At 41.1% G+C, this 125135-nt stretch overlaps 2 protein-coding genes across 2 annotated transcripts; both read right to left on the bottom strand.

Annotated features, from left to right (window-relative positions):
* Positions 1–3486: 3486 nt before the first annotated feature.
* On the bottom strand, positions 3487–13278 carry VPS4A (vacuolar protein sorting 4 homolog A; the record flags this gene model as incomplete). Its single annotated transcript, XM_084257647.1, has 11 exons — positions 3487–3588; positions 4260–4400; positions 5956–6175; positions 6395–6476; positions 6753–6901; positions 7438–7594; positions 8065–8184; positions 8289–8350; positions 9293–9440; positions 9535–9646; positions 13258–13278. The coding sequence occupies 11 exons, from the start codon at positions 13276–13278 to the stop codon at positions 3487–3489; spliced, it is 1314 nt and encodes a 437-aa protein (XP_084113773.1).
* Positions 13279–24425: 11147 nt separating this feature from the next.
* SNTB2 (syntrophin beta 2) lies at positions 24426–118831 on the bottom strand (the record flags this gene model as incomplete). Its single annotated transcript, XM_084257629.1, has 7 exons — positions 24426–24518; positions 26998–27182; positions 30311–30507; positions 44807–44949; positions 56000–56210; positions 67033–67246; positions 118186–118831. 7 exons carry the CDS (start codon positions 118829–118831, stop codon positions 24426–24428), a joined length of 1689 nt encoding a protein of 562 aa, XP_084113755.1.
* Between the last annotated feature and the right edge of the window lie 6304 nt (positions 118832–125135).

The raw sequence follows: 125135 nt of genomic DNA, 5'->3' as shown, positions 1-125135 counted from the left end.
ATTCTTGTATGCATAAATAAATAAATAAATCTTTAAAAAAAAACAAACAGAATTGCCCCAGTTCACGGCAGTGTTTAATGGCATTAATGTAAGTGAATACCCACACATTTTAACATTTTGCCATCCACCTTTAAGAGACATGGGGAGATTTTCCTGCTGAGAACTTTTGGACAAGTGGTGCTTGGCTCCTTCTTTGGATGGAGGCCATGGAGGAGGGGTGATAGTTGAGAGGGAGCAGTGAGCCTCTGCCTGTCACAATTAGAAAGCAGCCACATGTGCTTCCTGGTCACCATACTAATTTTGGGAAAATTAATTAGCATTTTGCTGACCAATATTTATCCTTAAGACACTGTCAGAGCTGTATCAAGAGGTGAAGGAACTTGTTTCTTTGGTACTTGTCCTCAGCTTGTCTTTAAGTTTTTAACACATGTACTCTTTCCCGGGTCCTCAAAATTAAACTCATTCCCCAAATTTTAAAACTCATTTCCATGAAATAAGAAACCCATTAAGAGAAAAAGTGTTTTAAACAGACCCAGGGGAGACCCACTATACTGTATGGCTTTCTTTAGACAAGTCCAGTTGGCCTGGAAGGCCAAGCAAAAGTGAGCTGGTTCTCCATGCATTAAACTTGGCCACTGGGGAAGCATGTAGAAACTTTTATCCTGAAAACAGGGATCCTTATGGAAGTTAGAATTCAGTGTTCCTTCTTCCCCATGGACAATGTGCAGAAGTGCCTGCAGGGTGGCACCAGAACTCCCTGATGTGACCTTACAGTACACAGGTTGAGTCCTTAGTAACACCTCTGTAATGCAGATCAGCAGTGTCTGCTTGCTGCTTCCTGGCCCTGTGGCCCAAGAATAAATGACTGCTCAGCGTGGACCTCAGAAAGCCTGAAGACTACAAACATCCACTGGATGTTGACCATCTTCCCAGTGTTCTTATTTTTATAAACGGCTCGTGCGTGACTTACCTGTGGAGTCCTTTTTTGCCTGGTATCCCAGGCAAAACATTGCTGACGGGATATGAGATTTGGCTATAACCAAATCCACATCAAGAAGGACACCATCAACTAGCTCAAGACAATACAGCCCAAAGGCCACCGATCCTTGCATTTCCAATACAGAAAACCTCTTCCATCTCAGGCAGGGACCAGTCACAAAAATTACACGTACAAATAGCATCTTCAGCATGTGAAAGAAACCAATTTCCAATGAAAGCCAATGTGGGCAGGCTTTCCAGGTGGGGAAGAAATGAATTTAAGAATCTGCACACAGAGGAGGCCATGCCCCTGCCTGTATGAGCTCTGCTTCAGGTAGTAAGGCCAGAGCGTCAGCCTGAGGTTGGTTCAGCCTCCTTATGAACAGCACATTCACTGGTGGGGAAGTGAGAGGGAGGAAAAGCAGGGCGCCTGTGGGAACTGCAATGAGAGCTGAGGATAAACCCCAGTAGCAATAAAGTTTCTGTTAACCACTGTGACTTGTCAAGGTCTTTAAATGGTAGAAATGAGGTTAAATAAAGGCTCTTTGATTCAAGTTAAGCTAACAATATAGAATGAAAAAAACAACACCCAACTAGCTAAAATGAAGCAGTACCAGCAGGGGGATAGAACTACAGGGGAACTCCAGAGTTAAGTGCCAACTGATGCTCCAGGTAAGGAGAGGGGGGCTAAGCCCCCCAGCAATGGAGGGCAGCACAGGGCCCAAGCCTTCAAAGCGCCAATTGAAAACTGACCCAATTCAGCAGCTACTCTTAACTGGATCAAAGAAACACAGTGCAAGGCTATCATGAGCTAAGAGCTGGCCACGTGATTCCTTCTGTACCTGTTAGGTTTTTTTCTTTTTTAAATTTTATTTATTTATTTATACAAGCACTGGGTACAGTCAGAAGCGCGGGAGGGCGAGAGAACTCACCAGAGCCAGAGCGGGGAGCAGAACAGGCAGAAGGACCCAAGTACACTGCTGGGGGGAGCAGCGGGCGGCAGGAGAGGTCTGCGCGCCATGTGGGACCCTCCTCCGGTGGCCGGGGAGCAGCCGGGGATGGATCTGGCGCCGCAGAGGCTGCGGGCAGCTTTGCAACCCAGCGCTCAACCGCTGCGCCATTGGGGAGGCCCTGTACCTGTTAGGTTTTAAAGACAGAAGCACAAGTCTGGTTTTTGAAGGGGTAGGGAAAGCTTAATGACTCTATGCCAGGCCTCTTCCCAGCATCTCAAGGCTGCCAGCTCAGGAGTCACAGTTCAAATGGCCATTGGGGCTGGGCAGTGGAGCAGTCCCTGTGGGCACTGGAGCAGGAGAGCGTGTTACCCTCTGAACAGGGCAGCCGCGGCTCAGCTGCTGCTGGCAGGCTGCTTCCTGGGGAGCAGATCCAGTGTTACCTAATCTTCCAAGAAGACAGATCTGAATGTTTACATCAACTCTTGAATTTTAAGTGTTGGCAGCATATCAAACGAAACAGCTGCAGGCCATGTCAGGCATGGAGGCCTCCCAGGTTGCAGCTCTTATCTGAGGCTGGAGAACAGGAAGAACTGACCAGGTCCTTTACACACCCTTAGCCACACTTTTCTCAGGGAAGAAAGGTCTCGTGTACCTGACTGGGCAACAGGCAGTTAGTGACATTCCTACTTGCTTCCTACAATGAAGAGATGAGAGAAAACCAAAGGGTCCCTATCAGAAGCCAGAGTGGCCTGCAAAGAGGCACAGACAGAAGTCAAAGACGAGATCACTCAGATGGCTCAAGGAGGGAAAGGATTTATTGGCCCATTTCCAGGGCAGGGACCCAGGGCAGTGCTGGGTTTAGTATGCTCACATTCCAAGGGAAGAAAAGGCAGCAGTGAGAGCCACCTGGCTGCCTTCACTCATTCTGACTACACAGCTCTGTGCCTACAAGGACCCGCCTCTCCTGCGGGGAGAACACGGGGCCCTGGAAGCCAACCCAGGAGGGCAAGAATGGCTTGGCTTCACTCTCAGCCTCTGCAGACAGAGTGTAGGCTGAACACCCAGGGCATCAGCCATTTTGTCCACAAGGAGCAATGCTTGGGTCTAGAAGGAATGGGCGGTGGGGTTCGGCAGGCCATTCTGAAGGTTTGTGCACCAACCCCGCTGCACGGGCTGCTCCCACTCCTTGACGCTTCTGGGCGATTTTAACTTTATTTATAAACAAGACAAAACATCCATCCAAGCAGCATTAATTTAGGGGAACAAAAAAAGGTCTAAAAAAAAAAAAATACCATGGAGGGGCAGGACAAGGAGTTGGTGACCATCCAGAAAAGGAGGAAGAGCCAGAATTCCACCAGATGCCAAATGTGCTTACACGTCTCTCGGCCAGAGAGGCCCTTCCTTCCAGCTCCCCAGCTGGTGGCCCGACACGGAGGGGACTTTGCTCTGACTTCAGAACGAATCCTGGAGCCCTGTTTGGCCACCGATGTGAGGAGTGCTGTGGATTGACCCCCACCGACAGCCCACCTTCACTGTCACCCGAGTGAAGACACTTTTAACTCTCCTGCCCAAAGTCCTCTGAGAATTTCTTCACTTTCAGAAGGTCATCTGCATTCACGGTGGGCCGGGTGGTGGCCAAGGACCGGAGCATGTCCGACTGCAAAGACCAAAGACAAGCACACCCAGCTGAGGAGGATCTGGATGCCAGTCCTCAGCCTCTCACGTAGCAGGCCCACCAGGTCTAGGGTGGGAGGAGGCTTGCCCCCTGGCTCCTTAACCCCAGTGCATGCCTGGCTCCCTAGCCCCTCAGCTGCCTGGCGTCTGCCTGAACGCCCCATGACAGGCACTCTCTTTCCAGACTCGGCTTCCATCATCTCTTAGTCCCCGAGCAGCTCATCCTAACCCTGCCCACTACAGCAGCCTCAGCGGCAGACACCAGCCACTCAGGATGGACAAGACCATAAGGAGAGGTCAAGAATAGTTGGGAGAGGGACTGCTATGCAACTGCATCAAATCAAATCCCCATGTTCATGCTGCAGACAGTGAATGGTTCCTTCTGTGTGTAGACAAGCCAACCCCAGAGAACGGTGGAGCCACAGTATCCAGCTTTTGCTGAAGTGGATAGAATTAATGCTGCAGCCTCCATCCTGGACCCCCACTGCACTTAATGACAGGAGCCCTAGCTGCCCAGAGCCCCAAGGCCCTTCTCTGTCTTTATGAGGAGCCACAATAGTCCGGAACAGAGAAGGGGAGGAGCCTATTTGTGCTCTTGCCAAGTCCCACATTTTCTCAGCTCTCTTCAGACCCCTTTCCCAACTGGCCACTTACCATGCAAACCACAGGCTCTAAGAGTTTGTCACCGGGGACATCCATCCAAGTCATCTCTATGGCACCTGGGTCCCCTGGTGAGCATGGGGTCAGGAGGTCATCGATCGTAACGCTAGGGTTGGTGCGGGAAGGGCCACAGACCTGAAACCAAACAGGAGTTGACTGGAAGGTGGGCTGCTCCTGGATGTTTGGGGGAGGGGCAGGACACTCCAGCTTTCTCAGTCCTGAAGAGGTGATGTAGGCTGTGAGCCAATGCCTCTCCTTATTACCTCCACCAGATCTCACCCCGAGGAAGTCAGGGATTTCAAGACGTACTTCCCACTGAAGTCTGTTCCACGGGAAACATTTCCCTTTCATCCCCAAAAGACTCCTTCCATCACCTCTTCTAACTTGTGACTCAAATGTCATTCCATATGAGCTGTCATTTAAGTGTGCCAGGCCATCTGCTTGAACTTTCCTCACCACCCCTAAGAAATGCATCTTGATTTTTTTAAAAAAAGATTTATTTTTATTTATTTATGCTTACAAGAGGTGCAGGATGGTTGAGAGGATTCACCAGACAGAGTGGGGAGCAGAACAGGTGGATCTACTGAAATATACTACTGAGGGGAGCAGCGGGTGAAACAGGAGAGGTCTGTTGCGCCATGTGGGTCAGCTCCCTGGCTGGGGATTGAACTCGTGCTGCAGTGGCTGCTGATATTCATAGTGCTGAGACTTAACCCCTTGAGCCACCAGGGAGGCCCTGCATCTTGATTTTGTTTGCTGTTTATCTCCCTCACTAAATAGGAGGCCCCGGGAGAGCAGGAATTTTTGTGCATGGTCACAAACGTCTCCCCAGCATGGAGAATAGTGTCAGGCACATAGTAGGACCCACAGCAGGTACTTGACAAAAGTCTGCTGCATGAACATGAGTTTCCCTTCACAGTCTGTGGTTTTACCCCCAACATTTCCAAGCACTTCACGAGGTCCATATGCACAATGGTGCAGCGCCCACTGGAGGCAGCAAGAGGGACAGCATGTGCCCTCTCCTCCCACACCACCTGACATGGCCACACTTAATTAAGCAAGAAGGCAGGGAAGAGGAGAGCAGGTGCCCAAAGCCAGAGGGCTCACTTTGCATTATTTGTCTCTGCTCCTCTGGGAGACTTGAAATGTGTCACTGCTAGGGCGGGTGTCCAGCTCCCAGCCCCACTTGTCCCCTTCACAGGCTCGTCAAGAACATGTTAGAGGGCCTCCCCGGTGGCGCAGCGGTTGAGCACTGGGTTGCGAAGCTGCCCGTGGCCTCTGCGGCGCTGGTTCAATCCCCGGCTGCTCCCCGGCCACCGGAGGAGGGTCCCACATGGCGCACAGACCTCTCCTGCCGCCCACTGCTCCCCTTAGCAGTGTACTTCGGTCCTTCTGCCTGCTCTGCTCCCCGCTCTGGCTCTGGTGAATTCTCTCACCCTCCCGCGCTTCTGACTGTACCCAGTGCATGTATAAACAAAACAAACAAACAAAACAGCAAACAAATAAATAAAGCATGCCTCTATTAAAAAAAAAAAAAAAAAAAAAAGAACCTGTTAGAGCTGGCCAGGTAGCACAAGCCCTCCATCATCTTCATCGACGAGGTGCACTCCCTCTCTGCCAGGAAGCTGGCAAAGAAAGCTGCTACCCTTTCTGTGACACTTCCTAAGCAATTCCCTGCTGGCCCATTCACCTTTTTGAAGTGTGTTGCTGACTGCACTTTTCTGACAGGCTGCATTAGGGAGTCCCGCACGATGATGCTGATGTCTGCACCTGAGTAGCCTTCTGTCTTCCGGGCCAGCTCATGGATGTTGGCATCTGTCAGGTTGTGGGGGGTGCTCCCCAGATGCAACCGGAACATCTGGGCACGGGCAGCTTCCTCTGGCAGTGGGATGTAAATCCGCTTTTCGAACCTAGAGAGCCAAGCACAGGGCAGGGCCTGAGAGCAGATGACAAAATGGTCTTAATGCAGAAGGAAAGCAGGGACCCCCAGAAACTGGCTTCACTAAGGTTCTGCTCAACACGCAGACACAGAGAAGCCTCCAGAGAAAGGGGGTGAGGCTGACTGCCAGCAGCAGGTTGATGATGGCTGGAGAAAGAACCTTAGCCCCCGCTCCTGTGGAAAGACTCACCTCCTTCTAATGGCTGAATCCAACACCCATGGGATGTTTGTGGCACCAAGAACCAGAGTCCCATCGTTGTTGTTCCCCACCCCTGTGGAGAAAGGAAGGTACAGGCCCTGACTCTGAGAACACCTGCCAGGGCCAGGCAGAGCTTGCGAGGAAAGGCCTCAGGGCTCCGCAGGGGTGAAGAGCTGCACAACAGCAGAGAGGCAGGTGGAGGCCTCAGGAACCTCTCTGCAATGAAGGCCTGAGGAGAGGAAGCTGCTCTGAGGGTTTCCCTCTACCCTAAGGACAATCAACACCAGTTGGCCCCAGGCTGGCTTTGGGCAGAGCATGAAGCAGGGAGGGGGCCGGGACCAACACACACCTTGCATCTGGACTAAAAACTCCGTTTTGATCCTGCGGGCCGCCTCGCTCTCGTTTTCATTGCGGGACCCACAGAGGGAATCCACCTCGTCGATGAAGATGATGGAGGGCTTGTGCTGTCTGGCCAGTTCAAACAGGTTCTTGACGAGCCTGTGAAAAGGACAAGCGGGGCTGGGAGCTGGACACCCACACAAAAGCCCGGCCAGGGACCCAGTTCCCTCCCAAGAGGAGGCCAAGCCCACAGGTATGCTTAGATTTCAGAGAAAAAAGAGAGTAACCAGTCCTTTGGCAGCACTGTACCAAGAGGAAGAGCAAGCCTTGGTATCAGCTTCCACACCCGCGGCCGCCTGCATTAGCTCTGTGCTTAGGACAGGTGCCTTCCCTTCCTCTCAGCCCCAGCACCATCATCTGTGGAGTGGGAGTCTCTGAGGGGAGTAAGTTACTACATAAGTCCCAGAGGGGTGCACCTCATACCCAGCAACTGTGAGTGCCTTGCCCTTCCAGTCTGGAGGACTCCTCTCTCCCAAGTTCCAGCTGTTGGGACAGTGTCTACCCAGTGAGTTAGTGAGACATTCCTCCCCGGGCTGCTTATCCCTGCCTCCACCGGCAGCTTCTGGGAAGAGACTCCCGGGGTAGGGCAGCTGGCCTCCGAGCCGTGCAGAGGCAGGGCCTAGCGGCTCACTTACTTCTCGCTCTCCCCCAGCCACTTGGACATCAAGTCTGAGGAGGACACAGAGAAGAAGGTGGAGTTGTTGGCCTCAGTGGCTACTGCTTTGGCCAGGTAGGACTTCCCTGTGCCAGGGGGTCCAAAAAGCAGTATTCCTCGCCAAGGGGTACGCTTGCCTGCAAGAAAAAAATAAAATAAAGTGAGCTTCTTCCTGGCTCAGGAAAGGGAACAGAAAATAAGCAGAGGGGCCTTGGTCAGTGGAAGCAGAGTTTCACAAGACAAATTCTAGGTGCAGAGGAAACTCAATGCCCTGCAATAGCTTGGTCCTAGCCCTTGCTCATGGCCCCTGAGACCTTGCAAAATGACACTGGCTGGCACGGGTTCCTCTCCCTGCCCACCCATTGGGACAGACTGGTCAAAGTTCTAATCACAAAGACCTTTAACAACAGAGAGAAGCCAAAGAGTAGGATGTATAGGCCCTGGGCCTCTACTGACAGAACGTGTGAGAAGGCGGGGTCCTCACCCTTTAAGGGCAAAGAAATCGAGTCACCACCTGCTCCCAGACACCTTCAGAGTAGGGTCGTGAGCTGGCTCACTCAGAAGCCTGATATTTTTACATTTGGGCCTAATGTGGCTCCACTCTTACCTGTGAACAGGTGTGGGAATTTAATTGGCAAAATGACAGCTTCTTTGAGGGCCTCCTTGGCCCCTTCCAGCCCGGCCACATCATTCCACCGAATGTTGGGCTTCTCCATCACCACGGCCCCTGCGAGAGGAGGGCAGAGCCTGGGACCCACCACCAAGCCACAGAGCCTGAGCCCACCCACCAGGCCACGTGCCCCTCCCACCGCCACAGCGTGAGCCTCTTACCCATCAGTTGTTCTTGCAATTTCTTTTTCTCTGGATTATCCCCTTCACTGTCACTATCGCTGCTAGGAAAAGAGACAAAGAGGACAAGTTGGAGCAAGAGGCAGTAGGCAAGGAGGCTCTGACTGCCCATGGTGGTAAAAGGAGGTGCTCCCAGAGCCATCTCTTCCCAAACATCTGCCATCCTCAAGTCTTCTAGGGCCTCTTCCCCCTTTCTTGGGAGAGTATCTTCTCTACCCAGGAGCAGAGCCTCTCTCCACTGGTGAGGCAGCTGGCACCACCTCTATCAAACTCCCTCACTCCTGCCTGGCACCACCCCCTCACTTCCAGGACACCAGTGGTCTTTGTGGTCAACTAACTGGCGTCTCCATGGTGGGGAAACCACAGATGTGAGCTGAGAGGCTCCAGAGGGAACACTGGCTTTGGAGTCTGGAGGAGAGGCCCCAAATGAGGGTGCAGACTCCTATCAAATGCCAGCTCTGAGCGCTGAGTCTGTCTCCTCACCCAGCTGGATGAAGATGGGATTATGAAACTGCTGTAAACTGCCTACTGTGTGCTCAGTTCTATGATAGGCTGTACCAGCATCATCTCATGTGCTCCGCAGGGTACCACTAGGAGTAAAGTCCTATGAAGGGCTCCCTTCTACAGATGAGAAGTCTGGAGCTATAGGAGTTCCTGGTACTTGTCCAAGATCATATGGCCAGGAAGTGCAGAGCCTGGCTGTACCAAGAGGCTGCCTGCAGAGTCTAAAGCTTGTAACTACTATGCTGGCCGCCCATCCTGCCCACGACTCTTCTGCACAGATCTGTGTTGTTACACATGCGAGAATTCAATAACATGCTTAACGAAAGTAGCTGCGGCACTGTGAGTAAGATGAGCAGAATCCCCCAAAAGAAAGGTGCCAGAAGTCCAAAGGAGGCATTAGCAACAAGAATGACAGCACCACTGGCAAGGGTGTGACCACGGGGGGCTCTGGTCCTGGCGGCCCTCTTCTCCTTCATACTCACCCCTTGCTCTCACTCTGATTTTCTTTGACTGGCTTCTTGCCGTGCTTCTCTTTGTTTCGTAAATAATCCTTCAGCTTCTCCGCCCTATCTAGGTACTGCATGCACTTGGCTCGAATGCTCTCCTTGGCCTTATCGCTGTGTGCCTCATCTGTGCAAAGGGAACCAGAGAGGGGGGTCCCTGAGCCCCCGTTTGTCCTCGTCAGAGGGGCTCTGAGACCAGGGAGGACCTGCCTGTGACTCACATTTGATAGCGTGGAGGAAATACTCCACGGCATGCTGGTAGAGTCGGAGCGCCTCCTCGTAGTTCTTGGCTTTATCCTCTTCTGTGGCTTTCGTCACCAGATCAATGGCTTTCTGGAAAGGCGAAAGCAAATAACTCAGTGCTTCAAAGAGATCCAGCAAGTCTTTAGGATCAGAGGCAGCAGGAATACACTGATGAGAGGTACTGCCAGACCCATGATCAGTTGGTTGCAGACCAGTCGATTGGCCTACTTATCTAACCTCAACCAGCACAGCCTTAAACGGAAGCTTTAAAAGCTGGCATCCCTCTTCACAATATGCTCATCCAGTTGAAAGCAACCTCCTTCTCAGTCCTTGCTCTGGATGGATTTCAGCAAGTGGAAACCTGATAAAATATCTCAGGTTAGAGCTCAAAGGGAGAGTTCACTTTCTAGTCCCTGGCCTCAAGGGAAAGAGAAATGGAGCTGAACTGAGAGGCTGGGACAGGGGAAATACCAAAACTGACTGACTGCTGGAGCTCAGCCTGAAGGCCAGAAACTACACTGCCAGCCTCTCTCGGTTTTCTTCAAGTTCTATCTAGGGAATGCACCTCGAACACATGGTTCAATACGCCAGAAGCTCCAGTAAGAAAAGTGCCTGCGTACTCCCAAGGCATACATGTGCTGCCAACTGTCAGGATTCATCCTAACAGTTTAACCTTCTAAGAAGTCCATGGGAGTATCTCTGGGAATCTATCAAAGCCAGTGGTCCTGTGCTCTAGACTGAACTTAAGAGTGTGCTGGAGGGCCTCCCTGGTGGCGCAAGGGGTTAAGCACTACACTATGAAGCAGATTGCAGCCTCTGCAGCACGAGTTCAATCCCCGGCGGGCCAGGAAGCAGCCCACATGGCGCTGCAGACCTCTCCTGACTCGCTCAGCAGTATATTTTGGTCAGTCTGCCTGTTCTTTTCCCCACTCTGTGTCTGGTGAATCCTCTCACCCCCCGCATCTTTGGCCTGTCCCCGGTTCTTGTATGTATAAATAAATAAATCTTAAAAAAAAAAAAAAAAAAAAAGAGTGTGCTAGAGCTTTCAGGCAGCTGGCCCACAACTACACGTCCAGCTTTAAAAATTACAGCTTCACAAACCTAGGAAGCATTACCAGAGTGATCCTCCTCAATCTGACCCTGCACTAGACACAGGCAGGCAGAGCCCACTGTATGTACACAGTTCCGTCCACAGCAAACAATAAGCCTCCTGACCAATTCTTGGCAGGGCCCCGGCATTTGTCAGCCCTTCCTCATCTGAAAGCAAGAAGTCACAGAAAAACAGGCACAGCTAGCTTTACAAACTAAAAAAGTTAGGCCAGGTTGATGTTATTAAACTCACCAGGTCGAAGAGATGAGGAAGGTATGAGTGTTGGCTATTTTCAAGCTTCAGCACCCTCCACTACCTACAAATAAAGAATGGCTAGGGGCCCTGAATCTTCTGGATTAGCTTCAACATGAGCTTCACTTGTCCACTCTGTCCCCCAAGGCAGCCCATCAGGTAAGGCATGAAAGGGCGCTCCTCGCCCTCATGTCTTCTCTTCTCCAGAACAAATCCTAGGACTATTTTGTTTATTTGCCTTGTTTGGGTCCAGCCTTTTGGAAGGTGGGGCTCAGAACAGCACATCTCCAGGTGTGCCCGGCCCCCTGTGGTGGAGTAGGCCCATTCCTTTCCTGATGCTCTATTAATTAATGCATGTAAAAAGCACATTCAGTATTTCTAGCAATCACATATAGTTCTTCACACATAAGAGGTCTTAGTTTCAATGTGGAGAGAACAGTTTTGCTTAACAGGAATTAAGGTGACAAATAAAACTGCCAGACCTGCCACATCTGTAGTAACGCATACAAAAGGATGTATGAAAAGGGTGAGCGGGCAAACTCTTCGTACAGGACAGTAAATATTTTAGACTTTGCCAGCTGCACAATCTGTACACTGGCTGTAGCAGCTATTCAATTCTGCCTATGGTAACCCCAAAGCAGCCACAGAGAATGCATATAAATGAATGAGCAGGGATGCGTTCCAACAAAACGCTATAGAAATGAAATGTGAAATTTCTGATTTTCATGTGTTACAAAATATCGCAGCCCCAGCCATTTAAAAATGGAAAACCTCACAATTATTATGTTAACTGAAAGCAGCAAAGTCACAAAGGACCATGTATTGTAGGATTCCATTTCTATAAAATGTTCAGAATAGGCAAATCCAGAAAGTAGATTAGTGGTTGTTGAGGACTGGGAGGGATGGAGGGATAGGGGGTGGGGTGGGGAAGAAGAGACTAAGAGAGGACAAAGGGTACAGGGTTTCTTTGGGGGTGATGAAAACGCTCTAAAATTGACTGTGGTGGTGGTTGCACCACTTTGTGAATACACTAAAAGCACTGAATTGCGCCCTTTAAATGGATGAACTAGGGCCTCCCCAGTGGCGCAGCGGGTTGAGCGCAGTGCTGTGAAGCTGTCTGCAGCCTCTGCAGCGCAGGTTCCGCGATCCCCAGCCAGCCAGGGAGATACCCACAAGGTGCGGCCGACAAAGGAGATACCCACATGGCACAGCAGACCTCTCCTGTCTCGCCCGCTGCTCCCCTCTGCAGTGTTTTCGGTCTATCTGCCTGTTCTGCTCCCCTCTCTGGTGAATCCTCTCACCCTCCCGCACCTCTGGTCTGTACCCCAGTTCTTGTATAAATAAATAAAATAAATCTTTAAAACCAAATAAATAAATGAACTATAAGCTATGTGAGTCTCAGCTTCGTAAATGTGTGCTGTATTTTCACTTTCTTTTTAATATAAGAAACATTCTTAGCTCACAGGTCTTACAGCAACCGTCCGGGCAGGTGGATCTGCGGTCATGTTTGCCCCCCGCGTGGTAAGACAACAGACCTTCTGCTAGTGGATGGTGAGGTCTGCCTTTGCGCTGCAGTTAATTCCCAGCCAAGTACCCCAATTTACTCCCGGCCTCTGTTCTCAGGTTTCCCTCCACCGGGATGGAGTAACCAGGCGCCTTCAGGTATCTGAAAGCGACCGGTCCTTTGAGGATCCGGCCACCTGTCCCTCAGACGCGTCTCCCCACACCCCCTGCTGAGCACTCTGGAAAGACTGTGCGAAGGACGCTTTACCGGCACCGCCCGGCCTGCAGCCACGGTCACAACAATGCTCCCGAGTGCCGCCCCCCATGTGGAACCCGAGGTTCCGAGACCAAGCACTGGCCAAGGTCACAGGTCGCGATGCCAGAGTCCAGACGGCAGCCAGGCCTGAGGCCCGAGCATGTTCTCCGGACCGCAGGACCCGCAGCCCCTGCAGGCGGGGCCGTCGGGCAAGCGGGCGGCGCCACCCCAGCGCCCCCCTGCCCGGCCGCGGGAATGAATGGGGGGCAGGGGCCGCGCCGAGGCGGCGGGAGACGGCGGGAGGCCGGGGCGGGCGGGAGCGGCCCGGCCGCGGGCAGGCGCTTCCCCGGGCGGCGCCGGTGCGGCCCGGCTGAGGCGGGTCCTGCCGGCGGTACCGGGGGCCCCAGGGCACCCCTCGGGCTCGGCGTCCGGGGAAGCGGGGCGGCCCCGGCTGCGAGGGCGTGAGACGGAGCCGCGCGGGGGCGGCGGGCGGCGGGGCCCGAGGCCGGGCTCGGAGGAGGCCGCCCGCCCGGTGCCGGCCGCAGGCCCCGCCGCCCCCGCTCCGGCCGCCGCCCGCCGAGGCCCGGCCGCGCCGCGTACCTGGAGGGTTGACGTTGTCATTTCATCTCCTGGGTCCGCCCCTCGCCCGCGGCGCTGCTGGCGGCCTCGCTGCAGCCCCGGAGCCGCGGCGCGGGGTCGGCGCGGGAGCGGCGGGTCGGCGCTCGGGGCGGGCAGGGCGGCCGCTCGCAACCGGAGCCGCGTCCCGGGCGAGCGAGGAGCGCGGGCCAGAGCGGCCGGGCCCGGCGCGCGCGGCTGCCCCCAGGCGGCCACGGCCGGCACTGCAGGGGCGGGGCCCGGGGGGCGCGGGCGGGCTGAGTGCGCAGGGGCGGGGCCGGCCGGCCGGGGAGTCCCGGGTGCGCGGCGGGACGCGGGTGCCACGGCGACGAGGCGGCTTCCGCTAGTCCAGGGCCCCCCTCGGGAAAAGAGAGGCTACAGGCCAGTTTTACTCGCACGGTAAACCTAACCTCCCAGATTTTTAATCTGCTATGCTTACTAGGGCACAGCAATAATTAGTATCTACCGAAGCTGGCTTTTGGGGGCAATGAATGAGTTGGCTAATATGAACACTCTGGCGGGGGGGGGGGGGGGTGTGTCAGTCTCTGGTTATTACGATGCTGTAGACTGGCTAAAGCCAGTTTTGCTTTTAAAAATTAACCCTTCTTTTTTTTTTCTTTAGAAAAATGGTTTTATTCAACCTCCAAATTTGGGGCCTTTACCCAGGTGAACTTCAGCATTGCAGATTGGTTTACATTCATTTATTTAACAACATTTACGAAGTATGCACTGTGTGCCAGGCTCATAGTGACTGGTGGAATAGTGAAGGTGGAATATAATGAAGATGGAGATAGGGCCTTCGGGATGGACTAGGGGTGAAGTTTCAGTGCTATCACCACCATGGAGCTAACCCACATGTGGCACAGCTGACCTCTCCCGTCTGGGCTGCTAATTCCCTTAGCAGTGTAACTCGGTACATCAGCCTGTTCTGCTCCCTACTCTATCTCTGGTGAATCCTCTCACCGCCGGCACCTCTGGCCTACACCGCAGCTCTTGTATGCATAAATAAATAAAAATAAATCTTAAAAATAAAGATCAAGGGCCTCCCTGGTGGCGCAGCGGTTGAGCGCTGGGTTGCGAAGCTGCCCATGGCCTCTGCAACGCCAGTTCGATACCCGGCTGCCCCCCGGCCACCAGAGGAGGGTCCCACATGGCGCGCAGACCTCTCCTGCCGCCCGCTGCTCCCCTCAGCAGTGTGCTTCGGTCCTTCTGCCTGCTCTGCTCCCCGCTCTGGCTCTGGTGAATTCTCTCACCCTCCCGCGCTTCTGACTGTACCCAGTGCTTGTATAAACAAACAAACAAACAAACAAACAAATAAATAAATAAATAAAAAACATGCCTCTAAAAAAAAAAAAAATAAAGATCAAGACAGCTCTGGAGAGCCTAAAGTCTGAGGAGAAACATGAATCAGGAAGCAATAAGCATGTATGAAGGCCCATATGCTGTGTGAGCGCCTAATGGTCAACATGCCAAAGGCAGGGGATGGCTCCCATTCAAGTGGAGGCTTAGGGATAAGAGGAAAAGAGTCCTTGGCTGGGCAGTGGTGTTGCCATTGCTGGGGGTGAGGGCATAAGTTAGAAGGGAAAGGGGCCCGGGCAGGCACCTGGGCAGGCACCTGGGGCTTGATGATTTTGCAGCAGATCAACAACTTCATGTTCTAATCTTGTCACTTGAGCAGAAATCAGGTTCTCAGCTCCCACACTTTAGGCAGAAAATCCGTGATGTTCAATGGCACAATTCTCTTTGTTCTTTCTCATATAGCACTTGTCTAGATTGGAATCAACAATAAAAAATGGAGTCCTGGGCCTCCCCGGTGGCGCAGCGGTTGAGCACTGGGTGGCGAAGCTGCCCGCGGCCTCTGTGGCACCGGTTCAATTCCCCGGCTACTCCCCGGCCACCGGAGGAGGGTCCCGCATGGCGCGCAGACCTCTCCTGCCGCCCGCTGCTCCCCTCAGCAGTGTACTTCGGTCCTTCTGCCTGCTCTGCTCCCCGCTCTGGCTCTGGTGGATTCTCTCACCCTCCCGCGCTTCTGACTGTACCCAGTGCTTATATAAATAAATAAATAAAATCTTAAAAAAAAAAATTACTATCGTTTAAAAAAAAAAAAAATGGAGTCCTGATGTTTCCTTATGATCCTGAGAAACAATATCCCTTTCCCCTCCTCTGTGTGACTCAGAGTGATCAAACTCAAATTGGGCCTCCCCGGTGGTGCCGCGGGTTGAGTGCCAAGCTGTGAAGCTGTCCGAAGGCTCTGCGGTGTGGGTTTGATTCCCGGCCAGCCAGGGTGATGCCCACATGGCGCGGCAGATCTCTTCTGCCTTGCCCGCTGCTCCCCTCAGCAGTGCTTTTGGTCCGTCTGCCTGTTCTGCTCCCCCTCTGTCTCTGGTGAATCCTCTCACCCTCCCATGCCTCTGATCTGTAACCCAGTTCTTATATAAATAAATAAATCTTAAAAAAAACCCACAACACCTCAAATTGGTCCAGTGATTAAGCTCTCCATCACACAGAAAGTCGGTGGTGGAACTATTGATAGAAGGTGTGTCTCTCAATCTGTTTAAAAATGGCACCAAAGGCTGGTGTCCATTCATCTACAAGTCTTTCCGGGGAGGAAAAATTGAGGGCAAAAAACACAGCAGAGGCTTGTTTGCATTTTCTCTTCCTTTCCAGTCACACCTTAACCCCTGCCGAGATGTCAGTTGCCACCCCCCACCCCTACCAGAGGTGGGAGGGAAGGGATGTCCAGGGGTGAGGAGGGGGGCAGTGGTCTGAACGGTAGGATGTTATGTTAGTTACATTGAGTAAATGAGCAGATTAGTAAATGTACTGAGTAATGGAACGCAGATTGCTGTCTGAGAAGGGATTACAAACAAGGGAAATGGAGATTTAGAATCTTCAAATTAGAAGCATCAGCATAACCCACAGTTTTTACATACACAGGCTAGAAATAGGTACTTATATATGTGTGTACACACCCACACACATTTTCCTAGCTCCAAGGCAATAAGCAAATCAGATATCCAGATCTTGGTCTCTAAATATCATCCTACACTACAAAAACCTCTTGCAGACATGGCTAATTGCAGGACCAGAGCAAGAAAAGTACAAAAGGAGCCTTTGTTGTGCCAGAATTCAGTGTCTGAAGAATGATGGTGACATAGTGAAGGACACAGTAACCACTGGCCAGATCTGGGCAGTTTTAGCATCAAAATAAGTAAGCGTGGATTAAAACCCATTTAAGAAATTAGAATCCACAAGTCTTTAATAACAATCAATCAGTCCATGGGAGAGAAGGGAAGTTCACCTATGATAGAATACCAACTAATAAAGGCAAAAAAAAGTGATAATAATCATAATTTGGCAATCATCCACAGCGGTAGATAATACATACAGGAGTTATCCATGGATGTTGGGGCTGGTTGGAGGAGATTTGATGATGAACACTGAGAATATTGGCAAAATAACAGAACATCTCCTCACAAAAACACCAATAAAATGCAAAGGGAGAACAGGGTGTAGACACTAACTTGATAGGTGATTGAAGTCACTGCTGCTGGTGGTGGGACAGATCAGCATCTGTGTCTTCCGACAATGAGTTCTGAGGACAAGGCATCGCTCCTGCCTGTACATCCCTGCCAAGAGCGCATGGCCTGACCTGGTCATGAGGCACATGGAACAGATCCAAGAGGAGGGATATGAGAATTAAGGCGAGGCTGAGGAACTATCCCAGACTGATGAGACATGAAAAGCAAACACAAGTCTGCACAGGATCCTGCGCCAGAAAAAAAGGAGATAAACTGTGACAACTGGTACCATCTGAACGGGGTCTGTGGACTGGGTTCGGGAGCCTGGCACCAGTGTTGTCTTCCTGACTGGGAAGGCTGCATGGTGGCAGCGCGGGAAGGTCTTTGTGTTTAGGAGGTACACACCAGAGAATTTAAGGGTGACAGAGCATGGTAGAAAAACAAGAGGGCAATGGAATAGTAAAATGTTAACAATCAGGAAATTTGGGTGAAGGGGATGTAGTTCTTTGTACTGTTCTTTAAACTTTCCTGTAAGCTTGAAACTATTTTAACATTAAAAAAAGAAAAAAATACAAGTCTAAAAGCCATTTTTTTAATTTACAGTATAAAGGTTACAAAGGTATATATGTATTCATATATATATATATATAATACCCTCAAGTTACAAATTTTCATTGTAATGTACAATGTTATATGTTGACATGCAACTCAAGGGGAAGTGTTGTCTATGCATATTTATAGAGTACACATAAAAAAAGCTTTTATATTAAGAACACAAACAAATACTGCCCTGTTTTATGCCGTAGGTTTTGATTTGGTGGTCTGGTGACGCCAGATTTGAGACTTACATTTAAAACAATACTTGAAGTCTTGTGTAAATATAAGGTTCTAAAAAGAAGAGAAAAGCAGAATCTCACAAACTTTTAGTTCTTTGTAAAAGTATTATTCTAGCTTTCTAAGTCTTAATACTTAACAAAAATTGAAACCTGTTCGGGAAAGAACATATACAAGTGGCTATCATCAGGGTTTGTAGAGATTAGCCAAAAAATAAAGCCTTCCCAGGTAGTAGTTTGCCACAACATCTTCTAAAAGACCTTTGGTATGGAACCAAAAAGGAAACAGATTCTTTGGGTGTCCGGTCTTATGCTGACCAACATAATGATCCAACAGATTATAAACATACTGGAGTAAGCAAGTCAGAAACTGGTTGTTATGACTTGCTCTAAGGTATAAAGGATATCACTGATGTGGATGACTGTGCCAAGCCCCAAACTTACTTTAAATCATTTCCTCTCCCCAATTCTATTAACTCACAAACCATGAGAAAATGTAACTGACACTCACTTGAACAGGACTGAGATAGAAGGAAAGCGCTTTTTCCAATCTAGAAGAACAGACACTAGACAGTACTTATGTGCTGGTTCCAATAATATATCACCATTAGCACCAGATTGTCAAAGGGAAGGTTTACAGTAAAGACCAAGACACTGAGTGTATGACCTTATTGGTGTGCCAAGTTCCAGGACACCTGAAAACAAAGGGGAGGAGCCCTGTGATTATGCGCCACATGTTATTCCACTCATATGTAGCTAGGGGACTTTTGAGGCACAATACAGTAAGTTGCCTGAAAAGTTTACCCTCATGATTAATGGAAGGCAAACTGGACATAAAAGGACTGTTACTCTATGAAAACTGGGGGAAAATTCAGTCATCCCCTCTTACCTTCTTTAGGTGCTCTATTTACTGGGTTCGAATGCCAGAGTGTTTTAGAAGCAGCGGAATTCTGCTGAGTTTAAAATATTTTCATTTTGAGCAAACAAAATAGAGAAACACTCTGTGTACCATTGTAAGGACTTTCAACAAATGAGATGCTCAAAGGGTGTCAGTGTGGAAATAATTGAGTCAACACAATTTAAAAATAGGGGGTAGATGAAATACACATTTAGCTTTGCTGTTTATAGTTATGAGGTATTTCTTTAAAAAGACTTTCCCATTGATCCACTTTGAGCAACACAGCTTAATTTTTGTCATTGTTGCTATGATTTATCTTACCTAGGACATGTTCACCTCCCCAAAGAAAAGTCTAATTTTGCATCAGAAGAAGTAGGCATGATGAAAAGACCAGCCTACTTAAACATAGTTGGAGTTCTTTCATACTGGCACAGTCCAAAGAATGAGCATCCTTTTAAATATTTTCCAGTTTGTTGGATGAACAGAACTGCAGATGTACTTTGGTAAAAATGTGAAGTGGTTAATTACTTCACCACCAGTAGATAAATAGATGGATGGCATGGTATGATTGGTAAAGAATGGGCTGTGTGCTACTTGAGGGCAGGAACTTTCTTCTGAACCTTTCAGATTGCCTGTACATTAATAAATGGTGATTAAATGAAAGAATACATGAATTAACATATCATTAATTAGCTTTGCAGTTTCATATATCCCCAGGTCCCCAAAGAACCTTTGCCTATTCTTCAGAGAGTTCTACTGCTTTGGAAGCATTGGTGTCATTACATGGAGGTAAGATGACTACAAAACCAAATAAGGTTCTTAGAGAACTCAGAAGTTAGAGACCTACCAGGGTTCTCACAATATAATGAAGTATCATTCTCTCACTTTCAGTTTCAACCCCTCTGCTCTGGGGCAATTCAAAGATGATAGTTAATACAGTAGATTTTTGCTGAACATAATCAAATCTTCATTGTAGAACAAGCAATCATTTGCAAATGGCCTATTTAGGCACTGTGTCATGGAGATCCACTTTTAAAACTAGAATATGCTTTGGTCCAAGTCATCTGAAGTGGGAAGGAAGAATGAGGTGGCAAAAGATTAAGCTTAATTTTATCACTTCTGAAATGAAATCTTGTTAAAATAGTTTTGCGAGTTAATCCAGGACAACCATTCTTCTAGTTGGCACTTTAACAACGACTGTCTAAGAGACTAGAAAACAGATGGGCTCCATGTGCCTATTTATTGTACCTTATTTTAATTTGAAATTCTATCTTTTCAAAAGATGAACCTGTATTGTTGATCTGCCAGATGTTTCTTCGAGAAACGGTTTTAAATCAGTCACTTAAAGAAGCCTATTATCAGTGTAAAATAAATGTCACTTACTATCATTACACCACAGGTATAGTTATGTTGCTCAGAAATGCATGATCCTAGTATATGGCATACGTATTTCAGAAGTGCCTATCATTACACATTTACTGAGTTATCTGTGTACCCAACATACTTTCACAAGTGAAAGATATGCTTTAAAAAAAGGAGGAAGAAGGAAGACTGGAGCTGTTTCAAAGACAGTATGTAGAGAGTCAAAATAATTCTAGTTTACCAAGCAATTAAAATAGGGACACACAGAGTATACAAAATGGCAGATTGCTCTGCTTTCATCTTGAGGAAGGGAAAAAAGCTACTGTAATAATTCAAATTAACTGAGATTTTCCAACTCAAGGCAGAATATAATACCACCTGGCACGTAATATATCTGGTAGAGATAAGTAAAAAAGAATGATGATGACTACAGTCAAATTCAACCTAAAGTTTAAGCAGAATTCAAACATAAATAAGTCTCTTTTCCTTACATAGATATTCAGATTTTTTTTCAGATATTCAGATTTGACCAAATCAATATGCTTTAAGACCAAAGAGATCTTGTATTTTATTTCTTCATTATGGATTGAAAATAGAGAACCTTTGGCTTCCAACCAGCCATTTCATTCATATTCATGGCATTAATAATGGGTGGTAGCAACATGGAAATGTATGCTGGATATTTGGATAGTTTAAATATTATGTACAATCAATAGCTTATAACCAGTGAAAATAATAAGAACATAATTCAGCTTAAGTGTCCAAGATAAGATACAAAATAGCAGAGAAAGTGCTTAAGTCTACAGGTCTTCCCTGAAAGCTTCAAAAATGTGTAACTCTTTATGTAGGTAGGGCTTTTCATAGAATTTGCATAGCAGCTTACAAGATAATTTGCATTAAAAAAATATGGATAGAGTCTTTCATGTTTTTGAAGATATACAAATATATCCACATGCATATAAATTAAACAAGAAGACCTGGAAGTTCTCATAAAATTAATAAAAATTCCATCATAATCTTTTCTCAAAAGTGGTCATACTTTTGTTCATCAAAACCATTTACAGTGAAACCTGTTTTTCCGGGAGAAACCTAATCTTGTCCAGATTCCACACAGCTCAATTTTTTTTTAAAGAATAAGTTTTGGTTTATTAGCTAATAAGTGCATTTAATCGACTGAAAAAAAGCTTTATTACCATTCTGCTTAGAAGGATAAGTTAAGAAAACTAATAATCAATAACCAGTATAATCATGTTGGTTAGAGAGATTTTTTCATTTATAAAAATATAAGAAATAAATAATTTAATCTCTCCTGCCATGCAATAATTTTCAGTAACAAAGTTTGTAGGAGTACAGATGTAAAAACAGGCACTATCAGACTTTATCAAGCCTAAAAAGTGCTAAAAACATGGCTTTAAAATGGGTGAATGACGCTTAAAGCAATATTTTTGATTGCTTGTACATGCCCAGTACTTAAACTTGAAAGTCTTGTCTACTAAGTAGGTGAGTTTATGGTTACAACTATCTAATAAATACTGTATAGACATACATTAATGCATTTCTTCATATAAAATATTAGGTAACTAGTTTCCAGGTAAGATTCATTTGATGACTTAAGGAAAGGACTTACCTTTTTCACAAAAAGAATAACATAAATGAGCCTGTTTCTTTTGCTCCATTCCTTTCCTCTTTTTGGGAGGCAGGGGACAGAAAGGGAAGACATTTTAGAGAAAGAGGAGGAAGAATTTTCACACAACATTTGGCTGCTTATAGGCTTCTGTGTGGAATATGGAGAAGATTTCTAAGCCCCAGGTCTTAGGGGGCACAGGAAGTAGTCCATCGGAATAAGGGGGGTACTACTCTGTAGTTTCATTTTCATTCTACACGTGGAAGCCTACAACATCCTTGACAATTTTCCTGATTCAAAATGAAAAAGAAATGAAAAGTCAGCTGTTCTAGAAAACACGTGAAATATAGAAAATGCCCACTTCTAGTTAATTGAAAATAATTTGCCATATTTTGGCATCTAAGTACAAAATACATATCCAAGGTTGTCCCATTCGTAAATCACTGCAATTGTGGTTTGAAAATCCCACCCCACCCCCTAAACACATTTACAAAGAACAACCTGGTTGCCCATGATTGGAATACTGTTGAAGTTGTTAAATAAGCAGCTTAAGGGCTCTTGCTCTTGGGGGTGCTAGTGGTCAAATAAACCTGCATACACTTTCATTTCACATCAAGATACAGAAGATATTAGAAACTCTATGGACCTTGGTGCTAGACATGGCCATTAAAACTTGACTGAAATGAGCCCAAATACACACACACCTTTCCTCTACTGCTCATATTTTAATCACACCTTTTCTACAGATCTTTTTCATATAACTAATGAGTAGGAGGCTTATAAGTTCCCCCTGAAAATTATCTCAGGTGGGAACTTTTCAGATAAAGACAAAAAAGTGTGATCACATGGCTTTGTCTCTATATGAGACAGGAATGCATCATTCATCATCTCAGATTAGTAACACTCACTGTGTCTAAACTCCCCTATCTGAGGGTATTATGTGCTGAAATTCTGCTTCCAGAAATCACAGCTGGACCGTCAAAAAAGATTTTTTTTTTTCTTGCCTGACTTGCAGACTTATCCCAGATGGACCTAAACTTAGGTTTATGAACTTTTTAAATATAAAAAGGTCTTGAAAGACACATCTAGTTTAGACTTCAACTTCCAGTTTTAAGTGAATCATATCATTCATTCTGGGAACTTGATCTGGGGAGAGAATAGCCATGTCTCCCCACCCTCTGCACATGGTTAATCCTACAGTACGTGGGGAAGGAACACTGACTTATGGGCAGAGGTTAGACAGTGGGATTTCAATATCTAACCAGAATTCTCTTTCTCATGGGTTTATGATTTTTCAGTCTCTGCACCCCAACCAAATAGCTCATGTTTTGCACCTACAGTTGCGTTTCCCTCCTATTTGGAGTGCCACTGTTCTCTGCCTTCCAGTGTTACATCCTCTTGTAACACTCTTGATAACCCTAGTGAGAAACTAGTCTTAGATTTTTCAGAGAATATAGAAAAGATCTAAGGCAACATCACCTTTTTTTCAGATTTAAGGACTGTCCTAAACTTGACATTTTATAAAGCTATTACACTACTTCCAACATTTTCAGATATATACCTCCTTCATAATTAGGAAAAACAAGCTGAATATGATTCTGTAACACCACAAAATCAACCATTACTGCTACTTGTTCCTAATGATGACATTAGCAATGCTTAGCAAAACCCAGGTAACTTTTTATGGTCCCATCACTCTGCCCATCGAAGGATGTATTATTAAGCAAACACCGATGCTTGAATTAGCAGCTGCTTGTCCGTGCCACTGTGCTGCCCCAAAAGGAGAGGGTCAGTGCCAGGATCATGGATGGTGTCTGTGCTGAAGAGTTGGCTTCATTCACGAAGTCTGCTTTTTAAACAACCTGTCTCTCCAGGTTTTATTGCCCTCAAAGAGATCTGCCCACTAGAAAAGAAACCTTTAAGGAAACCCACCTCAAAGACTATCCCTTAAAACTAGGATAGATTATCTCCCTGGTACGGCAGTTATATCCAGTTATTCAAATAGTGACTAAGAAAGCTCCACTGATCCTAACCAAAGGCACATTTGGTACACAATAAAAAATGGCTTAGGCTACAATGTGGATTTTCTTTTAAAAATAATCCTGTAACATTTCCTGGATCTTACCAAAGATAAAAATCAGAAAAACCTAAAACAAGCAAAGCTTTTCTTTCAAAGCAGTGGTTTCCAACTTGCTTTTCAACTTGGTCACCACTAGAAAGGGAATGGAAGGCAAGGCAAATCAAATGTTGCAAGTTCTAAGTCCTGAAGTTAGCACTTATGAGTGGCAAAGCTTGTGATGTCATGGGAAGCAGTGGCCAGGGAGGGATGTAGCTGGAGCCAAGGCAGATGGAAGAATGCTTTGGTGACAAAATTCAAGGACTTCCCAGGGTGGAAGTAGCAAGTGTGAAAAATAAACTCCAACAAAATGTAGGACCTATATGGAAAGACCAAGAAGCAAGGACTGCTGTGAATTAGCACCTGGGAACATAGTCATCCTAAGCAAGAAACTGAGGCTAAGCCTGAAACAAATTTCTACAGGGAGGAAAAGAAAACAACTCTTGGATATTTGATTATGTCCAAAAAGAAAAACAATGAGCCACCCTTCTTAAAAGGGGAAATACACCTAATTACTTCTAAACCACATTAGGAAACTAGACAATAAGTCAATAACTTCATTTGGGAGCTTATTAGAGTCCTAGAATTTCTGGTCAAGGTAGCTTGTGAAAGGTCAGCTCTTCTTTAAACATGGTTATGGTTCAGCAGTGATTTGCAGGTCCTGGTCAAGGCACTGTGCTGGAGAAGAGCAAAGGGCTTTCTTTTTGTGCTTTTTGTTTTGTTTTTGTTTTTTTGTGGGGTTTTTTGAGGTGGAAATACTTCTTGGGACATTGAAGGCTATTTTAAGACTTTCTGCTGCTCATACTAGCAGTCCCATGCGAGTGACTTTGGCTGACAAGAACGTGTGCAACACAAATACAATTGGCTTCGGACAAGAGTGCAGGTCCATGGTCTGTGGAGAAAAAATGTTAATTATCACTATCAAATACTGATGCTTGAACAAACCAATGTGCACAATAAACTTGAATGTGATATTCTTTTAAAAAAGAACCTGGATAAAGAAAATGCTAGGGCTATACAAACTCTTGAGAACTTAAACTCACAAATGAGAGTATAGTCATAAATAAAGTTATTCCACATTGTAACTAAACACCAGTGAGAGGTTTCACATCCACACTTAGGATGTGGACAGGGTTCTACCATGCCTGGTAGGAAGAACTAAAAAGAGGGCCTCCCTGGTGGTGCAAGGGGTGAAGTCTCAGCACTATGAAGATAGAGACATGGGCACTGCAGCATGAGTTTGATCCCCAGCCAGGGAGTACCCAAATGGTGCAGCAGACCTCTCCTGAGTTGCCCGCTGCTCCCCTCAGCAGTGTATTTCAGTCAATCTGCCCATTCTGCTCCCCACTCTGTCTCTGGTGAGTCCTCCCACCCCCCACACAAACTTCTGGCCTGTACCCCAGTTCTCGTATACATAAATAAATCTTTAAAAAACAAAGAACTAAAAAGAGAGAATGTAAGAATGAAAAATCCCTGTGGAGATCATTAATTGCATATTTTCCAGGGTGGAGGAACTACAGTGAACTCAGCAGCAGCATGACCACCTGTGGGTATGATTTTTGACACTCCTGGTAGGTTTGTGGTGGGAATCACAACTCTTGAGGCAGTTAGGAAATCACAACTGTAGTTATATCTTCCCAAGAACAGGCCTCTAACATGGACAACTGGTGCCAGATGAACAAGGAGACTTGGGGTCGGGCTGCCTGAGTCAAGTGGTTAGTCATTTATTGGCACTGATAAGAGAGATCAGGAAGAGGACACAGCTTAATGAACCATAACTTTTAAAGAAAATTACAACTGTATCAAAAAGCACTAATTTCATCACTAAATTTTATATGCATTAAATATAAAGTAGGTATTAAAAACAAATATCTAGGAATACCCTAACACCTGGCTTGCTAAATGGAAACTGCTATTAATAACTGGTTAATTTCAGAGAAAGAAGCATTTAACTCTCACTCATGCTTCACGGTTGTTCTGTAGCCTATCTATAGTCTCCTAAAGGTTCATCATTGAAAATTAGATTTCTAGTCATGGTTTCTTTTTTTTTTTTTCAATAGAGGCATGTTTTATTTATTTATTTGTTTGTTTGTTTGTTTTGTTTATACAAGCACTGGGTACAGTCAGAAGCGCGGGAGGGTGAGAGAATTCACCAGAGCCAGAGTGGGGAGCAGAGCAGGCAGAAGGACCGAAGCACACTGTGGAGGGGAGCAGCGGGCGGCAGGAGAGGTCTGCGCGCCATGTGGGACCCTCCTCTGGTGGCCGGGGAGCAGCCGGGGATTGATCTGGTGCCGCAGAGGCCGCGGGCAGCTTCGCAACCCAGCGCTCAACCGCTGCGCCACAGGGGAGGCCCACTAGTCATGGTTTCTTATTTGGAATTTGAACTACATTATCTTTAAGATCTCTTTCAATTCTGAAATTTCAAGATCCTATTTTTCAAATTTATACCCATTGTTGACTATGTTAACAGACATAAGATTATTATCATATAAGATAAGACTAGAGCTACTGGCTCAATGAAAGGGCACTGCTTTACTCCTTCATCACACCTGCAATTTCTGAAGTATACTAGTTCTCTAAGGAGAAATTATGAATTCCTTCTCATATTTCCTTTAAAGGACAAGAAGGTCAAAAAGTCACAGGTTTTTGTGCCCATGTCTCTATCTTTATTTCTGCTAGAAATATCAGAATTTCTATAGCAAACAAATCATGCTATTACTTTCTTTTTAATTTTACTTTAATATTACTTTCTTTTTATTTATTTATGCATACAAAAGCTGGGGTACAGGCCAGAGATGAGGTGGGGTAAGAAGATGCACCAGAGACAGAAAGGGGAACAGAACTGGCAGACTGACTGAAACACACTGCTGAGGGGAGCAGTGGGCAAGACAGGAGAGGTCTGCTGTGCCATCTGGGTTTCTCTCTGGCAGGCTGGGGATCAAAATCGTGCTGTAGAGGCGGCGGATTGCTTCATTGTGCGGTGCTTAACCCCTTGCGCCACCAGGGAGGCCCTACTTTTGATTCTTATCTCAACAAAATGCTGCTAACAGCCATGAATAGAATTTATTTAATAAAGTTTGTCAGCTTTAGTACTTTATAGGTTTTTATGATAGTCTATTTCTTAAAAAGGAGTTTTTTTTTTAACATTCAAATAAAACTTTAAAAAACGGGAATTATTTCCTAATGTGAGGGGAAAAAAAAAACAACAAACACCAAAAACCCAAACTCTAAAAAACTGCATCCTAAAAACTGAAGAGCGATTTCCTGGCTCCAAATGAAGTTTCAGTTCCTGAGTTTCTATAGAAGAGGTAGGAAACGAAGACAAAGAAAGAAAATACCTACTAGAATAAACACATTTTCCAGAAACTTACCAGTTCTCCCTCAGGCCCACCAAAATCCAGATACAGATTTCTGATGCCGTCATCAGCAGACATTTTCAGCCTTTCAAAGGGATAGCGATACAACATGCTGCCAGAACCTCCATTTTCCCTGGAGATACTGAACCCATTTTCATAGTGGACAGTGAGTCTTACTTCCTGCCCATTTAATGTGCAGCCTGTTGAAGACAAGCAAAAATAATCATTAATAAAGTTCCCTCGTCAGGGCCTTCCTGCTGGCGTAACGGGTTACTATGCATCACTGTGAAGCTATCTGCAGTCACTGCAGCACGAGTTTGATCCCTGGCCAGGGAGCCGACCCACATAGCTCAGCAGACCTCTCCTGCCTCGCCCACTGCTCTCTTCAGCAGTGTATTTCAGTAGATCTGCTTGTTCTGCTCACCACTCAGTCTCTGGTGAACCCTCTCACCCCCCCAAACCTCTGGCCTGTATCCCAGTTCTTATATGCATGAATAAATACATCTTTAAAAAAAAATAAAGTTCCTACTTCATTTATCAAGTGGAACAGGATTCTTGATTTCCAAGAAGGAAACAATCTTTTCTTAAGAATGTATGACCCCAAACCTATTTGAAAATTTTCCAAAATGTCTTTTATAGTGATCACTCAAATCATAATCTTGATTGAGATGAGGAAGAAATTACCATGACTCTCCTTGACCTCTGGTTCAAGGAGTGTATCAACTGAACTTGTGCTGCTAGGCGGCTGGCTGCACATGGCACTGAATAGGCATGCACACTGCTCGCAAGGATCTCATAACTGAATAGCATAAACATGAAATCCTAACTGTATAAGGCCAAAGTTAAGGAAAGGGACTTCAGATAGACCCTAAAGAATAAATCAAATGGGGTAGGAAGGAGCAATCAAAGGAGAAAAGGAGATGTCTTTCAGGGGCAGTAACAGGGTTTGTAGACATATGGGAAGAGGATGAAAATGATGCTTATCAAAGATGAACACTCCAAACACCTCTGGTCTAATACCCCAGTTCTTGTATGCATAAATAAAAATAAATCTTTTTTTTTTAAATATATATCTGGTACAGCTCTAAATATGGAGTAAGTGGTATTAAGTACATCAGTTGATGTGAATTGTGAAAGTGAAAGCATCACAAGGTCACATTAAGATTCAACTGTGAGGGCCTCCCTGGTGGCACAGGGGGTTAAGATGCAATCTATGAAGCGTCTGTAGCCACTGCAGCACCAGTTCAAAGACCGGCCTGGGAGCTATCCACATGGTGCAGCAGACCTCCCCTGACTTGCCCTTGCTCCCCTCAGCAGCGTATTTCAGTCAGTCCTCCTGTTCTCTTCCCTACTCTGTCTCTGGTGAATCTTCTCACCCCCATACCTCTGGCCTGTACCCCAGTTCTTGTATGCATAAGTAAATAAATCTTTAAAAAAAAAGATTCAGGGCCTCCCCAATGGTGCAGTGGGTTGAGCACAGTGCTATGAAGCTGTCCGCAGCCTCTGCAGCACCGGTTCAATTCCCAGCTGGCCAGGAAGATTCCCACATGGCGCGGTAGACCTCTCCTGTCTTGCCCGCTGCTCCCCTCAGCAGTGTCTTTGGTCCGTCTGCCTGTTCTGTTCCCCGCTCAGTCTCCGGTGAATTCTCTCCCCTCCTGCGCCTCTGGCCTGTACCCCAGCTCTTGTGTAAATAAAATAAATCTTTTTAAAAAAAGTTATTAAAAAAAAAAGATTCAACTGTGAACAAAAACAAAAAAGTTGAAAATTACCAAAAAGTACCTATTGTTTATCTATTTAAAAGTATAAGGAACCAGCTGTTTTCTCTCCTTCTTAAACAACTCTGTGCCAGGACCTGCACAGTTTTGGTTCCCTGAAAGAGGAAGCTTTAGCTGCTAGACACCAAGGCAGCAACATGAAACTAAAAAATGTTAAAAATCCAAGCTGCAGTCCTGTTTTGGGAAGAATATCTCTCTGAATCCTTCAAGAACATAGGGTGACCCCAGATGCTAGTTAAAGGGCAGATGAGGACTTGCCCATCTCAAAAAGCACAGGATGGCGCTGGAACTAGGGCCAGGTGACCAACCACTCCACAGAAAAATGAGGGAAGGGACAGACAAATGAAGAAGACTGTGGAAGTGGCAGCATTAGCTGAAATCCAAGGTAGGGTCTTACTAATTATTGGTGTCATTGCTTGAATTATCACTGTAGCTATGAGGAAAATATTAGACAGATTCCAAAGAGTTGAGGAATTGTGTCATTTTGACAAAAAATTATATTGAATCATTTCCTGTTTTCACATAAATTCTGTAAAACAAGGTTTATAAATACATAAACAAATGCAAAATGAAGTAAACCAACTGGAAACCAAAATATTTAAACCATGTTAGAAACTGTAATTGTGTCTTCATTTTTAATATTTCTCTATTCTTGTTACAATAAATAATCTGGGGCCTCCCAGGTGGCGCAGTGGTTGAGCGCTGGGTTGCGAAGCTGTCTGTAGCCTCTGCAGCGCCGGTTCAATCCCTGGCCACCGGGCAAGGGTCCCACATGGCACGCAGACCTCTCCTGCCGCCCGCTGCCCCCCTCAGCAGTGTACTTTATCAGTCTGCCTGTTCTGTTCCCCAGCTCTGTTCTGTTCCCCTGTTCTGTTCTCTGGCTCTGGTGAATTCTCTCACCCTCCCGCGCTTCTGACTGTACCCAGTGCTTGTATAAACAAACAAACAAACAAACAAATAAATCTTTAAAAATAAGTAAATAATCTGGATCTGTACGTTTGCATGTATGTACGTGTATGCTTGTACACAAACACAGATACACGTGTCGCCATACCACCACAAGAGGGCGCTTCAAGGATGGAAAGAAAACAGGTTTATTTCCTTTAGATGCTTATTTCACTAATGGGGCACATTTTCAAACTTTTGAAGAGAAACACCTGCTACAAATCCTTTGTTTTTCTATCTTCATAAGCTCTGTTGGATGCTCATATTTTAAGGGTGTCTCTCCATACCTTAGAATTCAAATCTTCTTAACTAGATGGTCAATGTATCTAGTAGTTACTGTATGAGTCCTTACACTATCAAATACAGGATAAAATGGTGAACAGTAAAACTGCCATGTTGTACATGAAGTGTTATAAATATGTTTAAAACCATGGACAAGGACAAGAAAAACTTTCCTAGTGAAACAGAGAAACCAGATTTCTTTTCATCATGATCACTTTAAGCTGCATATTTCAGAATATTTCTTAAGTCTGGCATACAAGATAATGGTTTTTGCTTTAAAATAAAGTTCCATTTAACTATTAGAAATGAAATGCCAGGATCTCTACCTAGAGAGACTTCCTTGATCAGCTCAGCAGCAGCATGGCAACCCTGCACAAGTATCCTGGTCCAGGTCGACAGATCTCGATGAGTCTCTACCCTGAAAAGATGCATCTCAATGCCCTGCCGAGAGCCTGTCCGGGTAGCAAACGTGAGGTCAGATCCAAGGGAGGGTGAGCGACATCCAGAACCAGAATGAACCAACCTAGGACCACAAACAAAGCAAGGATCAAAAGTAATTAATGTCACCCGAGACAATATCAGAAATTTATGGTGATTGATAAGCAGAAAATTATAAAAAGCAATTAGTGGTTTTCAGATAAGTCCACTGAAAGCAAGTCTATCGTTTTTAAATAGATATCATTTTTACCCCCATAAAAGGACCCATGGTGTCACAGGCAGAATACTGGACTGGATGGTCAAGGTCCTAATTTTTCATGGGCTCCTTAAATGCTTCAAGGGGCTATGAATATAAAAAAAAAATTTTGATGACAAATCCCACACAATAAAACCTTCCCCATTATCAACATCACTCACCATAACAGTATCTTCTTTTAAATCAAAGAGGAATCTACACTGACACATCATAACCACCCAAAGTATCAATACAGTTTACTTTATGGTTCACACTTGGTGTCATACAGTCTATAACTTTAAACAAATATAAAATAATGATATATACAGATCATTATAATAGCATACAGAGTTTTCCCTGCCCTAAAAATCCTCTGTTGCATGGCCTATCCATCTCCCCCTTCCCTGGATGATCTTTTCATTGTCGTAGAATTTTGCCTTTTCCAGTATGTCACATAGTTGGAATCATAGTAGAAAGCCTTTTCAGGGGTGGCTTCATTCAGATCAGTCACATGTCACTTAAGGATGTTTCTGTCAAAAACATACATGATGGTGGTTCCATAGGCTACGATGCAGCCACTACGAGCAGTGGGTTCTATCACTTAGGCTTGTGTAATTACCCTCTAATATTTGCACAGTGATGAAACTGCCAAATGATGCATTTCTTTTGGATCCCTGTCATTAAATGACAAATGACTATATGCATTTGTTCCTCCTTGTCTTTTCACAGCTTGATAGCTTTTTTATCAGCACAGAATTAATAATATTCCATTGTCCGGAGGTACCACTGATTATTTACACATTCATCTAATAAGGAACATCTTGGTTGCTTTCACATTTTGACAATTAAGAATAAAGAGGCTTCTATAAACATCCTTGTGCAGGTTTTACATGGACTTAAGTTTCAACTCTTTTGGGTAAACCAAGTATAGTGGTAACTTGTTGTTTTATCAATAATTTGCACTTCCCTGATGACATATGATATGGAGCTTATTTTCATATGCTTCTTTACTATCTGTATATCTTTCTTTGGTAAGGCATCTGCTAAGGTCCTTGGTCCATCTTTTAATGAGTTGCTTCTTTACTTATCACTGAGTTTTAAGGGTTTTTCATATATTTTGATTAAAATTCCTTATCAGATGTCTTTTGCAAATATTTTCTCCCACTCCGTGGCTTGTCTTCTAGTTCTCTTGATTTTTTTAAGAGCAGAAGTTTTTAATTTTAATGAAGTTCAGCTTAACTTTCAATTCATTCATGGATCCTGTTTTTGGTGTTGTATCTAATAAGGCATCACCATACCCAAGGCCATCTATATTTTCTTATATTCATCTTCTAGGAGTTTTATTAGCTTTACAATTTACATTTAGGCCTATGATCCATTTTGAGTTAATTTTTGTGAGGGGTGTAATGTCCACTAAAAACCTATTAGACTAATAACAAGTTGAGCTAAGTTGTAGAGTACAAAATCAAGATGCAAAAATCAATCTATTAACTGTGTATAGTAGCAATGAACAACCCAAAAAGGAGTTCAAACAATTCACTTATAATAGCATCAAAGTGAAAAAATACTTGGAATAAGGTCAAAGGAAATATAAACTGTGTACTCTAAGAACTATCGCTAAGGAAGGCGTAAATAAATGACATTGTATCATGGACAGAAAGACATAAAAATTTAAAGATCGTAATACAATCTCAATTAATCAACAGATTCAATGCAATCCCTATCAAAATTTTAGCTATCCTTTTTTGTAGTAATCCATGTAGAAATTAAATATAAAATCCATATAGAAATGCAAAGAATTTGTCATGGTAGCACTTTCCACAATTGCCAACTCATGGAACCAATTTAAGTGCCTAGTGATTGGTGACAGGATAAAGAAATTGTGGAATATACTATCATAGAACACTACTCCTTTACTTAAAAAGACGGAATAGCACCTTTTGGGACAAAATGGATGGACCTCCAGTTCATTATACAAGTGAAATGTCAGAAAGTAAAAATAGATATTGGATGGTTTCACTGACCTGTAGAATATAAACCAAAAACATAACTTGCAAAGCACAGAAGAAACAATCCTTAGACCTAGTAAAATACGTACTGGTCAACAGAGGGAAGAGCAGGGAGGAAGGGGGGCATGGGGAAGGAAGAGGATAGAGCATTGGCACAGCAGGTTAGGTGGAGAGTAAGTAAAACACATGCATGTATGGGGGAGTAAAAATGTAACTTCAAAGATATATGGACATGTAAACAATGATAAATTAATTTTTCAAAAGACAAGAAGCAGAAATATATGGAACTCGGACCAATCTTGAAAATGAACAAAGTTTTAAGATTCACATTTTATTTCAAAATTTACCACAAACTTTTAAAATGAGAATTCAGAACAAACCCTCACACTTAACAATTTTTGACAAGGCTATCAAGAGAATTCAGTGGGGGAAAGAAGAGTCTTTTCAATGAATGGTACTGTGATAATCAGATATACACATGCAAAGGAGTAAAGTTTGACCACTATTGCATATCAGATAAAAAATGTAAGAGCTAAAACTATAAACCTTTAGAAGAAGACAAGAAGTAGATCTTTGGAACCTTTAGGACTAGGCAGAGCCATCTCATAAATAACACAAAAAATGCAGATCTTACAGAGAAGACTTATAAACTTGATTTTATCAAAATTAGAAACTGAGCTTCAAGTGACACTGTCAAGAAAGTGGACAGATAAACATCAGATGGAAAAAACATTCACAAATCATATATTTGACAAAGTGTTTGTCTATAGAACAAATTTTACGACTCAATTATAAGGAATCAACCCAATTACAGGACAAAGGATTTTAACAGACATCTCTCCAAGTTAGATAGACAAGTGGCCAATAAGCACCTGAAAGATGTTTTAAGGAAATACAACTCAGAACCACGAGGATGTGGAGGAAATGGAACCCAGATACCTCCTAATAAGAATTTAATGATATAGCTACTGTAAAAAAATCCTGGTGTTTCCTCAAAAAGGTTTATATAGAGAGTTTCACATGATCCAGCAATTCCATTCTTAGGTATATGTCACCCTAAATGTATTTATACAAAAGCTTGAACATGACTGTTACAACATTTGTTCATAATAATCAAAAAGTGGAAATAACCCTAATGGTCATCAATTGTGGTATATCCATACGATGGAATAATAATATTCACCATAAAAAGACATAACATTATGATACAAGCTATAACACGGTGAACCTTGAATACACTACACTAAGTGAAAGAAGCCAGACAGAAAAGGTTACATATTCTACACTTCCATTTACATGAAATGTCCAGAATAGGCAGGTATATAAAGACAAAAAGGAATCCCTGATTGCTTAGAACTGGGTGAGGAGAAAGTAAGGATTGACTGATAATAGTTCAGGAGTTTCCTAATGGCTAGGAGTGATGAGTGTCCTAACATTTATTGTGGTAATTGTTATACGATTCTGTGAACATACAACAAATGATTAAATTTTAAATTTTATACTTTAAATGGGTGAACTTTATGAGTTATATTGCAATTAACCTGCTAAAAAGCAAGAGTGAAAAACACAAGAAAAGCAGTTTTTGTTAAAATCATTAAACTAACATTTTGTTTCATGACAGCCATCAATGTGGTTTAATTCATGTCTTCCAAAAATATTTTCCCTATATTTAAGAAGTTCTAGGTAGATTATAACAGAACATATCCCTCACTTGAATCACTTAGGGGGCCTCCCTAGTAGCACAAAGGGTTAAGCACAGCACTGTGAAGCTATCCGTAGCTTCTACAGCACGAGTTCTATCCCTGGATGGTCAGGGAGCTATCCACATGGCGCAACAGACCTCTCTTGTCTCGCCTCCTGCTCCCCTCAGCAGTGTATTTCAGTCAGTCTGCCTGTTCTGTTCCCCACTCTGTCTCTGATGGATCCTCTCACCCCCTAAACCTCTGGCTTGTACCCCAGTTCTTGTATGCATCAATAAATAAATCTTTAAAAAAAAAAGAATCACTTAGATGTTTCCATATAGGAAATTTTAAAACGTGGGTGAGGAATGTACACCAAAGAGAAATAAAATGACTTGTTCCTTTTTTATATATATATTTTTTACATCATTCTTCATTTTTTTTTAAACATTTATTTATTAATTTATACAAGCACTGGGTACAGTCAGAAGTGCGGGAGGGTGAGAGAATTCACCAGAGCCAGAGCAGGGAGCAGAGCAGACAGAAGGACCGAAGTACACTGCTGAGGGGAGCAGCGGGCGGCAGGAGAGGTCTGCGCGCCATGTGGGACTCTCCTCCGGTGGCCGGGGAGCAGCCGGGGATCGAACCGGCGCTGCAGAGGCTGTGGGCAACTTCGCAACCCAGCGCTCAACCGCTGCGCCACCGGGGAGGCCCTCATTCTTCATTTTTGTACAATGTGTGGAAAAAATAAACAAATAAATAAAAAATAAAAAGGGCAAAGTGCAGTGTCTGATCCAGGTTGCCTGGGCTCATACACTTACACATTGAGTGACCTTTCCACAAATTATGTCTCTCAGTCTCCATTTCTTCATACGTATAAGAAGTTAATAACAATGTCTAACACATAAATTAGTTCTGATTAGAAAATGAGTTTACCCAGGCAATGTGCGTATGACATACCAAGAACTCAATAAACACTGGTAATTCTTAAATTATTTACTGTTGCCTTTATAATTTTATAATTGCTGACTGAGATGATCACAACTGGACCAACATAAACTAAATACCATTGTCACAAGTGAAATAAATGGCACTTCAAAAAAAAAGAAAAAAGAAAAAAGAGAAAGCACACTGTAAAAAAAATGAACAATGATGCAAAATATATATGAATAAAATAAAATAAATTACAAAAGAAATTTTGACTTGTTCCTAGCTTCACTGTAGGCTGTAAACCTACAGCATTTTCTGCAATCTCGCTATTTCTTCCCTCACTCCTGTAATAGGAACCTGAGCAAGAATATATTGAACAGCTAATGGACACATTTCCTTTAGTTATCACCGAGTCACTACTGCTTAGATAAAAGGCAGGAGAATGTCTCTCAAGGCAATTTCTTCATATCTACCCACTGATTTAGCCAAGTCAAGTGAAGTTAAGTTCTCAACCTTGACTGTACACGAGCGTCACCAGGTACACAGCTTGAAAAATTATTGCTGTCTGGCTCACATTTTACTGATGTTAAAAATTCAGATTTAATTGGTCTAGAGTGGGGCCCAAGCAATATTATTAAAAATTCTCGGGCCTCCGTGGTGGCGCAGCAGGTTGAGGGCAGCGCTGTGGGGCTGTCCGCCGCAGCCTCTGCAGCGTGGGTTCGATTGCCGGCTGGCCAGGGAGATACCCATATGGCACAGCAGAACTCTCCTGTCTTGCCCGCTGCTCCCTTCAGCAATGCTTTCGGTTCGTCTGCCTGTTCTGTTCCCTGCTCTGTCTCTGGTGAATCCTCTCACCCTCGAGTGCCTCTGGCCTGTACCCCAGCTCTTGTATAAATAAAATAAATCTTTAAAAGAAAAATTCTCCAGATAATTCAAGTATATGATCAGAGCTGAGAAACAGTCCATATAGTTGGTGTTAAGCACTTGATTCATGCTCAGGCACCTGCAACTTCCACCCTCAGAGCAAATGTAAACACAGTAGAGAAAAAGCAAATAATATCTTAGTATAAACTGTGAAGATAGTTATTCACTACCCCCCTGAAGAGGGTATCACCAGAAGTTCATGAAAGTGTATTTTGAGAACCACCCCACTGATAGATTCTCTGAGAACCAACATGTCAACTGAACATTAGTGATCTCAGAAAGAGTTAAAAAAGTTACTATACATATAATCCAAGTAAAATAGAGCATTGGGGAAAAAGAAAGGGTGTATTCTATCATATTCATTTGATTGCTAATCCCAAATCAGACATTAAGAAATACAAAGTCTAGGAGAATTTTTTTTTCTACAGATTTGATTATGAAACATTTGAGGAAATCTAATTCAAACCAGCTGCCAGACTTGCTGCACCACAGTCAGTCAGAATACCCTGCCAAAAAAAGGCCCCCTTTAGTGGGGAGTCCAAGATGAGCTCATGTATAGGCGTTTGGGCAGCTTTTGCCACGTAAGTCCCATAAGCACACCACCACTCAATTTCCTGCATTGTAAAGTAGTCACAACTTCTTTGGATCTTTTTTTCCTCCAAAGAAAGTTTAGAGGAAAATCCTACAAAATCTGTATCTTTTAAAAAATGTGTTTTTCCAGGGGAGGGAAGAACACAAGGGACTATGGTGATGGTTCACGGGTGATGTGGTTGTGGAAGATTTATGGGCGTTACACCTGAGGGGAGAAATCAAATACCGTACAAAAAGGAACAATAATGTAAGAAAATAAATAAATATTGAAAATAAAATAAAATGTGCTTTTCTACCTGTATCATCTATCTGGCATTAGTCTCAACAAATGTATAAAATAAATAAAAATACTTGATGAAAAAATATTGCCACTTCCATGCTTTAATTCCTCATAATGATGAAATATCTGCTATTAATACACACACACACACACACACCCCTCCCTCCCTTTGGTTTCCCAGAATTTATAAATGTTCAAGTCAATACAAATCGTTACTCATGGGCCTCCCTGGTGGCACAGGTGGTTGAGCACCACACTGTGAAGCTGTCCGCAGCCTCTGCAGTGCGGGTTAGATCCCAGCCGGCCAGGGAGAAACCCACATGGAGCAGCAGACCTCTCCTGTCTCGCCCGCTGCTCCCCTCAGTAGTGTATTTCGTCAGTCTGCCTGTTCTGTTCCCTGCTCTGTCTCTGGTGAATTCTCTCACCCTCCCGCATGTCTGGCCTGTACCCCGGTTCTTCTATAAATAAATGAATCTTTAAAAAAAAAAAGGCTACTCATATTAATTTATATTACACTAACAATGTTCTTTGATTTTTTTAAAGATTTATTTTATTTATTTATGCATACAAGAGCTGAAGTGTAGGCCAGAGGTGCAAAGGGGATGAGAGGATTCACCAGAGACCATGGGGAGCCGATCAGGCAGATCTGCTGAAATACACTGCTGAGGGGAGCAGCAGGGAGACAGGAGAGGTCTGCTGTGCCATGTGGGTTAGCTTCCTGGCCAGGGATGGAACACATGCTCCAGTGGCTGCAGATAGCTGCATAGTGGTGAGACTTAACCCCTATTCTTTGATTTTTAAACTAAAATTCTTTTTTTTTTTTAAGATTGATTTACGCATACAAGCACTGGGGTACAGGCCAGAGGTGCAGGAGAGTGAGAAGACCCACCAGAGACAGAGCGGGGAACAGAACAGGCAGATCGACCAAAACACACTGCTGAGGGGAGCAGCAGGGGAGAAAGGAGAGGTCTGCCTAACTATGTGGGTATCTCCTTGGTCGACCTGGGATTGAACCCGCGCTGAGAGGCTGTGGACAGCTCCACAGTGCTACGCCCAACCTCCTGTGCTACCAGGGAGGTCCTGAACTATAATTCTAAATTTTTGAGGGGTTATTTACTTTTGGAAATAATCAAGGTTCTTAATTTATTCTTACCCTATGTGTTTATGCTTTTTTTAAAAAATTTCATACACTAGCAAGAACATGTTCCAAAATATTAGAAAAAGAATTAGAGTGAACATTCAGCTCTTTCTCATTATTCATAAATTTCAAATTCTCCTTCCCCACACTAAAATTACATGGAATTCCCCTTTGACATATTTTCAACTTAATAAGTAATTATTAAAATTCAAGTCGCTGGGCCTCCCCGGTGGCACTGCGGTTGAGCGCTGGGTTGCGAAGCTGCCCGCAGCCTCTGCAGCGCTGGTTCGATCCCCAGCTGCTCCCTGGCCACCAGAGGAAGGTCCCACATGGCGCGCAGACCTCTCCTGCCGCCCGCTGCTCCCCTCAGCAGTGTACTTCGGTCCTTCTGCCTGCTCTGCTCCCCGCTCTGGCTCTGGTGAATTCTCTCACCCTCCTGTGCTTCTGACTGTACCCAGTGCTTGTATAAATAAATAAATAAATCTTAAAAAAAAAAATTAAAGTCACTAACACGCGATCATTTATAATGTGGCAGACATAAGCACACTACTTTCTGGTCTTGCCTCTCTCTGCAGGATACATTCTGGTCTGATTCCACCTTCTGGTCTCTTTCAGTTGTCATACTCTAACCTGTCTAGGAGTCAGAGATGATTAAGTCTCACCTAATTCTGTCATGCAGTGACTTCAACCAATTCCACCTGGCTGACAAGGCCACATGGAAAAACGAAACCTCTCATCTGCCTGTAATCTTTGCTCCTAATCCACAGGCACTTCCTGAACAAGGAGTAAAGAATCTCTGCTGCTACATTAATTAAACTTGTTAAGAAGCAACAAGCTCAGAGTGTTACAGGCCCCACCCATTTAATTAGTGGCTAAATTCAATCGCATGTCTAGGTTGATCCAAATAATACATTTGAAGTCTCCCTATTTAATATATCTTTCATTACTAATACAAACTGTTGGGTAGAGGTAACTTCATATTCAATGGTAAAATTAAACTGTATTCTTTACATGGAATTCTCCTTTGACATAGGTTCAACTTAATAAGTAATTATTAAAATTAAAGTCGCTCACTAACACTCGATAATTTACAATGTGGTAGGTACTACTTTTGGCATTTTAAAGTATTAACTTATTTGATAGTCACACCTACCATATCTCATTAGGGGTCACTAAACAAAAAAAAAATCTGGGGCACAGAAAGGTTAATTAACATGCTCCCAATGGCAGAATAGGGATTCAAACTCAGTTTATTAAAGATTGGTCTAGGTCCCTTCTATTAAATTTTATTATTATTTTATTGTTGTTAATTTGTTTTTTCTTTTCTTTTTATTATTATTTTATGTATATTTTTACATCATTCTTTATTTTTATACAATGCATGCTTTATCATCTTGGGTAGTCCCCGTGGAATTCCCACCACCAGTTCACCCATGCACCATCACCATAGTCCCTAACAGCTTGAGATATAATTCACATACCTTACCCACTTAAAGCATGCAGTTTAATGGATTTTAGTATATTTAGCTGTGAAACCATCACATTTAATATTAACACATTTTCATCGCGCCAAAAAGAAACTCTACAGACATGAGCAATAACTTCCTATTTCTCCCAACCATCACCCTCACCTCTAAGGCAGTAACTACTCTACTTTTTATCTCTATAGATTTGCCTATTCTAGACATTTCTTACCTACAGAATCATACAGTATGTCATCTTTTGAGTTTGACTGCTTTGACAGCATAAAGTCTTCAAGGTTCATTCATGTTGCAGGAGAATATCAGAAACTCCTTATTTCTTTTCTTTAAAGATTGATTGATTGAAGACTTATTTATTTATACAAGCACTGGGTACAGTCAGAAGTGCGGGAGGGTGAGATAATTCACCAGAGCCAGAGCAGGGAGCAGAACAGGCAGAAGGACCGAAGTACACTGCTGAGGGGAGCAGCGGACGGCAGGAGAGGTCTGCGCACCATGTGGGACACTCAACCTATGGCCGGGGATCTAACCAGCGCTGCAGAGGCTGCGGACAGCTTCGCAGCCCAGCGCTCAACAGCTGCGCCACCGGGGAGGCCCAGATTTATTTATTTATACAAGAGCTGGGGTACAGGCCAGAGGAACAGGACGGTGAGAGAGTTCACCAGAGTCGGAGCAGAACAGGCAGACCGAGCAGCGGGCGCGACAGGAGAGGTCTGCCACGCCAAGTGGGAATCTCCCTGGCCGGCTGGGAATCAAACCTGTGCTGCAGAAGCTGCAGGCAGCTTCACAGCGCTGCGCTCAACCTGCTGCGCCACCAGGGAGGCCCAGAAACTCCTTTTTTATGGCGAATGATATTCCATTGTATGGATTTACCACCTTTTTTTAATCTATTCATCATTTGATGGACAGTTAATTGTTTCTACTGTATAGGTGTTATGAATAATACTGCCATGAAAATTTACGTGTTTTTGTGTGGTCATGGTTTCATTTCTCTGGAGTATACAAGTTTGGAGTGGAATCGCCGGGTTAATTGATGTTTAGCCTTTTTAGTAACTGCCAGACTGTTTTCTACATCCACTGTACCTTTTTAAATAACCACCAGCAGCATATGAGAGTTCCATTTTCTCCACATCCTCCTCGACACTTGTTATTATCCGTCTTTTTAATTATAACCACCCTAGTGGGTGGGAAACAGTATCTCATTGTGGTTTTGATTTGCATTTTCCTGATGTGTACTTACGTTGATCATAATTTCATGGGATCACTGGTTATTTGTACATCTTCTTTGGATGTATCCATTCAGATCCTCTTCCTATTTTTAAATTGGGTAATTTACCTTTTTATCATTGAGTTGTAAAAGTTCTTTATATTTTTGTATCTTGTATATCTTTATAGATACAAATCCCAGATTATAAATGATTTGCAAATATTCTCTCCCATTGTGTGGGTTGACTTCTCACTTTCTTGGTAACATGTGAAGCACAAACTTTTAATTTTGATGATGCTCCATTCATTTTTTTTTTCTTTTTGCCTATTCTTTGGTTGTCATATCTAAAAAGAGGCTGTCCGAAGTCAAGGTCACAAAGAACTACTCCTGTACTTTCTAAAAGTTTGCAGTTTTAGCATTTAAGCCTAATTGGTATCTTTTCCCCAGTTGCAAATTAATACCAATTAATACCACAATGATAGCACACACACAACCACCCTGTTTCCTTCTTTCATGCCCAAGTGCTTTGGTGGTTTAGATCCAATCTACAGTCAGAAATTACTTGTTTATGGAAATATCTTTTCTGGTATTGAACCTAGGCTCACCTATAAGTTGTCATAGGTTTCTCGTGACACAGTTAAGGATATGTCTAAGCATAAAGCTCCTCTCCATGCATTCTATGACCATAACTAGAGTATATGCATAATTTAAAGTTAAGAAATCTTTACAATCAGATACATAAGGCCTAAATCTTTGAAAATATAAATTGTTTTAATTATAACTACTGAGACATAGCCACAAATTTTTTTGTAAGATTCCTGTCTTGCTCCTAAAGTTACCATGACAAAGAAACTATAGTTTATTTTTATTTTTTTTTTTATGCTTTTTTTTTTTAATTTTTTTTTTGCAATTATTATTTTTTTTTATTTTTTTTATTTTTTTTTTATAAATTTTATTGTTATATTCCCCATACAATTGCAGCCCCCCATTCTGACCCCAATCCCTCCCCTCCCGCCCCCGCCCCCCTAAAAGTGTCTCTGGTTCATAGTTTTTTGTTGATTTTGATTTTCACTTTCTTATAGTTATTCATTTTCCTGGTCCCTTATTTAAGTTTTCTAGATTCCTGCTATGAGTGAGACCATCCGGTATTTTTCTTTTTCTTTTTGGCTTATTTCGCTGAGCATGATCCCTTCCAGCGCCATCCATGTTGCAGCAAATTGCATGTGTTTATCTTTTTTGAATGCTGAGTAATATTCCATGGTATATATGTACCACATCTTCTTGATCCAGTCATCTATTTTTGGGCATTTGGGTTGTTTCCAAAGCTTAGCTATTGTAAACAGTGCTGCTATAAACATAGGGGTGCAGGTGTTCTTTGGAATTGATGTTTCTGTGTCCTTTGGGTAAATACCTAGGAGTGGAATTGCTGGGTCATATGGAAGCTCTATGTTTAGTAGGTCCAGAAATCTCCACACAGCTTTCCACAGTGGTTGGACCAGTTTGCACTCCCACCAACAGTGCAGAAGAGTTCCTTTTTCTCCACACCCTCGCCAACATTTGTTGTTGCTAGTTTTTTTAATATGTGCCATTCTCACTGGTGTAAGATGGTATCTCATGGTAGTTTTGATTTGCATTTCCCTGATGACAAGTGATGTTGAACATTTTTTCATATGCCTGTTGGCCATTTGCATTTCCTCTTCAGAGAAGTTTCTTTTAAGCTCTTCTGCCCATTTTTTGACTGGATTATTTTCTTTGTTGTTGTTGAGTCTCATCAGCTCTTTGCAGATTTTTGTGATCAGTCCTTTATCATTAGTGTTGGGTGCAAAAATGTTCTCCCAGTTGGTGGGGTTTCTCTTTGTTTTTGTTATTGTCTCTTTTGCTGTGCAAAAGCTCTTTAATTTGATATAGTCCCAGCTGTTTATCTTTGCCTTCACTATCACTGCTTTGGGTGATGTGTCTGTAAAGATGTCTTTGATGTGCAAATCACGTAATGTTTCGCCTATATTTCCTTCTATATATTTTATGGTTTCAGGTCTTATGTCTAGTTCTTTAATCCATTTTGAGTTGATTTTTGTGTATGGTGTGAGGTGGTGGTCAAAGGAAACTATAGTTTAAGTAGTAGAACTTAATTCAACTAAGATTTACTGATCTATTTATTGATCTATCATATGCAAAACATTGTTAAAGTGCTAAGATGGTTTCTGACCTTAGGGAGATTATAATTGAGTGGGGACAAAAATAAAAAAAACAGAAAAACTAATAGTCTTCTGCAGGCCCCTTCTCTTCTGAAGGAATTAGTAAGGGTACAGCTCCCTAATTCTGAGGTACAATAAAATCTTTATTCTGCCATCTAGGTGCTCTAGCTATAAACTATAGAGATAGACCTGAAAGGCTACATGAAAATTATACTTTCATTAAAAAAATGATATATGTAGGGCCTCCCCTGGTGGCGCAGCAGTTGAGCGCTGGGCTGTGAAGCTGCCCGCAGCCTCTGCAGCGCCAGTTTGATCCCCGGGCCACTGGTGAGGATCCTACATGGCGCGACAGACCTCTCCTGCAGCTCCCGCTGCTCCCCTCAGCAGTGTATTTCATCAGTCTGCCTGTTCCATTCCCTGCTCTGGCTCTGGTGAATTCTCTCACACTCCCGTGCTTCTGACTGTACCCAGTGCTTGCATAAACAAATAAATAAATCTTAAAAAAAAAAAAATGATATATGTAAGGAAACTTGGCAAGCTGATGGAAATCCCATGTAATGTGAAAGTCTTTGTGTAAGGCAAATGATACTCTTCCTCACTTGAATCTTTGCCTTCTCAAAACAGGAACCCCCACTCTCTTCCCTGTGCTTTGTACCCGATGGTTCCATCATTTGGTTTTTTTGATTACCAAATAGTTTTCTGTGGGGCTCCTTTTTAATATATAGTTTTTGAGTTATATCAATACCTGATAGCTTTGAAAGTCCAAATAAAGCTAAATGTGAATCTGCTTTCTAGTTTCACCTGATAATTAGTTTCTAGTTACTTCTTGAGGCATCTTGACCCCGAATCTATCTTTCTCTGTTCTCGTCCCTTCTCATTCCCCACATCTGGCTAGAAAATTCTGATGCTTCAGGTCAAATCCATGTTTATTTGATGGAATTAAAATTATGTGCTCTTGGGGCCTCCCTGGTGGCACAAGGGTTTAAGCACTGCAATATGAACCAATCTGCAGCCTCTGCAGCACGAGTTAGATCCCCGGCCAGCCAGGGAGCAACCCACATGGTGTGGCAGACCTCTTCTGACTCGCCCCGCTGCTCCCCTCAGCAGTGTATTTCGTTCCGCCTGCCTGTTCTGTTCCCTACTCTGTCTCTGGTGAGTCCTCTCATTCACCCCCCTGCATCTCTGGCCTGTACCCCAGCTCTTGTGTGCATAAATAAATAAATCTTTAAAAAAAATTATGTGCTTTTATACTAGAAAGAGAAGTTGAAGAATATTTTGGCTGAGTTGTGTGGTTTATCCATAATACCACATTTGGGTTTAAATTATTTCATCAGTCAGTCAAGGGCTGCCAAAATTGTCAGTGGTTTCTAGTCACGGTCAATAAAGTTAAGAAAAAGCACATTATTTACTTATCTTCATGACTAAGCAAGTTTTGACAGGAGGTGCTGGGAAGTTGCTTCAACAACTTAAAAAATGCACAAAAAAGTACCAGCAACAAAGGCAATTGGTTCTGTCTAGGTGCTGCAAAATAATCACTAAGGTGGTAAAAGGAACATTTTGGTTGCAAGCAACTGTATCAGCTACTAACTACTGTTAAATATAGCTTCTATGTAATTAAATACTATTGTAGTTACCGCAAATAATAAAATTCCCTTTCAAATTCTTAAGCAGATTTGAAGTTGCATGGATATTTTATTTTTTACCTTTATTCTTACCTTGTGGCAACAAGAGGGTAACTATGACATGGTGATGCCCAGGCATCTCTTGTCCATGGCATACAGTCATAAAGGAGCAAATCCTTCTCAGTCACAGCCATGAGCACTGGTCTCCACTGTTGTCTTCCACCATCTAGTTTTGCCTGTTTCAATGGTGAAATCCAAAATGCAGAAAAAATTATAAATATAAAAAAATATAAAGATGTCTAATTGTAAAAGTCTATTCACTGATGATCTAACATAATGGGTCTCCACTTTATTTCCCCATTTGAGGTCCTGGAAACACCCCATTTGGTTCCTTCCCACTAGTGGGGATTCTCCGCTGGGAGGTGTGAGATGAAATGCATAGCTTGAAAAAATTCCCCACATGAGTTATAGATAGTATCTGGTGACATGACACAGTTTTGTCCCTGTTCCATAATAACCAATCATCACCAACACTAATTAAATATATAGTAATCTGTTCAAAATGATAACAGCTTTATTATGTCTGATGTGGGAGTAATATGTTCTAAGTATAGGATAGAAACACAAACTTTTACTACCAACCAAGTCTGTTTTATTTAAACATCAGTGTTTTCCAAACTTTTTTTTATAAAGACCTATGTTATTGTAGCCCAATACACACATACACAAATAACTGAATAAAAATGTTCCAAAACACAATCCTCTACATTTTGTGCAATGTCCTCTGATAATTTATATTCTATTTTTTAAAATGCTGATCATGAGCAACTATGTTCTATTTAGGAAACAAGTGATGAAAACTATCAGAGTTCCCCATTATATTTTAGGAAATTCATGTTTCAGTTTCAAATGTACCAATGCACTTACTTGTATAAGGCTCAGTAATCTCTTTGGGGTTTAAAGATGCTGGAAAACAACCACTATTTATTCATATTGTCACAGCTCCAAAGCCAAAAAGTAAAGACTATGTTTAAGAAAGTCCTGGTATCATCAGAACTTTTGCCCTCAGCAGATGAAACCTTTGGGCAGGAATGTTTAACAACAGTGTATTTTAACACTGATTCTTCAGTTCACCATCACTGTCAAGCTTCAAGGAGAATTCAAATCCATAAATCATTTGTCTTTTAAAGAGTTGTCTTCAAAGCCACCTTCTATTTTCTCTTCCTTAATGACTTCTGAAGGTAACGTGAATGTGTTAGAACACCTAAATAACACGCCTATAATCTGCAAAGTGCCCTGAGTGATTCAGTTCTGTGTCATAACATATAACATGGGGACTCTTTCCTTCAAGCTAGAGCCACAAGCTAATTCCAGGAGTTGGGAAACGAATTCTAGCAATGAAATGACCCCTGTCATACTAAAAGCACAAAATATAAGACCTGACTGAGAATTCGGGCAAAGTAGAAATAGTTAGAAATAGTTAGATTTTTCTTATTGGATAACCCAAGTCTTCTAAGACTCTGTATGATGCTATAGGTAACTTTGCAATATCTGGAAGGAGAATATCAGCTTTAAAGAGGTTTTCTTGGGGCCTCCCCAGTGGCGCAGCGGTTGAATGCTGGGCTGCGAAGCTGACCGCAGCTTCTGCAGCGCCGGTTCGATCCCCGGCAGCTGGTGAGGGTCCCACGTGGTGCGCAAACCTCTCCCGTCTCGCCTGCTGCTCCCCTCAGCAGTGTATACTGTCAGTCTGCCTGTTCAGCTCTCTGCTCTGGCTCTGGTGAATTCTCTCACCCTCCCATGCTTCTGACTGTACCCTATGCTTGTACAAATAAATCTTTAAAAAATAAATAAAGAGGTTTTCTTGGCTTCCTACATTTTGGGGTCATTGACACCTGAAGGAATTTCAAGTTTATGTATAATACTAAATCTTTGTCTCTGAGGGTACTAAGGATAATTTTTCAATAATATAATGTAAAATCTATCTTCCCAAAGGGTTAAAATGGTGATTTTTAAATTAATAATTCACCAAGTTCTAAGAGATTTTGAAGACTAGGTCATAGTAAATGCATTTTTAAAACCTAAATTAAATGTATTTCTTCCCAAAGATGAAATTTAAGACTCTAAAGGGAAATTGCTATTGCCTATAGAAGCAATATCCAATTTTGCACCAGAATTTGTTGTTTAATTAAAATTTTTTAAAAAATTTCCTTAATGACTCTTATTTTATTTATTCTTTAGCTTTATTTTATTTATTCTTTAGTTTATTCTTTAGCTCTTTGAATCCTTAGTTTTTTTTTTGTATTTCTTTTTTTTAATTTTATTTTTATATTCCCCATACAATTGCAACCCCCTTATTTTGACCCCAATCCCTCCCCTCCATCCCCAACCCCCCATAAAGTGTCTCTGGTTCATAGTTTTTGGTTGATTTTGATGTTCACTTTCTTATAGTTATTCATTTTCCTGGTCCCTTATTTAAGTTTTCTAGTTGAATCCTTAGTTTTTGAAGATTATCTTTCCCCTCTTCATCTTACCACTGGAGCAAAATAAAACCTTAATTTAAATCATTCTGTTTGCATATTTGCCTAAACTCATAAGGATACTGTTTGTTTTCACTGGAGTCAAAGTGCTGCCTACTATATATAGTATGTGTTTTCGGATGTGGTATCAGTACAGGCAGCCTTGGGGCTCCACTATTGAGTTTTTGGCCAGAGAAAAAAGGGATACTAATGTTAGGGTTTTAGTTTGGTTGTGTTTCAACACCCACACAAACATACACCTGGCCAAACAACAGCCTTCTCCAAATTTTATTTTCTAATACAGCTGGATAGTATTGACAGTGAAAAAGAAAAAAGTACTAATAGTTATTATTCACTCTCCAAATCTCTTAGTTCTATAAATTTTTGACAGATGATATATTTGTTCTTTATTTTGTTATTATGATAAAAAAACAACAACAGAGGCCTCCCCGGTGGCGCAGCGGTTGAGCGCTGGGTTGCGAAGCCGCCCGCAGCCTCTGCGGCGCGGGTTTGATCCCCGGCTGCTCCCCGGCCATCGGAGGAGGGTCCCACATGGCGCGCAGACCTCTCCTGCCGCCCGCTGCTCCCCTCAGCAGTGTACTTCGGTCCTTTTGCCTGCTCTGCTCCCCGCTCTGGCTCTGGTGAATTCTCTCACCCTCCCGGGCTTCTGACTGTACCCAGTGCATGTATAAACAAAACAAACAAACAAACAAACAAAATAAATAAAACATGCCTCTATTAAAAAAAAAAAAAGATTTAAAAAAAAAAAAACAGAGCAAAAACTAAAAAGACCATTTCACCAATTCTGATTTAGTGTATAAGTTCCTAATTTGAGTCTTTAAACTTTAGGGAATTATCATGGACAAAAAAGGAACTGTGGAAACACATCTTTCTTTAGTTTTTCTAATTAATACTCAAATACATGTTCTCCCTACTTGATGGAATTGAAGAAAATTCCCCTTTAAGAATATAACCAAGTGAAAAAGGTAAACTATCAGTCACATGAAAATTAGTATTAACAAAGAGACAGGCGTTCCGCTGCAAAGAACAGATCATCTATTTTTTTTTGTTTTGTTGTGTTTTTTGTGGACCCTCGCTGGCGGCTGGGGAATGAACTGGCGCTGCAGAGGCTGCGGGAAGCTTTGCAGCCCAGCGCTCAACCGCTGCACCACCAGCGGAGGCCCCCAAATAATCTATTGTTTATGAAACATCTGTGATAATTGTTTTCCCTAAACAACCTCAATTTATGACAGTGTGAATTAAAAAGATAAATAAAGGACCACTGAAAGTTAAATGATTCTCTCTTAATTTACCTTCCTCAGATGACTCTTTTCTAAGCAGAAATGAAACTGTTTCATTTATACACAAGTTTTTTAGGAAATACACATTTTGCCAAAAGAAAAGTTTCCTCTATATTAAGCAGTTCACATGATCAAAAATTATCTTGACCTTTTGCATACTCATAGATTTAAACAATCTTTTTTTTTAAGTATTTATTTATTTTATAGAGGCATGTTTTATTCATTTGTTTGTTTGTTTGTTTGTTTTGTTTATACATGCACTGGGTACAGTCAGAAGAGCGGGAGAGTGAGAGAATTCACCAGAGCCAGAGCGGGGAGCAGAGCAGGCAGAAGGATCGAAGTACACTGCTGAGGGGAGCAGCGGGCGGCAGGAGAGGTCTGCGCACCATGTGGGACCCTCCTCCGGTGGCCGGGGAGCAGCCGAGGATCCAACTGGTGCCGCAGAGGCTGCGGGCAGCTTCGCAACCCAGCCCTCAACTGCTGCACCACTGTGGAGGCCCCAATTTAAACAATCTTACAGTTAGTAAAGGCTTTAACATTGACCGAGGTCAACCTTTGTCAGATACATAATTTACCTCTGAGAAATGGTATCCAGTCTGGTTTGAAAATCTATTCTGAGAATGATAGTTGATTTGGTTAACATACATTAACTTCTTTTGAAAAGTAAAAATCAGTAATATTTTAGAGATAGCACTTTGAATTAATTCAGTGGTACTATTTTTAAATTAATTGAAACTTTTCTTAGTGTTATTTTCCAACCCCAACCTTAGGTTAGTGGACCATATTTTATTTATTTATTTATTTTAATGTGATATCACTTTTAAAAAAAAAGATTTATTTATTTATGCATACAAGAACTGGGGTACAGGCCAGAGGTGCGGGGGGAGTGAGGATTCACCAGAGACAGTGGGGAACAGAACAGGCACACTGACTGAAATACACTGCTGAGGGGAGCAGTTGGGGAGACAGGAGAGGTCTGCTGCGCCATGTGGGTTGCTCCCTGGCCCGCTGGGGCTCGAACTGGTGCTGCACTGGCTGCAGATAGTTTCACAGTGCTGTGCTTATTAACCCCTTGTGCCGCCAGGGAAGCCCTGGCTTCTCATTTTTTAAAAAAAAATATTTAATTATATATTTTTACATAGTTGTTCATTTTTGTACGCTTGATTTCTCCCCTCTGGTGTTGTCCCCCAGGAATTACTACCACCAAGGGCCTCCCTGGTGGGGCAAGAGGTTAAGCATAGCACTGTGAAGCTATCCAAAGCCTTTGTAGCATGAGTCCGATCCCCACCCACATGGTGCAGCAGACCTTTCCTGTCTTTCCGCTACTCCTCTCAGCAGTGTCTTTCAGTCTGGCTTTTCTGCTCCCCACTCCGTCTCTGGTGAATCCTCACCTCCCGCACCTCTGGCTTGTATCCCAGTTCTTGTATGCATAAATAAATAAATCTTAAAAAAAAAAAATAACCACCACCAAGACACCCATGAACCATCACCATAGGTTTTTTTTTTTTTTAAGATTTATTTATTTATGCATACAAGAACCAGGGTACAGGCCAGAGTTGTAGGGGGTAAGAGAATTCACCAGAGACAGAGTGGGGAACAGAACAGGCTGACTGACTGAAATACGCTGCTGAGGGGAGCAGCGGGTGAGTCAGGAGAGGTCTGCTGCGCCATGTGGGTATCTCCCTGGCGGGGATTGAACTCATGCTGCAGTGGCTGCGGCTAGCTTCATAGGTTATGTCTTAACTCCTTGAGCCACGAGGGAGACCCATCACCACAGATTTTTATGCTCTTCCCTTGTTTTGATCCCTTTTCCTCTGCCTCCCTGATAAATGTCTCCAACTTACAGTTTGACTGCTAGTTTTGTCTGTTCTCCCACTGCTGATCCTTTGTATGGTTTCCCTACGTTCTTCCTATAAGTGAAACCATCTGATATTTTTCTTTTTCCTTCTGACTTATTTCACTGAGCATAATCCCTTCCGGCTCCATCCATATTGCTGTGAATGGCATGAGTTTATCTTTTTGATTGCTGGGTAGTATTCCACTGTGTATATATACTACATCTTCTTGATCCAGTCATCTGTTTTTGGGCATTTAGGTTGTTTCCATATTTTTGTTATTGTAAACAGTGCCACGATGAACATAGGAGTGCGTGTGTCTTTTGTAATTAATGTTTTCATGTCCTTTGGGTAGATTCCTAGGAGTGGAATTGCTGAGTCATATGGTAGATCCATTTTTAGTAATTTGAGGGTCCTCCACACGGCTTTCCATAGTGGTTGGACCAGTTTGCATTCCCATCAGCAATGTAAGAAGGTTTCTTTTTCTCCACATCCTCACTAGCATTTGTTGCTGTTAGGGTTTTTTTTTTGTTTTTTTTTTTGCTATTAGTTTTTTTAATGTGGGCCATTCTTCCAGGTGTGAGGTGATATCTCATTGTGGTTTTGACTTACATTTCCCCGATTATAAGTGATGTTGAACATTTTTCCATGTGCCTGCTGGCCATCTGTATTTCCTCTTTGAAGAAGTATCTTTTTAGCTCTTTTGCCCATATTTTGACTAGATTCTTTATTTTGTTTTTGTTGAGTTGTATAAACTCTTTGTAGATCTTTGATATCAGGTGTACCATATTTTATAATTAGTGACTTGTTTGCTTGTTTTTTGTATGTAAATTCATGGCCAGCAGAAAAATGAGCAAAAAACAGGGGCATTTTGCAGGGAGAACATGGGAAAATATTTTCAATCTCACTATTAAAGGAATTCAAAGTGATCATTTACACTTATAAAACTCACAAAATTAAAAAAAAAATCATGATAGCCAAATGTGTGAACAATGTACAGAAAAATAAACACCCTTGTATCCACTGTAGGTGCGGGTGCAGACTGGCACTAGTTCCATGGACAGCAATCTGGCAATAGCTCCCAACACATGGAATCCTGTGACCCAAAAATACAACTAGGAAATGAGAAATGGTATAGACAATCTAAATGTTCATAATAGGAGACTGAATAATTACAAATGGAATATTATGCAGCTTTTAAAAAGAAGAAAGTAGCTCTGTACCTGAAGATATGGAAGGTTCTCCAAGATACACTGTCAAGTTAAAAATGAAAAAACCAGGGACTCCCTGCTGGCACAAGAGGTGAGGCACTGCACTATGAAGCAGTCCGCAGCCTCTGCGGCATGAGTTCGGTCCCCGGCTGGCCAGAGAGCAACCTACGTGGCACAGCAGACCTCTCCTGTCTTGCCCGCTGCTCCCCTTGGCAGTGTATTTTAGTCAGTATGCCTGTTCTGTTCCCCATTCTGTCTCTGGTGAATCCTCTCACCCCCTGCATCTCTGGCCTATATCCCAGCTCTAGTATGCATAAATAAATCAATCTTAAAAAAAAAAAAAAAAAAGAAAAAACCAGAAAAGTAGTTCACTATGCCATCACTTGCATATGCAAACATATGTAAGTATATTTTATATATATATCTCATATATATGTGTTTATATATATATTTATATATATATATATATTTGCTTGTCTGGTAACTCTTAGACATTTCTAGAGTGAATCTAAATTAGTTAAACCCTGACAGAGTTAATTTGACAATATCAAAATTACAAATATTTATGCCCTTTGTGATTGTTTAAAAAAATATGTCCACGGGGCCTCCCTGGTGGCACAAAGGGTTAAGTCTCAGCACTATGAAGCTATCTGCAGCCACTGCAACATGAGTTCAACCTCTGGCCAGGGGGCTAACCCACATGGCACAGCAGACCTCTCCTGACTCACCCACTGCTCCCCTCAGCAGTGTACTTTAGTCAATCTGCCTATTCTGTTCCCCAGTCTGTCTCTGGTAAATCCTCTCACCCCCAACACCTCTGGCCTGTACCCCAGTTCTTGGATGCATAAATAAATAAATCTTTAAAAAACAAAAACAAAATATGTCTACAAATTCTTAACTACTTTTCCCTTTAAAAGGTAAGAGTCCCTGGTGTAGTCTGGACTTAAGAGTAACTGATTTTTTTTTTTAAAGGAATCTTATTTTTTTTTTTTTAAGATTTACTTATTTATTTATACAAGCACTGGGTACAGTAAGAAGCGCAGGAGGGTGAGAGGATTCACCAGAGCCAGAACAGGGAACAGAACAGGAAGAAGGACCGAAGTACACTGCTGAGGGGAGCAGCGGGCAGCAGGAGAAGTCTGCGCACCATGTGGGACCCTTGCCTGCGGCCGGCCGGCGATCGCAGCTTTGCAGCCCAGCGCTCAACCGCTGCGCCACCAGGGGAGGCCCAAGAGTAACTGACTTCTAATGAAAACATGAAGTAGAAGAATTTAGGTCATAAAAGGCACTGTGGCTTCTGTCTTGTCCTGTGATCACAACGCACCGGAGAAACCAGTAATCATGTCGTGAAGACAAGCAGCCCTGTTCAAAAGGCCTGTACGACAAGGAATGGAGGACTTGAGCCAACAGCCAGGTTTATGAACCTTATTGGAAGTGGAACCACCAACCAACCAGGCCTCAGATGACTGTAACCTTGGCTGACAGCTGGACTGGAAGTTCATGGGGAATGCTGGACCAGAATAACCAGCAAATCACAATCAGACTCCTGATCCTTAGAAAATGTGTCAGGTAAAAGTTATTTTAAGTCATTAAGTCTTAAGGTAATTTGTTATACAGTGATAAATAACTAATACATCCTTTAATCTAAGAATCTGTGGACTTTTAGAAACATCTTCTAGTCTCTAATTCTCACTATCCCAACTTAAACACTGGTGTAAATTTTTGGATAAACACCTTTCTAATCTAAGTTTTACTACTGACTAAGAAACAAATATATTCAGATAATGTGGGTTCCCCTGTTATCAGATCTATCTGAACTTGAGAACCAAAGAGTATGACCAACATATGTGTGAAAGAACAGACTACAAAGTTTAAAGTTTCATTTGTAGGGCCTCCCCTGGTGGCGCAGGCAGTTGAGCGCCGCGCTGTGAAGCTATGCGCAGCCTCTGCAGTGCCGATTTGATCCCGACAGGCGAGGGTCCCACTTGGTATGGCAGACCTCTCCTGTCGCACCCACTGTTCCCCTCAGCAGTGTATTTCGTCAGTCTGCCTGTTCTGCTCCCCACTCTGTCTCTAGTGAGTTCTCTCACCTTCCCACGCATCTGGCCTGTACCCCTGTTCTTGTATAAATAAATAAATAAATCTTAAAAAAAACAAAAACAAAAAGAGTACTTTCAAAAGAAAAAAAATAGTTTCATTTGTAAAGGCAAAGTATGGGGGGAGGGGCTGGTAATTTACCTGATCCCACAATAGAAAATGATACTGTTGTTTAAAAAAAGAATACTCTGGGGCCTCCCCTGGTGGCACAGTGGTTGAGCGCTGGGCTGCAGAGCTGCCCGCAGCCTCTGCAGCGCTGTTTCAATCCCTGGCCGCCGGCGAGGGTCCCACATGGTGCGACAGACCTCTCCTGCCACACCCGCTGCTCCCCTCAGCAGTGTATTTCATCAGTCTGCCTGTTCTGTTCCCCTCTCTGGCTCTGGTGAATTCCTTCACCCTCCATGCCTCTGACTATACCCAGTGCTTGTATAAATAAATAAATAAATCTTTAAAAATAAAATACTCTGTGCATTGATATGGAATGACATTTAGGACAAAATATTTAATAGCAAGGAAGAACAAAGTGCACAAAATGTGGTCTCTTCTTTTATGAAAGAAAAAAGAATATTTGTTCATATTTGCCTTCTTTGGATAAAGAAACTCAGAATATTTACTAGGAAGGGGAAAAAAGTGACTACCTCTCTGGGAAAAGGGGATAGAAATTAGGAACCTAGGGGAAAGGAAGGAGAGTAAGATCTTCCCACATTAATTTTTTTTTTAAAGATTTACTTATTTATTTATATAAGCACTGGGTACAGTCAGAAGCGCGGGAGGGTGAGAGAATTCACCAGAGCCAGAGCGGGGAGCAGAACAGGCAGAAGGACCGAAGCACACTGCTGAGGGGAGCAGCGGGTGGCAGGAGAGGTCTGCGCGCCATGTGGGACCCTCCTCTGGTGGCCGGGGAACAGCCAGGGATCGAACAGGCGCTGCAGAGGCTGTGGGTACCTTCGCAACCCAGGGCTCAACCGCTGCACCACCAGGGAGGCCCTTCCCACATTAATTTTTAATTCTGACTTTTTAACCATGTGAATGCATTAGTTTTTTAAAATCATGGTTTCTGACAATGTTGAAGGTATAGAACAATTATCATTCAAGGAAGTTTTTTAGTTGTGTATAAAAATACAGAAGCAATGATAAACATAACTAACATACTAGAACTTTCAAGCTCCTAAGTAGTTATATTATGATTTTCATTAGTATCTTTTCTACTTAGTCATTCTCACGATGCTTCACAGAAATGACTACAGAGATAATTGTGTGTTCCTATTTACTATAACGACTACTTGAAATTTTTATACGATTTCATAGCTGAAATAATATAGGTCAGTGAAGTCCAAAATTGATCCTTAACACACCACCCTGGGGAGCTTCCAAACAAGATTGCCAGACTCCACCACAGAGCTCAGCTGGGAAGAAATAAGGGGGCCAGATCTGGGAAACTGCATTTAACAAAACAAATAAAACTCCTGCACCAATGGTGATGCAACCCCTGCCCCCTTGCACACACATGAGGAAACTAGAGTTCAAATTGATGAAGGAATTTTTAAAGATATGAAACCAGTGAAAAACAGAAGTGGCACTGGAACTGTCATCTCTTAACTCCTAATCCAGTCTTTGTTTTTTTCCACTCCCTCTAGCCCTGCTGACAGTGAAGGACCAGAAAGGAAAAGGATGTCATCCAAAATCCATTTATGTTTTCTTTTTTCTCTTCTCCTTGATTTTCAGTTGTGGAAGACAACTGTCTATTTCTCTAAGGGGTAATATAATTATTTTGCATATTTTATACTTTTCCCAAAATAGGAGAGTGAATTATAGTTGGTTGCTCCTGAAACTCTCAGTAGACTAGCACAAGGTTGGGAAACCACAACCTGCGTGCCAAATTCAAGCAGGTACCTGTTTTTGTAAATAAAGTTTCACTGAAACATAGCTATACCTATTCATTTTCATATTGTCTTTAACTGTTTTCTTACTTCAGTAGCAGACTCAAGTAGTTGTGACATTATCTTACCCTTTGCATAAAAGGTCTGCTGATACTGGTTTAAAATCATGAACATTATCCTCTGTCATTAAGGACAGATGGCAATAGGAACTACTTTTTAGTTATGTTGTGATGCTGATTATCAAGACAGTCAACTGTTCTTGTGGAGGTGATAATTAGCAGCAAATAGCTAAATGATATGGAGAAACAAAAGACTTAGCAACAAAGACCTGCAAGTAGATATGCAGGACCTGAGTGCATGATAACATTACAGCTGTGTATGAAATTGCGGAGCAATCCTGACTCTGAACGGCAGCTAGTAAGACCTTGCCCTGCCTCCCAGCTTACCTGTTCTGCCAGCCAGGCAATGTGCTTGACCTCCTTGCTGCCTCCTGCTGTACTGGTTGCACCAAGCATGGCATTAAGTTCAGCCAACACCTGTGGGAGGAGAGCCATTATGTTGGTGTGGATAGCTACGAACCAGGAGTGTGCTGTGGCTGTGTCCTTGCAGCGTAGAATCAGTGTGTTCCTGCTATCAGGAGAATGTAGTTCTATCAATCTGTGTGGAAAAAAAGACAAAAAAAAAAAGTGAGCTAGATCAGAAGTCATCAAAATGGTCAGGGTTTAACATACAAAACTGCAAATCTATTTTAATTTTACATTCTAGAATAGAGAAAATTTCTCTTATTTCCTCTGGGTCTAATTCCAAAGCAGACCACATATGGAAAGACAATCATCAGACAAACTCCTGGGTCTCTTGTTTCAGTGTGCTAATGTGATGACTATGATGAGGGAACCTATTATATAGTCCTTAGTAGACAACTTCACTTTGCCTTAATTTCTATGTCAAAAAAAGAAAAGCAAGCTTGTTGAATCCCACAGGCACAATGCAAAGAAGGAACTGAATTCTTTTTTAAATACTTTGGAAATTTTACTATAAGGTATTACTGGGTAAATAAAACCTAGTGCCAAATAGTGAACTGAAATTTCCAGTGTGTGAAATAATGAAAAGAGAAATTAGCAGAATATGGATTTTTATGAAAATTTGGAACTACCTGTTAGTGTCTGAATAATAGATGATTAAACCATCCACTGAGATATAGCACAAAAATAGGTAAGAGGTCTTTGAAGATCTGACTGTTATTTGTTGATGTTCCACTGAGAATAATCTAAACTTCAAATGTAATCTGCAGGTATTGCCAAGACAATGTTTTAAAAATTTTTTAAAAGATTTATTTATTTATGCATACAAGAACTGGGGTATAGGCCAGAAGTGTAGGGGGTGAGAGGATTCACCAGAGACAGAGTAGGGAACAGAACAGGCAGATTGACTGAAATACACTGCTGAGGGGAGCAGCGGCTGAGTCAGGAGAGGTCTGCTGCACCATGTGGGTAGCTCCCTGGCTGGGGATCAAACTCCTGCTGCAGTGGCTGCAGGTAGCTTCACAGGTTGCATCTTAACCCATTGCGCCACCAGGGAGTGCCCCCCCCCCAATTTTTTTTAAAGTACATTGAATAAATCCTTTATCAATTTACTGGATAGTGCTTGGACAAACTTTTTGCCAAATATAAAAACCAAATAAATGATTAACATATACATAATGCTGTGGTCTAAAAGTAAATATATAGATCCTTCAAAAATAAAGAAAAAGCTCTTTAGAGAGTTTTTTCATGGTAGATTAGAAACTGACAATCTGCAACTGACAGGGAGAGAACTTTTTTCCTTTTATCTTTCTGAAGACAGTTTTTGCTGTCACCACCTGTCAATAAGAATTTATAACTCTTGCTTTTATAATTTCTTTTATATGAAAAAACCATTTTAATGTACACTAACATTTTCCCCTTGAAATCTGAGTTCCTCTCTTTTGCCACATTTCTAAAATCTTTCAATTCCAATTATTTTAATTTGCCATATTTAACATGCCAAGTATTTATTTTCAGTTGAACTCTTAACAATCTATCCTTCCTTAAATATTTATTGCACACCAACAGTATGCCAGATACTGTATGGATGCATTTGGTCCATAATAGGGGAGACAGAAGATGAACAATTAACGTATACAAACTACAGGTGACAAAGAGTCCTTTTATAAAGGACAGTGATGACCATCAAGAAGTTCTTGTCTAAAAAAGGGACTCCCAAGATGGTAGTGGCAAAGCAGGGCTGCAACGGAGGCCTCTGCAGTTCCAAGACACACTTACCCACATGCTAAGTTCTTTTGTTAAAATAGTCAAAATAACCCAAATTCATACTTGAAAGTACATGATTAGTTACAGGTGAATCTTTTTGTAGCAAGTCATAAGCTATTTGCTTTTCAGTTACAGTTCTGATTAATTTTTTAATTTGATTTCCTATCCTATAATTAAATACTGAAAAGTACCTTGGAACCAAAATTTAGGGAATTTTGAAAAGGAGGTGAATTCTGGAAATATTAATTGGTAAGCAACATAAAACCACTGAGAATTCTCAAGGAGGGAACAGTAAGATCAAAACAATGAATAAAAAATAACAGTGAGTTAGTTGTATACCATGTTCATGGTATCATTATTCACAATAGTTATAAAAGTACAGGGAACCCCAATGAACATTGACAGATGAATGGATAAACAAAATGTGGCCTGTTCATACAATGGAATATTATTCAATATTAAAAAGGAAGGAAATTCTGACACATGATACAGCATGGATGAACCTTAAGGATATTATGTGAAATAAGCCAGTCACAACAGGCCAAGTATTGTATGATCCCACTTAAAATTTTATACAGTAGTTAAACTCAGAAACAGAAAGTAGAATGCTAGTTGTCAAGGGTTGAGAGGAAGAGAAGATGGGGAAGTGTTGTGTTGTGGGTATAGGGTTCAGTTTTGCAAGATGAAAAAGTTGTGGAGATTAGTTGTACAACAATATAAATATAATTTCATACAACTCAACTGTACAGTTAAAAATGGGTAAGATGGTAACTTTCATGTTATGTGCATTTTGCACAATTAAAAGAAATTTTAAAATAAGTATATTTTAAAACAATCTTATGGTGGAATGTGAGATGGATTACAATAGAGAGAAAAACAGTCTGGGGAGATTTAATCAGATCCAAGAAGGATGTGACTACTCAGAGCTCATCAGTAGGACAGACTTCTAGACATGAGGAGCTCCTCCACACTAAAATCCCAGCAAAGGTAGAAAGAGATCTTTAATAAATAGTTTAACATTCATATTGACCTTTATTTAGGTCTCCATGTTCTTTTGTTATGGATTTTAATGTTATTTTTTACGATAGCAGTTATTGCTTTCAAGGCTCTTAAACATTTGTTAGCTAAAAAAATTATATTCTCTAGATGAAAAATAGCTCTAAAACAATACATTACATAACAATAAAATACCACATCAAATAGAATGATCTCTATTATAATGCTTTTGAGAATAGATTATAATGACTATTCAGAGAAACTGCTCAAATAGTCATTAAAGAACCTAAGCTTATTTTAGAGTGGATTTACTTAATGATAGTAATTATCAATAAAATGCATTGCTAGATTATTAGATAATGTATGAATGCAAACCAAAATAAGTTACTTTATATTTTCTTTATTAGTACTAGTTAATATTAAATTCTTAAAAAGCATTTTTCTAAATCTTTATATAAAAACAGGTTTAAGAGGATTTATTTTTAAAGATTTATTTATTTATGACATACAAGAGTTGGGGTACAGGCCAGAGGTACAGGGGGGTGAGAGGATTCACCAGAGACAGTGGGGAGCAGAACATCCAGATTGACTGAATACGCTGCTGAGGGGATCAGCTGGGTGAGACAGGAGAAGTCTGCTGTGCCATATGGGTATCTCCAGGCCAGGGATGGAAATTGTGCTGAAGAGGCTGCGGACAGCTTCATAGTACTGTGCTTAACCCCTTGTGCCACCAGGGAGGCCAACGAGGATTTTAATATAAAAAAATTAATAGGCTTTTGTTTATTAGCAGCATTGGCTTTACAGAAAGAAAAAATGACTAAAAAGTAGAGAGCTGCCAAATGCCTTTCCCTCCATAACATCCTGTTATTAACATTGTGTATGAGTGTGCCTCACAGTTGATAAGCCATTATTGATACATTATTATTTACAAAAGTTCACAGTTTACATTATGATTCACTCTTTATGTTGTATATTCTGAGCTTTGATAAATGTATAATGACTACACATGCCATTACAGAACTATTTTGCTAGTCTAAAAATTCCCTGTGCTTGACCTATTGATTGCTTCATCACTAACCCTCTCTCCCTTCACACTACTGCAAACTCCTGGCTGAGCTTTTAAGTGTCTCCAGGGAGCTAAACAGTATGTGGCATTTTCAGATTGGCTTCTTTCACTCTGGAATATGCACTTAAGGTTCCTCCAATGTCTTTTCATGGCTTGATAGCTTATTTCTTTTTTTTTTTTTAAAGATTTATTTATTCATGCATACAAGAACTGGGGTACAGACCAAATGCGCAGGAGGGTAAGAGAATTCACCAGAGACAGAGCGGGGAGCTCTGATTTACTGAAATACACTGCTGATGGGAGCAGCAGGCGAGACAGGAGAGGTCTGCCACGCCATGTGGGATTCTCGCTGGCTAGTCGGGATCAAACCCGTGCTGCAGAGGCTGCGGACAGCTTCACAACGCTGTGCTCAACCGCCTGGGCCACCAGGGGAGGTCCGATAGCTCATTTCTTTTGAGCGTGAAGTATTATTCCATTGTCTGGAAGTACCACAGTTTGCTTATCTATTCACCATATACTACAAGAATTCTTGGTTGCTTCCAAGTTTTGGCCATTATAAAGATAGCTGTTGGAAACATCTGTATGTAGGTTTTCGTGTAGACAGGTTTTCAATTCCTTTGGGTAAATATCAAGAGGCACAACTGTTGGGTCATATGGTAAGACTATGTTTAGCTTTGTAAGAAGCTGCTAAACTGTCTTCCAAAGTGGCTATTCCATTTTGCATTCATTCTCATCAGCAATGAATAAGAGTTCCTGTTGCTTCACATCCTCGCAAACACCTGATGATGTCAGTGCTTCTAATTTTGGCTGTTCTGACAGGCGTGTTGTGGTATCTCATTATTTTAATTTGTGATTCCCTAATGACATATGATGTTAAGCACCTTTCACATGCTTATTTGTCATCTGTATATCTTTTTTGGTGAGGTGTCTGTTCAGATCTGTTACCCAATTTTTAATTGGGCTGTTTTCTTATTGTTGAGATTTAAGAATTCTTTGTATATTTTGGTTACCTTTATCTGATATGCATTTTATAAAGATTTTTCTCCCAGTTTGTGGTTTATCATTCTCTTTACACTGTGTGTGATGACCAGTTTAATGTGTCTGGGATACCCAGGTAGTTGGTAAGACATGATTTCTGGATGTGTCTGGGAGGTGTTTCCAGAAGAGATTAGCATTAGCAGACTGCCTACAGAAGCATGTCCTCATGAATTCAGTCGGGCGTCATGCAATCCACTCAGGGCATGAATAGGAAACAAAAACAAAGATGAATTTACACTCTGAATTTTAACATCTATCTTTCCTGTTCTCAAACACTGGCATTCCTGGTTTTTGGGCCTTTAAACCGGGACCAAATTATAGCGCTGGCTTTCCTAGTTCTCCAGTTTGCAGCCTGGCTTCCCCTTAGCCAGTTCCTTTAATAAATCTCTTTCTCTATTCATCTATCCATCCATCCTATTGGTTCTATTTCTCTGGAAATTGAAACCCTAAGTGTCTTTTATTAAGCAGAAGGTTTTAATTTTAATGACATCAATTTATCAATTTTTTTCTTGCATGTATTGTGCTTTTGATGTTGTAACTAAGGACTCACAACCAAACTTAAAAGATTTTTTAAAAAGCATAATTCTACAAACCCAAGGAGAACAGGAAAGGAGTGTCTACAACAAAATTTTGGAAGCTAGCAGGCAGACAAAGGAATTAAATGACTTAGCAGACCTAAGAAAAATGGGAAGAATCAAATCTCAGCCAACCCATATTGCAAAACCTTAAAGGCTGGAGAGTTGGAGGCACCAGTTACCTCTGGAAGTGAGAGTAAAGCACTCAGCTAAAACAAAGAAACTCAAAGTCTACTTCCCTTTCTCCACATGCAGTGGCTAGTGACTGCTCTACCCACCCTGTCCCAGCAAAAATTCATATCTCCCCTCATCCCATCAAACTGGGTAGAAGAGCCAGTGATGTCCTTATTTCAGACCTTACATATTAGGCTGATCATTTTTCAGTGTCAATTTACTTCATGTGGCTGCTTTGGCACTGTAACCAGCTTTAACATCCTTTAAACACATGCTAAAAAATTCAGTAACAAAAACCATGAAGAGAAAATGTCTTTACTCCTCCTATTGACCTACTTAGCACTAAAGATAGGTATCAGTTCTCGGGGCACAAAACATTCACTTTTGAAAAAACCTTTACACCTCATACTGTTCCTGGAACAGTCTCTTAGGCACATTTCTTTTGGCAGTCTAGACTCTGAAAATCCTGATGCCACAGATTATGGTTATTAATAGCTGCCACAATGGAAGATGAGTCTGTTATAAAGTAAAACTCAGCCTGATTACACAGGAGAAGGTACAGGGATCACTGGGTTTGAAGATGAAAATAGGCAGTAAATTAGTTCCCAGGGCAAGATCACCAAGTGTTCATGAAAAGAAAAGTTTCACAGTGTTTCTTAACAGGGGGATTGTGAAAATGAAAATTAAATTACATGAAACAGAAAAGAAACTCCAAAATAGGATTGATGGGCCTCCCTGGTGGTGCAGCGGTTGAGCGCTGGGCTGCGAAGCTACCTGCAGCCTCTGCAGCACCGGTTCGATCCCCGGCCTCCGGGCGAGGGTCCCACATGGCGCGCAGACCTCTCCTGCAGTGCCCACTGCTCCCCTCAGCAGTGTACTTTCGTCAGTCTGTCTGTTCTGCTCCCCCGCCCCCCCTCCCCCCAGCTCTGGTGAATTCTCTCACCCTCCCGAGCTTCTGACTGTACCCAGTGCTTGTATAAATAAATTAATTAATTAAAGAAAAAAAAATAGGATTGATGATTCTAAGATTGTAAAGAGCCTGCCTTTGAAGAAGCAGTCCCTGGAGAATGGAAAACAGGAAGAGAGTCTTCCTAAAGTCTACTGCTACTTTAAAAGAAAAATTCAAATAAAAATTTTGTTAATAAAAATATGAAGGCAATCTGCCTGAAATTGCTTGGGCTCACAAAAGAGAGCAGACAGCTCCATGTGAAGAGTTCTTGCCTCTAGTCAAACCACTGAGGATTTCCTGAGAAACGCAATTTCATTTTGATCAGATGAATCAAATCACTGTTTAGGTACACATGAGTGTTAGATTCTGGAAGTCTAGCCTACTTATTTCTTTTGCTTAGTAAAGTTTGACATTACTTATGTGTTTAATTTAGTACTAATCACATCATTTTATATGCTATAAAGTCAAGTTCCCATTTACATGGAAACTAGCGAGACAATGACTAAGATAATGTGAATGAAGTCCAAAGAAAAGAGATTTATATTTCTGAAGAGCAGTGCTCTTTGTCCTTGCTAAACTCCACACTGTCCAAAATACTGTTTGTAGAGTGGGCTCATGTTCTCTCCCTGGACTGATTCATTATTTATTTAGTTTTCATTTTCCAGAATAAATAGCTTATGACTATCAGAATCATCTAGTGAGGTTTCGACAACTAAACGTGGGGAAGAATACAAACTTCCTCTCCCTCCTCATTCATTCTGATGGTTAGCATTTGTTTTTAGCTGTAGATAGTGAAACTAGATGAAAGTAGTATAACAGAAAAAAAGTGTGTTTTCCTCTAATGTGAAATAAGTTTTTAGTTTAGAAAGTGAAACCTTTACATACAAATGAAGGATGAACCACAAAGAAATTCTACTATATTACCACAGGAATACTTAGTATTAAAAAGTCTGACACTACCAATACTGGCAAGGACGTGGTACAAAAGAAACTCAGACACTGTTGACAGGAATATAAAATTGTACAACCACTATGGAAGGAAGCATGGAGGCTTTTAAAAAAATTTAAACATATACCCTTTGATCCAACAGTTGCACTCCTATGAGTTTACCTAAGAGAACTGAACAGGTATGCCCATAAAGTGTCATACAAAAATATTCACAGTACCTATGTTAATATTAGCTTTAAACTGGAAATAGCACAGGTGTCCCTCAATAGGAAAACGGATACAGAAACTCTGACATATTCATATAATACAACACTACTTGGCAATAACAAAGATACATGTAAGAAGAAGGATGAATCTCAAAAACCTAATGCTGAGTAATGGAATTCTATCACAAAACAGTATACATGATAGGATGACATATATGCGAAGTTTCAGAATAGTTAAAATTCACCTATGGTGAAGATTGGGACATAGCAGGAGAGGGAACTGACTGTGAAAGGGCACAACTAAACTTTCCAGGGTGATGGTAATGTTCTGTATTTTGATAGGTTTGGATTAGTAACTGTATGGATTTGTTACAATTTCTGACTTATGTATTTGATTCTATGCAAGTATTACTTAGAAACACTGAACTCTAGTTATTTAAATGCATTGCTTAAGTATTTAGAAGGAAGTGTATTGTTTGCAAATCACTTTGACATGCATCCAAAAAAAGACAGATGGGGCCTCCCTGGTGGTGTAGGCATTTGAGCACAGTGCTCTGAGGCTGTCCGCAGCCTCTGCAGTGCCCGTTCAATCCCTGCCGGCCGGGGAGATACCTACATGGTGCAGCAGACCTCTCCTGTCTCGCCCACTGCTCCCCTCAGCAGTGTATTTCAGTCAGTCTGCCTATTCTGTTCCCCATTCTGTCTCTGGTGAATCCTTTCACCCTCCCACACATCTGGCCTGAACCCCGGTTCTTGTATGCATGAATAAATAAATCTGAAAAAAAAAGAGACAGATGGAGCAATCTATGGTAAAGCAAGTATAGTAATATAGTAATGGTAGAACCTAAATGGTGAATATAAAATTCTTTTGAGTTTATTGTATGTTTGAAGATTTTCATAGTAAAATGTTAGGAAAAAATGAAGAATGCTGGGAAATCACCAGCCTGCTTAGGGTTTAAAACCAGACTCATATGTATTTTCCAAATTAGGAAACACCTAAAGAATACTTTTTGCTCAGAGTTTTACAAAAGATTATGTGGATGATTAACATTTTCAAAGGGAAAAAATGGTCGGTTACATAAAGCTGAAATTTGATAAATGTTTTGGGGACAGAGAGCATGATGAATCTTATTTTTGCTATTTTTTTTTTTTAAGATTTATTTTTTTTTATACAAGCACTGGGTACAGTCAGAAGCGCGGGAGGGTGAGAGAATTCACCAGAGCCAGAGCAGGAAACAGAACAGGCAGACTGACGATATACACTGCTGAGGGGAGCACCGGGCGGCAGGAGAGGTCTGTGCGCCATGTGGGACCCTCGCCGGCGGTTGGGGATCCAACCAGCGCTGCAGAGGCTGCTCAACCGCTGAGCAACCAGCTGCTCAACCAGCTCAACCACTGCGCCTCCAGGGGAGGCCCTTATTTTTGCTATTTCTATGTGAACTGTTTTTCTCCATGCCTTTTAAGTGTTTTGTTTTAATTTTTTTTTCTAAACAAAAAATATTTAATGGTGTAGCTGACATTGTAAAAGTCCCGAAAATGAGCTGAAAGTACTCCATTTTTACCCTAAGATTCCCTAACTTATAAGCAATTGATGTCTCATTGATTTCCTTTTCACATGTAGGGTACTTGTTCATAGAAGGGCCATGAGTCTCCCGCCCTTGTCACCAACCCAAATCCCTATTGGGTGTATTGTAAACAGAGAAGCCATTTCTTCCAGCCCCCTGCTCTGAGCACACCCCAGCATGCCTTTAAGTGTTGCAGCTGTTACCTGTCATGACATTTACTTTGACAAAGCTGAGATAAATTTTAGGATCAAACAGCTCCATGTGATTTCATGGATATTATCTTATTCATCCTTGAAGTAGTGAAGAAGATAATCAACATTTGTTGAGTATAGTTGAGCAGGTGTTATGCTGTCCATTTTACAGATAGAGAAAATAAGGAGGATAGAGAAACTAAGACTTATTTAAGGCAGCATCCATAATAATAGCACACCGAGAGCTTACTATGTGAATGTTACAATGATTCTCATAATAATCCTCATACAAGCTTTCATTTTATACAGGAGGAAACTGAGGCTTATGGAAAACAAGTAATTTGGCCAAAGCTTATCATCCTAACTTCTATCTTCTAACTCTCCTAAGTGAGGTCTAATTAATGAATGGTTCTGAACATATTGTTCTGCCAAGACACTGAGGATAGATGTCCACATTTCTGTGGGCATAACCAAAGTTATATATAATTCCATCAGCTACCTGTAATTCAACTGCTGGTTTTTGTTTTGTCTTTTTTTTTTTTTTTGGTCTAGAAAGCACATTGGAATGCAAGTATGATATTAAAAAAAACCCTTGAGGGCCTCCCTGGTAGTGCAAGGGGTTAAGCACAGCACTGTGAAGCTGCCCACAGCCTCTGCAGCATGAGTTCGATCCCCGGCGAGGGAGCTATCTACATGGCGCAGCAGACCTCTCCTGTCTCACCTGCTGCTCCCCTCAGCAGTGTATTTCAATCAGTCTGTGTGTTCTATTCCCCACTCTGTCTCTGGTGAATACTCTCCCCACCTCCACACCTCTGGCCTATATCCAAGTTCTTGTATGCATAAATAAATCTTTAAAAAAAAAAATAAAGATATGGGCCTCCCTAGTGGCACAGCGGTTGAGCACTGGGTTGCAAAGCTGCCTACAGCCTCTGCAGCACGGGTTCCATCCCTGGCTGCTCCCCGGCCTCCGGAGGAGGGTCCCACATGGCGCACAGACCTCTCCTGCCGCCTGCTGCTCCCCTCAGCAGTATACTTCGGTCCTTCTGCCTGCTCTGCTCCCCACTCTGGCTCTGGTGAATTCTCTCACCCTCCCATACTTCTGACTGTACCCAGTGCTTGTATAAATAAATAAATAAATCTAAAAAATAAATAAATAAATAAATAAATAAAAATAAGTATAAACTGAAGAGTAGAAGTCCTTTCTTTCCTCTACCCTCTAGTCTCATTGCACTCCCCAAAAGTAACCATCCTGAAAAATTTCTTGTGTGTCTGTCCAAACTTGTTCTATATATATACATGTACATATATGTGTATCCTATATGGGTCTTCAAAAATATTCTCTCATCTTAGACTGATACTTTCCTTTGTGTAACCTGGTCAACAGAGTCATTATATCACATAATAATATGCATAAGAAGTACTGCAGCATGTCCTAAATTTTGCAAAGACATAACTGTATTGTTCTCCTTAGGTACAGCTCACCTGTTTTCCAGATCCGGCATGCTTAGGTTTCTAGCAGCAAAACACATTTTGAGAGGGATGACCTTCCTGTCCTTGGTGCTATTCTGGTGTTTTGGAGAACCAGAGTCTTCACTGCCACTAAAGCTTGGTGACTGGGGAGCTGCACCTTCCCATGGCAGATCTGATACTAATGATGGCTTCTTGATATATGGAGTGACTTCTCGGATGAACTTGACTACGAACAAAAATCAAAGAAGGTGGTTAGTATTTTTACTCCTAATGAAAAATGACAACAGAGTATATACTTACATGCAATATCTAGTTGAAATGAAAAAAAAAAAAAGCCATAAGCTAAAGAGTCAGCACCAAGAAGTTTAGGACAGGAGAGTCCTTTAAGGCGCATAGTCAAAATGAAGTTACCAGTTTCACAATTCTAAAAATGTTAACTTCTGAGCCTTTGCATGTATTGTTTCTACTGCTTAAGATTCCTTTTTCCCTTTGTCTAGACAACTCTACTTAAAATTCACCCCCTCAGCTGCTTTTTCTGTCCGCTGTCTCTGTGGCATTACTATTACACCTCTGAATAACCTCAGCACCCTAAGGCTATAATTCTTTGTAAAATTCTCTTCCTCTGCTGGCTGTGAGTTCTCTGAGAATAGGGATTATGATTTATTTAGTCTTGGTATTCAACACCTAGAACAGTAGTCAGTACTTTTGAATTAATGAGTGAAGGAACAAATGAATAATTAAATACTTGAAAATCTCAGCAGTTGGCCAGTCATGAATGACAGTGATACTAAAGATAGATTCACTACCTCCTGAACAGTACCATCTTGCTTTAGATGACTCTTAACACTTAGAACTGAAATTTCCATTGACTGGTTTGCTATTTACTGATGCTCCACAGAACAAACTTTTCTCTTCCACATGAGAATCCTTCAAATATCTGAAGAGCTATGTGAATTTAGCTGACTGTCCTGAGGACCTCATCTATAAAATGGGAGTAACAAACTAAACAAGTAAAAATTCTATGGATATACAAAACACTGGATAAATAGTAGGTGCTTTTCTCCCTGCCCCCATCCTGCAAGTTAGAAAGTTAGTGAAGTTAAAATTTTTTTAATAGTAATCACTAGAAGAGGTAAATTTAATTCCTTAGGAGCTATTACACAAGAGCTGATACAATTAAGTGTATTCTAGAAAACATAATAATGTTAACACAGGCATTTAGATATAGTTTGCACATTTGTATGTATGTGTGTGCTTTCCATGCATAGTTATAATTTGTATATTTCTAGGTGGAGACAGTAAAAGCTAACTGCCTCAGGTCACCAAGAATTTTTCATACCAGAAAAATGAACAGGGTGTAGCCAGTATGTCCCATGAATGGCTGACTCAGGCATTGCAATACATTCTTTAGCTTTGAGCTTCCAAGAAAGGATTACAACACATGAACTGTGGCTGAAATTTCTGTTGTTTCTAATTTACTGCCAATGGCAGAGACTAGTTTTTTTTTTTTTTTTTTTTAATAGAGGCATGCTTTATTTGTTTGTTTGCTGGTTTGTTTGTTTGTTTTGTTTATACATGCACTGGGTACAGTCAGAAGCGCGGGTGGGTGAGAGAATTCACCAGAGCCAGAGCGGGGAACAGAGCAGGCAGAAGGACCGAAGTACACTGCTGAGGGGAGCAGCGGGCGGCAGGAGAGGTCTGCGCGCCATGTGGGACCCTCCTCCTGTGGCCGGGGAGCAGCCGGGGATCGAAGTGGCGCCACAGAGGCCGCGCGCAGTTTCGCAACCCAGCGCTCAACCGCTGCGCCACCAGGGAGGCCCGGCAGAGACTAGTTTTTTCACATTTAAGGCAGTGTACCAACTACTGGGCTACCAACTTGCGGAAATACTAGACACTGTAAATGACTACTCTTGAATGTTATAGTGATTAGAAGAGAGCCGTTATGATTTACTCAGTTCATTTATTCAGTCACACAGGGCGATCACAGAACTGACTACTGCACACATATTCAAACGAAATGGACACACACGTACAACCTATTGCATAGTCTTCTTAAAAGCAATGATTTTACTTGAGTTGATAACAATGCCATCCGTATCCACATCTAATTAGTCATCCATAATGGCTAAAGAAGTGAGAATACAGATCTTTCTAATTTACCTAAGATTTGGGGAAGGCAGGAAATTAACAACAACATTTTGTTTTAGTCCCAAACGTAGACCTCCCCAGTTGCCACAATGATTTAACCTGGCGACACCTCGCCTCCACATGGCCTTCTGGTCAATTCAGAATCATGATACATTTAAAACTGTTTCATTTTCTCTAACAGTTAAAGATCATCCTCAAAATATTTAATTAAACAATGATGTTTGTAGTGTTTTAGGTATTTAGATGATAAAGTTAATTTTCTTATTTCCATGCATGATTACTCTTACTGAAAATGAAGGGGGCATCCACCCCCCCCCCCCACATCCCAGAAGCATCGCTATAACCCCTTCTCTTCAGAGTGACGAAAGCATACACATGTACTATATACAACCTGGAAAAAACTTAAGACATGAAGAAAACTTATTTGGAAACTTGGCTCAAATTTTAAATATGGAACCACCTTAAACTGCAATCTTGTTGAACCTTCAAAAACTATAATGCACTGGCTGGGATCCAAGATCCAAGTGATCCTTACTGAATTTAATAATCTGATGAGTAGAGTTACAGGAGTAACAAGGTATATGGCTGTACTGGTTTGGGACATTAGGCAACATCTGATTTTAAATTGAATGTTATTTGTATGGCTTTTGAAAGCCTGCCCAAAAAAATACATCATAGTGCAGACATGGCCTATGGTTGTAAATGTAAGTTATTTCAGTCAATCGATCACCTTGCTTTAAAAACATTAATATCTCACATCTCACCCCTGTTATGTCCTTTACCATGAGTTTGAGTGTAACTAAATGGGTCAGGCAATGTAGGGAGAATGGTGCCATTAATTCCCCTGCTTTTGCAAGCAAGTTTGTTTCTGGGGTATCCTTGTGGTGGAATAGCTGGCTTTTCATTTTGCTTACAAATGAGTTATGTTGGCATCTGTTATTCTCCCAAGAGGTTTCTCTTCAACCTTATCCAAATCTCCTCCTCAAAATCAGGAGTCTGACAGATGGCCACTAAAAACATTAGTAGGGAATTACTTTACCTTCAGTAAAAAGTCTCTTTTACATTATAAACTTGCAAGTGTCTTTCAGTTCAAGACTCCTGCCATTTGGGGTTTGAATAGCTTGCACAGCCTAGGATTTGGTGATGTAAATCTTGAAACATGTTCAGAGTGACTATGGCTTCAATATTCTTTTCTATTTCAAAGTAACATGGCATATTCACTAATGTACTGGGCTCCCATTATGTGCTAGGAACTGTTTTTAGAAACTTAGAATAGTACCAGTAAACAAAACATGTTTTAAAAAAGATAAATGCTACTAAAAAGTTATATTCCAGAGAAACAAAAGCTTATGTTCACAAAAGCCTATACACAAATGGTTTTAACATCTCTATTCATAAGTGCCAAAGCTGGAAACAACCCAAATTTCCTTTACTGGATGAATGGATAAATTGAGGTACAGTTATAGAATAGACTACTACTCAGCAATATAAAGGAATGAACTATTGATATACTCAGCAAGTTGGATGAATTTCAAGAGCTTGCTGAGTTAAAAATGGCAGGATCCGATTATAAAGGGAATAGTGTATGATGAATAGAGTAGTGGCTGCCAGGAGTAGGGAGGGTACAATTATAATGGGATAACATGACCATTTTTTTGAGTATAGAGTGTTCCACATCCTGATTTGTAATGATAGTCACAAGAATTTATATGTATTAAAATTCACAGAACTATGATCCCTAAAAAGTGTAATTTAAAATAAAAAATAAATTATATGCTATATTAGTAGAGTGAAAGAGGACAGAAGCAGGAAGACCAGGCAGAAGCTATTAGAGGTGAGAGATTATGGCAGTTGGTCAGAATGGTGGTGGTGAGAAGTAGTCAGATTGTCTGCTAAGGGTGGACCTAGTCAGATGTCCTGACAGATTGGATAAGGGAGATGAGGGGGAAAAGAGGATCAAGGTTGATTCTGAGATTTTCATCTTGAACAACTAGGAGACAGAGTTGCTATTAACAGGTTCAGGAGACTGGATCAGTAAGTTGAGATATATATTAATCAAGACTACTGAGCAGCCAGATATATGAGTCTACAGGAGACAAGTCTGGGATGGAGCTATAAATTTGGGACCTATTGACATGTGGCTGATATTTAAAACTACAAAACTAGATAGATAAGATCACTGTATCAGTCAAGGTGTGCAAGAAACAGGTACAAGGTTAGTAAAGGGACGGGGAAACCAAAAGGTAAAATAGAGTGATTTCCTGTTTCCACACCTAGGTCTGAAGGGATTGAGAGGAAGAGAGAGAAGAATCAGAAGAGGAGAATCGCATAGAGGACTGATTTGAGAGGAGCAGTGACCTGCTCCAATTCAGACAGACTTCAGCTACCCTGCAGACTGGGAGCCATGGAAAGAAGTGTTCCAACCTTCTCACCTCCCTTTTCCTTCCAGTATTCTAGTGGAGCTTGACCTTAGCCAAACTCAACAAAAGCCCAAGGGCAAAGAGGCTTGTCCATGTCATCCATGCAGGTAGGCCTCCTGGGGCAGAAAGCAGGTAGCCAAGGAAGAGCGGTCCTAGAGAAGCAAACAGAAGACTTGCAGCACAATCATCAAGAAAGTGAGAGCAAATAAGGAAGCGACAAGCCACCGTCAAAGGGCTGGGGACAAAGAGAGGCACAGCAAGAGTCAGGAGCCCTGGGAAAGACAAACACGCCATATAAATTTTGACCTAAAATAGCACCAAGCTTACCCAAACCAAAAAAACCTTGCCTTGACCTTACTAACCTTGACTTCCTCTCTTCTACTCCTTGCTGTTTTGTTTCTCCTGTCTTTTTGCTCCTTAATCTCTCTGAATAAAAGCACATTCTGAAGCGTCATTAATGTTTTCTTAAAAACCCAATCCAAAAGTCCTTTCTCAATACTGATTGTATTTTTTTGTTCAGTAATACATTTTTATTATGGCAATGCTGGTGTATAATAGTACATAAATTTCAGGTGTACAGCATTACAATTTGACATCTAGATACTCGACATCGTGATTATCACCAAAAGTCTAGCTTCCATCTGTCACCTTGCAGTTGACCCCTTTTACTCATCCACATCCCCCTTCGCTCTGGTAACTTCCAATCTGTGCTCTGTATTTAATAGTTTGCTTTTGTTCTGATGTTCATTTGCTTTGTTTATTTTCCATATATAAGCAAAATCATATGGTAGTTGTCTTCCTTTTCTGACTTATTTTACTTAGCACAATTCTCTCAAGGTACAATTTCATCTTTTAGAGCTAAGTACAGCCCACTGTGTGTACACACACACACACACACACACACACACCCATGTCTTCTTTACCCAATTATCTGTCCATGGGCACTCAATCTTTTCTTTTGACCATTCCAACATCTGACAATGCACCGTGCCAACTGTTTTTTATTCCTCCTTTCTGGCTATTAATTTTCTAATGCCTTGTTTTCCTTCTATCCTGACAATGCAGTTATTTCTCCAAGCTCTGCTTTTAGCACTTTCACTTCATTCTCTAGTTCCTACCAACTTCCAATGCTAGAGCTCATAGATCTCTAGAACCAGTATCTCTTGTTGGCCCCAATTCCTTCTACTTGGGTTCTGTCTCAACCCATCAAACTCAGTATCTCCAAATGTAAACTAATCTTCATGTCTTTAATCTCCTTTATGCACTGTTTTAGTTATTAGCATTAGCATCAGCATCTTTCAAGGGACCCATTCTCTAAACCAGTAGTACAGTAAGTCTAGAATAAGGCCCAATAATCTATATTTTATTAAAGGCTACTTACATGGTAGATTATCATGCCTAAGTAAACTTTGGGAACCTCTTCTCCAAACCTTTACAGACTCTTCCCTTTCCTTAGGCCTGACCATCCAGTCGGGTACCCAACCAGGCCTTGCCACCTCTGAAATTTTTCCCCAGTCTCTTCAGCTCTGTCAACATGCATCTCAACCACCAAAACCATCATAGTAGCCTTTTTATTTTTGCTAACTGTGGTAAAATACACAAAAAATAAAATCCACCATTTTAACCATTGTTTATACATATAGTTCAGTGGCATTAAATACATTCACATTGATGTGCAACCATCACTACCATCTATCTCCACATCCTTTCCATCTTCCCAGACCGAAGGCACAGAGGTATCCGTTAAACATTAACTCCCTATTCTTTTCTCCCTAAGCCCCTTGCAACCATCATTTTACCTTCTGCTGGTCTCATCCCTTTCTCTTGAATAATTAATCTGGAGAGTACTGACAAGAAAGTAAAGTATGAAAATTCCTAATTCCACCACATTTCCTTTGAGATTTATTAGTGCTGCACTTAACACAGTAACATATACCTTGCCATGTTATACACTCTTTATGAGCATCACTTAGAAATAATACACATTCCACTGTGTGCTTAATTTACTTACATTCTTCAATAATTGGGCTTTTAGCTTAAATAATGCTATAATAAACATATTTTTCAGGAGAAAAATTACTGGGTCCAAGGAATATTCGAGGTTTATGATAAATACTGTGAGTTCCTCCCCAAAAAGACTGTAGCACTTTATATTTCTAACAGCAGAATATGAGCATTTCCATGTCAGTACACTTGCCAACATAAAGTAATACTTTTTAAAATAATCTTTGCTATTTTAATAGGTGAAAAATGGTATGGATATATGCCCACCCAGTCTTGATCTCCTGTCTCAACAAATGCAGGACATTATTTTTTCCTCTCCTTAAAAGCAGGAAATCTATGTCTCTTTATAATTTTTTTGGTCTGAAACATGGGAGGAGTGACCTGTGATATTATAACCTCGAGGAGTACCAGAACCTCAGCTCTAACACAAATTTGAGTTACAGTTTTCTGGATAAGCATTTCCAAAGGCATAACTACTTTCTCACCATTGCCTTATCATTTATTAACTCTATGGAATTAGCTCCTTTCTACTTGGAGTCATCAGGAGAAAACGTTGTCAACAAGTAAACCAAGCATATCTTCAGAAGCAGCACATGTGCTTACAAGATGTGCGCTCGGCATTTTCCGGTTTAGCACACTAACTGTGGTTCATGTCATTTCTGGGATTTCCTATTCACTCCATTACCCATCTTTCCTTCTCCATTTCAATCCAAGGCCTGTTCAAGTCAACGAAAGTAGGAGTAATATTCTTTTTTTGAGGATTTCAAATTACTATGACAATGACAAGAACAAGTATTCCCTGTAAAATTCCCACCACCAGTTCACCTGGGAAGCATCACCATAGTTCCTGTGCTCTTCTCTCCCGTTTTGATCCCTCTTCCTCTCCCTCCCTTGAAGAATGTCTCTTATTTATGGTTGCCTGGTAAAAATTTCAGATTTTTAAAATTATGGCCTTTTATCATAAATTTATGCAAACTGAAAAAAATTTTTAGGCCTCAATCAAATTCTAACATGTATAACTATTAGTTTTAAACAAAAGTTATTAGTTTGCATGCTTTGTATATACACAAACAGAACAGCAAGCTAGATAGAAATGATTTAGGGTTTTGGATAGATACTGTAAAATTTCTCCTTGGAAGTCTTTTTAACTATGGTAAAACTAGTTGTGGGTTATTTATAAAGTAATTAGTTTTTATTTTATTTATTTATTTATTTATTTATTTTATAGAGGCATGTTTTTATTTATTTGTTTGTTTGTTTTTGTTTATACACGCACTGGGTACAGTCAGAAGCGCGGGAGGGTGAGAGAATTCACCAGAGCCAGAGCGGGGAGCAGAGCAGGCAGAAGGACCGAAGTACACTGCTGAGGGGAGCAGCGGGCGGCAGGAGAGGTCTGCGCGCCATGTGGGACCCTCCTCCGGTGGCGGAGGAGCAGCCGGGGATCGAACCGGCGCCGCAGAGGCCGCGGGCAGCTTCGCAACCCAGCGCTCTACCTCTGCGCCACCGGGGAGGCCCAGTAATTAGTTTTTTTTTTTTTTTTTTTATAGAGGCATGTTTTTATTTATTTGTTTGTTTGTTTTGTTTACACATGCACGGGTACAGTCAGAAGCGCGGGAGGGTGAGAGAATTCACCAGAGCCAGAGCGGGGAGCAGAGCAGGCAGAAGGACCGAAGTACACTGCCGAGGGGAGCAGCGGGCGGCAGGAGAGGTCTGCGCGCCATGTGGGACCCTCCTCCGGTGGCCGGGGAGCAGCCAGGTATCGAACCGGCGCTGCAGAGGCCGCGGGCAGCCTCGCAACCCAGCGCTCAACCGCTGCGCCACCGGGGAGGCCCGGCCCAGTAATTAGTTTTTAAATGAACTTAAAAAGTCTTCTTTGTAATGTTTCCTCAAACTACAATATATAAGCTTTTCCACTTTCGATTAAAAAAGGTTTTAAACATTTTAGATTTGCATTTTTAAATGTTTCTGTATGAAAGACAGCTACCAGCAACTTTCCCTATGAAATAGCCCTACAGTAATTGCATTTGAATACTTTATATAACTAACCCCCAAATTGGAAGACATTGTATCTGAAAAAATATTTCAAATTACATATTTTTCTTTTATTCTTGATGTTGAGATTGAAATGCTATTCTCAGGCCTCCCTGGTGGGGCAAGGGGTTAAGCCCAGCACTATGAAGCTATCCACAGCCTCTCCAGCATGAGTTCAATCCCCGAGTTCGATTCCGGCCTGCCAGGGTAATACCCACATGGCACTGCAGACCTCTCCTGTCTGGTCCCGCTCCCCTCAGCAGTGTATTTCAGTCAATCTGCCTGTTCTGCTCCCCACCTGTCTCTGGTGAATCCTCTCATCCCCCGTACTTCTGGCCTGCACCCCAGCTCTTGTATGCATAAATAAATGAATCTTAAAAAAAAAAAAAAAAGAAACAGGAGGGTTAGGAATGACTTACATTGTCTCTTAGTCTCCCATTGAAATGTTAAAATAGTGGCTAGTTTGAGGGGAAAAAAAAAAAACCACGATCCCCCACATCTTTTAAAACATGAGGGTATCAGGGCCTCCCCGGTGGCGCAGTGGTTGAGCGCTGGTTTGCGAAGCTGCCGGCGACCTCTGCGGCGCCGGTTCGATCCCCGGCTGCTCCCCGGCCACCTGAGGAGGGTCCCACATGGCACGCAGACCTCTCCTGCCGCCCGCTGCTCCCCTCAGCAGTGTACTTCGGTCTTTGCCTGCTCTGCTCCCCGCTCTGGCTCTGATGAATTCTCTCACCCTCCCGCAATTCTGACTGTATCCAGTGCTTGTATAAACAAAACAAACAAACAAACAAATAAATAAAACATGCCTCTATTAAAAAAAAACATAAAAAAAAATGAGGGTATCAGATTTGCTATGAGAAAAAAAGTACTCAGTTGTGCATTGAAAAAATTATAGTATGTTCATAAAGTGCTCCAGAAAACAGTCCAATTTGCTTACATTTTTTTCTGCAGATACAATTATAGGGGCTTCTACTTTTGAAGTTAAATATTTCTATGTCTGAATACTTTTACAATAAGCATGTGAACTAAACACATTCTATCAAATAATAAAGAACAATGAATTAGAAAAATAATTCCAGAAATAGATTCAATAGCAGAAGCAATAGAACAATGGGGAAAGTGCGCTATTCAATAAATGCTGAGAGAACAATGGGGATATCAGCATGGAGTTATCTAGATCTATATCTCACACCTACAATGTATTTGTATAACGTTACAGCTGATGCTGTTTGGATATTGCTTGTTAAATCATTAAAGTATAAATGCAGAGCAACAAATTTGATAGCCAAATGAATCTTATTTCAAGAAATGATAATACCAGTTACATTTTGGGAGGTTTTAAAAGTATATAATTTACCTCTCTGAGTCTTAGTTTCCTCATTTGTAAAACATAAAATAGCATCCTCAAAGAAAGGGGTGTTGTAGGATTAAATGAGATAGTATATGAAAGGTACATGGGCAGGTGCTTAAATGCAGCAGGTACTGAGATGTGTGAGTGTGTGTGTGTGCAACTCATATACTTTGGAGGGACAACAGAGTCTAAGATTTGAAATTGAACAAACCAAATTTGAATTTCAATTCTGTCAATCAGTTTTGTGATTTTGGACATATAATTTCATTTTTCAATCTCAATTTCTAATCTATAGAGCTCTAATGCTAAACCCTAAAATGAACTTCACTAAGAACTATGAGGGTTAAATAAGATTAATAAAAAGAAGTATACAGTTTACCAGAGCCTGGAAGACAGTAAGCAATTACCTAAATGAGTTACAAAATGCTGTGATTATTATACAACAGTAAAGAATACTGGAAGACGGCATTAAAGATATCTCCAGAAAGACAACAATCTAATTGTTCTTTGTCTGCACTTTCACAAAAGGACCAATTTTGACAGCACATAGTTTTCCTCATTTGTATTCCCCTAACACTCTCATATCCCTATTATTCCAGGCTTCTGTTTTGTCCATCTTTTCCACTAGAACAAAACACATACGGGATTAAAATCAAGATACCAAAAAAGGCACCGCTATTTAGAATACATCACTTTTCTAGTGTTTATTTACTTTGGTTCTTCACACTATTCAGAACCTCACTGCAGTTTATGCAAGGCTATTTCAGGCCCTAAATACATTCTCTTGCATAGTCATGAGGCAAAATTCACATATTTTTCTAGTAAAAAAACAGTCTTTCTATGACTCTGACTTAACATTATACTTTTTTTTAAAAAAAATTATTTATTTATTTATACAAAAACTGGGGTACAGGCCGGAGGTGCAGGGGGTATGGGGAGGACTCACCAGAGACAGAGTGGGGAGCAGAAAAGGCAGATGGTACACTGCTGAGGGGAGCAGCGGGCAAGACAGGAGAGGTCTGCCGTGCCATGTGGAACCCTCGCCTGTTGGCCAGGATTGAACTGGCGCTGCAGAGGCTGTGGGCAGCTTCACAGCGTGGCGCTCAACCGCCTGCGCCATCAGGGGAGGCCTATAACATTATACTTTTATCTAACTTTTTAGAGCAAACTGTAACCTACTCCACTTGACATGGATGTAACAAAATGCACACTGAACTGTAGCACAAATGAATTTTATCTGGTCATAAATGACAGTACAATGATGAAGGGTTCATAACAGACATCACCTAACTATAGAAAATGCACAGTTAAGAACTGGTTAGATGAATTATGAAAAATTCTGCCACAAATACAGATATATTTTTATAGTCCCAATTAGACTGTTGGTCAAATCATGTGAATTATTTATGGTATGGGTAATAACATCCAGTTAAAAAGTATTGCTAATTTCTAGATTAAGGATTTTTGTTAATATTTGGATAAAGGCCTTTGCTCAATACAATTAGGTGATTTTTGAATATGTGGGATAGGTTCACTCTATGCATAGACTGAAGATTATCACATAAATTCCATTTGTGTGATCTTTTTTTAGGTTCTCTTCAGCTAAATACACTATTATAACAAAAATATGCCTTTAGAACAAAATTTTGCTTAACAGTTATCAACTTAAATACATGGTGTAAGGATAAGTGGTTTGCTCTTGTGACATAAAAATTTAACAGTAACAGATTAAAACATTCCTCTGTAAGTAAAGAAAATCCTTGCTTCACAAACCCAACGTATAGGCTTTTATGTGCTCCTAGCATGCATTATGAGAAAAAACTTTACTCTTAGAAACCGTATCTTCCTCTTTCAATAACAAAGCGCTCTCTCCTATGTGCAAAGTATGGGACATATAAAATGTCTGACACACAGGCTTTGTTCTCAAGTGGTTTAGCTGGGGGAAAAAAAGTAGATATTATAAAGGCAAACCTGATAAATGCTAAAAGCATAAAAATGTTACAAGTAACTGAATGTAACAACTTCAGGCCAATTGAAATAACTAAATCCCCCTTAATGAAAATACTAATAAACTAATATTTTTCTATTAGACAAAAAAATAATTCTAGCAGTTTAAGTAAGGAAATCCTTGTCCATATTTTTGTTGCTAAGTGGATGTGTCCTGGACACACCGGATGGTTTGTTTTAGATCAGCACCCCAAGTGATAAACTATAGACGGAAACACAACATTAGCCCAGCACAATAGCTATGTTCAAGGGGTCAGCAAGCATTCCATCCTGAACATCCAATCAGAGTCTCCACCCGAGGACGAGAATGCCATCCAAGTTTCCATATCTTTAAACACTTAGAAATTTTTTTTTATTGTACAAAGAACTACTATTAGCAACTGCCAAGTTTTTGTTGTCACTAGGGATTTTCTGACCAAATTGGCAGAATTAACTGAGTTCAGGAAGAGGAGAAAAGACAAAGATATGTTCTTGTTCTTTCCCTCCTCATTTTTATATAACACATGACTGGAGTTCCGCTGTAGTAGGATTGAGGATTGCCAGAGTTCACAGAATTCAACAATTGAATGTTTTTTTTTTTTTTTAAATATTTTTTTTTTTTAATTTTTTTTTTTTATAGAGGCATGTTTATTTATTTATTTATTTGTTTGTTTTGTTTATACATGCACTGGGTACAGTCAGAAGCACGGGAGGGTGAGAGAATTCACCAGAGCCAGAGCGGAGAACAGAGCAGGCAGAAGGACCGAAGTACACTGCTGAGGGGAGCAGCGGGTGGTAGGAGAGGTCTGCGCACCATGTGGGACCCTCCTCCGGTGGCCGGGGAGCAGCCGGGGATCGAACCAGTGCCGCTGAGGCTGCGGGCAGCTTCGCAACCCAGCGCTCAACCGCTGCGCCACCAGGGAGGCCCTCAACAATTGAATGTTAACAGAACAATACATTGGTCACCACATCAAATAACTGGATTCATTGATGATTTTTTAATTAAAAATGATTAATTAAAAAAATAATAAAAAAGTTGGAATGGTTTGAGCACCAAAATATAAAATAGTTATATGGAATCAAAACCCATACAATAAAATAAATATCCATGAATTCATACTGACATAAATAAGTAATTGAACAAATAAATGAGGGAGAAAGAACAGCCTTATTAAAAAGATTTCAAACTAATAGGTGTTCAAAGAATGACAGAAATAGGAAATCATCATTAGAACACAACTGTAATAACTGCTATAAGCAAGAGTCACTAATGAGTGACAAAATTAGTAAAGAGTTTAGAGAGTACAGGATGAAAGTTTAAAGAATAACGAGATATTTGTAAAGTCTCAAGAAATCTCTTCCAAGCTATTTATTAATTACAAAGGGACAAATGTAACTTTATGTGGAGAAATTCAACAATAATCAGGATTATCATACCAGCACTAATACATAAATAGACATGGTCACGCTGCCCTCCCAGTCACACAGAGAAGGATGTATCACTTTTGTGGTATTCTTGCTAAAAATATTTAAATTTAGTCTCTGCATGATAAAACAAGAGACAAATCTAAACTGATGAACATTCTACAAACTACTGACAAGTGTTCTTCAAAACTTTCAAGGTCAGGGCCTCCCTGGTGGAGCAAGGGGTTAAGACGCAACCTATGAAGCTACCCGCAGCCACTGCAGCACGAGTTCAATTCCCGGCCAGGGAACTACCCACATGGCGCAGAAGACCTCTCCTGCCTCGCCCGATGCTCCCCATAGCAGTGTATTTCAGTCAATCTGCCGGTTCTGTTCCCCACTCTGTCTCTTGTGAATCCTCTCACCCCAACACCTCTGGCCTGTACCTCAGTTCTTATATGCATAAATAAATAAATCTTAATAAATATATGCATAAATTAAAAAAGTTTCAAGGTCATAAAAGACAAAGAAAGACTGAAGAACTATCACAGATTGGAGGCAGCTAAGGAGACATGACAATTAAATGCGATGTGAGATCCTAGTTGGATCCTGGAACAAAAAAAGAGATACTGCTAGAAAATAGATAATAATCAAAAAAGTCTATAGTTTAGTTAATAATACTGTATTAATGGTAACTTCTTAGTCATGATAATAGCTATGCAAGATATTAACAATAGGGGTAACTGGGAACTCTGCATTATTGCTGTAACTTTTAAGTCTAAAATTATTTCAAAATAGGGCCTCCCTGGTGGAGCAAGGGGTTAAGCACCGCACTATGAAGCAGTCCACAACCTCTACAGCACAAGTTTGATCCCCGGCCGGCCAGGGAGCAACCCACATGGCACCCACCCCTGTCTTGCCCGCAGGTCCCCTGGCACTGCAGTGACTGTGGATAGCTTCATAGTTTGCGTCTTAAACCCTTGCGCCACCAGGGAGGCCCCTGTATTTTGCTTTTTAAAAAAATCTTACAACAATTTGAAAATGTTTCCAATATTATTTTCTTTTTCTTGGTAAAAACTACATGCATTATTAAAAATAAAAAAAAATCACATAATTTCCACCTAATTTTTAAAATATTATGTCAGAAAAAATAGTATTATAGGTATTAACTGAGATTAGAATCAAACCCTGGATACATCATCTATTAGCAGGGAGATTTGCTCTACACTGATAGAATAAAAATTTTATATAGAAGTTTCAAGATTTGAAGTCTGGAAAATTTCCAGACTCTCTGACCATTACCTTCTTATCAGTGAAACAGGGGAAATAATATTTAACTTGTAGTGATAAAATTTTATAGATTTGTTTTGGAATAAATACAATATCCACTACTAAAAAAATCATTTATCAGGCACTTATTACATCATAGAAACAATGTATTAGTTATTAAAACAAACATAAGTCATGAAATTTTCCTGACTTCAGGAGTTCAGCATTTAAGAAGGAAGTGAGACACATATACTCAGTGCAATGCAATGTGCTAAGTGTGAACTGTAAATACGTGCTAATGCAAAGTTTATCTTTGGATGTTTTAAACCTTATATTAACTTTTTAAAAACATAAAAAAGGTCTACAAGACAGAAAATACTATATTGTGTTTGTAAATGTTCTTTAAAACTTTCTTACCAGAACCAAAAGGCTACATACTTTGTGACTTCATATATATGAGTCTGGAAAAAGCACCACAGAGCAGTGGTTGGTAGGGACTATGGGCTGGAAGAAAGGGACTGATAGATCAGAAACTATTACATATTTTGATTGTGGTGACAGTTTCACGATTGTATATACCTGTCAAAAATCACAGACCTGTAAACCTAAAAAGAGTGTATGCTACCATATGTAAATTTGCTTCTAAAATAGCTCAATTTTGGGGCCTCCCTGGTGGTGCAAGGGGTTAAGTATCAGCACTATGAAGCAATCCGTAGACACTTCAGCACGAGTTTGATCCCAGGCCAGGGAGCTGGTCCACATGGCACAGCAGACCTCTCTGGTTTTGCCAGCTGCTCCCCTGGCAGTGTATTTCAGTCAATCCACCTGTTCTGTTCTCCACTCTGTCTCTGGTGAATCCTCTCATCCCCCACACCTCTGACATGTACCCCAGTTCTTGCATGCATAAGTAAATAATCTTTAAAAAAAAATCTCAAATTTTTAGGTGAAGTACACATTTTCTTGTTTCTGAAATACACATTTCTAATACTGGCATAAAACCATTAAAAAAAACTCGTAAGTTATGGGCATTTCCGTTTAGAAATACAAAATCTAGTTTGACTGTTGGGTACAGATTATTGACTAACTGAAAAATTTACAAGATGAGAGGCCCTTTTCAAATCTAACTGGCAATATATCACTGTCTCAGCAATCTCAGTTCATTTTTCTGTTCTTGTTCTATTACTTTTCTCACTATATGGCTTTAAGAAATTACTTAATCGGGCCTCCCCTGGTGGTGCAGCAGTTGAGCGCTGGGCTGCGAATCTGCCCGCAGCCTCTGCAGTGCCGGTTCAATCCCTGGCCACAGGCGAGGGCCCCATATGGTGCGCAGACCTCTCCTGCTGCGTCTGCTGCTCTCCTCAGCAGTGTATTTCGTCAGTCTGTCTGTTCTGCTCCCCACTCTGGCTCTGGTGAATTCTCTCACCCTCCCGCACTTCTGACTGTACCCAGTGCTTGTATAAATAAATAAATCTTTAAAAAAAAAATTACTTAATCTCCACCTAGTAGTATAATCATCTGTGTGATAATGACTATTAGATTGCCATTTTATGTCCTTAAGATTCTCAATTAAATATAAATTATCACATCCTGCAATACTATCTGTTCTGCCTTTTGAGGATCGCCTTATAATTCTAGAGGTTTATTAGACTATTTCCAGTGATACTACCACTAAAATACCTCACTATTCCTTGCTTCTGCATGATGGTCCTGATGTAATTTTCCTTAGGTCATTTAACCTTTATAATGCTAACCAATTATAGTTCCAAGATTCATAATAATGCAATTGTTCTAAATAATGAAAAATTCTTGATTCTGATTTGATGTCTAACAAGTACTGCAAACTCAACAAGTAGACACATCGCCGGTTAATTCAACACCCATTCCCAAGCCTCCTCTCTCTCATGTGTCTTCACTGTAGACTGGGAAAGCAAAATATTCATTCCCCCCACCCTCCCTTGCAGTTACCAGTGTCCATCTGACTCAGTTGTTGGCAAATAACTACATATATGCTGAAATCTGTTGGGGTCATCTGGGAAGCTTTCCTTTCTTTTTTTAAAAAGATTTATTTTATTTATTTATGCATACAAGAACTAGGGTGTAAGGCAGAGGGTGCTGGTGAGAGGATTCATCAGACAGCGTTGGGAGCAGAACAGGAGGATCTACTGAAATACACTGCTGAGGGGAAGCAGCGGGGAGACAGGAGAGGTCTGCTGCACCATGTGGATTAGCTCCCTGGTGGGGGATCAAACTCATGTCACAGTGGCTGGCAATAGCTTGATAGCGCTGAGGCTTTAACTCCTGAGCCACCAGGGAGGCCCTTGGAAACTTTTCTTGATAAGAACAGATTTAATCAGCTACCTTCCTTTTCCTCTTAGTCCTGTCTTAAATGTATGCCTCAAAGCAATTTTAGATAGGCTGTCTGCAGCTGAAACCATGAGATAAATGAATTTACTACAAATAGTAAAACAAGTATGACATTATGGAATGCTGCATTAGCCCTAGCATATACCACCTAACTCAGACCTCTTGTGACTTGCTTGAGATTTAAAAAAAAAATCTTGGGCCTCCCCGGTGGCGCAGTGGTTGAGCGCTGGGTTGCGAAGCTGCCCGCGGCCTCTGCGGCGCCGGTTCGATCCCCGGCTGCTCCCCGGCCACCGGAGGAGGGTCCCACATGGTGCGCAGACCTCTCCTGCCGCCCGCTGCTCCCCTCAGCAGTGTACTTCGGTCCTTCTGCCTGTTCTGCTCCCTGCTCTGGCTCTGGTGAATTCTCTCACCCTCCCGCGCTTCTGACTGTACCCAGTGCATGTATAAAACAAACAAACAAACAAACTAAATAAATAAAGCATGCCTCTATAAATAAATAAATAAATAAATAAATAAAAAATAAAAAAATAAAATAAAAAAAAATCTTTTAAGCAGGGTCATGCCTGAGTACTACTGGACAAGAGACTGGGAGTACCATGTGCTATAAGCTTAAAAAAAAAAACAAACTTTACTGCTTAAGTTATTCTTGGTTAGGTTTTCTTTTATTGGCAGTCAAAGCATTCTCGACTTGTATAATGTCCCAAGTCCAATTTATCTCTCCCAAACTATACTTGGGTCCTATTTCTGAATTACTCAATGTTATTAACAGCATCACCAGCTGACCAAGTTAGAAACCCAAAGTCACTTTTAACTCCTTTCTATACATTAACTTCCCAAATACCCAGGTAATCAATCAACAAGGAACACTAAGTCCTCCTTTAAAATGTCTCCCCTCTATTCTGTTTCAAGATTTTAAAAAATTCACCTTCAACTGCTAGACTGTCCTTCATAATCTACCTTCTACATTACTAGGAGTTATAATTCTGAAACTCAGCTCCAATTAAAAGAACAACCTTTTAGCTTTGCATAAGGGAAAAAAAGACATCCAAATGCTTTAATGTAGCCCATAATGCTCCTATAATCTTTTCAGTCTCATTGCTTGACACTCCCTTATGGTCCCCTCAAACTTCAGCAACCTGGTTTCTGTGACTGCAGTTTTACTCATGTTACTGAGCCTTTATTCCCTGGGTATCCCTGTTCCTCCAGAGCTCTTGCCCCCTTCCCACATTCCAGCTCCACGTTGCAGAGGACAGTAAACATGTATACATGAAACAGAGCATTTTGGTTAAAAAGTGCAAGCTCTGGTATTATACAGAGCTGGGTTTAAATTGTAGCTTTTCTGTTTACATCCTAGCTCTGTGACCTTAAACCATTAACTAATTTTCAAGACCTCAATTTCCCCATATGTAGAAGGGGGATTATATAATAGTAGACTGGTTTGACAACTGAATAGTTCACATAGAGCAGTTGGATGATCTGTAAATGCTACTACGGGTATTTTAGCCATCTTTGTTTTCCCAAAGCAAGTTCAGTGCCTGGCACGATGATCAATTTTTTTAAAATATCTATATTTATTGAAGACTTTTCAATGCAATAAGCATATCCATTAGTGAGTTCTGTGAATTTTTTTTTAAGGATTTATTTTTATACAAGAGCTGGGGTACAAGCCAGAGGCATGGGAGGGTGAGAGGATTCACCAGAGACAGAGCTGGGAGCAGAACAGGCAGACTACAGAAATACACTGCTGAGGGGAGCAGAGGGCACGACAGGAGAGGTCTGCGGCACCATGTGGGATTTTCGCCAGCTGGCCAGGATTGAACCCACACTGCTGAGGGCGGACAGCGTCATAGCACAGTGCTCAAGCCGCTGTGCCACTGGTGAGTCCCAGTTCTGTGAATTTTTTTTTTTTAAAGATTTATTTATTTATTTATACAAGCACTGGGTACAGTCAGAAGTGCGGGAGGGTGAGAGAATTCACCAGAGCCAGAGGGGAGAGCAGAGCAGGCAGAAGGACCGAAGTACACTGCTGAGGGGAGCAGCGGGCGGCAGGAGAGGTCTGCGCGCCATGTGGGACCTTCCTCCGGTGGCCGGGGAGCAGCCGGGGATCGAACCGGCGCTGCAGAGGCCACGGGCAGCTTCGCAACCCAGCGCTCAACCGCTGTGCCACCGGGGAGGCCCTCTGTGAATATTTTTTAAGACTTTTTTTTTAAAGCTGCCTTTAGTGATCATGATATGCTTTAAATATTATTAGTCTCTTATATTACTTATAAAACAAATGTATAATTATTTTGACTCGAGTCTGTATACAACCAGATCCTTTTATCAATTATTCCTGTTAGTTATCTCAAATACAGACTTCACAAATTTTTAGTCACTTTTAAAGAAGAATCATGTTCTGTTTGTTTTTAAAATCAAGTGTTGTTTTCCTATGCACAGACATTTTCACAACACCACACTACTTTGCTATTTGAACTACACATGCATACTACAGATCCTGCATGAGGCTAAAAAGGATGTAGATGGATCATAACAAACCAATTATCAGTATCAGTACATAAATTTTAGGTTCAATGCATATTTTATTAGTGGTATATCATTGTCATCATGCTATTTTTCCTAATTGTAAGAAGAAATGCATGCTGGACCTAGGAAATAAATACACACATAGAACTTTTGGAAGTTGGCACTTGAAGCATCTCTTCAAAAAACTCATAGTGTAACAGGGTGGTCCCCAGGAAAGGGGGAGGTTCCAGGTTCCCTGCCCCACCCAAGGAAGGGTGGAGCTGAGCAGGAAGAGGAGAAGCTGCAGAAGAGACTGAGGAAGGAAGCAGGATGGAGCCAGGAGACCTGGAGGAGGCGCGTGGAGCCTAGAGACACGTAAAGAAACTGCGCTTGTCTTTTGGTCGTGGACTGGGTGACACAGATGTGGGTGAGACCCGTGGAGAGGTGACCATGGCAGCTTTTATCTTGATGTTGATTTTGCTCTTTTCCTTCCGGGCTTGTCTGGTTGTTTCTGACTCTTTTCTGTGGGTCCCCACTGGAAGATGCTTTAGACTTGTGGCAGGCTTTGGGGCCTTGCTCTGGGCCGATCCCATATGGATGGAGTTTTACCCACGAGGGGACGGGTAACTTTGGGTGCTTCACTTAGAAACTAGACTCTTTGCCTTACCTGTATTGTTTCCTAGTTTTATTAAAGTTCCTTCCCATTAAAGTCTCATATGTTTTGTGTTGATGCGGCGGATGGCAGAACCCATTTAGAATAGGCAGGTTTGCGGGGTTTGGGCTGCCCCTCTCCCTGTCCTATAACAGATTTGGCGACCACGAAGATTTAGGACAGCCATCCGTGGTTAGCAACAATAGGAGAAATAAGAAGTGAAAAAATATGACTCAGATTATTTGATAAAATTTATATTTACAAATAAATATTAAAAACCTGTTTGCCCAAGAGTTCCTACTTCACATTATTATTTTTTTTAAAGATTTATTTATTCATGCATACAAGAACTGGGCTATAAGCCAGATGCGCAGAAGGGTGAGAGTATTCACCAGAGTGGGGAACAGAACAGGCAGACCAAATGAAATACATGGCTGAGGAGAGCAGCGGTAGAGACAGGAAAGTCTGCTGCACCATATGGGATTCTCACCAGCCGGCCGGCCGGGAAGCAAACCCGCGCTACAGAGGCTGCGGGCAGCTTCACAGCACTGTGCTCAATTGCCTGGGCCACCAGGGGAGGCTCTTCACATTACTTTAAAAAGAAATTAGCCAACCTTCACCTTTGATTCCTCATATTAAGTACTACCACTATTATCTCCACTTATTACATGTTACTATTGGTATCTATTTAACCTACCAAAATACTTGTTAGACCTAATTTTTATTACTATTATACTGAAAAAAAAAAAACCTATTTACTGAGGAATTACAATAGAGTTGCAGGTTAAGAAAAGCTAATATCTGTTTGTAGAATTTTTGAATTCATAGATTTTCTTGCTTCTTAGTTGGCCTAAGATAAAATCAAGTTCATAGTATGTATAATTGGGTACAGTTAAACATATATTCTAAAGATGATTGTGAATTCTTTTACTTCATTCTTTTTTAAATAAAAGAGTTTTTTAAGTATTTTTCCAGCATTAATTACCATATAATATTTGTGAGTTGAAGATATACAATATGATTTTGATATAGTCGTATTGTGAAACAACCACAATAAGGTTAGCACATTAGCACATCGAATAATTACAAATTTGTGTGTGATGAGGATATTTAAGATGTGCTCTTAGCAAATATTAAGTATATAACACAGTATTGTTAACTATAATCATCACACTAAATATGAGAGCCCAAGAACTTATTCATCTTATAACTAAAGTTTATATCCTTTGACCAACATGTTCCCATTTCTCTCACTTTTACTACATTCTTGAAGAGCGAGTGTATATCTGCTATGTCACAGTGATGACAAAAGCAAAGAATGTTGTCATTCCAGACGTACACACCTTCAATACCAAAATTTCATGACAAATACTTTTGTTAAGTAAAATTAAGGCAATATGATATATCAGCTTTGGATATACCAAAGTTTGTCCTTGCAACTAACAGTCAATTTGTGTTAATATTGGCTTCATGTAATCACTAAGATGCTTATCTTAAGATTATATTTATCTTCATGCATGCTAAATCCTCCTCTTCTCTCCCCTGCAGATTATACTAAGAACACATGAATAAGTACACATGAATTACAAAACTACACTTATTACAGTCTAAATAAATAATCATATTTAGACAGGATTAATGAAATAGCTAATAATTTTAAGTGTATTATACGTGGCCCCGACACCCATCCACCCAAGTGTCCTGTGACAACGCTGATCTAAAAATGGATAATTTAGAATTTATTAGAACTGAAGGATACCTCAGTTCAGTTTTAAAGAAGTAGAAACTGAAACCCTATGAAAACCAAAGTCTAAAGAAATTAGAGAATTTCCCCATTCACAGTCCCTCTGTGGCAAAGCTGTGGCTAAATCCATGTGATCTTTTCCTGTATATGTTGTCAACTTTCAATTGGGTTTTCAGAGAGCATAACATCATACAATATGATGTATACAGGATACTCAGCAGTCAGTACAAATTAGTCAGCACATACAATTGCTCACTGATCACAGAGCCATTATAGTTAATAACTGAAGTAGTCAGATCTTATCTAAGATTAACATGATAATCTCACCACATGTGACAGCAAACAGACACTTTAACTCGTGTTTCAAGAATAAGAGGAAAGAGGCCCTGGTGGCGAAGGCAGTAGAGCACAGTGCTGTGAAGCCGTCTGCAGCCTCTGCAGCACGTGCTCTATCCCAGCAGGCCTGGGAAGATACCCACATCGCATGGCAGACCTCTCCTGTCGCACCCGCTGCTCCCCTCAGCAGGATATTTCAGTCAGTCTGCCTGTTTTGCTCCCCACTGTCTCTTGTGAATCCTCTCACCCTCCCACACATCTGGCCTGTACCCCGGATCTTGTATGCATGAATAAATAAATCTTTAAAAAAAAAGAGAGAGAAAAGATTACGCTTCTTTGTTTTTATATAAAATAGCTTCCACTGTGCAAGAAACTTGAGTACATTTCACACATCAAAAAATAAAAAGTGGGGCCTCTCTGGTGGCACAACGGGTTAAGCAGCGCACTATGAAGCAATCTGAAGCCTCTGCAGCATGAGTTCAATCCCCGGCCCACCAGGGAGCAACCCACATGGCAAAGCAGACCTCTCCTGACCCGCCCACTGCTCCCCTCAGCAGTGTATTTTGGTTAGTCTCCCCGTTCTGTTCCCCACTCTCATCCTCTGCATGTCTGGCCTGTGCCCCAGCTCTTGTATGCATAAATAAATAAATCTTAAAAATATATAAAAAATAAAAAGTGATACATTATAATGAGCAAAACTTCTCAGCAGTGCTTTCGGTCCGACTGCCTGTTCTGCTCCCCACTCTTATCTCTGGTGAATCCTCTCACCCTCCCACACCTCTGGCCTGTACCCCAGCTATTGTATACATAAAAAATAAATTAAAAAAAAAACTTCTACGAGACTTTAAATCATGAAATCCTATTCTAATATTGAACATGGTAAATTTTAACTTATAATAAACAGGTAGCTCTTATCAAAGGTAAGATAGGTATTTATTTACAAGTGTTGTATTTGTGTTACAGCTACAGCACACTGTACAAAAACCCTGAAACCTGGTATTTCTCATACTATAGCCTATTGGAATGAAAAAAAAAAAAGTACTGAAAAACATAAAGAGACATCGGTATAAAGAGCTCATGGACTGGAAAATTACTTTTCTACTGAATAGCATTTATTGATCAAACAAAATACTGGGAAATGAAAGATGAAGAGACATCTTATGTCTTCCAGAAGCTCAAAATTTAAGTGTGCACTAATTTTCCATTGCTATCCTCACTACTCATTTAATGTTCAGTATGTCCCAAAAGAGTTAAGTGTTTCATTTTATGTGTGTAATTTAACTGAATCCCACAACAACCCTAAAAGGTAAGTACATTATTACTTCCATTTGACAAAGGAGGAAACTGAGGTCACAGAGGTAAAAAACCTACCACTTGCCATTAAATTGTAAAGATTATAGAAAGATTAAACTACTACTCTGTTTCATTAACAAATAATTACAACTCAGCATATTAAGCACTATTATGGAAATAAGATGCATAATACAAAGCAAAGAAAGGCAATATAAAGGAGTGCTCAACTTTGAAGGGGAGGGGTAGGATGGAGTCAGACAGGAAAGGTAACATACAGAACCTGATCATTGAAGGATGAGAAGTGCCCCAGGCAGACCAGGATGGTGGGTTACAGCATAGAGACAAGGAGGAACTGACACTTCAGAGAAATGTTAGTTAGGAAAGGCTGGTGTATAGGGTTCAAAATGAAAATCAATGATAAGCTGTTGAAAGGTTACTGATAGTCTGGTAAGGGTTATCCGACATCATAAAAGGCAGTAACTATGGATGATTGCTCCTTAAAAAGCTACAAAGGTAAGGGGAAAAGTAGCCTAATAATTAAAAAAATTTCCCTTCCTCAAAACAGAAGTTGAGATCACAACCAACACATCACTAACTTCATAGCAGAACATCAGTAAAAAATGTGTGCTACAGGGTCACTGCGTCACACACATCATGAAGGGGTTTTCTCTGTGCACTCCAAAGATACCTACACAAGTCAAGCAAAATTTGGTTCTAGCCTTAATCTATAAATCCAAGTAAAACAAAGAAACAACAACAAAGGAAAACTTTTTAATTCAGCTTTTTTTAAAAATTTCAAGTTTATGTTGAAAAGTAGCCAAAGAATGGCTTTACATCTGAAATGGCTAAACAACCTTAAATAAATACACACAAAAAAACCCCTACTGGGTATGTACTTAAGAAAACAGAAGTTACCTCTCTCCAAAGTTTCCTGAAATATTACAGTGAGTTGCAGGTTAATGTATTTAAGTTTTTTTTTCCTTTGATGTTGCTTTTAAATACTTTTATCCTTTTTTTAATCACAAAAGCAAATAAGTACTTTGTAAATATTTTAATATGATAATAGTACATCACGAGGTAGATGAGAAGACTCTGTGAAACCTCCCTAAATGATCACTGTGAGCAGTATGATAACACAGGATGCAATTCTGTAACTACCGCTATTATATCATGCATGAAATATCTTCAAGAGCATAATATTCTCTTATCCTATACAATGATTCAAAGTAAATTGTTAAACAGAAGAAAATTTAAGGAGGAATTTCTTTAATATTATATATTTCCCTATTGATTAAAATTTTAAGTTACTCAATTATTTTGTAATTAAGAAGTCATTTTTAATATTATGCAAAAATGAACAATGATGTAAGAAAAAAAAGTTTGATAAAAAAATAATCCTAGAACTAGTTCCTGTAATGTCTGGTGATTTTTATATTGCTATATCACAAAAGAATGGTTTAATTCAGTGAGCTGCAAGGAATGAGTTGAGAGCGGAAGGCGGCTTACCAGAGACAGAAAGGGGCGGGGGCTAGGCAACAGAAGGTGTCTCCTTCCCAGGCGGACCCACATAGAATGAAAACTACCCACTACAGTGTAAGTTCCATGAGGACAAGACTGTGTGTCTTTGGTTTAGTGCTTTACTTCCAACATGAGAGAGCTTGTATGTGTAGGCTCTCAATACAGGTTTGTTGAATACATGAGTAATAATGTTCAGTTTGAGGTAAAATATTAAAAAAAAATTGATAATAAAAATGAAAATGTCAGGTTTACCTAAAAAATGAGAAAATTACAAGAGGGAGCTCCAAAATTTTGCCATGTATATGCTCCCTTGCGAAATTTTTAGTGTTTTGTTCCCTACAGTTGTACTTTTTTCTGTCTATCTCAGAATAGTTATCGCAGAATCAGCAACATTTGGGATGCTTTCTAGTCATAATTAGCATAGCAGAGTGTAGACTCTGGAGCCAGACTGTCAGGGTTCCTATCAAACCTCCATTTACCAGCCATATGACCTAAGGCAAATCTCCACACCTTGTCACTTATCCTTAAGATGGGGAAAAACTGTGTCTCTGCCATAGGCTTGTTATGAGAATTAATAAGATGCAAAGCACTTGGAACAGTATCTACCACACTATAAATGTTGAAAATATGTTAGCTATTATAGTCATTGCTCACTCTCTTAGTAGTATTAATCTTTTAAATATGACAGATATTCTATGTCTGAGAAAGACTAAGACTAAGGTTCAAATAGAGTATTTTTAGTGCTGACATTTTACCCTCTGAATGAGGTCCCATGTAGCAAAAGATGGAAAGAAAAAAAAACTGGATTTCTCATTCTGACTTTGGTTATGCAAGGGTGCATTGTTAATCTACAATGTAACCCTAATGTAAATGACTTTTTCTATATTTTCCACTTCACTAAGGAAAGATTTAACCACAAAATACTATTAATTGGCCATAGCTGAATCTCCCTACTATTAAATGAAGAACCCAACCTAGTTTTCAGTGGCAAAAAAACTTCAAAACAATGGAAACAAAGTAAGTTTAAATAAAAAACAAGAGTACCCTATAGGTTAAAGTAAGCTAAAATACAGGAAAGTTGATAAACCAAAAAACACTCATCACTAAGATTATAGTATAGAAACCTATAAACTTGTCAAACATTTTAGTTTTTCCTCCTTGGGAATAAATTACTTCAACCTATCAATATACTAATTTACTTCCACTTGCACTGTATCCCATGGGATTTTCAGCTAAATGAAGATTTTTCAATTTTAATAAAAATTTTTATTTAACAAAAAATTGAAAATTTCATTTGTAGGAAGAATTAAAGACATCCTGTTATATAAGAAAATACCAACTTTGTACTCTCTCCTAATATAAAGTTTAAGCTCTGCATGAAGAACTGAAGGGATAAATATCCTTAAGTTACTCAACAAAAATGTATTAAGCAAATCCCATCCTTAATAGTAGGCTAAAAACTAACTACAGCCACTAAAAACATGAACTGCTATGATAACTATGAAAACTGTTCAAAATATTACCACCAATACTCAAAAATGCCAAATTAGAATATAAGCTCTGTGAGGGTCAGAGTTTGTGTGTTGTTCATTTCCATATCGCCAACACCTACACCAATGATGAACATATAGGGGATGATCATTAAATGTTTGCTTATTAAGTTGTGGCTAAATTCCTATCAATACAATATTGCAAGATAACAAAGTGATGTCAAACTTCTAAAACACAGAGGAAAGCAGTTGTAAGTTATAATGTGTTAGAGCACAATTAAATATGCAAAGCTTATAATGAAAGGCATTTATACAAATAATAATGGGGTTGGTAGAAGCAGCAGTAACAGCCATAAAGGATTTAAGCTAATTTTAATAATTTCTGTCCGAATACCCTGGAAAAAAGAAACTGAAGTTTGATAAAAAATATTCAAAAACTCATCTAGCCTCTCTGTCACCTGCAAGTTCATGCAATTAGTAAATATTTGAGCAAGTTATTATGCTCGGTATTAGAGGAAATATGAGTATTTGAAGTTCTTTTACTACACATTTAGCAAAGTGGACAAGAGTTTAACAAAATTATTTTGTTAAACTGAATCTGTTTTATTAAAACAGATTCTTCATTAAGAAACCCTTTCTTAATACTTTGCCTCTGGCAAATGCAGAATCTATCACTGAACCTCTGAGAGCAGAGTGGTAAATGGTGACACAGTGATTACATGCAGTATAACTAGAGTGAAAAGACTACAAGTATACACAGCAATATGGTTTCAACTCATAAAAATATGTTGAGCAAAATACAAAAGAGTATATACTATATTTTTTTCAATTTTATATAGCGTTCAAAAACAGGCCAAGTTGAACTATGGTGTTAGAAGCAGAATAATGGCTACCCTTGGGTAGGGGTTAAAATGCAAAAAAAAAAAAAAAAAAAGAAGAAGAAAAGTAAAAGGAGGATTCTAGGTTTTGGTAACCTTTCTTGAAGTAGGCATTGGTTACATTAGTATGCTCAGTTTATGAAAATTCATCCAGCTGTACATTTATGATTTTGTGCATTTTTCTCTATGTCATAATATATGATTAAATAAAACAACATTTCAGCAATTGGCCATCTTCTTATCTATTTTATAACTGGTCAACATAAACCTTAAATAAAATTAAATTTTGATTAAAAGAATCTATATGTTAAAATCTCTACGATTTCCTTTCATATTCTGAAAGAGTAAGAAATGTAGTACATTCCTTTTTAGCAAATGCTCACAGAAGGTATTTCCTGTAGAGAAACGGGGAGTGAATTACTCACACCTTGCCCAAATAGTTTATTTCCTGGACAGAGGAGCAATAAAGTTTAAAAAAAAAAAATGGTTAAGACTGGAGTCAGGGGCCTCCCTAGTGGCCTAGGGATTAAGTCTCAGTTCTATCACTGCCACAGCCTAAATTCAATCCCCTGCCAGAGAGTTAATTGGCATATGGCACGGCAGACCTCTCCTGTCTTGCCCTCTGCTCCCCTGAGCAGTGTATTTCAGTAGATCCGCCTGTTGTGCTCCCCACTCTGTCTCTGGTGAATCCTCTTACCCCCCCTCACCTCTGGCATACACCCCAGTTCTTCAATAAATGAATGTTAAAAAAAAAAAGACAGGAGCCAAGAGTGGCTTCCCACCTTCTCTCAAGTTGTAGTCACGGTTATGTAAAGGACCTAAATGAAAAGATAGGATTTTATGAACACACAATGGTTTACCATAACACATTGGTTGTGTTTAAGTATTTAAAAAAGCATTATTAGAAACTTCAGTTTTATTTGAGGGAAATGTAGTGATCCTGTCTTTCCTCTTTCAATCCACTAAAGTTACCAGAACCTTGAAATTCTTTGTTTTGGATCCTTAGTGAGCTATGTGTGAGAAATTTGAAAGAAGCAGGCAGAAATGTTAGATACAGGAAAGAGGAAGTATGAAAGAAAATGTTATCCAAATAAAAGAAAAATTACGTCACACTTACCAAACATGTACCAGAATATATATCCAAAGATCAGTGAGCAAGAAAGGAAAGATAAAACTGGAGGTCTTTTCCCTGCTTTACAAGAAACCACTAGAGGTACCTGTGAAATATGAGTCCAGTAACAACCTGGACAACTATAGAGAATTGAGAACAACTATAGAGAAAGTAGTATTTTTTTCTCCTAGGTTCTAGAGAAGTTCATGTTAAGGGGTCCTGCTCTGTCTACACAGCTAATGAAAAATACAACTTTAAGGAAACAAACCAAGTGCATTAGTATATAAATACTATGACCATATGAGAAATAAGAAGCAGTAACATCAGTGAATTTCTTAGAATAAATAATTTCCATTTCCACAGTTGAATTCAGCCCGGCAGTCAAACTAACAATTTGAATTAAGCAGAAAGGTAATTTGATGCCAAGAAATATGTGGTAAAGTGCAGAGTGGAAAAATACTTGCTTAAGCCACAGACCATTCAATTGAGATGGAGCACCGAAGGGGCTGATGTTGCAAATTTCCATAAATTGGTAGATCATGTGAAAATATGTTGTTCCAGTTTTAAGAGTAGATGTACTTAAATGTTTCAAGTTTCCCCAAGCTTAAATTTGCAGTCAGTTCATTTAGATTGTGGGCAATGTATTAACTTGAGATCCCTTCTTTCCACAGAACAAAAAAATTAATGAGTCATCTAACTCAGTGAAGAATTTGTACTTTTGAAATAATTTTGAACCTATGCTTAGAAAAGCCCGAGGCTACGTCTTTTTACATTGTGGCAAAGTCTGACTTTTTAGAAACTACTGTCTCAACATGTTTTTCTTTTGAGGAGCAATAAAATTCCATATATGGAATAAGTCCTGATGGGATATGACCCAATGACTGTGGTGCCAGGTGAAAGATTTCTGGAGCTTCTAAGGATGCTATGGAAGCAAATGCAGCTGAGCACCAATGCTATACATTTCTGCATTCTCATACTGCAAACAAAGGACAGTGCTCACCAGCCTCTAGCTTGTAAGTCAACATTAAGGGACGCTTCCAGTAACATGTTCCTATTATAATAAAAAAGGAATTGAGGAACTGTTTAAATGGCAAAGAGAAGACAAAAATCCAAAGGTTAACATTATTTTTAAAATGCCCAATAGTGTATTAAGAGCCTGAGCTACATTTAGAATGAATAGTAACCAATATACTACCTCCCATTATAAATCTTTAAAAGTAGGAATTTTTGTTAGTTCCAAATAATGTCTATTAACTAAAGAGATGTAATGAGTTACAGAACTTTCTTCCTAAGTTTTGAATTGAAAATTGGGAAGGATAAAAACAAAGAGAAGCCTCCCAATCAAAGAGAACAGAGGAGACAGGGCCAGAGGCTATATCGCCCCTTAATCAAATAATAAATGACTGCAAAGAAGTTTGCCTAGGTCAGGGGTACATTTTGATATGCTTTTAAAGGATCACAGAACAGTTTGGACTAAAATAATACAGCTAAACATCATAGATACTCAGGTAGTAATTAAAATTACAGTAGAGATAACCTAAACATTAGATGTATGGGAGGGAGGAGTCAGAGCTCTATCAGCTCAAGTTGTTTCATTGACTTGCTCCCAAACTGGTAAGCGTGTGTTTCTCCAGACAGGCAGACTGTGATTCTGAAACTATTTTCCCTTCAAGATTGAAGTATTAACTATTAGGAGGGGGACAATATTTTTTTAACACCTAATTATGGACTAGGTATTTTGTATAAAATATTTTATTCAACCTTCACAATCACTTAACTGAAAAAGAAGCTGAGGCATAAAGAGTGTAAGTGATTTTCCTGGCATCATGCACAACTGCTAAGTCTGCTAGACTCCAAAACGAATGCTATTTCTACAACACAACATCCTCTGTGTACATTCACGGGGGTACAGTCCGCTCAATAGTACTTTCCCTCGTCCTGGATGATAGACAACCCTGACCTCTTTTGATCATTTTCCTTTATTCTCCTACAGGTTCTTTACTTTCTCCAGGACCGCACTAAGCCACTGATTCCCAGGCTCCTGTACTGATTACAGTTCCGAGGCTGTGCCTATACCGGCTTATTAGAGCTGTGCTGCCTCTTCTGCTGCTGAGGAGAAAGTGCTGGGACAATATCATGGAAAAACATGCATGAACAGTAGGCAAGTTAAAAACATATAGGAAGCAGAATTTTATAAGCAAACAAAACTTCTAACTACCATTCTCACAACTGGTGTGGGTAAGGAGTCAACAATACTGGATACTTCAAAAATAATTTATATCTTCATGAGTTTTGGTTATTTTGTACCCTAATCTCTCTAATTATATTTTGCTCAAGCAAATATTTAAATTCATCTTCCTTGTCAAAGTAAATCCAGCAGATTGTGGCAAATCACTTACCATCCAGAATCAGGACAAGGAAACCTGAAATGAAGTATTTTAGGAAAATAAGCAGCAAAGTCGCAATTTCACATGAATAGTTAACATTTGAGTGGTGAAGGAAAATATTTTAACCCAAACTCAATATTATTATCTTCTAAATAAATAATCTAAAATACTGTCCAAATCGTTTCCTGAAAACTTATTAGAGTTTTGTTTGTTCATGAGTGTTGATAATGATAAACACTATGTAACAAGATTAATGTTCCTTTCAGATATACTCTTTATCTTAACCTGATTAATACCCAGTGATTTAGCAACTTAAAAATACATTCCTTTTAAAAGAATTTTTAGATGTCTTCAAATGAATAAAATGAGAATCTTATCAGTTGTATTAAAGGACGTTATGTCCATGCCTTCTTTTTTTTTATAGCTTTTTTTTTTTTTTACAGATTTATTTATTAATACGAGCATGGGTACAGTCAGAAGCACGGGAGGGTGAAAGAATTCACCAGAGCCAGAGCGGGGAGCAGAGCAGGCAGAAGGACCGAAGTACACTGCTGAGGGGAGCAGTGGGCGGCAGGAGAGGTCGGCGCGCCATGTGGGACCCTCACCCGGTGGCTGGGGGCAGCTTCGCAACCCAGTGCTCAAGCTCTGCGCCACCGGGGAGGCCCTGTCCATGTCTTCTTAATCCTTGCTATTTGGCCACTTCATCTCTCCTCCTCTCCCCATTCAGCACATCAACTTCACAAAAATAAATTGGCCTGTTGTTTCATGCACAGATCTGAATTTACAAGTTAGAAGACTGCAACTTCTGGTTTAGTTATTCTCTCCCATTTATTAGTGTCAATGAGCAGTCCTTCTAGTTTTGTGACATTAATACCACTACAATACTTAGACTATAGGAGATCCCTAAGTAAAAGGTAAAGAAGGCATTGAAATCCTTTATAATTATATTAACACTTAATAATACTTCATTATGACAGGTGACAACTTTCAGGCCAGTCATTTATTTTCATATGAATTTCCTGAATATTCTGCTTTCAAGAGACCTAAAAATGTGATAAAAGTTTAAGGAAGAAAGAAAAAACAAAAGACTCGGTTTGTCTGAGGTCAGTGAGACATCACTGAAGAGTGAACACATAAATGAATATGTGGCAGAGTGGTATAAGTTAGAACAGTTTTCTCCTCTCACTCTCCTAAGAGAAATAGTGAGGCTCTCTAGGGTAGAACCTTATTAGTCAGTGTAAGGTCGAGGCCGGGGCAGAGATGGGGCGTGTGGGGGGACTTGAAACTGCTGCCACCTGCATCCCAGGAGCCGGCTGGTTTGCAGGGCCCAGATAAGCAGGGTTGAAAGAACAACCAGTTCTGAGAGAAAAAACTTCTTTGAAAAACAACTTTGACTCTGCATTCTCCACCTCCCTCCGCAGCCAGACCCCGCCCTATACAGCTTGTCCTTAACCCCCAACGGGGGAGACTTCGAGACCCCCGCGCGGGTCGGCAAATCTCAACTGGGAGTACAATAAATTTCCCGCCTGTGAGAAACAGCCTGGCTTTCCTTTTCTTTACTGCGCCGATCCTTTCAGTCAGGTGTAGGCAAAATGACATTAAAGAAAAATAGTCAATATAGGAAAGTTATTTCAAGATGGATCATAGTTCTGAACCTGAAACAGTATACTGTAAAGCTTTTATAAAAGAGACTTTTGTGATCTTGAATTGAAGAAAGATTTGTTAGACAGGTCGCACAACACTAACCATGAAAGAAAAAATTTTCAGCTTATCTAAATCCACCACTAAGAAAAGTAGACGTTACAGACTGGAAAAATACAACACATACATCTGATAACAGACTTGTACCCAGAATGTGTGAAAAGTTCAACAAACCAACAATAAAAAGATAAATAATCCAGTTTTTAAAATGTGCAAAAGAGGGCCTCCCCGGTGGTGCAGCGGGTTGAGCGCAGTGCTGTGAAGCTGTCCGCAGCCTCTGCAGCCAGGGTTCAATTCCTGGCTGGCCAGGGAGATACCCACATGGTACAGCAGACCTCTCCTTGCTCCCCTCAGCATGTTTTTGGTCTGTCTGCCTGTTCTGCTCCCTGCTCTGTTTCTGGTGAATCCTCTCACCCTCCTGCACCTCTGGCCTGTACCCCAGCTCTTACATAAATAAATCTTAAAAATATGTGCAAAAGATTTGAACAAATACTTTTTAAGATTTATGAATGGTCAGTAAACACATGGAAAGGTGGCTTATCTTTATTAACCAAGGAAATGGTATTAAAAAACACAACAAAATGCCATTTCACATTTACTATAAGAGTTAAATAAAAAAAAAAAATTAAGATAACACCAAATGTTAGCAAGGATGTAGAACAACTGAAAGTATCCTACATTATTATTAGCAAAGTGAAATTGTTACAGGGCAGCCCCGATATAAAATGGGGTGCCTGACTGTGGGTCCTCACCCGTGCATTATCCTTTCCCCCTAACAAAATGGTCTAAGGTTTGGTAGTTTCTTTTAAATATGCTTATAAATCCACCCTATTAACTATCAATTCCATTCTGAAGTATTTACTCAAAAGAAATGACAACATATATTCATATACACACAGGAAATTAAACAAAAATGTTCATTGCAACATTATTCATGATATCCAGAATCAGAAAACAATCCAAATGTTTATCAAGAGAAAATGATGGTGAGGGCCTCCCCGCTGGCGCAGCGGTTGAGCGCTGGGTTGCGAAGCTGCCCGCAGCCTCTGCAGCGCCGGTTCCATCCCCGGCGGCTCCCCGGCCACCGGAGGAGGGTCCCACATGGCGTGCAGACCTCTCCTGCCGCCCGCTGCTCCCCTCAGCAGTGTACTTCAGTCCTTCTGCCTGCTCTGCTCCCCGCTCTGGCTCTGGTGAATTCTCTCACCCTCCCGCGCTTCTGACTGTACCCAGTGCATGTATAAACAAACAAACAAACAAATAAATAAATAAAATAAAAATGTCCCAAGTCTAGTGCCTCTTTAAAAAAAAAAGAGAAAATTATGGTGTACCGATATAATGGAATATTACTCAGCATTTTAAGAGTCAACTACTGATACATGTAACCAGCAGGAACCTCAACATGATGTTAAGCAAAAGAATTCTCATACGAAAGGGAACCTACTCATCCCCCGTGAAATTCAAGGACAGGCAAACTAATTAATGGTGAAATAAATCTGAAAGTGGTTCCCTTGGGTGGAGTAGGATAGAGAACTAACTGGAAAAGGCCATCATGAAATAAACACCCACAGATTATGTAGTCATTATACAAGTGTAAACAACTGTCAGAACTCACTTGAACTCCTAAGAACATATTAAAAGATGGAGAACTTTCTCAACTTCAGAGACATCATCAAGATGACTGTAAAGTAGGGCCTGCCAATGTTTAAGTTGGTCTTGAGTCTCAGGCCAATGGAATGTGACTTTGTCCTCCCATATCAGGATTCGAATTCTGTTGACAAAGCTTATATCTTCCAGGTTGCAAGAGTTTCAGTTGAGCTGACATTGACCCAAGGTTTCCAACCATTCCCCACCCAGGTTGGCAGCCACACCTACCATTCACTAAATGATACAGTGAGATTTTCACTCCCCTCAGGATTTAGGGACCATGGCCCTGAGGAACAGGAAGTAGTTACAGAAGAAGAGGCCTCCTATCCCCACTCCCTTTAAAACTAAGGGATTAAAACCTCTGGGGGGTGGGGGGGAGAGAAAGGAGGAGATAACCCAGGTGAAAAACTAGCAGCTGATAGGATGAACTGCCCCAAGTTCTGTCTGATCAGGTGAACTGAGCCATGAACTGAAAAGCCCTGTCCAAATGATTTGACCCACCATACTGATCATGAGGTGCCATGACAAACAAAATGTGTCATATCCTGCCTAATGATTATCTCACAATTTCCTGGAAGGAGATGGCCTGAGAGCCATATTCAAAGTTGGAACCCATCTTTTGGGCCTAGGTGGGCAAAGACCAACCCAGACAAGGTATGATGCTGCTGTCCACCTTGTAGACCTATCCCTTTAAATAGCTCTTCCTAACTTTTGAGAGCGAGGCTAAATTTTCCTTTCTAGTACTGGTTCCCTCATGCATGAGTCTCTCTAGTAAAGCCTTGCCTGATCCAACTAGAAGACCATATTATGTTAATTGTACTTCATTTAAAAAAAAAATTTGAGGAGTCAGAATTAAAGATGTAGTTAAGTGATCCCGCATTAAAAAATAGAACTTTAAAATTTTATCTGGATTTTCAAAACTGCAAAGAATCTTAAATGTTAAAAATATATAGAACACAATATATGAATACTGACATACTCAATTCAATCTTATAATTCTATCATGTTTGTTCAGTTTTATTTCCTAACAAAAAGTCCCCATGAACTACTCCTTGACTTCATTCATTTTTCTCCTGCCCTAGCAGTAATTATATCCTGAATTTGATGTATTATAAATTTATTATTTTTCTTGTATTCCAATTCTATGGATGTGAAAAGTAAACTTTATTTGTAAGTGCATTTCTTATTTCACATATATTTTATTTTTTTAAAAGATTCATTTATTTATGCATACAAGAGCTGGAGTACAGGCCAAAGGTGCAGGAGGGTGAGAAGATTCACCAGAGTCAGAGTGGGGAACAGAACAGGCAGACTGATCAAAGTACACTGCTGAGGGGAGCAGTGGGTGAGTCAGCAGAGGTGTGCTGAGCCATGTGGGTTGCTCCCTGGCTGGCCGGGGGATCGAAATTGTGCTGCAGAGGCTGCAGACAGCTTCATAGGCTGTGTCTTAACCTCTTGCGCCACCAGGGAGGCCCTCCACATATATTTTAAATGACCCTTTTATACTTGAAAAAAGATGCTCTAGGTATTCATTCAATCCTTCTATATAATAACAGTGATGTGACTGGTACTTTGCTAGGTGCCAAGAACAATGTAGAGGAACAGAATGTTTGACATAAATATTCCTAACCATTACATTCCTAACACTGAGTCAATTTTGCTTGACAACGTCAGTCAACACAAATAAGTAAAATATTTATGTAAATAAGTTCCCCCTTTTCTGATTTTTACACTAAAAACGGGGAAGAGGAAGAAATGACATGTTATCTGAGTTCTAGACTTTGACCTTGGTAATATCAATAGAGTCACCCTCATTCACTAAAGAACATTGACAAGGGCCTCCCTGGTGGCCTAGGAGTTAAGTCTCAGTGCTACCACTGTGAAGGCTCAATCCTGCCAGGGAGCTAATCCATGCAGCGCAGCAGCCCTCTCCTGTATGCTGCTGCTCCCTTTAGCAGTATATTTCGGTTTATCTGCCTGCTCTGCTTCCAGCTCTGTCTTTGGTGAATCCTCTCATCCTTCCTCCCCACAACACCCTCCCCCCACATGTCTGGCCTGCACCCCAGTTCTTCCATGCAGAAATAAATAAAATCTTTAAAAATAAAAAACACTGACAAATTCCCAAGTTATGTAACAATCAATGGCAAAAATCAAACACAATCTAGAGTGTTCACTATTTTTCTTTTCCCCGATTCCTTTCTGCTTGGAGAGAAAGATGACTTTAAATTGCTGCTTGAGCTAGAAGAGACAGATTAATTACCAGCTATAATGAAAGTAGAAAGAGCAAACACTCATTTACCTGCAGGTATACCAAATGAAATATTTTACCTGGCACTTTTTCTGTGCATCTCTATCACAACAATAAAGTTCACCACAAAGTATTACAAATATCCTGAGGTTCCATCTGAATGACAAAAACAAAGATTTAATAATATTTTGAATATTTATAGTACTAAAATCATTTGATTATATATATTCTAATTCTCTCATAATCCACATCTCTATATATTGTCAGTTTATATTAGCAACTCTTCATGGTCTATCTCACAGTTGGAATTATAAAATATAAGATCTGGAAGGGGTTTATTGTTAATAGATAAGAAATGTAAGGTTTATAATGCTGAAATTTTTTCTTCCAACGTCACATGGAGAGCTAATGGCCATCAGAAATGCTTTGCTGTATCTCCCCACCCCCAAGTACCTAATCCTGTCATGCATTTTTGGTACCCTAAGACTAAGGTAGTTTCTGTAACTAAATCAGAAGGTTGAGATGCCCTAAGAAGACTTCTTTTCAAATAGCACAGAGAAAGTAGGAAGATTAAAAACAAAAGAACAGTGGGAGGAAACCGGTTGGTGGCAGAGGAATAAGAGCTAAACTAGATCTCCTTTTCCCAAAAATATATTCTCCTTAAAGAAAAGCAGAAGAAAAACATTCAAGGAGAACATTTTTCCTGTCAAAATATGTAAGAGAAAATATATATGCAAATATAACTAACTGCCTGAGACTACCTGCCAGACTGCTACAAACCAGCTTGGCAGCATATGAAATTTTATTTTCCAGTAGAAATGCCTTACATACTAATTTTGTGACTGTCATTATCTTGTATCCTAAAAGAAATTAATATGTATAAAAATCAGCTCTATTACATGTAAATGGACAAAGCAAATCAATATTAAAACATCTGAGGTGAGCAGTGAGTGTTCAGAAATTCCGTTAGTCTTTTTCTGGTTGTTTTTCTGTAGAATTTATATTTGTCCAGAGCCAGCTTAATTTTTTCAATTACTTTTACTTTAGGTTCATTGTAAAAATAAATGCAGTTTTGTTATACAGTTATAATTAATAATCTTTGAAAAGATTAATACAGAATATTTATCTTAGTACTCTAAAATACATTATAGATACTAATGGTTTTCTAAAATGAAGACAGTCCTGATTGCAATTAAAGTAGCTAACAATTCAAATACCTTTACAGGCCAACAATTACAGCAGAATAGGAAGCAAATCCAACACACTCAATGTTCGGTGAAACAAACTGTTTCATTTGGGTATACATTTATTTAGAAAGGTATACAGTCTGGAGAATGCTACTTTGCTAAAATTGATGTTTTCCAAAAGTAAAGTAACATTATACTGAAAATGCAAGTGATAACAAAAAGTTTGGCAAGAGTAACTACAAAGAAAAATTAAGTTTTACATTACAAGCAGTTAACCAATAATAAAATTGGTACAAGAATATCTAAGAAATTAGTTGTATGAAACTGCTACTGAAACATTGGTATTGAAAAGTCTGTGTTCCTGAGTCTTGAAAATCAGCTGTTTCATCAAATTTGTTTGCTGCAGTTTGAGGATCACTTGCTTGTTCTCATCTCCGCCTTCTGGACCCAAGGGTCCCCTCACATAGACTACTTGCATCCTTCCCACATCCCAACCCCACTCTATGGCCTGCCCTTCACTCACCTGACCTAAACACATTCCTAACACTAGTTGCTCCTTTATTCTAGGTTCTCTCAGTATTTGTCTATCACTTACATGAAATGATTTGGAGTGATGTATATGCAGTTTTTCAGCATTTATAAACCCATTTTGGGTACTTCTTCAAAGTAGCTGGGCAATGTACTGTTGTGGAAGTCTATTGGGGTTCACATTTTTAGAGGTGTGAACCTATACACACCTCTAAAACATACACAGTTGTGTAAACCAACATTACTTTAATTATCATGATTAATAATAAACCAAAATAGAAGCACACACAAAAAATTAGGGCCTATGGAGCGAGTATTTTCTTTCCTGTTCCCTCAGAGTGCCTAGCAAAATGTGGGTATATTCAATATAAGTTGATTAATCACATACAGCTATTTGTGCCAGGCAAGAAAAATCAGAGACAAAGACTGGGAGACTTTAACGATAACTTCCAGACAGAAGCCACAACAGAGCCCATCACAATAATAAAAAATCCTGTTGGTCTTTTGACTAGATAACTTCTAACCCTAAACAGATCGAACAGAGAGGCACTCTCTTCTAATGTGGAGACTGACAAATTGGAGTAACTACCTTGCCGCTACCACCAAGTGCTATGACCTTAGGCAAATTATCTAGTCTCTTGAGGCTCAATCTTATTTAAAATGGTCATGATGCCCCCTGCTTCACATGGTTGTTTTAAAAATGGTGATAGTGCACATAAAGAACTTAGCAAAGTTCTCAATGTCATTATAATTTATTTCTATTGTTTTTATTTTTGAAAAATTTACAATTTAGTTACAAAAATATTTTAGGTTCTAGAGCTGCAATGGGTTGCATAGCTATAGTGGACCCCAAGTTTACCAAAGTGCCACCCCATTGCACATTTCATAGCTTGGAGCAGAGGCTAATCTCAATACAACAGGGATGGTTGGGCACATGACCCAGGCTCACGTCACATTTTCCATCATTGTGGCAATAGAGATTGGGAGGTCGCAGGGGTAGGCAAAGCAGAGCTAATCAGAGGATAGTGCCAAAAGAACAACTTTTTTCAAACAGGGATTATCCAATTAAAGCAGTATCTTCCTAGAACTGTTGGCACCATTTTAGCTGACTACACAGAATAAGACTCTCCACAGCAGATGTTGCAGCCAAGGTAATTTGAGCCTTTGGATCCCTCTGGACCTAACCCCAATTCCTCCCCTAGTGTTAAGAGATACATGAAACAATACATTCCACATTCCACATCTGCTTAGTATGTTTTGGGTTTCTGCAACCCAAACAATTCTTATTTTAAAAATTCTGTATGTCTATTTTGACGGTCAAAAATTTTTTTCCATCCCAATCTCTGATTTCAGGGCCTGCCTTTAGTCTGTATATATTTTTGTTGTCCTTATTATAAAATGATCACAATGCACACTTGTGAAGCTGTATGAAATTCATACAAAAGTGATGTTCAAAATGCTATTTAAATAAATGTTAATAATTTATTATTCACTTTGGAATGTCAAGAGTTTTTTGAAAGCTCCAAGTAGCTCACCTGTACCCAAGCAATTTACTTTCTGTTTTCCATTTACAACTGTCTACAAAATTTCTATATCTCTTAATTAATACGGTAGTTTTTCACTTAATCTCAAACATCATCTTCTGGTATTTTTAGAACATCATGGTGGACATCTATTTAGGTCTGCTTAGCATTCACTATACTCTTCTTCTGATAATATCAATTTGCTCATTCTTTGAGAAACCCTTACTTTCAAACCTCATGGCATCAAGGGAGTTGCCCCATCCATAAGTTCCAAAGTAAGCTGATCCAGGCCTGGCCAATCAGAGCATCCTATATTCCATGTCACATGACTGAACATGAGTGAGTGAGGTATTTCTGATGGGATGATTGGGAGATATTATTATTATTATTTTAAAGATTTTATACAAGAACTGGGGTACAGGACAGATGTGCGGGAGGTGAGAGGATTCACCAGAGACAGAGCAGGGAACAGAACAGGCAGAATGACAGAAATACACTGCTGAGGGGAGCAGCGAGCGAGACAGGAGATGTCTGCCACACCATGTGGGTTTCTCTGTGGCCCGCGGGGATCGAATTGGCACTGCAGAGGCTGTGGACAGCTTCACAGCACTGCACTCAACCACCTATGCCACCAGGAAGGCCCATGATTGGGAGATATTACAAGGACATCAGTTCCTTCAAGCTACTTTATGAATTTTAATCAAAATCCCCAAAAGATCTTTAAATAGAATAATAAAATCATTTCTGATTTTATGTGGAGAAATAAAGTTACACTAGCCTGCAATTGTCTTTTTTTTTTCTTAATGTTTCTTGACTAGCATAATCCACTTGAAATACAGATATTAAATGTTAAAGCTACAGGGCCTCCCTGGTGGCACAAGAGGTTAAGATGCAACTGTGAAGCTATCCACAGCCACTGCAGCACAAGTTTGATCCCTGGCAATGGCACAGCAGACCTCTCCTGACTCGCCTGCTGCTGCTCCCCTCAACAGAGTATTTCAGTCAGTCAGCCTGTTCTGCTCCCCACTCTGTCTCTGGTGAATCTTCTCACCCGCCGCAGCTCTGGCCTGTGCCCCAGTTCTTGTATGAATAAATAATGAATCTTTCAAAAAAAAGAAAGATGTGCAACTTCCTCACCTCTCTATCCCACTGCTTATTTTCACAAAACATTCTAAATATTTGCAAATTTAAAAACAAGATGATCAAATGGCAGTAAGAGAAAAAATATTGCAGAAAAGCCAAAATAATAAAAAACCACACACATGAACTTCATAAATTTTTTTAAAAGTTTCCTCTCTCTTTCTTTAAAAGTTTTTGCATAGAAGAACTGGAGTATAGGCCAGATGTGCAGAGGGTGGGTGAGAGGATTCACCAGAGACAGAGTGGGGAGCAGAACAGGCAGACCTACTGAAATACACTGCAGAGGGGAGCAGCGGGCGAGACAGGAGAGGTCTGCTACGCCATATGCGTGTTAGCTCCCTGGCCAGGGATTGCACGCAGGCCATCAGCAGTGATAGCACTAAGACTTAACCCCTCAGCCACAAGGGAGGCCCATGAACTTCATAGGTTCTTAACCAGTTATATGTCAAAGCATTTTAGCAATGTCATAGAAACCAGGTCACAGAAACAAGCCAAATTTGAGTTTTGTGACTCTTGCATTCTCTTCAAAAGGTAAATCTACTGACACCAAAATCACTGGTACTTTGCTCATCTACAAAATGATCTTACGAGGTTTACTTCTGCACTGAAATTAAACAAATATTATGATGTAATCATATTTTCCTCAGAATGACACTTAAATATAGTAATGAAATCAACTGTATTTGTCTAGCCGCAAAATATTAAACTCACCTGAACAAAAGCCATCATTTTCTCCAGAGGAAGTCAAAAGCTCTTTAATTTAAAAAAAGGCCCTTTAAAGGAAGAATATGCTCTCATTCCGTGTGACTCAATGTAATGTTTATAGAATAAAAGTCTTATTCTCAGTTCCACAGCCAGCAGACAGTGTTACACCGCCTCAGTGTTTTAGAGCAGAGCTGAATGGTACAAACTTAACACTCACCCAATTATTCCATTTTTCTCACAGATAAAAACCATTCTTCCACTGCCCCTGGACAGAAACCTCAGGGCTAATTCACCATAAACAATCTGCCTACAAATCCTGTCATTTCTTCCTTTAATATAGCAGCTTTCAATTTTCCACCCCAATGTCTATGAGGAAGCAAATGCCTGTGCTAGCAACAGACGCTCACTGCCAGCCATTCCCTTTGAGTACTAAATTTTGGGTGCATGGGCAGTTTCTTTTTCTTTTTTTAAAGATTATTCTTTTTACCTACAAGAACTGGGGTACAGGCCAGAGGTGCAGAAGGTGAGAGGACTCACCAGAGACAAAGCAAGGAACAAAACAGGCAGATTGAAATACACTGCTGAGGGGAGCAGCGGGTGAGAGAGGAGAGGTCTGCTGCGCCACGTGGGTAGCTCCCTGGCCGGCTGGGGATGAAACTCATGCTGCAGAGGCTACGGACAGCTTCATAGTGCTGTGCTTAACCCCTGGCACCACCAGGGAGGCCCTGCATTGGCAGTTTCAATGAGTACATCTAGGTAGGAAAAGGTCCCCTGTTGTCCCCTGGCAAAAACTGCCTGCTTCACAATGTTTCTTGAACGGAATATTCCTCTCTATTCCCAGTGCTACACCCTACCCCTACTTCGGTTCTCACCTCTGTTTGGGTTGCTTTTCACTACAGCAGCTGCAGCTTTTCCTACCTTTGGCCTCTCCTTGCAGTGCATCCAGTGCATCTGCTACTGCCAACCCCAAATTCTGTTCCCATCATGTCACTTCCTGGATCACAAATGGATTGCATCAGTTCCCCACCCTAACATCGCTTCAACCTCTCCTCCCCTGTTAACCATTTCTCCCTGCTCTACAAATATGTGCCAATTCTTTCCCATTTAAAACAAAACAAAAAACAAACCATCACCAAAGTAAAACCTTCCTTGAACACTTCATCCAACTCCAAGTTACCTTCTCTGCTTTTATTTTTCTAATAAGTTTATTAAAATGCAGTCTACTCTGCTTTGCTTGGTGTCACTACTGGAAAAGTTCTTAAGAGAACGCCAATGATCTTGTTCTCTAATTGCCAATGGACGTCTTTTTCTTGGCTTCTGTAGCATCTGAAGATGCCGATCACCCCTCCATTTTTAAGGCACTTCCTCCCTGACTTCCATTGTATCATTTTCCCCAGATTCTCGACACTTCTGGATCATTTCTTTTCAGATTTCTCTTCCTCCACTCTTGCTTTAAATGTAGGGGTTGTGCAGGATTTCATCCCGGTTCAACTGCTCTTTTTTATTTATACTCTCTTGATGATTATATCTCCATTGCATCAATTACCACCTCTATCCTGACATCTCATAAATCTTCAGCTCAGTCTTTACCTTTCTCGCTGGATCCAGACCTGTACTTCATGCAAAATGGCTACTGGCCTGTTCCACCAATATGTCACACAGGCAACTCAAATGCAACATTTACAAAACTGAACTTATCTTTACCCCTAAAACAAATTCCTCCCCTGTTCACTTTGCTATCATAGTTATCTGGTTTCCCAAGCCAGAAATTTAGGCATTATTCGCCACTTTTCTTCCTCCCGTATCCCCCAAACTGTTCATTTAGACTTTTTGTTTCTGCCTTATTTATATTTTTCAGCTTCACATGGTCTTATCCAGTCTCATTATCCTTATGGTATTGCAACAATTGCAACAATCTCCAAACTGCTTTCTTTTACTTCATGTCTTCAGCTCCTACACTCTACTCTGAACTTCCTGAGACACTACTACCTATTTTAAAATACTTTAAAGCCTGGGTAGCCTCCCTAAAATTAGGCCTGTTTTTTTTTTTTTAAAGATTTATTTATGCAATATAACAGCTGGGATGTTGGCCAGAGGTTGTGTGGGGTGGGGGGCGGTGAGAGGATTCATCAGAGACAGAGTGGGGAGCAGAACAGGTGCATCTACTGAAATATACTGCTGAGGGGAGCAGAGGCAAGACAGGAGAGGTGTGCTGCGCCGTGTGTGTGTGTGTGTGTGTGTGTGTGTGTGTGTGTGTGTGTGTGTGTGTGAGTGTGTGATATCTCCCTGGCCTCCCTGGCTGGGGATCAAACTCATGCTGCAGTGGTTGCCAATAGCTTAGTAGTGCTGAGACATAACCTCCTGCGCCACCAGAGAGGCCCTAGGCCTAACATTTTTGACAGTATACACCCATTGGTAAAAATCTGAGTACACACCCTCAACTATGAATATTCATTAATTTTATATTATAAAACATATGAAAGTAGAAATCAAGAATGAGATGAAGTCATGCTATCATTAGCTCCTATACGACTCAAAGTATAATATTCTTTTATGGTGAAGTTTGTTATTAATGATAATATGTGTAAATCCATATTTCAAATAGTCCTCTTGGCAACTTCATTATTCAGGCTGACTTCTTGATATATATGATTACCTTGAAATGTGACTGACAGCTACCACTTAGGAAAAGAAACATCAGTTTTCTTTGTTGCTGCTTGCAGCATTAGAACTACTAAGTAATCCAAGGCTTCTATGCGTACATCTTTAAACTACTTGGTTGTTTAATGAATTTATTTAAAAGCAGAAAATATAACAAATCCACTCAACTTTCAAGTAAACTGCAGGAAGGTGCAATAGATTCATAGCAGACAAATTAGAATGGTTATTCATCTCGATTGGTCTGCTTTGTGAAGCAGCCACTCTTCCCTCATCTTGACATTCACCTTGTATGGCAAAAGTATAATGGCACTTTCTTAATAAGACTGAGAGAACCAGTGTCATCTGTACATTAAGTATTAATAAAGCTCAAGTTCTTTTTTCAGGTTGAAAAGTAAAATACTTAGCCCAAAAGTGGGCTTCTGCCCACTTTTCCAGCCTGTTCTCCAGGTACACAATCCCTGTTTTACTTTATCATGCTTTACTTCTCTCTCCACACCAACCACTTATCACCTTTGATATGCTGTCTCTACCTCTGTTTGTACTTCTCTCTCTGTTTTCAGGGCACCACGTCTTACCTCTTTTAAAGTATTTATCACAGGGCCTCCCCGGTGGCGCAGCGGTAGAGCGCTGGGTTGCGAAGCTGCCAGCGGCCTCTGCGGCGCCGGTTTGATCCCCGGCTGCTCCCCGGCCACCGGAGGAGGGTCCCACATGGCGCGCAGACCTCTCCTGCCGCCCGCTGCTCCCCTCAGCAGTGTACTTCGGTCTTTCTGCCTGCTCTGCTCCCCCCTCTGGCTCTGGTGAATTCTCTCACCCTCCCGCGCTTCTGACTGTACCCAGTGCATGTATAAACAAAAAACAAAACAAACAAGCAAACAAATAAAACATGCCTCTATAAAAAAAAAAAAACTTTAAAAAAAAATAAAGTATTTATCACAATCTGTTATAACTGTTTCATTACTAGATTAAAGGGCAAGGATTATTCTTGGTTTTCATTTCCCAGCATCTACCACAACACCTTGCTTACAGTAGGCACATGATAAATGTTGACTGACAGAACGAAAACAGTCCAAATTCCTCTGGCCTGCTTTCAAGGCTTTGTGTAATCTGGCGCTGACTTATCTAGCCAGCTTTACTTTCTTTCCCCAAGTTCATTCCTATTCTCCTCACTTCTATCATATGTCATGCTCATTTTAGCATTTGCTCAGATAACCCTTCAACTTGGACCAATTTCCATCTACAGGGAAGCAACCTGTCCTTCAAGCCTCAGATCAAATCACCTTTTCCCCATTAAGTCTATTCAGCTCTTCCATCCCCAACTGATCAATACCTTCAGGGAAGTCTTAGAGTACCACACATCTTATTTATTATTCTGTGTGGCTGTTTTCTCAATTTCAGTCTAAGTTCTTTGAGTTGAGGGGCCACCTTAAATTTCTTTTACATTCTGGTCTCTAATGACACACTGCAACATGCATTATGCATAGAAGATGCTCAAAGATCTGACGGCAGTTTGGTATAGGAAGAAAGTACCAGACTGGAATTTATTACAAGTCCCATCACTAATTCATTAAGTGATGTAAACAAGTCACTTAACCTCTCTGGTCATTAATTCCTTATCTTTTAAATGAGACTTAACATTTTTTTAATTCCGGGTAAGGTATTTCATCATGCCCAAAGGATACATTAAAATTTCTCTCCTAAAAATCATTCTGCAACGTTTGGTAACTCACTTAACTTTAGTGAACTGTAGTGTAATTATCTGCAAAACAAAGACAAACAAGCCCACCATCTTAAAAAAGTCAAATGAAAAAAAACAAAAAAAAAAACAAAGGTCAAATGAGAAAATTCAGGCCTGATCACTCTTTCATTTTTAAGGCATCTGTTTTAATTAATTTTTTTAAGTCCTGATAAAAAAAGTAAGGCACTCTTGTAATGGTCTCATTTGTTAGGATAGTGAGCTAGGACACTGGGCCAAGGACACTGATTAGATCCTTGAACAATCAGCTCAGAACAGCAGGACACTGTTCCATGGCCACAGGCTATGCCTCATCTTTTATGTACAAAGACACAAAGTACAGTAACCTTTATCCTGGAAGAACTACACAGCAGGGAACATATCAGTGGAAGTTACTGAGTTATCACTTGAGATCTAAATTAAAGCCTGGATATGGCTTCGAAATATGTTCTTACCATTTTCATACCCAGGCTATATTAGAATCAATAAATGTGTCATATTTTGATAATCATTTGGAGGGCACATTTTAGCACGAAGGGGATATAATAAAAATAATATGGTTACAAAGACCTAGCTTCTCATATAAACATATGTAATCATTCAAGTGAAACAAAGAAACCGAATCACAAAATGTCCTGGTAATGTAGTTGGTTTTTTAAGCTAGATTAATGAAAATACAAGCTCTTTCAAAGAAAATATAAAACGTTTTCAGCGGAACACTCTCAAATTATCCGACAAACGATGAAGACAGCAGAAATGTAGGGATCCAAACTAGCTTCTTTAACTTAGCAGTCTAATAATGTCAGTGGTATTTACCACATGTCCCCTAACATACACAAAAAGAGCCATATTGTATATGACACTCAAAATCTCAAAATGATCTAAATACTAAATTTTTTTTCAATTAAATTTCATGCCAGTCCACTTTCCGTCATTGTGACACATTTTTTTTTTCCCAGTAGGTTAAAAAAGCAATATTCTTAGAATCATATTTAGGTAATAAAAGATGATTTTCAAACAATATTCCAAAGAGATTTGCTTCAAAAATATTAATCTATTCTCAAATATCCAATCTTAAACTGGACACTTTTTACTATTTTCCCTAACTTTCTCTGGAATGCCTTATGATGTGTAGTCTATTCATGTTTGTTGAAACAGTCAATCTCATAACTCTACACATAGAAATTTTAGATGCTCTCTGGGTAGACCCTATTTCTAGCACACAAGACACAATAAATTCAGCATAAATATTTGATAAGTTAGTAGTTGTCCCTTCATGCTTACAATCTGTATTGCTAATAAAAAGGCTATCTATTTTGCATCTTAGTATCAATTACAATAGCCACTGGACAAAACTATAACCAGACAGTTAAAGACGAATGTTATGGTTTTGAGTACTAAGTGAAAAGAGGAAAAATCAAAGGGATGGCAAACGAAATAAAATTAAGGAATGAAAAAGTTGACCTAGGCAAAAGATGATAAAAACAGGAAAACAGGATTAGAAAAGGGAATTTGCATCTAAGAAATGTAATCATTCTTATTCACCCAAAACAATTTTTTTAAGCATGTATTTCTTTTCAAGTAAGATGGAACCTTGGATTTTAACACTTTCTTATCCTAAATATCAATATTTTGAGAGTGCCTTTGTTAATTTATGGCATACCTTCATGATCCAGTTCTACTTTCCTTATTCATATTCTATTTGAGCCAGGGGAGGTTGCTATTCACTACTTTATTTCTAGTCCTTAAAAAAGCACTCAGCATATAAACTGTCAGATGAAAAACTAACCTTTAAGGGAGATAGTATCACTCTCCTGGTGTTACGGATGAGGAAACTAAGGCTTAGCAAGGTTGAGTAATTAATTTGCCTAGGTTTACAAAACACTAGCCAGAAACAAACCTCATGTCTGACCACAAAGTCCTCATACCTTCACCGGGGAGAATAACTTAGTGCCTTTCATTTGCTCTTCTTCACTTAGGACAGCCTGGTCTTCATAGGGGAAGGCTCAATTCAAGCTTCAACTTCTCCATCAACCTTTTCCTGAGCATCTTCAACCTCTGACCACAAAGGACCTCTCCCTTCTTTATGCTATGCCCTCTCTAGGGTTCTATAATAAAAGTGCCTTTAACCTTTTGCAGTGTACTTCCTACTTTATCTTTCCCTTTTATTTCAACTCTAAACTTCCTGAAGACAGGGATCTGGTATCTTCCAGTGGCTCTGGCACATGGTAGAGTTAAATAAACATTTGAAAAAGGAATGAATAATCCCTCCAAATCCCTGAGATAAAAAGGATTCCCTTAGCCACAGACAACCAGAGACTACAACTTTTCTTTCCTTGGGGGTGGCAAGAGCATGCCTGAAATTCCCTGCCTACACCACAGAAGAGCATTACTGTGCTATGTTAAGGCCATTTTTCCAAGTTTGGAGACACCTAATGAAAGGACAATACAGTTCCAAAATATTAAGGGCTTAGCACTGTCAAGCAGCCTACCTTCAGCAGTTGAAACAACAAAAATATTTTTAAAGAAAATAAAAGGGGGGCCTACCTGGATGGGACATCAGCTCTAGAATAATGTTTTACCAGTTCAATTAGTTTTTAGTGATTTTTGCATATTCTAAGTATTTTATTTTTTATATCCTTTGCCTGGGAAGTGCTATTACATATTTCCCCACCCATGTAAGGACAAAACTCGTCTTTTACTAAATGGGAACATGACTCATCTCTGCCTGTGTCAGGTAAAAAGACATTCAAGAAATGTTGCTATGCTGCCATTTGTAAACTCGCTTTTAAAAGCACAGGTAGCATATTTTAAACTAGTGACTATTGGGAAGCATTTACTAGGTGATTTTCATTTAATCAATATGAATACCAAGTTCAACTTACAGCTAAACAAAACCTGGGTTTAAAAAAAAAAAAAGATAGGGCCTCCCTGGTGGCGCAGCAGTTGAGCGCTGGGTTGTGAAGCTGCCCGCAGCCTCTGCAGCGCCAGTTCGATCCCCGGCTGCTCCCTGGCCACCGGAGGAGGGTCCCGCATGGCGCGCAGACCTCTCCTGCCGCCCGCTACTCCCTCAGCAGTGTACTTCGGTCCTTCTGCCTGCTCTGCTCCCCGCTCTGGCGAATTCTCTCACCCTCCCGCGCTTCTGACTGTACCCAGTGCATGTATAAACAAAAAAACAAACAAATAAATAAATAATAAAACATGCCTCTATTAAATAAATAAAATAAATAAATTTCAAAAAAAAATAAAAAAATAAAAAAAAAAGATATTTAGAGTTGAATTGCCTGTGCTTCGCCAGTGAGTACTACATAAATAGTACTACATACATTATTCTGATTCTAAGAATTTATAACCAAATACATAGCTAGACCATTTCAAAATACATATTTAAGGTAACTTTTTTTTTAAGATTTTTTTTTTTTAATTTATACAAGAGCTGGGATACAGGCCAGAAGCGCAGAAGGGTGAGAGGATTCACCAGAGAGCCGGGAGCAGAACAGGCAGATTGACCAAAGACACTGCTAAGGGGAGCAGTGGGTGAGGCAGGAAAGGTCTGCTGCGCCATGTGGGTTTCTCCCTGGCTGGCCAGGAATTGAACCCGCCCTGCAGAGGCTGTGCACAGCTTCACGGGCGCAGTGTTCAACCCTGCTGCGCCACCAGGGAGGCCCTAAGGTAACATTTCTTAAACATATGCACCACTTAACCACAATCTATAATTTTACTCCTTTTACTAACAATAATTTTTGAAGCGTCTAGCCCTACCTTTGAGATATAAATAGGATTTATAAATAGGATATTATAAAGATGGGGCACTGGAATTTTACAATTGGAGCACATTAAACCATTTACTTGCAAACTAACTTTTTTTTTCCAATTACTTACAAGCAGGTTTGAAAAAAAAAAGTGAAAATCATTTTGCCAAGTAGTACTCCTGGCCGATCCTACCCCCTACTCCCCACCCCCACCCTTTCCTTTAGGTTATTATTCTGCCAGGAATACCCTCCTGACTCATCTCTGCCTGTCCATTACTTCCTTGGAGACCTGGCTCAAGATTCAACTCCTTGAAAAAGTCCCCCTCTCCCCGACTCACACCAGCTCCATTACTACTTCCCAACTTTACAGTCCCTTGGCATTCACAAAGAGCTTGCACTGCACAATCAAGAACTTGTAAGTTGTTTGTATTTTTTAATCCTTTCCCCAAATAGAAACACATCTTCTTTTATATTCTCTTCTAAGCCACAAATGCTTCCCGAATGCCTGAATCACCAGAAAGAAAGTTCATGGCTCAAAAATTTCTGAAGCAAACTGACTTCAGATCACACTTACAATACTCTCCCACTCCCAACACGAAAGGGTCTTTCGAGAGGAGACTGAATTTTGACTTGGTCCTACAAAATTCATCCTAAAAGAACAAGCAGTAAGTCTGGCTATTCTTGAGATTTCACATTTCAGGTTTCTTCCAAAATGCCTTAAGAGCCTGGAAGTTGCGCGCCTGTGAGAGGAGGAGGAACCTGGCACCAGCCTCTTGCAAAAGGGGCAAAACTCTAGTTGGCAGTAAATGTTCAAAACACGTGAGCCTCCACTGTTAAACAAGGCTCATTAACTCCACAAACTTGCTGTTTCAGCTTTCTGGCTTCACTGGAGGGCTAAGATCTCCTTCGGTTATTGTTGAGAGCCAACGATGGGTTAAATTCCCATAAATTACCCAGCGCTTTGGTGGTTTGCCCAAGCATACCGCTGGCATCGGTGTAGTTGGATTTTAAAAAAAAAATTTTTTTTTTTTTTAAATAGACCCGCCCGCCCGGGGAGCCAGAGGTGAGGGAAGAAAGAGCCCAGCCGGTGTTCTCCGAGGGCAAACCCAGCTCTCCACAACTCCAGCCGCGCGGTCTCCCTCGAGCCCTCCGTGTCAGCTCCCCGTGCAGAGAGAGGCGGGGCTCTCGGGGCCGCTGCTTTTGACTAAATCCCAACCGAGTCTCCCTTGGCCACACTTTTTCGCGGCTGCCCAACTTTTCCTGCACGGAGCATCACTTTTTCCACACTCGGAGCCCCGGCACCCCCGGGTCTGGAGAGCCGGGACGCCAGCCGAGGCGAAGGCGCGGGCTCCGGGGGGAGGGAGCGGGCTCGCCCGGCCGAGGGCGCAGAACAAAGTGAGCCCCGCGCCCGCCCGCGCCCGCCCGCGCCCGCCCCACGCGCGCCGGCCCCGCTCACCCTCCAGCAGCACCTCCTTGCCCGCGCGCTTCAGCGCCTGCACGGCCTGGTCGTGGGTGGCCTGGCGCAGGTCGGTGCCGTTCACCGACAGGATGGCGTCGCCCAGCCGCAGCGCGCGGCTCTGGTCGGCCGCCAGCCCCGGGAAGATCTTGGAGATGAGGATCGGCATCCGGTTCTCGCGGCCGCCCTTGATGCTGATGCCCAGGCCGCCCGCCTCCTGCTTCACCACCCGCACCCGGCGCACCGGCGGTGACGCGCCCGCCTCGCCCGTCGCGCCCCGCGGCGGCGCCGGCGGGCTCGGGGGGCCCAGGCCGCGGCTCGGGCTGCCGGGCAGCGAGTCGCCCGCGCCGCCGCCGTTCGGGAGGCCGTTGAAGGCGGCGGCCGCCGGCCCCAGCGCCGGCTCGGGGTCGGCCGCCGCCGCGTCGCCCGTCAGGCTCAGGCTCTCGCCGCTCAGCTCGGCCACCACCCGGACCCAGCGCTCCCGCAGCAGCAGCTCGACCAGCCCCGCTTTGGTGGCGCGCGTCCACACCGCCATGGCCGGCCCCGCTCCCGCCGCGGCCACCCTCATTCCAGTCAGGCCGCCTCGGCGCTTCCCCCTTCCCGCCGAGGGGGCGGGACGCCCCGCCCCCGGCGATTCATTATTCATGAGGCCACGCCCCCCGGGCGGGGAGAGGCTGGCCCAGCCGCTTCCGGGAGACTGAGGAGTCGCCCGCAGTCCAGTCCCTGCAGCGCACCGGACGTGGGCAGCTTCGGCAGCGTGAGGCTCCAACTTGCGCCCCCCCTCCCGCCCCCCGCCCTGAACACCTGACCTCTACCGTGCAATTCCCGGAGCTGCCTAGGCAGGGAAAGCAAAATCAGCGTAGAGAAGCACTTGGCAAGCCTGCAAGACGGGGTTGCACGTTCCCTCATGCAAACCCTGGGCTCCTTCGGTATTTACTGAGCGCACAGGCGTGTGCTCTTTTTGAGGCCTGCAGATGAGGCGCATAAACTACCGCAGCTGAGCGCTTGGCGGTCTAGTGGAGGAGGGAAACGGGGAACCCACCAATCTGTTGTGATGCTATGTGGTTAAGCAACATGTAGAAAATACTGAGAGCAGAGAAGAAATACTTGGTTGGGCATGGGGTCAGCTTCACGAAGTTGACAATGTAAGGTGATAACTGATGAGGTAACTGCATGAGCAAAGCTCCAGAGGCATAGTCGCAGCATGCAACTCTGTAATCACCTGTTTAATTACCCGTAATGCAGAAAGGGACCATTTCTTCTTCTCCTCCAGCAACCACCACAGGTAAGCCTCAAACGTAGTGGCAGAATGCAAGTTTCTTAGGGACGACACAGGATATGAATGTGAAAAACCTCATATAAGCAAATATGGAAGAGTTTGACCTTGGCTCTGTAGATCTGACTCTCACCCTGGAAGCCATAGTCTTTAGTTGGGGTAAGTGTAGAGGAGCATCCCCAGAAACTACTATACTGCAGAGCCTGCAATGGCTTTTATCCAAAGACAAGCGATACAATCTACCTGCTTTTTCCAGCTGCATGGACTGAAAGAGCTAAGGAAACTGAGGCCCAGAGAGCCAAAGATACTGATCCAAAGTCCGCAGTGAGTCTCGAAGCCTCCTGGTCCAGTGCTTTTTCTTGACTACATACTGCAGATCTTTAAAATGGGGGAGGGGCATGATATAGAAATCACCCTGAGACCTTTCACTGAGAGATTTCAACAAAAAACATGAGGTCAAGGTGCCTCCTACTTTCCTTCAGTACTAAAAGTGAAACCCCCATATTTTCATGGGAGGGGAGGAACCACAAGCAGAGGGTGTGTATCAATTCCTGTAAAAGGGTCTGTATCCTGCTTCCTCATGAAATACATGTTGAAGCTAGTAAGACATATCCATGCACCACTCTGAATACATACTCATGTGTGGGCAGAAACTTCCAAAGAGTCTCCAATACAGGAGTTAAAACCATAAAAATAGACTGGAAAGCACCTAGAGCCGAAATGAAAAAAGAATTAGAAAAGAGACAAGTAGCTTATTAAAAAAAAAAAAAAAAAAAAACCAACAAAACACAAAAAACAAGCGTATAGCAGAATTCTCTTTGTAATCAGTGGAGCAGGCTTTTCCAAGCTGCAAATGTCAGCAGAAGCTCAAACCTCCAACCCTCTCTCTCCTAAATCAACTGCAATGAGACCAGCCTGCTGTTCTGGCAGGCCCCGATGTGCCCGAGTGCACCTGCAGTCAGACATTTCTGGCTTTATTCCAGCAGAGGTGTGAGCCCCCAGAGGCCTGAGTTATGTGAAATTTCTGCTTATTGGAAAGCACTTGGCAGCTGATTTTTTAGAGTCTGAACATTTTAATGGAACACTTTTACATACATAATTGTGCAGATATGAACACTTGAGGACACCTTTCTTTGCAAAAGGTGCTAACCCTGATCATTTTTCCCAAAAGTATAAGATCTTTTGGTTAGTGGAGTTGGAGGAAGTCATAGGTCTTCCAACTAAGTAGTAAATGAAGGCACTTAGATAAGAGCAAATTATGTAACAAAATACTTAACCCTGGGAGAAGATGGTAATGGAGATTGGTGTTTAGAATGCTTGGGGGACTTTACATAAATAATTTAAGAAATATACCCCTAAACTATTGAGCTGTTTTTTGCAATGTCCATCAGAAACTGAATTAATTTTCAACATCCTTTGATCATTACATTCAGACCTGCTAAACTCATCCTGTCACTGTCTCCCACAGATGTCTTGTGTATTCCCACCAGTCCTTCCTCCCAATCACCTCCTGCCACTTTCTACCACTTTCCCATCTAGCAAGATCTCATCCCTGTTTTCTCTGACTGTCCAATTCACTGGAATTTTTCTTTTGAACAATTTTATTTTATGCCTGGCTGGTTTGCCCATATAAATTATAAAATACAGGAGGGTGGAGACTACCCATTGACTTCTTTTTACTTCCCACTATTCCAAAAATAATGCCTGGCAGAGAAGGAACTCATTAAAGATGTGATTGATTGAAATTCAGTGCCTCCTGCACTGTAGTCACTTCAAATAATCCCTCTGAAGGTTACTGGTTCTTTGCAGAGTGAAAATTACCATCTAGGAGATCTGCAGTACACAGTGGAAATCTACTTACTGTGGATAATGAAATCTGAAATAAAGAGTCCACATCTGTTTCCACGGTTTCTTAGGGACAGTGAGACAAGCTTAGAAAATTTTTTGAACAGGCAAGTTATTTTATCTACCCCTGAGACAGGAAATGGCTGAGATAATTCCTAATAACCTTTCATTCCTTTGACCTATCAGTGTGTATTCTCTTCTGCTCAAGCTATTAGTTTACTATTTCTCAGAACAAGGTAGGATCATTGCTACTTTAAAATGAGGAGGTTAGGGGCCTCCCTGGTGGCACAAGGGGTTAAGTCTCAGCTCTATGAAGCTATCCGCTGCAGCAGCCACTGCAGCATGAGTTCGATCCCCAGCCAGGGAGCTAACCCACATGGCGAGGCAGACAGACTTCTGTCTTTCCTGCTGCTCTTCTCAGCAGTGTATTTCAATAGATCTGCCTGTTCTGCTCCCCACTCTATCTCTGGTGAATCCTCCTAGCCCCCGCACACTGGCCTACACCCCAGCTCTTGTATGCATAAATAAAGAAATCTTAAAATAAATAAAATTAAATGAGGAGGTTAGACCTTGAAATCTGACTACAGGGCTGAGGCTTATAAGAAAGGTTGGGGGTGGGGGTGGGAGAAAAGGAGGCAAGGGGCCCAGTGGACTATGGCTGAAGATTATTGGGGCTTTGGTGGAGGGTTTGACATGAAAGCATACATTTACAGAGGTGTGAACCTATACCCCTAGAACATAGAGTGTTATAAACCACTACCTCAATAAACATAATTTTGAAAATATAAATGTTAGGCAAAATAAAAAAAAATATTTAGGTGAAATAAAAATAAAATGTGGTTGGATTAGTTCTCAGTTCCATCATTTCCTACAATTGTATGTCTTAGGCTCTGAGTTTCTGCTCTCTCAAAATCCAGTGGTGTTTTCTTATTATTCCTTTTAGTAGATGTATACTATAGCGTAATTAAGAGCACAAGGTTCAAATCATGGTTGGGCCACTTAATAGCTGGTATGACAATGGCCAAGGGACTGGACATGGGCCTTCAGAAAAATTCTATCTTCTACATGTGTTGTTATAAGGGTTGACTGAGATGATGTATGCAAAGCACCCTGGCTGCCTCACTAAGAATTCTATAAAAAAGTACCTGCTGTTATTAATACCTGTTGACCTTCAGCAGCAGCAATAAAACCTTTGGTAGCAGCTCTGCTGCTGAGAGCCTATATTGTATCTAGGAATGCATCTGCCACAATACCATTTGATTCCAGGCTTTAAAAGGGCAAATGGCCAAATTAATTTCGGTGACAAACAGATCTTGTATAAAGCTACACTTTGGCTGAAAGGGAGTACATATTGCCAAGAGTCCGTCAAAGGAAAGAATTAGTGGATCTGGGGCTGGTTCCAAGGTTTGAGTGTTGTGTAATTTCATAAGGAAGGAGAGCCCCAGGCAAAACTGCAGCCCTTAGCAAGCCTGAAGGTCACTACCACAAAGGCAGCCTGAATCCAGAGGAAAAAAAGCCAGAGCTGCTCAATTACAACTAAAGAGGAGGCCAAAAGGGAGAAATAAGCTGGTAAGATAACCAACATCCAACTTTGAAAAATTACCCATGCAAAACTCTTCCCCAGTTAGAAGACAGTGCAATCAATTGTCTCTTTCAATGGACAAGAGCACTTTACCTCTGGGACAAGTATCCTAAAATGTATTTTTTTTTTCCCTCCAGCAGAAACATGAAGTAAAAGAGGGAAAGGTGCATAAATCCTTTAGCTGATGCAAGCACATTTTAAAATTCATCCCGCCAAGATAAATCACTCTCCATCTGAAACCCACAAAAATGGATTAACTATCTCATGTGTTATGACTATGAAAACCCACATCTGCTAACCACATTCCTAATGAGAAGCAGCTGGTGACAGTTTTGTAGCTCTGTGACTTTCTTTTTAGGAAAATATTAGCAAGGACATACTAAGCAGAAGGTTAGTTTTATTGCATCCACTTAGTTATGGAAAATCACCAGTGTCTTTTATTGACACTTGTGGAAATTACGTAATTTGCCATGAAATTAAAATAAGGTCCAAAAATAAAGACCCACTTTCCCCCAGTACTAGTTCTTATAGCATTTCCAGTGCCTCACAATAAAACTTGAGCATTATAGTCAGCCTAAGCTCTCATTCTTCATATACCATTGAACACCAACTCATGTTTATCAATGCCTGCGGTATTTTTTTAGGCCTTTGTCTTTAAACTCCTTCCTAAGATGGTTAATGTCACAGCCACTTGGTGGGGATCAATGGACCACTTTAAGAACCAGTTGCCGACTTTGGACATGCCTCAGGCAAATACACACTTCTGTGGAATTCAGCATTCAAACTTGAGGTCTCAAGAAGAGCCCCCTGCAGCCCTTCCAACAACTTACAGGTTGAAGTCCTAACCCACAGTATCTCAGAATATGACTGTATTTGCAGACAGGGTCTTTAACGAGGTAATGAAGTAAAAATGACACAGCCACCCACATAGGGGAGACCATATAAAGATAGGGAGAAGGTGATCCTCTACAAAGGAGAGAGGCCTCAGAAGAAACCTACCCTGCCAATACCTTGATGTTGAACTTCTAACCTCCACTCGAGAGAAAATAAATTTCTACTACTTAACTCACCCAGTCTGTGATACTATCAGGCTAACCATGAACCAATATAGACTCCAAGACTAGAACCTCTACAAAAGTCTGTTCTTTGCCTCCCTAATTTCAGCCCTTCTGTTTATGTATACAAATGTGCATTTTCACTGCGTGATCCCTTTGAACCTTGGTGATTTGCAACTGTTTTTCATTGGAAGAAAAGTGTTAACCCCACTCTTCAAGGCCCATTTGTACCTGGTCTTAATTGTCACCACCCCATTAGTTTACGGGCTTTGTATTCAAATTTTAGCTTCTCCACTCATTTTCCTCTAGAAACTGCTCCTCTAGCCTCATCCAAGAACCTCACCTGTTCCTACTTGTTACCAACTAGGGAAGCTGTCCCCCTCCAGTGGCCATGAGAGAGATATGCATGCCATGGTGGGGCTCTGCCTGCCCTTCTAGCCTCATTTTCCTCCATTTACAAGAATTCCTGTGTTTTAACCATATGATCTACTGGCAGTCCCTTGGATAGGCTGTGCTCTCTCCTTTGCACTGAGAATGTTCCAGAAATGCCTTATTGCTAATTACCACCCAATTCTAAGAGTTATGAGCTCAAGGATCATCTCCTAACCCTACTAGTTAGGTGTCCCTTCTCTAGATTCATTTCTAATGTACCATCATTGATCCCTTGGCTTTTCTCCCCAACTAGGCTGTGAGCTTCATGAGGGCTGAGATCATCTTTCACCTGTTGTTGCTGCATAATAAATGCAAGTTAAGTGAGTATTGAGTTCTATAATTTCCTTAAAACAAAGGGCTATATCTGTACTGTGCAATATAAGCCACCAGTCACATGACTACTTAAATTAACATTTAATTAAAAATTCAGTTCCTTTGTCACACTAACTCAATACTAGCTCAAGGTGGCTAGTAACTATCTTAGTGTACAGCAGAGATACAGAACATTGTCACCACCACAGATAATTTACTGGACAATGCTGGTCTATGTCATAAAACATCTTGAAATATGAAAAAGACAACATATTTAGAAAAACAGAAGACGATAAGCAAATAATAAAGATCACAAAAAGAAACTAGAAGAGGGTAAGAACATGCAATTGACACGATTGGCCAAACAGCCAAAACATACAGACATAAGCAATCTCATTATTAAATAGGGAAACACAAAATAAAATACTTTTCACCTACTAGGTGGGCT

This window comes from Talpa europaea, assembly GCF_964194135.1.
Source record: "Talpa europaea genome assembly, chromosome: 16".
NCBI classification, from domain to species: domain Eukaryota; kingdom Metazoa; phylum Chordata; class Mammalia; order Eulipotyphla; family Talpidae; genus Talpa; species Talpa europaea.
Note: the sequence above shows the minus strand (reverse complement) of the source record. Positions and strands in the feature narration are given on the sequence as shown.